The 110456-nt window shown below is 44.7% G+C and overlaps 4 protein-coding genes across 6 annotated transcripts; 3 read left to right on the top strand and 1 right to left on the bottom strand.

The window, feature by feature from the left end:
• Positions 1-30876: 30876 nt before the first annotated feature.
• dio1 (iodothyronine deiodinase 1) lies at positions 30877-35164 on the top strand. Its single transcript, XM_083647179.1, has 4 exons — positions 30877-31163; positions 32806-32949; positions 34397-34596; positions 34779-35164. Exons 1-4 carry the CDS (start codon positions 30881-30883, stop codon positions 34842-34844), a joined length of 693 nt encoding a protein of 230 aa, XP_083503305.1. The 5' UTR covers positions 30877-30880; the 3' UTR covers positions 34845-35164.
• A 10742-nt stretch (positions 35165-45906) lies between these two features.
• On the bottom strand, positions 45907-85330 carry ssbp3b (single stranded DNA binding protein 3b). 3 transcript variants are annotated; one of them, XM_083647954.1, is made up of 18 exons: positions 85192-85330; positions 84385-84457; positions 84158-84219; positions 83658-83742; positions 64767-64856; positions 59922-59996; positions 57374-57436; positions 55975-56038; positions 55705-55778; positions 54466-54530; positions 54315-54363; positions 53955-53990; positions 53349-53403; positions 52806-52870; positions 49624-49702; positions 48953-48981; positions 48756-48857; positions 45907-47381 (listed from the first exon to the last, which is right to left on the bottom strand). In XM_083647954.1, the coding sequence occupies exons 1-18, from the start codon at positions 85245-85247 to the stop codon at positions 47352-47354; spliced, it is 1152 nt and encodes a 383-aa protein (XP_083504080.1). In that variant the 5' UTR covers positions 85248-85330; the 3' UTR covers positions 45907-47351. The 3 variants fall into 3 exon arrangements, with proteins under 3 accessions (XP_083504080.1, XP_083504079.1, XP_083504081.1); XM_083647953.1 differs by having other exon boundaries at positions 59922-59999; XM_083647955.1 differs by lacking the exon at positions 59922-59996.
• A 1455-nt stretch (positions 85331-86785) lies between these two features.
• Positions 86786-103383, top strand: acot11b (acyl-CoA thioesterase 11b). The gene is made up of 16 exons (XM_083647764.1): positions 86786-86949; positions 88747-88942; positions 89436-89505; positions 90261-90321; positions 90436-90537; positions 92362-92497; positions 93054-93207; positions 94497-94616; positions 95191-95329; positions 95976-96031; positions 96216-96282; positions 97171-97254; positions 97380-97513; positions 99015-99146; positions 99332-99458; positions 100569-103383. The coding sequence occupies exons 2-16, from the start codon at positions 88756-88758 to the stop codon at positions 100725-100727; spliced, it is 1728 nt and encodes a 575-aa protein (XP_083503890.1). The 5' UTR covers positions 86786-86949; positions 88747-88755; the 3' UTR covers positions 100728-103383.
• Positions 103384-106030: 2647 nt separating this feature from the next.
• On the top strand, positions 106031-109389 carry fpgt (fucose-1-phosphate guanylyltransferase; the record flags this gene model as incomplete). The annotated part of the gene is made up of 5 exons (XM_083647110.1): positions 106031-106103; positions 106232-106402; positions 106508-106600; positions 107082-108002; positions 108389-109389. 5 exons carry the CDS (start codon positions 106031-106033, stop codon positions 108874-108876), a joined length of 1746 nt encoding a protein of 581 aa, XP_083503236.1. The 3' UTR covers positions 108877-109389.
• Positions 109390-110456: the final 1067 nt, after the last annotated feature.

Here is a 110456-nt window from a genome sequence, read left to right on the forward strand (position 1 = left end):
TTACACGACCGCAAGAGGTCGCATTCGTACACATTGTCGTTTTTACCCCCTTGAAAATGCAGGTTGTCATTTTGCTTGTGATGACGGCCTGGTTTAATCAGCAGTCCCCTAACTTGTGTGCAATCTGTGCACATGTCTGCCTGCTTTCTGTCGTGTTTTGCACGGTTTCTATAGCTTGGGAGTGTTCTGTCAGATTTGAGCACTTCCAGTCAGGCTATCCATGCTGCATAAAGGCATAAGAATAGTCCACATGCGCTCAGCTTATCATTATAGCCAAAAGACTAAATGAAAACCAACTGTGCGGCAACAATAAAATAATTTGTCAAGGGAGAAGGGTGCAGATAAATTCTGCAAATCATTTTCCAATTGGCTGAAGCTCCAGAGCTCTGGGCCAAGTGCTCAGCACCTGGCTGTCAGAGTCTTGACGCTGCCTAACTTCATTTCAGCTTTCAAACACTGGGGCCTATTAGATCACTGTGGATACAGGCCGAGGGTGCCTGATATCACTGTCGATACAGGCCGAGGGTGCCTGATATCACCGTCGATACAGGCCGAGGGTGCCTGAAATCACTGTCGATACAGGCCGAGAAGGCCTCATATCACCGTCGATACAGGCCGAGGGTGCCTGATATTACTGTCGATACAGGCCGAGAGTGCCTGATATCACTGTCGATACAGGCCGAGGGTGCCTGATATCACTGTCGATACAGGCAGAGAGTGCCTGATATTACTGTCGATACAGGCCGAGGGTGCCTGATATCACTGTCGATACAGGCCGAGAGTGCCTGATATTACTGTCGATACAGGCAGAGAGTGCCTGATATCACTGTCGATACAGGCAGAGGGTGCCTGATATCACTGTCGATACAGGCCCGAAGGTGCCTGATATCACTGTCGATACAGGCAGAGAGTGCCTGATATCACTGTCGATACAGGCTGAGGGTGCCTGATATCACTGTCGATACAGGCCGAGGGTGCCTGATATCACCGTCGATACAGGCAGAGAGTGCCTGATATCACTGTCGATACAGGTCGAGGGTGCCTGATATCACCGTCGATACAGGCCGAAGGTGTCTGATATCACCGTCGATACAGGCAGAGGGTGCCTGATATCACTGTCGATACAGGTCGAGGGTGCCTGATATCACCGTCGATACAGGCAGAGGGTGCCTGATATCACCGTCGATACAGGCCGAAGGTGTCTGATATCACCGTCGATACAGGCTGAGGGTGCCTGATATCACTGTCGATACAGGCCGAGGGTGCCTGATATCACTGTCGATACAGGCAGAGGGTGCCTGATATCACTGTCGATACAGGTCGAGGGTGCCTGATATCACGGTCGATACAGGTCGAGGGTGCCTGATATCACTGTCGATACAGGTCGAGGGTGCCTGATATCACGGTCGATACAGGTCGAGGGTGCCTGATATCACTGTCGATACAGGTCGAGGGTGCCTGATATCACTGTCGATACAGGTCGAGGGTGCCTGATATCACGGTCGATACAGGTCGAGGGTGCCTGATATCACTGTCGATACAGGCCGAAGGTGTCTGATATCACCGTCGATACAGGCTGAGGGTGCCTGATATCACTGTCGATACAGGCTGAGGGCGCCTGATATCACTGTCGATACAGGCCGAGGGTGCCTGATATCACTGTCGATACAGGCCGAGAAGGCCTGATTAGCCTTTTAATGAGTATTAGTCAACGTGTCCTGTGAGTGGACTTTTTAAGGGCAAAAGTCAGATCAACAAAATAAAGGAACTTTCCACCTCTCCGCTCTTCAGCCATCCATCCACGCTGCTTCCTACTGGGGGGAGACATTCATCCCAAATATTCTTGTCAAAAACTCCAAGTGAAATATAAGAACTGTTTCCTGTGATATATAAGAACTGTTTCCTGTGATATATAAGAACTGTTTCCTGTGATATATAAGAACTGTTTCCTGTGATATATAAGAACTGTTTCCTGTAATATAAGAACTGTTTCCTGTGATATATAAGAACTGTTTCCTGTGATATATAAGATCTGTTTCCTGTAATATAAGAACTGTTTCCTGTGATATATAATAACTGTTTCCTGTGATATATAAGAACTGTTTCCTGTTGATATATAATAATTGTTTCCTGTGATATATAAGAACTGTTTCCTGTGACCTATAAGAACTGTTTCCTGTGATATATAAGAACTGTTTCCTGTGATATATAAGAACTGTTTCCTGTGATATATAAGAACTGTTTCCTGTTGCGGGGAGCTTTATCAGAGGCGTGTGAGCCTGTCTGTGCGTCTAGTCTGCCTGGATGCAAGAATCTCAGTGTACTTTTCCCAGTAACGAGTAGTGTAAGGGATTACAATTTCCAACACAGTAATATTATTACAGTTACTAATCCAAGTAACTTCAAGTCAGACTCCATTACTTTCTCCAGCGCTGGCACAGTGTGGAGATAGGTCTGGCCATGTGAGGCTACTGCGTTGCCAGTGCACCATTAGTTTTTTTTGTCCTGGGTCAGCAAATAAATAGAAAGTCTGCAGTTTGGCTGCTTGTTGAGTCCTCCTGTTCCAATGAAGTGGATTCAGTTCTAAAAGGAGCTGGCTAAACAGGTTGTACATCACTTTTTCAGAAGGGGGTAGCGAAAGGAATATAGGAACATAAGTAATGTAACACATTTTGATATAGTAATAAGTATAATTATTACATTTTAAGGAGTAATTGGTAAAGAGTAACTTATTTCTTATATATATTTATAACGTATATTTAAGCAATATAGCATGAGAGCCAGTGTGTTGTGGCAAATATATCCCGCTGATCAGCTGTTATCCCACTCGGCCGAGCAGCGGGATATATGCCACAACACACGCAGCTCGAGTGCTATATTGCTTTTATAAAACGGTTTCCAAGTATGATAATATAATAATAATAATAATACTATAAGTCCGACTGGCATGGCATTCTGATAGAGTCAGTTGAAACACTACTGTAAGGTGGGACCTCTAGCAAGAAGATAGACGTGCAGGTGATTTGATTGGATCGTTCTGGAGACTGAAGTTGACATTGGCCAATCCTGGCGCTTGCTGAGAAGCTGAGAGCTTTCTGCAAAGCCCGACACCAACTAACGTTACGTCTTATTTAGAAATGCGGGGTTAACAGCCTTTTTTTTGCAAAGAAGACATTAGCCCGCGTCTATTCTTGTACAAAACATAATTTTCTGCGAAGTATTAGTAAAGTTATAAGCGAAGATCGATTCACAAGGATCTGACAGCTGTCTCCACCATTTTGTTTTTTCTACATTGTCATTTGAGGTAACCAAAGCCTTTTAGTAAGAGAGTTGCGTCTCATAACCCATGGCCATGGGTTATGGCCATGGGTTATGGTATTTATACCATGGCTGTGAACCAATCAGATTGCTTGATTTGAGAGAGCCGTTTTATAAATACTCATAACTTATATATTTTCGGAGTAACTTGCCGAACACTGATCGGTTTCATGGTGAGTGAAGCTCCTCTTGCCGGGCTTTGGCTTTGTGGTAAAGGGTGCACGCAGAGGGAGGACACGACGTCAGGCCAACGAGGACACGACGCCAGGCCAGCGAGGACATGATGTCAGGCCAGGGAGGACACGACGTCAGGCCAACGAGGACACGACGTCAGGCCAGGGAGGACACGACGTCAGGCCAACGAGGACACGACGTCAGGCCAGAGAGGACACGACGTCAGGCCAGGGAGGACACAACGTCAGGCCAGAGAGGACACGACGTCAGGCCAGGGAGGACACGACGTCAGGCCAGGGAGGACACGACGTCAGGCCAGGGAGGACACGACGTCAGGCCAGGGAGGACACGACGTCAGGCCAGGGAGGACACGACGTCAGGCCAGGGAGGACACGACGTCAGGCCAACGAGGACATGACGTCAGGCCAGAGAGGACACGACGTCAGGCCAGGGAGGACACAACGTCAGGCCAGGGAGGACACGACGTCAGGCCAGGGAGGACATGACGTCAGGCCAGGGAGGACACGACGTCAGGCCAGAGAGGACACGACGTCAGGCCAGGGAGGACACAACGTCAGGCCAGGGAGGACACAACGTCAGGCCAGGGAGGACACGACGTCAGGCCAGGGAGGACACAACGTCAGGCCAACGAGGACATGACGTCAGGCCAGAGAGGACACGACGTCAGGCCAGGGAGGACACAACGTCAGGCCAGGGAGGACACGACGTCAGGCCAGGGAGGACATGACGTCAGGCCAGGGAGGACACGACGTCAGGCCAGGGAGGACACGACGTCAGGCCAGGGAGGACATGACGTCAGGCCAGCGAGGACACTCGTATTCCCTGCTTCCATTAGACCCTATGGGCTACATGCACAACTCCACTACTTCCTGAAATTAGTACAGCTTCTTTATTTCCTGTCATCACTATTGGATGAACTGATTAATGTCAGGTGTGCTGCAGTCACAACAATGATCAGGCACACCTGATTAATCAGTTCATCCAATAGTGTAGGACAGGAAATAAAGAAGCTGTACTAATTTCAGGAAGTAAAGAAGTTGTGCATGTAGCCTATTCTGCTCCTGGCCATGTCCAGCATAGCTAACCCCCCCAACACACACACACACACACACACACACACACACACACACACACACACACACACACACACACACACACACACACACACACAAAAACTCACACATGCCAAACCTCTTTCCATCCACACCCTCAAGAAAGAAACCAAGGTTCGTAAAGTCAGACAGGGATTCCTGCCAAAACATACATCTCATATAGTGATAAAAGGCACGTATAGACATACAGCCAGAAACACACACACACACACACCCTGTATCAGTACACACACATACCCCATATCAGTACACACACACACACACACCCTGTATCAGTACACACACATACCCTGTATCAGTACACACACATACCCTGTATCAGTACACACACACACACACACACCCTGTATCAGTACACACATACCCTGTATCAGTACACACACATACCCTGTATCAGTACACACACACACCCTGTATCAGTACACACACATACCCTGTATCAGTACACACACACCCTGTATCAGTACACACATACCCTGTATCAGTACACACACATACCCTGTATCAGTACACACACACCCTGTATCAGTACACACACATACCCTGTATCAGTACACACATACCCTGTATCAGTACACACACATACCCTGTATATCAGTACACACACATACCCTGTATCAGTACACACACATACCCTGTATCAGTACACACAGTCACATACTAGTGAACTTACATAAGGCTTTTTTCTCTTATGTAGCTCTTGAGCTGTTTTGCCATGCCGACAGTACCCCCTGACTCATGTGTGCCCACACTGTGGCTGCGGTGGATCTGTGGACGTACGAGCCTAAATCCATAAAAAATATCTTTGTCACTGAACTGCCGTTGTTTGGGGTGTGCCCTCTCTTCTCCTGCGCTGGTTTGCTACCCCTGACCGGCCAATCAGAGTGATTTCTCACACCCAACGACCCAATGTCGATCCAACATGTTGAATCTTTTGCACTACCATTTTAGCAATGGGATGATGAAATGACTTGGGATATTTATTTTATCATTTTGGAAATAAATGGTTATCCCCAACTTTCCAAGTACCTCCTGCAAGCTGCTCAAGTACCCCTAAAGGTACTTGTATCCCTGGTGATCACTGGCATCAGGGCTACATGCGGTGCATGAAGTCACATTGTTACTGCCCCTGAGCACAAAATGACCAGAATATGTTTGCAGTTGTTGACAGTGTTGCTGATTAACACCAATGACTCAGCGATTACTCTGCCAGGCTTGAGATTTCTCGCTTTCAAAAACGTACATGTGGGAGAAACACGGTACGAGCAGTGGCCGCTGTCGCAACACATTTCACTCTCCGGCCAAAAGAGCAAATGACAACAGACTGCATAAGATAATTTCAAACGACAACGTGGTATTATTTTACATGATTTTGCTTCATGACGTATTGCCTCTTCACTGGGCGTTCCTGATCTCTGCTCTAATTAGCTGGCTTACATGTTCCATTGTGAAAATGTGACTTTTAGAATTCTGTCAATTACATGCTGCTATGAGGTGTGAGGTGTGCCACAAAGCTGTCCATGTTGCTGCGGCCTCAGTGGCCGATACAGCTCAATACAAGTCCTAATCATTTAAAGCAACACACCAACATTTTTGGGAGATTCGCATACCTGCCATTTTCCCGATAGTAAGACAAGAAGATACTCTGTGCATGATGAGAAGATGGATACCCTTTCTCTTCTCTGTGCATAAGAAGATAGATACACTTCTCTTCTCTGTGCATAAGAAGATAGATACACTTCTCTTCTCTGTGCATAAGAAGATAGATACACTTCTCTTCTCTGTGCATAAGAAGATAGATACACTTCTCTTCTCTGTGCATAAGAAGATAGATACACTTCTCTTCTCTGTGCATAAGAAGATAGATACACTTCTCTTCTCTGTGCATAAGAAGATAGATACACTTCTCTTCTCTGTGCATAAGAAGATAGATACACTTCTCTTCTCTGTGCATAAGAAGATAGATACACTTCTCTTCTCTGTGCATAAGAAGATAGATACACTTCTCTTCTCTGTGCATAAGAAGATAGATACACTTCTCTTCTCTGTGCATAAGAAGATAGATACACTTCTCTTCTCTGTGCATAAGAAGATAGATACACTTATCTTCTCTGTGCATAAGAAGATAGATACACTTCTCTTCTCTGTGCATAAGAAGATAGATACACTTCTCTTCTCTGTGCATAAGAAGATAGATACACTTCTCTTCTCTGTGCATGAGAAGATAGATACACTTCTCTTCTCTGTACATAAGAAGATAGATACACTTCTCTTCTCTGTGCATAAGAAGATAGATACACTTCTCTTCTCTGTGCATGCAGTAGAAAAATAGCAGGCTAGTATCTACCGCCATGATCGTGCAGCACCTGGGTGAAGATTTAAGCTAAGAACTGGGTGTAAATGACGTATTTTCAAGTCACCTTGGCATCTCAGGGCTTGTGGACACTTGGACTACACCAGGTGAGCAGTATGGAAGCATTTTATGTCTTAACGGGGGTAGGCTAACCAGTACCAATGACTACTACTATGCATTGTGCTACGTCTTACTATCAGGAAGATATCGTACCGTAAGGCGAATCTCCTAAAAAGTTGGTGTGTACCTTTAATGCCCCTTTAAAGTTGGGCTGCACTCTTGGAGAGCATCTGCTTTAACATGCACACATGCAACTGTGCTCTCCGCTTTAACATGCACACATCCAACTCTGCTCTGTGCATTAGCATGCACACATCCAACTCTGCTCTCTGCTCAGACTGCCAACTATGAGCCCCTAAAGTGTCCAACATGATGTTTGTATTAAGCAGTGTATTATAGAAGCCGACTTCTGGGCCTAGGGGGGAATGTTAAACATGTTAATGAAGAGGTGCATACTGAGGCTAAGCCATTACTCAGCGTAATATGGACCCATTTAAAGCATGTATCACAAAGTCCATATGAGTGCTCGTTTCAATGGAGAGAAGGGGCCAACATTTATTCTTGGCGAGTGTAACTCAGTCAGTCCCGCAACAAACCGCTGATTCTCCATTACAATGTAATTACTTAATCATTCAGGATGATGGGACAATACTGCCAATAGGATGATAACCCCATAACATCATTTCAGCAGCAATTGGATGTTGAGAATGAAAAGCAGGCCGATTATGAAGAAATCCCATCAGATACTGGAGGAGTAAAGGAAGATAATACAGATGTGTGTTCTACTGTTTCCAGTGGAAACTTCTGGACAGAGGAGCGACGTCTCATCTGTGAGATAGATGCAGTCTGCAGTTCCAGAGGGTGAAATCAAGACGACATCTCTGGCAGACGAGGCAGCAGGCAGCAACATCAGCGTGCCGCAGCTACAAGCCAAAGTAATCTAAGATCCCTTCAATTCCCTGTTCAGCAGCCAGGCTGTCACAGACCAGCAAGCACTGTAACATCTGACAGGCTGTCACAGACCAGCGAGCACTGTAACATCTGACAGACACAAGAAGGACAATGAGCACTGTCACATCTGACAGACACAAGAAGGACAACCTGAGCACTGTCACATCTGACAGACACAAGAAGGACAACCTGAGCACTGTAACATCTGACAGACACAAGAAGGACAACCTGAGCACTGTCACATCTGACAGACACAAGAAGGACAACCTGAGCACTGTAACATCTGACAGACACAAGAAGGACAACCTGAGCACTGTAACATCTGACAGACACAAGGACAACCTGTCAAATAAATAGCCAATGGTTGGAGCAGCTGAGGAAATGGAAGGGGGATATGAATTGTGCTGTTAAAGCGCTGAAGCTAGCCTGGTAAGCCATTCTGATGGCGCATTCTGTCACGTTCTGCCTCCAGTCTGGCCTCCAGCCCGCCCCCAACGATTTTTAGAAATGACAAAGTTAACGTTAGTAGAGCAAGCAGCCAGTTATTTCAGAAATAGACTGAATAACAATTAAACAAGAAGAAGAGTGTGCACCAGCGATCCTTCGTGTGGTCGATCCCTGCACATGTGGATGGTGCGGTACATGTATCATGAGGTCTGACTAGTGCCTCTGTTGAATGAACTTGTAATGTTTGCTTCGTTTGCCTCTGTCTGGTGTGTGCCTGTCAAAGCAAGTACTCCCGCCCACTGAAATCGATGCAGACAACTTGGAGTCTAGACTGATACGTAGAGTGAAACAGAATGTGAGATCACGTTATCAGGACGGTTTTTACCCGGCTACCCTGAAGCAAGGCACTCAACCCCCAACCTGCAGGCTACCCTGAAGCAAGGCACTCAACCCCCAACCTGCAGGCTACCCTGAAGCAAGGCACTCAACCCCCAACCTGCAGGCTACCCTGAAGCAAGGCACTCAACCCCCAACCTGCAGGCTACCCTGAAGCAAGGCACTCAACCCCCAACCTGCAGGCTACCCTGAAGCAAGGCACTCAACCCCCAACCTGCAACATTGTGTTTGTGTGGGACACAATACACCAGGGGCCAGTTGCACCAAGTGGTCTTACGACTGGTCTTAAGCTAAGTTGGTCGTAACTTTACGACCTAACAGCTACGCCGGTTGCACCAAGAGGACTTAAGCCTTCTTTTCACTACGCCCAGGCGTAACTCTTACGCCTGGTCAGGAGGAGGCGTAAAGTGCCTGCCTGTAACAGAGATCTCCGTGTCTATCAGCGGAGACCTGCTGTAATTGAGTCCTTACCGTCCTCATCGTCGTAAAGTCGCCTTTGAAGCATGAAGTTAGATTATAATGAACTAGTTGTGTGGCTTAGCCTTCCCAAATGTTGAGGGTCGTTTTTTAGAATTTAATACATAGAATTGGGAACGTTACATTCAATTTCATTCAGACTGCCTGACACTAATCGCCGCCGCCATTTTCCCCCGGGGCTTCTACAGGAGGAGGGGGGTGGGAGGAGGGAGGGTGTAGTGACGCACATACAGTAGTGGGTGACGGCGCGAGGCACATTTTTGGCCCAATCAGGCGGCATTCCCCGGCAATTCACATGATACGCATTGCTACGACCAGCGTAGTTAAGACCAGACATAAGCCCTGTTAATGCAACAAGCGCAAATCCACTCTAAAGACTGGTCTTAACTAAGACCGACGTAGGAGTTACGACCAGGCATAGTTAAGACCAGTTGGTGCAACTGGCCCCTGGTGATCACGTGTGTGTGACTATCAAGAAGCATCCTCTGCAAGCCTTCCCTGCAATAATAATACAACTAAAGAAAGTCTCTTGTTCTCATGCAGAAGATATGAGAAGATATTCCCACTCTGAGCTCCAGACTATGAGAAGATCCCTGCACTCTACAGCATCACATCGTGGGAAAGTGCATCTTCTTATCACATATGCCATCTCTGATATTATCCCACTGAACAACGGCCTCTCCGTTCAAATAGAATTGAAGTCTGTAAAAATAACCCTAAGCATTGTAGGAGATCACAGCGCTGGCATAGAGCCTTCCAACTTTATTAACATCCAGAGTTGGTCTGGCCGGGCTCCCAGCTCCCAGCAACAACAACTACTACAGGGATTAACCTGAACATGGCACCAGACTCACTTCCCCACAATCCTTCACTTCCTCCCAGCATGCAGCACTGTGTGTGTGTGTGTGTGTGTGTGTGTGTGTGTGTGTGTGTGTGTGTGTGTGTGTGTGTGTGTGTGTGTGTGTGTGTGTGTGTGTGTGTGTTGAGTTGCGGTCGAGGGCACAGCTTCGTTTGGTCGCATTGAGTACCAAAAATTGCAGTTCCTCGAATGGCCACTTGGGGCTGTCTCCAAAAGGGCATCGTTCCCCATTCACCCCCATGTTAAAACGCCCGACTTTACAGCAGAAATAAACATGTTTACAGCCTGGTTCAAAAAACGGCTTTGGGCCCTATAGCTAATTTCACCTTTATGACAAATGTACGGGGTTGGGGTGTTTTTTTTATATATAACTCACCCGTAAAATATACGATAAAAAAGAATTTGTTTTGGGTGGGATTGACAGTGATTGCGTAGCTCCCTCTTGGAAACCCCCTCTCGTCCAAATATGGCTACAAATCACCTCTGGCTCCAAACAACGAAGATGGCGTGTGACCAAGATGCCAAACCTGAGGCTTCAAAATGGGAATCCACACAAACCAATGGGTAAGGTCCCACTCACTACGCCCATATTTCTCACAGTCTATGGTTGCGGTGCGGGTGGGGCTACACGGTGCACGGGCTACACAACAACAGCGATCCACCTGCGCTGACCAGGCGGACATCGCTCGACAGTGTTTCAGTGTTACAGGGTCTTGGCTTGGGATATTCCAAGCAATAAAGAAGCTATATTAAATGACGGTTCAAATATTTGCTTTTCATGGAACTGTCGAGCGTATCGTCAGTCATTTATTGTAATTGGCCGCAGGTGCGTAGGTTCCAATTAGTAGAGGTTTAATGAGAAAAGGCAGGAATCTGAAACACGATTTCAAACCAAGAAGGGTAGAAAACAGGGCAGAGAAAGTCTTTTCAAAGGCATTCCGTATGCTGTGCTGTGCTCACCATACTAGCAGACAAATGTTCCAATACTGCATAGAGGTCTTCATGTAACCCAATGAATGTTGAATCCTCGTGAGTCCCGAGGGGTGGCGAGTAAGTTGGTTAAACTCACTCCCCCCAGTATAAAGGCAGTAAGGCACGTTAATCAGCTCCGCCAAGGGAGCTAGCTCTCTTGGTGCAGTGGTTAGTGTGTCCACCACGTAAGCCAAAGGTCGGCGGTTTGAATTCACTCCTGGGCAAGCCCTTAACAGAACCGACTGTGGGCCCGGGTCGGGTCCGTGGGTCTTGGATCTCTGACACTGAAGTTCCACAGCCGTCAGTCACCCCTTTTTATATAAATGAGCAATTGAACCTACATCAGTGTGATAAGAACTAACTAAAATGTGGCATGTACATTGATTTTTTGTTTGACTCATGTACATTGATTTTTTGTTTGACTCATGTTCCGTGCACTAACATGGAGGAGGCGAGACTTATGATCTACCAACATTATAGATCACAGTCCCACTGTCATCTACCGACTGGACAAACTTGGCAAGTCTTTCTGTTATTTTGATCTCCTTTATTAGGCTACCATAGGCTACATTTTATCGAACATGATGCAGTATTTTTGCTACATTTTTAGCAGCAATTTTTTAAAGATTATTTTTTGGGCATTTTGCCTTTTTTATTTATTTAGATAGGACAGTGTGCAGACAGGAAAGGTGGGGAGAGAGAGAGGGGACGACATACGCAAAGGACCGTGGGTCGGATTCAAACCCGGGGTCGGGTTCTGGTCTGTCATCTTGGACCCGTAAAGACCTCTACTACATCTTCATCGGCGTCTGACCAAAAGTGTTGTTCTAATATCAGAACCCCTATAGGTCAAAGATAAAAAGTCAATCACATAATAGGATAGGATCGCCGTTTTGATTTGATTTTAATTACAGTAGTGTGCAGTGTCCTTGCCTTTTCTCATAACGTCTAGAATCTTTGCTTCCCAGCACTTTATGCTTGGCAGAACAACTCAACCAATATTGAAACTGTGTGTGAGGAAACTTGGCTTCATATCTGGACAACAATACAGACAAACGTATATGCCAAAACACTCTGCACATATCATGAATATCAAAGTAGCAGGACAGAAGTGCAATCTGTCATTCCCAGGGTTTGTGATTGATGACGGTCCGCATCATTCACAGACGTTGCAAAAGTAAAGCGCTTTTTCCCCTAAACAAACTTAATGCAGTCGCTTGCTTTCGTGCACTTATTAGTCGTGCGTAAGCGCTGAATGTAATTTAATCCAGCGCAGGCAGGCAGGGGCTGGACTCTGCACATGACTAGAGAATAAGTAATTCTTCCAGAACGCAGGGCTTTTATTAACGAGCCCTAATAAAATATATAAACTGCACTATTAGACTTTATAATGTCTTTCATAGTCCTCTGGGGTGGCGCCAGCCAATGGCGAGGGGAGCTGACTGGGCACTGCCCCATGGCAGCTTCCTGGCAGAGAGCAGAGCGAACAACAGAGAGGATAAACTGCTCTCTCTCTCTCTCACCGCCCTAATGAAGGCATTAAACAGCCTCGCTCGCCCGCATCATGTTAGCCCATTTGTTCCTGACCAGTCACATGAAGCCAGTGTGCTGTGTGATTGGCTGGCTGATTTGCTCCTTGTAAAAACTCTACTGTACTGTACTGTATATAGCATACAAGCTGTAGAGATGTACTGTACTGTATATAGCATACAAGCTGTAGAGATGTACTGTACTGTATATAGCATACAAGCTGCAGAGATGTACTGTACTGTATATAGCATACAAGCTGCAGAGATGTAGTGTACTGTATATAGCACACAAGCTGCAGAGATGTACTGTACTGTATAGCATACAAGCTGCAGAGATGGGCAGTACTGTACAAATACTTTGTTACTGTACTTAAAGGGCGTCTTTGCAGATTTTCAACCACCTTTGTATTATTACAAAATCAGTAGTGTATTTATGGATTAATGTTCAACTTCCTCCTCCATCTTGTCTGGACAGAGAGCCCCCCGTTCATTCACACAACGTCCTGGTCCAAATGACGCAGACTCATTTGGTGCAGGAGGTTCTGTGAATGAAGGTAGAGAGAACAGTAATGATAGTGATACAGTAATGATAGTGATACAGTAATGATAGTGATACAGTAATGATAGTGATACAGTAATGATAGTGATACAGTAATGATAGTGATACAGTAATGATAGTGATAGTAATAGTGACTCCATGGCAAAACTGCTCCAAATGACACAATTTGGAACTGGAACTATACTGTTTGTAACTGTACTTGTGTACTCATCTCTAACGAGCATGTGCCTGAGAGCGTTCACATTCAAACTGTTGCTGTGGGAGTTTCCACACTGACTGGATTAAAAAGCTCCGAGTCTGAGGCGCGTTCAGCGCCGTTGACATGTATGTTACTCACTTCCCTGTCACAGCGATGATGTGAATTCTCCTTCACATCACCAGGCTCAGTCCTCTCGCAAAACACTTCAGGGGAGAGGTGACCACATGACCATTTAGGAGACTTGCTACTACCATTTCTTACAGTTGGGGGAGTCTGGGGTGGCATATCTTAATATTGAAAATCTCTGACTCAGGTCAGGTGACCAAAATGGCTCTCTGTCGCTCTCTCCCTCTCTCCTCTCTCTCTCGCTGCCCTCTCCCCCCCTCTCTGTTCCTCCCTCTCTCTCCCTCCCTCTCTCACACCCTCTCTCTCCCTCTCTTCGCCCTCTCCCTCTCTCTCTCCCTCCCTCTCTCTCTCCAGCTGACAGCTGTGAAGGTCCAGTCAGCCCTTGGCCCTGCTCGTCTGTGATGGCCGTCTCACTGCCTCAGTCAGAGCCCAGAGGATTTTTCTTTGATGAAACAAACGGAGGTCGAGCCAAGAACAGCAAGTGGCACCGCCGACCCGCCGAGATGTAAATCAGAAACCCACCCGTGCGCTAAGTCATCCACGCAGAGGTCTGAGCGCAGGCGCTGCTGTCTGAAAATGCATGAGTAATACAGACTGTATGGGCCTGTGGTTAGCTGTGGTATGGAGAGAGAGAGAGAGAGAGAGAGAGAGAGAGAGAGAGACAGAGAGAGAGACAGAGAGAGAGAGAGAGAGAGAGAGAGAGTCACCTCTTTATCTCGGCTACGCAAGAGTTAGTAAGTTTAAGACAAGTTCACCCAAAAATGAAAATTCTGTCATTATCTCCTCACCTCCTCACCCATGCTGATGGAAGGAAGGGTGACATTTTTTAGTCCACAAAACATTTGTCAAGTTTCACAGCGCAAAAATGAGATAGGGTGTTTGCGCTCTTGCTACAAGTCCAAAGAAACACTCACATCAGGTGCGTAGGCCAAAAAATTGTCAAGAAGGAACCAGGAGAAGCTCGCACACTGATAGAAAAATGGAATGTCCACTCCAAAGGTTCACGGATAAGATAAGACAAAAAGAGATTTGTCAAGTTTCACAGCAAAACACTGTTGCAGAATTCTCCTAAACAATTGAAGTGGATGCTGACCAACTTTCACATAAAAAAAAAAACAGAAAAACAAACATACAATTCCTCCATACTGCTCACCTGGCATAATCCAAGTCTCCACAAGCCCTGACTTTAGAAGGCATCATTTACAGCCTGTTTGTAAGCTGAAATCTTCACTATAGCCACGTGCTCCAACACTGTGAGGTTCTGCCTGCTACAGTGAAGATTCCAGCTAAAAACAGGGTGTGACATCTTTTCAAGTCAACTTGGCATCTCAGGGCTTGTGGAGACTTGGATTATGGCAGGTGAGCAGTATGGAGGCATTTTATGTTTGTTTTTCTGTGGGGGTTTTTACGTGAAAGTTGGTCAGCATCCAACTTCAATTGTTTAGGATAATTTTGCAACAGTGTTTTGCTGTGAAGTGAAACTCGTCACCCGTCCTTCCACCAGCATGGAGGTGAGTAGATCACTAAAACCATCAGATCTACTTCACACTTTGATCCCAACACTGTATGAGTCATTCTCAAAGTGAGGTTCAGGCTCAAAATAGATGTTATGATGACATCTCTGAGCCAACGCTGCAGTGTTGTCTTGATTAAACACATTTCCTCTGGTATTCCAGAGATATTTCAACATTCACTCAAACCAGATCGTCTTTTTTCTGCTGTGTGACTGTTTGGATTCATTGGCAGAGCGCTCGAGCCCTTGGAAGTCAGAACGCCTTTGGTCGCAGCGAGATGCCACAGTCATACCACACAGTGATACCACACAGTGATACCACACAGTCATACCACACTGTCATACCACACTGTTCACAGTCATACCACACAGTCATTCCACACAGTCATACCACACTGTCATACCACACTGCTCACAGTCATACCACACAGTGATACCACACAGTCATACCACATAGTCATACCACACAGTCATACCACACTGCTCACAGTCATACCACACAGTCATACCACACTGCTCACAGTCATACCACACAGTCATACCACACTGCTCACAGACATACCACACAGTCATACCACACAGTCATACTACAGTCATACGACACTGCTCACAGTCATACCACAGTCATACCACACTGCTCACAGTCATACCACACTGTCATACCACACTGCTCACAGTCATACCACACAGTCATACCACACTGCTCACAGTCATACCACACTGTCATACCACACTGCTCACAGGCATACCACACTGCTCACAGTCATACCACACTGGCATACCACACTGCTCACAGTCATACCGCACAGTCATATCACACTGCTCACAGTCATACCACACTGGCATACCACACTGCTCACAGTCATACCACACTGGCATACCACACTGCTCACAGTCATACCACACTCATCACAGTCATACCACACAGTCATACCACACTGCTCACAGTCATACCACACTCCTCACAGTCATACCACACAGTCATACCACACTGCTCACAGTCATACCACACTGCTCACACTCTCACAGTATGTAGTTGCAAGCTAGGTAGTGTTGTCAGTCACTCAGTGGAGTCTTGAGCCTAGCGAAGCCTAGTGTAACCTATGTACCTAGATTAGCCTAGTGTAGCCTATGTACCTAGCCTAGTGTACCTAACCTAGTGTAGCCTATGTACCTAGCCTAGTGTAGCCTATGTACCTAGCCTAGTGTACCTAGCCTAGCGTAGCCTATGTACCTAACCTTGTGTACCTAGCCTAGCGTAGCCTATGTACCTAGCCTAGTGTACCTAGCCTAGCGTAGCCTATGTACCTAGCCTAGTGTACCTAACCTAGCGTAGCCTATGTACCTAGCCTAGTGTACCTAGCCTATCGTAGCCTATGTAGCGTCACGGTGTCCTGCATCGCACACCTCTTCGCCTGTTTCGTCACGTCCGGGTCAGAGGTCTCTCGACGTGGTTTCCGGTACTTTAGCGTGCATTTCAGATGCTGGATCGCCGCTTTGTGAAAGTGGAACTAATTTATACATCTATATGTGTCAATATGTGGAATTTCATATGAATATGTGCATGGTAACATGTCAAATTACTTTAGGAAAGTGACTTTGATGACAGAAAGCCATAAGACGTGCTTGGGCGACGAGAGTTACTGATCTTTAAAGTTGCTAGCTTGCTAGCTAGCTAACGCTAACTTTGTCTAAAACACAACAAGGCCAGAAGGTGGCAATAATGCAGCAAAATGGGACTCAGCGACCACTACAAGCCACTCTTTGTTGACTATTACTGGCTTGCTAACCACTGGCTTGCTAACCAGCAGAGCCGCAGAGTAAGCTGTACGTAACAGGACAAGAGCAGCTTCCAGTTGAGACGCCAGCGGTAGCGTCCGTTCCCCGACTCTGGTAAATCAAAGACACAACTAAAATAAATTATTTCAACGGTATGTTGCTAGAAAGAAGTTCGACTTAACGTTTTCGCTGTTAAACTACACGGAAACATGACATGATCATTGTAGCAGTGTTTGAAGCACAATTTTAACAGAAGTTTTGTAAAAATATTGTGCGATGCAGGACACGCTTCCGTTACCTAGCCTAGTGTACCTAGCCTATCGTAGCCTATGTACCTAGGCTAGTGTAGCCTATGTACCTAGCCTAGTGTACCTAACCTAGTGTAGCCTATGTACCTAGCCTAGTGTACCTAGCCTAGCGTAGCCTATGTACCTAGCCTAGTGTACCTAAACTAGCGTAGCCCATGTACCTAGCCTAGTGTACCTAGCCTATCGTAGCCTATGTACCTAACCTAGTGTAGCCTATGTACCTAGCCTAGTGTACCTAGCCTAGCGTAGCCTATGTACCTAGCCTAGCGTAGCCTATGTAGCTAGCCTAGTGTACCTAGCCTAGCATAGCCTATGTACCTAGCCTAGTGCAGCCTATGTACTGTACCTAGCCTAGTGTAGATGTACCTAGCCTAGTGTAGCCTATGTACCTAGCCTAGTGTAGCCTATGTACCTAGCCTAGCATAAGTGCATTTGGATTCTCTTAGCAAGGCGGTTGTCTTTTCCTGCCCTCATGAATTCTCCTTCACATCTTTCCTTGACCCCATGACGGTTTCCAGTAAGGTCAAGGAAAAGTGTTTAGAAATAGGAATTAGGAGGGATTTTTTTGACAATTCGAACACAGCCATTCTCTCTCTCTCTCTCTCTGATTTTGAGCTGAATTATGTCTGCACTGTATTTATTCGCTTTTTGACAATATGGTGTCATTGTATTCAGAAAGGACTGTTTTGAGCAAATAAAGATGGTTGGAAAATGCTCTCTGTTTCTCTCTGTCTCTCCCTCTCTTTGAAGCCAACATCAGTCAAGCTGATGCAACACACTTCTCTTCCTCTCCCTGCACTTATCTCCTATTTCCACACACGTCATGGCTGCTCCTGCCCAGGTTTGATTGAGGTGATTCAGCCAACCAGATGCCAAACAACCAGGGGTGTTCTCTCTCTCTGCCCCCCCCCCCCCTCCCCCTCCTCTCTGTGACTCAGGAAGTGCTCTCATTCCCTTACCCAGCATTCCCTCCGCGGCGTCTCAGCTTTACGGGAATACCGCTGCAAAATCCTCATCGGGCGGCTTTATGAATCAATGGAACATGCTGCAAACATCCCAGCCTCCTCCCAGCACTCAGCCATACCTCACGGCTGAGCTCATGCGAGTCACACAGAGACGTGGGCTGAGGCTCATGGGAGTTATGGCGAGCGGTGAGAAACTGGCCGCACGCAGTAAAAAGCCCTGTCACTACTGCACAACTCTGATATACCAACATAGGCTCGCAGGTAAAGTTTCACAAGATTTACAGACAGACAGAGAGAGAGAGGATATCTGGTGTTTTTCAAGTTGGACTTAGTGGTTCTGAAACTTTTTCACGTCAAGGACCCCTAAACTGACCCAAATTACTTGGTTGTTAATACCGTGTATATCTTTAGATCTGTTAATATCTTTAAATCTTTTTATATCTTCTTATATTTGTTTATTTCTTGTATATTTCTTCTACTGTAACTTATCTTGTTCCTATATGTAGCTTGTGTGTGCACCAACCTCACCAAGTCAATTTCCTTCTATGTGCAAACATAGCTTGGCTAAATAGAATTCAGTTACATTATATTCTATATTAGACCATAGGGGTCTATGGTCGATTTGGAAAGAGTTTGTCCCAGGGTCACCCATCTGATAAGATTTTTGCTTTTAGATGTTTTATTTGAGAACGTGCATCAAACCCATGACCAAAATAGTCATATACATTCATTGTGTTACTTATGGATGGAATTATAGAGAAAATATTTCCATTTTTGCTGGGAACCCTCTGGAAGCCCCTAAAGGACCCCATTTTGACAGCCACTGGGTTACACTTCACCACTTCTATGTGAATTCCCAAAGAAATGATGACGGCTCAAAGCCCTCCGGCTCTTCGTCAGGTCAAAGGTCAAACTCATGTGAATCCTCTGCCAATCTGTTGTTTTGTTTGCTCACATATATTCAATCAAAAATCATATTTGATCACTGCATCCTTTCGGATACAGACACAGATGGATCCGAGTTGACAACTCGTACCAAAAACATGTCACTTTTTCACAATCTGGCTGAAAGAATACTTTGGGTAACCTTTGCAGAGAAAGTCAGTGAACCACGAGTTCAGTAAGTTCAGTAAGATCTCCTGTAAGAGCAGCCAGTGACAGCAGAATGTTTCCTCAGAGCCTTGTCTTTCACAACGTCAGGGAGGAGAGCGGAGGCCTGCTGGAGGAGCTTGGCTCCTGCTGGAGGAGCTTGGCTCACTGAGACTCTCTACTACCACACTTCATCTTTTGTTGCTCCAGCAGGGAAAGGAGAGGGAAGATCAGCTTGGAAGAGTCAGACGGAGGTAATCTTAGGTAATCCAGCTTCTTAAGGACAATTACACAACATGAGAGGAGGAATTAGGAAATGGCCCTTTTTTAGCTGCTTGACAAGCCAAGCATTTGGATAGATTTCAGCCAATGATGATTTTAGACTCTGCTAGATACAATCATGAATGAAATCACAAATCACCTGACGTTTTTGTATATCCATAGAAATAGACATGTAAAGCTTATGTTTAGCTGTTATGTATTTAGAGGTCGTCTATCAAAACCCCCGACAATACATTTCATAAACGGGCCTTAAAGGATAAGTTCACCCAAAAATGAAAATTCTGTCATTTTCCTAAACAATTTGAATGGTGAGCAACTTTCAAAAAGAGAGACAAAAATGAAAACATGGCTCCATACTGTTAGTCTGGCATGATCCAAATCTTCAGAAGCCCTGAGATGCCAAGTTGACTTGAAATAACGTAATTTACACCTTGTTTTTAGCTGAAATCTTCACTGTAGCCATAGGGATTTCAGCTAAAAACAGAGGGCTTCTGGAGACTTGGATTATGCCAGGTGAAAAGTATGGAGCCCCCCCTTGTTGTTTTTTTCTGTTTGAAAGTTGGTCACCACTCACTTCAATTGTTTAGGAGAATGCTATGATTGAATTTTCATTTTTGGGTGAACTTCTCCTTTAATCCAATAAACAACTATGTAAGCAAATTCTACAGTCGGGCATCATTTTTTCAGCAGGGGGCGCAATACTGTATTTTCGGTCTTGACTCAACTGAACTGGCTCACACCCAAAAAACCCATTGAGATCCAAAATGAACAAATACAATTATTTGTACGAACATCAAAGCCAAAGTTGAAGCAATTATTAGGCTGAATTCCGAGGCAGTGTAAACAACCCAGAGCTCCTTTAAACAGCTGAAGCTAACATTTTGCCAGAGTTATAGCTGTTACAAAATGCATTTTATTTGATAAGAAACTCAGATAGATGAAAGTCTCTGGGCGGCTGGCCAAAGAAGTCACTGGAGCATGTGGAGAGTTGAGAGGTCACTTCCCCCCCTGTACTGGATGATTTTTTACAATGTACATATATATATATATATATATATATATATATATATATATATATATATATATATATATATATATATATATATATATATATATATAAATGTTTCTTCTTCTTCTTTTCCCCTTTTTTTTGACAGGCTGCTTTTGTATATAAGAATCTGTTCTTAATTGCTTGCCTGGGTAAATAAAGGTTACATAAAAAAAATAGTATATATATATATATATATATATATATATATATGTGTGTGTGTATATATACTAAACATATCACTTAATATTTAGCACATAGCTTGAATGACTTTGAATGACATAGCTTTCTCAACAATGAAAGAAACACTCAACGACGACAACGACCCGACTAGCCACTCTCTCCTTTATAGCAGCAGAATAATTACCGTAACTTCACCAAAGTTTCCCTGAGCGCACACAAGCCAACCTGCTCCCAGCTCCTGGCAGGCTGTCATGAAGAGCTCCACACAGTAGCAGCGTAAAGCAGAGCCCAAAAGGCTGCTTGTTTCTCATACCAGTCAGATGATCGCCCCGCGGCCTGACGTCTACCAATGCTGCTGGAGAGGGACAACAGAGGAAATACAACATGGCTGCCAATGCCACTGCACCACAATCAAACTGGTGCGTGTGGATGCTTGTGTGACTGTGTCAGTGCATATGTGTGTGTGTGTGTGTGTGTGTGTGTGCGTGCGTGCGTGTGTGTGTGTGTGTGTGTGTGTGTGTGTGCGCATGTGTGTGTGTGCGTGCACGTGTGTGTGCGCGTGTGTGTGTGTGTGTGTGTGTTTGCAAAGGGCACTCCTGGGTGTGCCTGTTTGCATACAGGTGTGTGCGCACTGGACAGGACATTTAATGTCCTACAGGTCCAGTGTGTGTGTGTGTGTGTGTGTGTGTGTGTGTGTGTGTGTGTGTGTGTGTGTGTGTGTGTGTGTTTTAGCATAGACCTAGAGGAAACAGCCATAGAAATGTTCATAGTTTTGCCACGACGACTGACTCTAAAGTCCATAAATCATCTCTTCACAGACTGAATCAACAGACCTCACCTCTTCACAGACTGAATCAACAGACAGACCTCATCTCTTCACAGACTGAATCAACAGACAGACCTCATCTCTTCACAGACTGAATCAACAGACAGACCTCATCTCTTCACAGGTTGAATCAACAGACAGACCTCATCTCTTCACAGACTGAATCAACAGACAGACCTCATCTCTTCACAGGCTGAATCAACAGACATCATCTCTTCACAGGTTGAATCAACAGACAGACCTCATCTCTTCACAGACTGAATCAACAGACAGACCTCATCTCTTCACAGGTTGAATCAACAGACATCATCTCTTCACAGGTTGAATCAACAGAGAGACCTCATCTCTTCACAGACTGAATCAACAGACAGACCTCATCTCTTCACAGGTTGAATCAACAGACATCATCTCTTCACAGATTGAATCAACAGACAGACCTCATCTCTTCACAGACTGAATCAACAGACATCATCTCTTCACAGACTGAATCAACAGACATCATTTCTTCACAGATTGAATCAACAGACAGACCACATCTCTTCACAGACTGAATCAACAGACATACCTCATCTCTTCACAGACTGAATCAACAGACAGACATCATCTCTTCACAGGTTGAATCAACAGACAGACCTCATCTCTTCACAGGCTGAATCAACAGACAGACTTCTGCATTTCTCTAGACTAGCGTGGGATTCCTGCACACTCCTCGAATTCAAACATTTCTCGTCCCCGGCCAGAAGAAACTTTAGTAAGGTATCGAATGACGCTAGAGTACACACTTGCTTCAAACGTGATATTCTTTTTCGAGTGGTAAGTGTTTTCCTTCGCAAGCTAAATATTTTCTTTGCTGGTGGGCACCGATATATATAGTACAGTGGACTCACAGTGTTAAAGATGATCTGCTTCGGTAAGAGCAATGCCATACACTCTCTCTCTCTCTCACACACACGCACGCACACACACACACACACACACACACACACACACGCACGAACACGCGCACGTACACACACACGCACACACACACACACTCACACTCACAGACACCCGCACACACGCGCGCACGCACGCACGCACGCACGCACACACACACACACACACACACACACACACACACACACACACACACACACACACACACACACACACACACACACACACACACACACACACACACACACAGGACAGCACCAGGTGTGACATCGCTTGCTGTGAGTGGAGCTCATTAGAGCAGCAGAATAGAAGTGGTTCACATGCGAGCTGGAACACGGCCTGAGGAGAGATGGCGCCGTAACACTGAGATACAGTCAAAGGTTTTGGCTAAATCAAACGTTGCCCTGAGCTGTTTGTGCGTCGGGGTCTGGTTACCCCAGAATCTGGAATCCAAGTCTCTATCGGCTTTTACAGAGGAGATGGGGAGACGGTACTTTGGCGCTTTCACTCCCTAACTAACTCCTTCATTAACACTAACTAACTCCTTCATTAACACTAACTCCTTCATTAACACTAACTAACTCCTTCATTTACACTAACTCCTTCATTAACACTAACTAACTCCTTCATTTACACTAACTCCTTCATTAACACTAACTAACTCCTTCATTAACACTAACTCCTTCATTAACACTAACTAACTCCTTCATTAACACTAACTAACTCCTTCATTAACACTAACTCCTTCATTAACACTAACTAACTCCTTCATTAACACTAACTCCTTCATTAACACTATCTAACTCCTTCATTAACACTAACTCCTTCATTAACACTAACTCCTTCATTAACACTAACTCCTTCATTAACACTAACTCCTTCGTTAACACTAACTCCTTCATTAACACTAACTCCTTCATTAACACTAACCCCTTCATTAACACTAACTAACCCCTTCATTAACACTAACTAACTCCTCCATTAACACTAACTCCTTCATTAACACTAACTAACCCCTTCATTAACACTAACTAACTCCTCCATTAACACTAACTCCTTCATTAACACTAACTCCTTCATTAACACTAACTCCTTCATTAACACTAACTCCTTCATTAACACTAACCCCTTCATTAACACTAACTAACCCCTTCATTAACACTAACTAACTCCTTCATTAACACTAACTCCTTCATTAACACTAACTCCTTCATTAACACCAGGGATGGGATATATACTTATCTCACGAGGCAATGCGATAAACACGATATGCGGCTCACAATTCGATACAACCACAATATGATGTGATAAATAAATAAAGGTTCAATGACGACAACAAAGTCTGACTGTCCAGAATCATGGTTATTCTCTTTCGAGCGACTTGCACTGGCTTTCTACACTATAAACAACCATTTAAAAATGAGGTTACAAAGTGCAATTAATACTATTTTGGATGGAGAGTTTGTGAAATTGTGATGGGCAATCTGTGATGACTCCAGCATAATAAAATGTATAGCTAATATCCAGGCCTGTCACAATCTGTGATGACTCCAGCAGAATAGAATACAGTATATAGCTAATATCCAGGAATGTCACAAAAATCTATTGATCACATTATGGACATGGCCTCAATAAATTTTCTGGCCTCAATAGTTATTGCCCATTGTATTTGTGTTTGTTTACATAAGAAAAAACGATGCTATGCTGAGACACGTTCTACTGTTATTTCTGGGAACTGCATATAATATTATTATATCAGTGGCAAAAAATTGACTTGAAATCACAATAATATCGTTTATCGCAATTATTTCTGGGCCAATATATCGACCAACAGCCTGTAACTAATATCATGATTATTTTATCTGCCCCATGATATGGATTGCCACATCTCTTTACTGTGATAGATTATCATCCGATCCTTGATTATTTTATTACCCAACCTTTCTCACTCAGTCTCTCTCTCTCTCACTCACTCACTCAGATACCCACTGTCTCACTCACTCACTCACTCACTCACTCACTCACTCAGTCAACACAATAATTCAGTCACGAGTCACTTGCTTTCTTAGTTACTTGCTAATTCACTCCCTGAATGCATACTCTTACTGACACACACACACACACACACACACACGCACGCACGCACGCACGCGCACACACACACACACACACACACACACACACACACACAGACTATGGTTGTCACAATACTAGAATTCTAACTTTGATACGATAGAGATACCCAGGAAAATATTGATACTCAATACAATTTTTGATACCACGGGGGGAAATGGCAACACATCAAGAGGCATCAAAATACATGCACGCACGCACGCACGCACGCACACACACACACACACACACACACACACACACACACAACACACACACAGCCGTGTCGAAGGCAAACGTCCCAGAGAGCGTTGTGGGAGCACGCTCCTCCACTGAGCAACACATGAAACATGGCCGACGTGCCATCACGCCTTCACCACTGAGTAATGTCTCATCTTTTATCATTGCAGGGATATGGAGGAGAGTTCAAAGGTCATACATTTCTCCTTTCAGGCAAGTGCTCCTTTCTCCTGTCTCACTTCCACCAGGAGGAATATTACAGGCTGTGTTTGTGCAGAGAAACGTCTCAGTATCAATTTAACGGTTTTAGCTGCAGCTCCGTCCCCAAAGGGAGAGAGTGTAATATGACCCCCCTGAAATAAAGCACGATACAGAAGACTGATGAGAACTGAGATCACTTTCATATTCCACACACACACACACACACACACACACACACACACACACACACACACACACACACACACACACACACACACACACACACACACACACACACACACACACACACACACAGCAAAATACACTCAATCTGACTCATGTCTTCTTGGGATTATAGTAGCCTAGAAGCAGGACCCCTAAACTGACACAAATTAGAGCACGGACCCTGATTTGATAAGAGTTTGTCCCATCCGATAAGATTTTTGCTTTGAGATGTTTTATTACAGAAATTGTATAAAACCCATGAGCAAAATACAGTAGTCATACATTCTTTCTGTTACTCATGATGGAATTAAAATGGAAATAAATGATTCCCCTTTTTGCTGGGGATCCCCTGAAGGACCCCTGGGCGTCCCCGGACACCACTTTGAGAACCACTGGGTACAGATAAATATATTAGGAGTATTTAAACTGAATGAAACAATACTTTATTTTTGGTGAAACATACTACTGGTCAAATGTAAGGTTAGAATAATCCGTGAAACTGAACGTGTGGATTGATGTTGGAGAAATATCTTACTGTTGTCTCGGTGAAATGATATCGTATAATCGTCACTATGTTATTTATTGGGTTATGTTTCTGCACTTTGATTCACAAAGCCACAAGATAACAAAACTGTGAAAATGTTCGCCTCCTCAAATGTCTCGCGGAGCCTTTTTCTGACAGAAGGAAACTGTAAAACAATATGTGTCTCAATATTAATCTGCGCAGCATAATTCACAAGCGCACAACACATCTTGCGTCTTGCGTTCCCACAATTGATGACGGAGCGAAGTTCAAAAGCGTTTGCAAAGACAATGAGACGATTCATGGCGGGACGCAGGGCTGAGGGCACAATGTGCTCCAAGAAAACTCATAAAGGCTGAGAGACACATTCGGCAGACATATGGTTTGTGTTTAGCGAGAAGAAACAATAATCAAATCCGTTGATCCTCTTCTTGCAGCGAGGATGATTGCTAATATAAAAGTCAGTTCTGTCTAATCATAATTTAGTATGGGGCAGCAGTAATTATGTCCGCCCTCTCACAACAACACGCTGTCTAAACAGGATGGAGAAGGCTTCCACAGAGACGGAGAGCCCAGTTTCCACTCCGCCGTGCCGTGGGTATGACAGCGTTCTTCTCATCTATGTAATTGTCGTTTTAAAGTTTGCGCTTTCATTGATGAGCCATGTGTCAAAGATAATTTTTTACATCAGGTAGTGATGTCAGATATTCCCAGAGAAACTTCCAAATTGGACAAAAGCGTTCCGCTCTAGAATATTAGTCATAAAAACCCTCTAAAATTAAGAGCGTAATAGATTGTTTTCAAATGATTTTTTCTGTACAAATATTGTTTTACAGTAAGCGTCAAGTCTCCAAGTGAGCCAAACTTGCATGCATCACAGTTAGCGGAGCAGGCCAACGTCTCAGCAAGCTCCTCAGCAAGCTCCCCGTGAAGTCAATGCAGCCATGCCTTGTTGACATCCATAGGAAGTGCCTCCACATAGATCACTTCACATGGCCTCGTGTGCTACAAAGACTTGGATTCTGCTGTTATTTATGAATTGGCCCCGGATCCCAAGTGCTGCTCTGGGTCTAATTAACAGACCTAATCCACAACTGCAAACAGCGTTCTGTCAACAGCATCTACAGTACAGCTGGATCAAAGAGAGGAGAGGATGCTCTGAGGAGCCATATGGGAACCAAAGCATCAGCTTGACTTCAGATGATGCCCTGAAATCATCTCAAACCTCTGTGATGTTTTCTCACATTTAAACAGCTGCTGTTTGACTAAACCTCCTTCAATATTCACACAGTTTGTGATAAGTGCTATAAATATCAATATGTCAAATGTCACTAAAGCAGGAGTTTATCCTGGAAATTCTGAATTCAGGCAATTCGCCAACGGTATGTTAATCAACTTTACAACCTCTAATCCACTGGTTCTCAATGTGGGGTCCAGGGACCACCAGGGGTCCTTGATGGGGTTCCAGGGGGTCCCCGGCAAATTGGTGAATTTTCTTTTACAAGAAGTTTGCACAATTAGACAATGTATAAACTATTTTGGTCATAGTTTCTCTGTTATCTATACTACAATAGTGATGGAATGCTGTTATCTATACTACAATAGTGATGGAATGCTGGACAAAATCATATCCAACAATGAAAATATTCTCAGATTTGGGTCCAAGAGACACAATCTCATCAAATGGGGGTCTGTGGACTAAATGAGGTGTCCGTCATGAAGTGAAAGATTGTTCATATGACTCCACTTTCAGCCCTACCTTGTCCCGGTGAGAGAGAGAAGCAGGCGGAGCGGGGAGCCTTGGCTGTCAGCTGCGCTTTCTCCTGCGCTCCGAGGCGCTCGTCGGATGCGCAGAGACCCTTGGGGCTGGCGCAGTGCGTGCTGTGCGGTGCCGCGGCGGGCTGTTGATGGTGATGCGGGCTGCGGCTGCAGAGCTGACCGTGAGAGCCAAAGCCGCCGCCGTTGGCGCCCCCAGCGCGCCGCGCCGCGCACAGCTCCGCCTTGCCGCCGCTGTACATGGACAGCGTCAAGCCGGTGAAGTCGGTGAAAGCCGGGGTCTGACAGTGGCTCACCATCCCGAACAGCGCTGCTGGGGAGTTCTGCATCGATGCCTCGGCTCTGCCAGCGGTGTGCAGCTTGCTCACATTACCTGCGTGCGCACAAGAAGCAGAAAAACAGCCTCAAATCACCAGAAACTCTCGACAGACAGACAGCACGTGTTTTTGGACACATTAGGCTACTGTATTTTTACGCACTTACTTTGCACATATCATGTCCCAAATTGCACGCATTCATTTGCACCTCGAATCAAGAAGCTGTTACCAAAATGTATGAATAAGCCATGCACGTGCACCTACCTTATCCAACTATAAGCAGCAGCAGAAAGGAACGAGCGTAATTGCGCACATCAGCATCTTCTTCCAACTGGAGAGGAAAACGTGTTCGAGCCTAATCGATAGCATCCTCTCTGTGAGTTGGCTATTGGACCTCAGCATCCCGAACGGCTCCCCTCTCTCGCGCTCTCTGATTGACACCCGATAGGTCCACTGACTTGGCAGGATGGAGGCGCACCAATGAGGACAGTGTCCGGGTATTGTGGGAGGTGGAGATGTGCATGGGGAGTTTTGCAAGAGGCTGCGCAGCGGCAAGTCCTGGACAGGTGCCAATGGAGGTGATTATGGAGAAGAAAAAAACTCACACCTTTAAATCAGTGACTAATATACAGGGGCATCAATTTGGAATGGGAAAGGTAGCCTACTTTATAGTCAAAATGTGAAACCAAATGTTGATCTTGTAGTTTTTATTGCTAACATTCTGTGCATATTAGGCTATAGGCTACTATAGCCTAATATCATCACACAATAGCATCACACTGTCCAAAGAGCCTAAATGAATCATGCTTTAGGCTAGCCCAAAGCCCAATAAATATCAAAATGAAATATAGTCTTTCTCTGTTCAAATCATAGGCGATCTAGTGCCCTAGGGGTAGGCTTATAGGCAATAATTATTATAGGGAGTGTGTGGGCTACTCAGGAGTCAGTACTCAATCCGCTTTAGCTGTCAGTAGCCAAGTTTCAAGTAGCTAGACCTTATCCGCACAGTTCAGTGGAGGAGAGTGACAGGGGAATGAGACATAGCCTGCAGGTTAAAAAGAAAAATAATCATAAATCCCTCTTTCAAAAAGCTATGGCGGTTATCCAGATATTTTAAAGGAAAATGTGTGGAATTCTGAACTGAAAGGTAAATCACACGAATAATTAACTTTACTAATTAAAACATAATGATGCATCAATTGAGGTAGGCTATACATTTTTCGTTAATTGATTGTTTTGTTTTACTAAGAGTTGGCATATCTATTTATTTGATTATTTGGTGATTTATATATACCGGTATATATATAAATTAAAATATTAAATTAAATATATAATTTGTTGCCTTGAACAAGTGAGTAGCCTATAGCCTCTTAGTGTTGGCATCGACTAATAGCTTAAACTTTATTTTGAATTATTTTACTAACTGTGGGATCTTGGATAATTAAACTTGATTGGCAGGCCAGTTCACAGGCCTATGAGAGAGAAAACATTCAGCCTGAAATCTTTGGAAGAGTAGATTTAAAGTGGATGATAGTTTGGCCTCAGGTTTGACTTCCTGAGAAAAGATAGGTTACAGAACAGAATCCTGTTCTACATTTTCATAATCCATTCCAGCGTTAAATTATAAGGTTTTCACCATGAACTGCAGTTTTGATTATGCCGTGTATGAAATGCAGTTTTGCAGCGCCATCTGGTGGAATAAATTAAATATGTAAATTAAGAAAATGGGGAAAATAAGGACATACTACTACATTGTAGTACACTGTAGTGTTTAGAGGCAGTTCTGTGAATAAAGCTTGCGGAAGGCGTGGGACATTTTTCTGTGTATATTATAGCCTAATTGGAAGTAGGCAATATGGCAACTGTAAATGCTGAAGGCGGTTGGTCAATGGGTGGGGTGGGTCTGATGCTGCCTTCAGGTGCTGTCAGAGAGTCGGACATGACCAAACAAAACGGTGAAGACGGGAAAGTGTGAATTTTATGATTCCCGAGCTGCTGAGATGTGGAGTTTAGGCAGAGGCTAATCTAGATACTGTATACAAGACATGTATCACTTTTTAATCTAGGCCACTATGGATTTTTAGCCTACGTTTTCATTTGACATCATGTTTCTTTCATATCTTGTTTAACTTTTAGTTGTCATACATTTTTGTTTTAAATAGGCCTACATTTGGTAAAACATCATCTCTGATGTAGCCTACATTTTTCTCCTCTTCACTTTGCAGCTGAGGCACAAAGTTCTGCACCACTTGATGAATTTCTTTAACAAAACCACAAAATATGAATAATATGCACATGGAAAAGCAGATTTTTTTCTAAATTCTCGTGAAGGCTTATGCCAAAACATGCCATCTTGTTTTCATCACTTGGGTTGTTGAAAATAAAAAATAGCAAGTTTTAATAATAATAATAATATACAACAATATAATTTAATCATACTAGGCTACTACTATTATTATTGTTGTTATTGTTATTTTAAAACAGTAATAATAATAATAACAACGTATAATATATTGTTATTAGGCTATTATCATCATCATCACTATTAGCTCTGTTTTTTCTCTCTCTCTTGGCAGGCTATATATTTTGCACTTGGCTGCTGAACCTCCCGAAGAGAAAATAGGCGCAAGTCAAAGAAAAGGAGCCTGTTTGAGCGTCATGTTTCCTTTTTTTGCCAATAAAACAAAACCGCAGCGACCAAACACTCGGATAGTCTACAGGCTCACTTTGTTTCCAGAAGCACTTGCATGCCCGACAAGGCGTGTTTGCAACAACGTGTGTCCTGTAGGAGCTGGAGAAGAGCCATGAAGGCAGCATGCAGTGTCGTCGTTGTAGGTGGGAGCGGTCTGCTGTCTGTCTCTCTGTTCTCGTCACACAGACTGAACTGTGTGACCTGTCAGGCAGCCGAGCTTATGTAACGCAGACTTCAGCACCGAGGCAAGGGAACAAGATGGTTCCACAGAAGCTTCTGGCCGCTCTGTCCACAGTGTGGCTGTGTTGCAGCATGTTGGCCCTCACTCTCTTCCTGAGGGTCCTGCTGTTCATCTCGCCCAGCCTCACCAAGAAGATACTCCTTAAGATGGGCGAGAAGACCACCATGACCCAGAACCCACACTTCCAGTATGAAGACTGGGGTCCATCCTTCACATCTCTCGCCTTCGTCAGAACCGTCCTGGAGCACGGCTGGTTCTCCCTCGGCCAGGAGGCGTTTGAGGGCGGAGAGGCGCCCGACTCACCTGTCGTCACCACGGAGGGGGAAAGGACCACCATCCTCAACTACCTAAACGGTGCGTCCTGGACTCTTATAATTCAGGGTGTCACTCCCACGGGTCCTTGAAAATGTGTTAATTTGTTAACACAAGATGGCGGCTGTGAAAAAGGCCTATTGTTTGTCTTCTCTGCTGCACCTGGTAGTCCTCTTCATTGGAGCCAGGTGTGTTTTAGAGAGGTCTCAAATTTATTACACTCTAGATATCTCTGCAGGCTATCTCTTTTGAGTGGCTGCTGATGGGACATTACAATAGCATAGATTGGTCATCCAGTTATGCAGAAATGCCAATGCAACAAATATTGTGTAGAATTAAACATTCTTTTGTGGAAGCTAATTGCTAATTGATTGTGAGATGGGTGTAGGATAGACTGCTTGACTCCACAAGTGTGTACTGCTGGCCTGACAGTTGGGGCCCAAGTTATTAGGCTACATGTGTGTTTAGGTTCCAGTCTGCTCTGTTTTATTTTCTTGTAGTTCTCTTGTCATTTTTGAGTTTTTTTTTTAATCTGTTTTTGCACCTTCTCAACCTGAAAAACACCTGATTCCCCACATTCAAACTGTGGTTGAATTCTGCCTCAACCTGGCTTTCTTCTGTGACCCACTGGCCCATACACATGGGTCACTGAAAGTGCTTGATTTTTTTTTTTTTTTGCAAGAATATAATTTGAAGTTATTTTCATATTGTTCAACGATAGTAAATAGGCTTAACACAATTGAGAAGTGTTCACATTCACGCCTCTCACTTTTAAATTGTTGTATGTGAGCTTGTTATAAAGCTGTGTTGTAACAGCTTTGAGCCTGGAAAGTAATTGAAAAATCTTTGAATTTGATATTGAAGGTGTGGGAACAGTTTATTCTGCATGTTGTCTCGGTTTCTATATGGCTCCTATATTTGGATGCCTGGGCCATGTATAAACAATAGGAGTGATGCCTGGGCCATGTATAAACAATAGGAGTGATGCGTGGGCCATGTATAAACAATAGGAGTGATGCCTGGGCCATGTATAAACAATAGGAGTGATGCGTGGGCCATGTATAAACAATAGGAGTGATGCCTGGGCCATGTATAAACAATAGGAGTGATGCCTGGACCATGTATAAACAATAGGAGTGATGCCTGGACCATGTATAAACAATAGGAGTGATGCCTGGACCATGTATAAACAATAGGAGTGATGCCTGGGCCATGTATAAACAATAGGAGTGATGCCTGGGCCATGTATAAACAATAGGAGTGATGCCTGGGCCATGTATAAACAATAGGAGTGGTCTGAACATTGCTGGTATGACAAAGAACAAAGTGAAACATTGCTCTGTTTCAGCTATCATAGCAGCCTGGCTGTGTGAACAAAGTGCTGTGTACGTGTTCATGAATTGTCTAACCCTGTTAGATTTGATTCCTGTTCATTCTAATATAATTTAAGTTATCCTTTATTGTCCCAGTGGAAATTGTTCCTCTGCATTTGACTCATCCTCTAGAAAGCTTCATAGAACTAGGAGCAGTGGGCAGCCACAGTGCAGCGCCCGGGGACCAACGCCAGTTCGATTGCCAGTGCCTTGCTCAGGGGCACTGGAAGGAGTATTAACCCTAACATACTGTACATGACTTTGATGGTGGGAGGTGGACTCAAATAAAGCATTAATGTGTATGTGTGCAGACAGCAGACCCCTGGTAGTGAGTTTTGGGAGTTGCAGCTGACCCCCCTTCCTGTTCAAACTGGAGGAGTTCAGGCAGCTTGTCAGAGACTTCAGCGCTGAGGCAGACTTCCTGCTGGTCTACATCGCCGAGGCACATTCAACAGGTGGGTAGCTTTGAAATGTCAGGTGATAAGTTGTTATTACAGTTAGTTAACTTATTAGTTCATGATTGTTATTAATATCCCTTACAGAAAAAACACATGATGTTTGCATGTGTCCACATGTTTCACTACATGTGTCCACATGTGGTGAAACATGTGGACATGAAAACATGTGTTGGAGAAAAACATAAGTTCCATTGGCATTTCCTAATCAATAAGCTATATTTGCATACACATAATTAACGCTATGAGTTATTAGTCATAAGACATCTCGCACATGCAGAAATGGAGACGCACATACATAGGAGGAGATTTCTTCACCCTCTGCTCCACAGCACATGGAGGTCAAAACAAACTTTCACCCACTGCATGAGGTTGACCTTGCTGATACAGACAGGCAGCCATGTAGGCTCCTAGTCAAGTCATCACCCCTCCTCTCTCTGTTTCTCTCTGCCTTCCTTTGCCTATAAAGCGTATATGTCAAATTGTGACATCGCCGCTGAATATTTGGACTCTGTACATTGATCAGATGGTACATTGAGATTCAGTCCTCTGACAATACATATTGACAGAGAATGTTATGGTAATAAATATACTTTCATAAGACATCTTCCTGGACTCCTGGCTTCAATTCATTTGGTTTAGATAGGCTGTTATAATTATCACATTAGCGGATGAAGAGTGGAAATTCCATTCTCTAACATGTTATCACATGTTGTATAGCAACATGTTTTCCATCAGTGGTGCATATGTGGAAAACAACATTTACATAGGTTTCACATGTAATCACATGGGAATTTACATGGGTTTCACACATTTCACATGTGACAACGTTCCAAAACCACATGCTTCCCATGGGCAAAGCACATGTTTCTACGACGGAGTATTAAGTCCATGCATGATGACAAATAAAAATTACAGGAGGATTTTTTTTCCAATGACAGGAGGGAATTTTTTTTATTTCCATTTTGAGAAAAAAGTCAAAATTTCGTGAATAAAGTTGAAATACTGTAACGAGAATAAAGACGAAATGTTGAGAATAAAGTCGAAACGTAAAAAAAGAAAAATCAACTCCATCAAAACAAGTTAGGAGAGCACCGCTACACACTGTACAGTGTGTAGCCTACATACTGTACATAGCTCAGTCTCCGACTCAGTTAGTGGTCACGAAACTTACGCTACAGGCATAACCTGTGACATCACGTGAAGGCTGGGTTTACCCAGGCTATTTCTGTTTATAGCAGGTGATTGTAATAAATGAACAGATGATTATCACAACGAATGGGCTGTCTTTCTTGTAAGGAAACATTATAAATTCAGGTAAAACTGAACTGCAATTAAGATAAAAGTGTCCACCAAACGGCATTGTTAGAAGACGTTATGACTGGGCTTTTCTATTCTAACTGTGATGGCGTTCAGTGTCACAGTGAAAGTTGCATTGCCTCCTCAGACGGCTGGGCCTTTGCCAACAACGTGGAGATCGCGCGGCACCGCAGCCTGGAGGAGCGTCTTTGTGCGGCCCACCTCCTCCTGCAGAGGGAGCCCCTGTGCCCGCTGGTCGTGGACGACATGACCGATGTCACGGCCAGGAAGTACGGAGCCATGCCCGAGAGGCTGTACGTGCTGCAGGCCGGGAAGGTCGTCTATAAGGTCAGATCTGTGCCATCTAATGGCACTAAGTATCCCTGTTGAGTGACATCACACCCGAGTTGACCGCATTCCATTAAAACAGTTGGGAAACCAGCCTAAAAAACTTGATAAAAAAATGAATTGATGCGTTCTGTTATTATGCGTTATTAGCGCTCCTCTCTCTGTGCTCTTGTGTCCTGTAGGGGGCGATGGGACCTTGGGGATACAGTCCATCGGAGGTGCGTTCGTTCCTGGAGAAGATGGAATAGGAAGGGACTTAGCTTTGTTAACTGTGTCTGTGTGTCTGCTGTGTGACTGTCTGAGGTCCAGACTGACCACCTTAGAGTCTAGACTCACTCTCTGAGGACCAGACTGACCATCTTCAGAGCCTGGACTCTGCCCTCAGTGTCTGTGTGTCTGCTGTGTGACTCTGAGGTCCAGACTGACCATCTCAGAGCCTGGACTCTCCCCTCAGTGTCTGTGTGTCTGCTGTGTGACTCTGAGGTCCAGACTGACCATCTCAGAGCCTGGACTCTGCCCTCAGTGTCTGTGTGTCTGCTGTGTGACTCTGAGGTCCAGACTGACCACCTCAGAGCCTGGACTCTGCCCTCAGTGTCTGTGTGTCTGCTGTGTGACTCTGAGGTCCAGACTGACCATCTCAGAGCCTGGACTCTGCCCTCAGTGTCTGTGTGTCTGCTGTGTGACTCTCTGAGGTCCAGACTGACCATCTTCAGAGCCTGGACTCTGCCCTCAGTGTCTGTGTGTCTGCTGTGTGACTCTGAGGTCCAGACTGACCATCTCAGAGCCTGGACTGTCCCCTCAGTGCTTTAAATGACGGCTGCAGATGAAACCGTGTCGGCCTCTGTAGCCAGATGAAGAGAAGCGCTGAGAGACAGCCCAGGGTTTGTGTTTTGGGGTAAACCAGGGTTTGTGTTTTGGGGTAAACCAGGGAGTCTCACAGGAAGAGCAGGAGATGTTTTGTGTGTCTGTATATCTCTGTGCTTTTTCACCCAAGCTGCCTTAAGGGAAAAGTTCACCCAAAACATAAAATCCAGTCATTATCTACTCACCTCGATGTGGGTGGAAGGTTGGGTGAAGTTTTTTAGTCCACAAAACATGTGTGGAGTTTTCCTGGGAAACAGTTACAGTATTCTCCTAAACCATTGAAGTGAGTGGTGACCAACTTTCAGAAGCCCTGAGATGCCAAGTTGACTTGAAAAAGATGTCACTTACACCTGTTTTTCATTTAAATCTTCAGTGAGCCTTTCAGCTCACACCTTGGTCGCACCAGGCCCGTCTGCGCAGCGTTCCGGCTGCGCCGCGGCTTTGCTCCGCGGAGCGCTTCCGAGCGCTGCCTGACAGCTGGATACAAGATCGCGCGGGATTTACAAAATCGCGCAATACTGTGTGTACAATGGGGTGGATGTAAAGAGCACAACACACAAACAACACAGTCTGTCGTTGACTTGCTTTTGATTTGGTCATTTTCCCTTGATTGTTGTGCTTCTACCATGGTAAGTAGGCTGAAATTATGTCTTTATTTGTCATACAGTGCCTGTTAGCAGGAGGAGAACTCTTGCATTTCTTCGTCTACTTGAAAGACTACGGGGGGAGGGGGGAGAAGGAGAAGGAGTCGGTATTGGGACTGCACACGATGTTTTATTATGAAAATCGACCAGATTCTCGTGCAGTTGCTGTGTCTGACTTCCGGGCTGAACAATCTGCTCTGTGCAGCTTGACGCAGCTTCCAGGCGTCATCCGTGAAAAATAGAACTGGCGCGTATCTTTAGCGGAGCGGGGCGTCGAGCCGCTTCTGATACGCGCCGTTGCGTGCCTGGTGGGATCACACGCGTTGATTAAAATGCCCGCGAGCAGCTCCGACGACCGCGTCGGAGCCGGAACGCGTACAGTACGTGTCGTTCCAGGTGGGACTTCGCCATCACGGCTACAGTGCAGATTTCAGCTAAAAACGGGGTAAACGACATCTTTTCAAGTCAACTTGGCATCTCAGGGCTTCTGGAGACTTGGATTACATCAGACAAGCAGTATGGAGGAATGTTATTTTACGTTTGAAAGTTGGTCACCATTCACTCAAATTGTTTAGGGGAATGCTGTAAGTCCTCAAATCTTTTGTGGACTAAAACGTCACCTGACACTCCACCAGCAGGGGGGTGAGGAGATAATGACTGAAGTTTCTTTATTTTTTGGGGGTGAACTTAACCTTTAAACCCAAAGTTTAGAAACGTCAGCCTCTCTTATCATCATCATCTTGTAAAGTTCCCAGGTGTTGTGTCTCCTGAGTACTGAAAAGAGATACTCTCATTTTACCATCTTATAATCACTATAGTTCACTACTTTGTCACTACATTGTCTATTCATGCTCCAAGATCATTTTGCACAAAACTGCTTTTTACATGACGATTACAGTGCAAACCTCTGGTCACTGTCATTTGATGGATGTTAAAAGTTGGTCCTTGCCTGAATGATGGAGGAGCATTTATGGAATGTTTGTGACATGTTAATGTTGGATACATGTTCATGTTTAACAATCTACACTGTGTCTTTGAATATTCTTATATCACAATAAAGTTATATTTTAAATGAATAATCATGAGTCATAATGTGCATGATTGATTGCTGCAGTTTCATGAATAGATCTCAGATGTATAGCTTAGATCCATCGAGGATGGAAAGTGTGAGAACACAGATTAGCCTTGAACTCAAATCATTTTCAATCTAAATGGTTCCTACAGGGACATCTTGGTGCTGATCAGTGTTTCCTGTATTCAGCACCACAGTCGTCACCACTGATAAGACTCAATTAAAGGAACACATCAACATTATGGGAGATTCGACTATTTGCCATCTTCCCCATCGTAAAACGAGAAGATAGACGCCCTTCTCTGTGCGTGCAGTAGAAAAGTAGTAGTGTCCTCCTGCTAGTTAGCTTAGCACAATGATTGGTAGTCCTCGGAGTCGGTACGGGCTAGCCTACCCCCTCCTTAAATCACCAAATCTAGAATACTTTGTTGTGACGCTGACTACAAAAGCAAGATAGTGTAGTGTCGTGTAAGGATTGTAAAGACTTCAGTTCACTGAAGCATGCGCCTGTGCTGTACCAGTTCCCTTTACGCACCGGAGAAAAAGTTGGCCCCTCCGATTGCCATTGTACTGTATAAGCAACAGTGTTGGGCAAGTTACTTTCAAAATGTAATATACTACATATTAGTTACTTTAATTTGAAAGTAATAAGTTACTTTACAATATTACTCTGTGTAGAGTAACTAATTACTTATTACACTACTTTTGCATTACTTTTACCAAAACAACAGCAGCAGCAGAATGACATCGCTGCCCCGGAACCATCCCGAAACATGTCAACCGCCTTGAAGTCAGTGTAAACAATCCAAAATTCTAAATGTTATTCTTTTCCTTTGTTATTGTCATCTATAGTGGTTATTTGCATAAAAACACAGTTTGATTGGGAAACGATTGTATCTTTTTTATGTGCTTTGATAAAAAAAAATAGCTCAATTTGTAACTTGAGTTACTTGACAAATTAACTGGTATAATATTACTGAAATCCTATAAGTAATAAGTTATATTATTACATGTAATATATTACTTTTGTAATGAGTTACCCCCAACACTGATAAGCAACACCGTGCAATCACACAGGAACTACTAATATAAGCTCCCCCAGTGAAAACCTGCTGGAGCCGCCCATGGTGAGCGCTAGCTGCTGGCTGCTCTCACAGGATGTGGCCTGCCTGGGCACTAGCCAAACCAAGCCTTCAAGTTCAGGGCCATTTTAATACTGACTGTTATGGAAGTTCTAGCACTAAAAACTGTTGTGTTCCCTGCTGCCGTATCCAAGTAGTTGACTTGTAACCATGAATTATGATCCTGATTTTTCCCCCCCTTTTTTTACGGGGTCATTTATGCTGTGCTTTTTATTTGTGTGGCTTGGAGATGTGACCTTTAAAGGGTTTACAAGTCACTTTGGTACAAATGAGGCAAGTCGTGGCCGACGCCGCTACTGGTGCTGTTCTGTTAGACGAGCTTTTTCTTGTCTTTTATTGCTAACTGAAATCTATGCAAGAGAACATATTAAAACATATTAAAACATCGTAAAATATCAGAGCAGGTTATGAGCTTATCGTTTGGGGGTTGGCTGGAAAACGAGAGGCAGAAAAAACGGAGCGGAGGCCAGAACATGAGCATCACAAGACTGCTGCTATAAAACAGTTGGAGCTGAGTTTAGTCTTCTTACCTTGAGGGGAATTCATCTCTCTGGCCGCTGCTTGGCAACTTTCCCCCCATTATTGAAGTATTTGGGAGCCATTTTGTACTCATTCACAACTCCCATAGACTTTCATCTGAAAATGAATAGCCACAAAACGTTTGATAAAACATTAGAGATGACTCTTACTCAGAATCCTATTATTATATATGTAGCCACTGTGTAGACTAGAGAATCCACTTTGGGGCTTAACATGGCATTTTGACACAATATGGTACATTTGGGGGGATTAAAATAGTAATTAAACGCCTTCTTCTTCAGCCATGTTGTGTCAGCTCGTGTCTGAATCTCATTGAAATGGAGCCACTATGGACTGTCTGTAAGTTCAGTGACTTTGGGGAGAGTAAATGTTGTCTAGACTGGACACAAACCATGAGAGTCAACAGAAGCCCAGCAGAGGGCGCTGTCAAGTGGCACTCAGGCCTTCGGATCTGCATTATCTTTAACTCGCCTCTTAAAACTCACTTTATAGATTTGCTTTGATGTAATTACCTTTTATGATGTTTGCCCTGCTTTTATATTGTATTAATTGTATGTTTAATCCTGTATCAAACACTTTGTGACTGTTTTCAAAAGCAGAATAAATAAAGAATATTCAGCGTTCCCACACATTTTCATGGATAAAATTTCAAAACTTTTCCATGACTTTTCAATGAACCATAATATAATTTCCATGTAATTTTAGCGCTGCGATTCTGAATAAATACCAGAAATTATTACACTGAATAAATAAGACTCACCTCTTTGTGTTTGATTTATGTCAACAGCTACAGATCCACGGAAAACTACTGTCGTCATTATTTTCATTACACACAACAAAATTCAATGACTTTTCCAAAGCTTTCAAGGATTTTACTAATTGCATGACTTTTCCAGGCCTGAAAAATGAGATTTGGAAATTCCATGACTTTTCTATGGCCTCCACATTCTGACCAACCTTTACATCCATGCAAGAAGCACATCATCTAAGGAAAGTGCAGGACATTTGAAAATGGAAAGAAACTTTTTGAGTTGGCTTACGGGTGCTCGGCTAATGGCTGCATACATGGCTTCATATAACCTTAATTTATGGGTAGTGTAGCAGTAGATTCCCTACCTACCAACACGAGGATCGCAGGTCCGCGCATGTGTCCTGGTCGCTTCACTAACGCCTCCTCTGGTTGGTCGGGGGCGGAAGGGAACTGGTGGGAATAGCATGATCCTCCCACGTGATACGTCCTGCCGGTGAAGCTCCCTGCTGTCAGGGGAAAAGAAGCGGCTGGCAACTGCACACGTCTCGGAGGAAGCATGGTGCTAGTCTACGGCTCTCCCCAGATCGGCAGAGGGTGGAGCAGCAACCGGGGCAGCAGGGGGAAATTGGCCAAGTACAATTGGGGAGAAAAATCAGAAAAAATAAATAATAATAACCTTCATTTAAACAGGTGCACAGGTACAGTTAAATGAACAGTTCACTAAAAAAATTAAATTCAGTCATCTACTCACCCCCATGCCGATGGAAGGTGATGTTTTTAGTCAACAAAACATTTGTGGAGTTTCACAGAAAAACACAGTTGCAGAAATCTCCTAAACAATTGAAGTGGATGGAGCCAACTTTCAAATGTGTAAAACAACAAAAATGCCTCCATACTGCTCACCTGGTGTCTCCAGAAGCCCTGAGATGCCAAGTTCACTTGAAAAGACATCATTTTCTCCGCCAGGAGATCATGTTTTCATGATGTTTTCCATGGTTTTGAAAGGGGAAAAAAACATGGCCAATATTACTTACTGTCTTGCAGAGTGTGTGGTGGGCTCATTTGTAAAGCTATTGTAGCTTGATGATACTTTCACCATATGAAACTAGAAGACCTATTTTAGATTTAGAACGTAGATTTTGATTTGATTTGATTTGATTAATTCATGCTTGCAGTGGTACCAAAAGCCCCACTGAAAAACTGCAGAACTTTACAGTCATGTAAAACAATTGTAAACAAGACAATTACAGAAAAATAAAGGTAGTAAGCAAGGCAATCAGTCAGTGTAGCAAGCAATACATGAGGGCTCTATCCAGAGCAGCAAGCAATACATGAGGGCTCTATCCAGAGCAGCAAGAGGCAGGTATAAAAATAAGAACACTGCTCCAAAGTCAAAATAAACCTTTTTTTATTTTTTTTATTGTCTATCAAATAAAAAGTTAATGTAATTTCAGATAACGTCAACATTTATTTTTGGCCCACAGCCCATCCATCCAGATTACTGTTGGCACTTAAATAGGAAAGAATTTGGGCACCTCTGTTCTCGATTGTTTAATTTTAAATATGAGAGTTATGTATCATGTTATGAGTGTATGTTTTGCTTTGGCCATGGGAATGATACAAATGAATGGAAAAAAGGCAAGACACGCACAATCCAAAACCTTGTCATTTTTCTTAATGATACAAATGAAGCCTTGTTGAACTTAAGTTAGAACAATGAAAACACACAAACCAAAAGTCTATGCTGCCAATATCAATTAGACATACCAGTATATTTGGCAGGTGGCTTGAAGGTTGGCCCAAATGCCCGGCCAAACACCTTCAGGCTGTTGGTGTTGACACAGTGGGCCACATCTAAGGAGTAGGTGAGGGATGATGGCTTGCTGGTCACAGCGGAGTCCCTGATCCTCTGACTGGTTGAAGGCTCAGGACTGACTCTGCCTGACTGATCCTGGACACAGACTGCAGAGACAGGAGACACACACACACACACACACACACACACACAGGTGCAGTGCAGCCTATATTATCTTTGAGTTAAACTGAATATAGTAATTTAAAAAGCCTCCTAGATAGCAATTAGTCCTCTTAAATATCCTCTTGAATATCACTGATCTGTTTAACAGGACACAGTGGAGGCAGGATTTCTGATGAATGTTACTTGTAGCCTTACCCTCAGGCTCTTCTAAACTTCGTGTCAACACTGCAGTTGGAAGAGCTCTCTCATCGACCATAGGATTTTCGTTAGACAATCTGTGTTGGGCATTAAACTCACCTTATTTCTGCACTTTGAAGTCACAGGTAGGGTCGGGTGGGGCAAACTAATTATATCGGAAGCCTAGGTAGGGTGAGGGGCAGACCCAATAATAATAATAATAATAATAATTAAAATAATATAATAAAATAAATAAATAATAAAATATATATTTATATATATAATAACAATAACAATAATAATGATAAAAATAAATACATAAATAACAAAAAATAAAAAAATATTTATAATAAATCAAAAAAATAAAAAGATCCCATGACCCTCCCTGAGTCCTCCGACACACACTCCAGCATCTTGAAGATGTAGCCGGAGACCCGGCGTAGCTCGGTGAACATCTCAGGCTCGGGGGCTGCTTGGACCTGGTCAATCAGGAAGCCCCGATACTTCAGCAGGATGGCCATGGTGCTGGCCATGGAGGCTGCCTGGCCTGCCGCCAGATAGGACTTCTCCAGGAGCGAAGCAGTCTGCCTGCAGGCTGGGGAGGGGAGCAAGGGCTTCGCTTCCTTCTTCTGGCCTGGAAGCAGATGGTCCGCCACAGCCTTCTCCAGTGGGGGAGGATGTTCGTAGCCCGATTGGGCCCCTTCCACGATGCTAGACCAGCACTTAAAGCGTCAGATGGGGGCCTCAGAGGAGTAGGGCTTGGTCCAGGATCGCTGAACCTTCCGCTGCACGTCGGGACAAAAGGGCAGGCTGCCCCGTAGCGGCGTCTCAATGGCGCGGAAGTAGGAGGCGGAGAAGATGTCCTTCTCGTCGGTAGGGGGCGTAGGCCAGTCCTACACGAGTCGCGTATCTCGAGAACCGTTTGTGGGATCGACTTCATGGGGAGTGTGCTTAGGAGCAGGCGTGGACTGCATAATCGGGCACGTCGGGCAAATGCCCGGTGGCGTAGCCTGCAAAAAAAAAAAAAATGTTTGGTGCCCACAGTCAGGCCACTCACTGAACAGCAGGCCAGGCACCGCCTACTGGTTTACTAGTGGTTTTATTACTTTATTAGTTAGTCTGAAGTAATAATTACACTTCAGGGTTAAAGTGGGTGCATCTCATTGTAAAATTGGACTCGGCCCAAATTGGGCTTCAAACGGCCCAAATTTTTCGCGCATCGGCCCGTGTCGGCCTGGCCTGCTTGGTATCTAATGCCCGGCCTGAATTATGATCCCAGTCCGCCCCTGCTTAGGAGGGACCTCACGGAGTGCAGTGTGTGTGCGGGGGTGGGGGTGGAGTGCCCATGGGGTTGTGCTTTGGGGGGAACGGGCACTGCACTAGTAATACGTACAGACTGGTTTAAACATATACACACGCATGCACTCAGTCAGACTGCCCTTGAGAAACCCCAATCCTACCCTTCTATGCGTAACCGCATCCCCTCATCAAAAAAACAAAACAATTATTCTAACACAAACGCACAATAAAAAACTTGACAACACATAAATACGTGGGTTACAACACATACAACAAACACATTATGAATACATAAAGAAAACACTAAAATAAAAGCAGACAATAACAATATATGATTTACAATGGCATCTCAGTATGACAACACTCTCTAACACATTGCATTCAGGCGATGTCTCGTCACACACATGGTCTATGGGTTAGCTTGGGGGAAAACGCGGTCCTGGCGGAGATCTGCACTTTTCTAGTTTACACCCTGTTTTTAGTTGAACTGTTCCTTTAAAGGAACACTCCGCCCATTTTCAACCAGCTTTGTATGATTAGAACATCAGTAGTATATCAGAAAACTGTAAACGGTTTTGAAGTCTGTCATTTAATTTGACAGTTATTGAGTGTTAAAGTGTGGACCAGTGACATCACTGGTCCACACTAACTCAAATTAATAACTCATTAACTCAAATCAACTCTCAATAACTGTCAAACTAGATGAATGATGAATAGTTTGACAGTTATTGAGAGTTGATTTGAGTTAATGAGTTAATATACTACTGATGTTCTAATGATACAAAGCTGGTTGAAAATGGGCGGAGTGTTCCTTTAAGAATCTCTCTTTCAAAAGACACCTGGACAAGAAGTAACAGTGCCATGGCAGAGATCAAAGTTGCAGACAACACACAAAAATCCATAAGCAAAGATACAATCAAAATCACCTTATTGAATGTATGTAAAGTCAAAATGTACCATATAGACTATGCACGCTCCACTAGCAGTCCAGTAGGATGAGGAGTCAAGCCTATATGGATCTTGACTAAACAAAGCACAGACAGCTCCTTATTGAGTCGACCTAAAGACTCTTGGTGATCATCACTCATGTTTGGCTATGAAATATTACCTCACAGACAGAGGCTTGGCTCAGGTGGACCAGCTCGTAATGGGCGTCCTGGCACCCCACCCAGCAGCTGTGTGTGTGTGTGTGTGTGTGTGTGTGTGTGAGACACCATGACCACTCATCCAAGCTCCACACCAACACAGAGGATCAGGCGTGACTGTGTGGAGGTAAGCACCCTTTTACCAAGAAAAGTCTACATGAAATATGATTTGCATTGGAATAGATAGAGATAGAGAGATGGATAGATATAGAGAGATGGATAGATAGATAGAGATAGAGAGATGGATAGTTATTTTTGCATAGCAAAATTTAGGCAGGATTTTCATAGCAAGACGATTTGCATTGGATGCTTTGACAGACTCATCATTTTTGTAAATTACAAGGTCCAGTTGAGATCTGTGCAAACTGTATTTTGGCCTGAATGAAATATGACATCTCCTTCAGGCTCTGAACAGACAACAGCATCATTAAATCTCAATACAATGTGGGTGTGGTCAACTTTTTTTAATTTGCTAACTCACTCTAATTTAGCCATGCACAAATCCAAGGAGAACAAGCAAACCAGAGGCAGAGAGACCAGTGTTTCCTCAGTGAGAGAGAGTGAGGAGCAGCATGGTCAGCAGGGAAATCGGTTTCTGTAATTTAGAGTACATTATTATATGGGTAATATTGTGATATGGGACGAGATATCATCTTCGATTTTGGATAGCTTAATATTGTGATATGGCATAAGTATTGTCTTCTCCTGGTCTTTAAGGCTACTACAGTAAAGTGATGTCATTTTCTGAAGTTACCAGACTGTTGTTAGCTGTTCCATTATTTGCCTTTATCCACTAAAGTCATTATATCCACATTACTGATGATTATTTATCAAACATCTGTAAATATTTTGTGAAAGCACTAATCAGTCATCCTATGATATTGTCACAATATCGATAAGAGGTATTTGGTCAGAACTGTTGATTTGATTTTGTGCAGCTTCGATTCAGTAAAAGATGATGTTGAGGTTCATGTCTTATTTGGCTGTTCACCTGACAAGAGGCGACACTGGCTCCACCACTGACTCACTTTGCGGCAACTATACGCAGATTACGCACGCCTCCTCAGCCCTTTCCCACACGACTCAGGGTGGATACCTGCAATGGGACACAGCACCCGGAATTATTAAAGAAAACTACGGTGTTTACTTTTGAAACAGCACATAGATCTAAGACACAGCTAGATTTGGTGCTTCTTCCTAGGAACGTGCAGCACTTACAAATGAACGATCCCACCAAGGAAACCCACTGTTATAATAAAGGAGCAGGTCAGGGGACATCTTCAATTGATATTCCCTGAAGACTGCAACACTAATGGTGTGACTCGCCAGCCACTGCCTGCACGACAGCTGCATTTCTCATACCTGCCAGATGGAGGAGCTGTTCTGCACTGTTAGCTGCATGCTGTGTACTTTGAGTGGGGGGATCCAAGTCAAAAACAGGTAATAGAACTTTCCTGGTCTTTTCTAACATAAAACAATGTTTTGGATGGTATTTCTCACTCATCATTTGAGATGTTTCAAAGGCAAATATGTGTCATATCTACAGCTCCAATCTCACTACTATAAGGCAGCCGGGGGACACGCGAAGTGCGCAATATTTCTAGTGTCAGATAATAACCCAACTTCTTCTTTTGAATCTACCCGTTGGGCGAATCTTCAACCAGTCAAATAAAAACAAGACAAGTGATTAAGTTATTGTAAAATTATATTAACAAGCAATCTTTCCTCAATTTGAAATAAAAAAATATCAGCAAATAAAGGCAACATAGGACAGATGTGTATAATGCTTAATGCTCACAGGGGGGCAAATGAAACAAAATGATCATCACATTTACAAGACTGCTGCTAAGTTTATAATAATGCCTACTAGAATCAGTTTAGAAAGCTTTGACTAACTCTGAATAACTGGGGCAATATACGTAGTCAAAGATTGTATCAAAATATAAAAAAATTGGGGTAGGTGGGGAAAGGGGGCGGGGCCAAGAGAACAACCAATGGTACAGGAGAGGGGAATATGAACGACCAATATGAATGAGAGATTACAATGGGCAACTCATTCACAGCCATTTTCATCATAATCAACCAAATTGGAAAGAACACAGAAGGCTACGACGATGAAGAGCACAGAGTGTTAAGCACAGGCAGGTCAAGAGATATACACCACGTGGTAAAGCAGGTCCACGTGGTAAAGCAGGTGTCCACAGAGATATACACCACATGGTAAAGCAGGTGTCCACACAGAAGAGAAGAGCAGCACTAGGTAGTATGTTGTACACAGATTCTCAGCATTCATGCACTCACTTCTTATGCTGAAGTTTGGCTTCCCTTGACAGAACAGAACAGAACAGCAGTCCAGCTGTTTACATTTAAGAAACAGCGGAAAAAAATAAAAATAAAATAGGAGTGCAGAACAGCATTGCTCTCTACAATAAAGAGACCGGAATTGATCAAACTGGATCAATTTGACATTTTTCTAAAACCCGAGCACCTACAAAGTGTGAAAGGTCGTCACAATAAAAGCCTCGTCATGTCAGATGGTTTCCTCTTAGAAACCTCTTTAAATAGTGGGGGGGGGGGGGGCGGGCACTGGGAAGAATATTACATCATCAGAGTAGACGGCAAATTCAGAGTTCCCGTGTCACGGGTCAGCTGACTTGTGACACAGGAAGTAAAATGACAAGAGAAAAGAGTTTTTCCTAGCTCACAATGCATTATGCACACTCTCCAGTGTTTTTAGTGACAAAAGCGTAGACATTTTCTGCACGTCTTGCACCACAATGCAACAATTAAAAAGTACAAGAGGTAAACTTCGACCATTTTTTCTTTGCTTTGGGGGAGGGGAAGGAAGGGAAGGTGGGGTGGGGTGGGGTGGGGGGGGCTCTGCAAAGAACTTAAAACGTGTCATGTATGCATTTCAGTAGCTGGTTTCGTCACACTTGGGGTCGTGATGAATGGAGAAATTGTCCTTCATTTTGAGCAAGGAGCAGTAGTCGCCAGCCATTTTGTTTTTCTCCGATCAGCATTCTGGCATTTGCGTGGAACCAAAATGGCGCCTGTCCCTGATTCGGTGCTGATGTGTTTGGCCGTGTCTTATAGTGAGTTCAGATCCTCGGAATGATGGCAAATAAGTGAAGGGGGCGGGGTCACACGCTCATCGTCATGGTAGGGGAGTACTATACGGAGGCACAGAGAAAGAGAGAGAGGGTTAAAACACACTCCACACACACACATCTCCACACACACACACACACACACATCTCCACACACACACATCTCCACACACACACATCTCCACACACACACATCTCCACACACACACACACACATCTCCACACACACACATCTCCACACACACACATCTCGGGATGGGTATCGTTAGGATTTTATCTATAGCGATACTGCTTATCGATACCATCCATGATTTGGTCCAAAAGATAAAGACATGACATGAAAAGAAGTGAAAAGATTAAACTTTTTTTTTTTTGGGCAGAGATAAATTAAAATCCTGAGAAGAGCTATTTCACCGCTGTGCGTAATGATGATGATTTATTAAAAATAAGTCACCTATGTAGTAGACTGAATTGAACCAAAATACATAATATACTGTAACAAATACTAATATTAATATAGACACAAACACTAATGCTAGTAGTGATACTAACACTAACAGCACTAGGACAACACACGGACAACGTCACAGCAGCCAGACTGTGTTGGGAGCCGCTAACATTAGCCTTTACATTAGCCTTTACAGCTTTAACCACACCGTTTTCCCCACATTCACTCTCACTAATTAACAATGTAGAAAGTTTAACAATGTAGAAAGTTTAACAATGTAGAACGTTTAACAATGTGGAACGTTTAACAATGTAGAATGTTTAACAATGTGGAACGTTTAACAATGTGGAATGTTTAACAATGTGTCCACAATGTGGAACGTTTAACAATGTGGAACGTTTAACAATGTAGAACGTTTAACAATGTGGAACGTTTAACAATGTGGAACGTTTAACAATGTGGAACGTTTAACAATGTGGAACGTTTAACAATATAGAACAGTGAAACGGTTGAACAAATGATCATGTTTGGACACCTTCTCTGGCCTGCCTGTCTCTTCTCCCCTCCCTTCTCTCTCTTCCTCCATGAGCCCTTAGCAATCAGTGCCGCAGCGCCGCCCACCGCGCGTTCTGCCATCATTAGGGGACGCTTAGAATTAATTAAAGTTCCATAAACACCGATAGCAGCACCGTTTGTCGATGGAGCTTATTGATACGTCGGTACTGACCAATCAGGAACCGATTTAGCACCGGTTTTCAATAGCCATCCCTACACACATCCCTCTTCACTGCAACCAAGTACTTGTTGGTCGAGTGCCCGGGCAGCTCTCCACAGTGCCACTGCAGTCAATGATGCTAATATGCTGTGACTGTGGCTTTACTACACGCTCAATAGCGCTCTACCTCCGGCTTCATCAAAGCCTTGTTATCGTCAACAGGGTTAGGGTTAGGGACGTCTGACAGCTCGCTGAGGAGACGAGTGGGACTCACGTTCTCGCTCTGAAAGGAGTGGAGGAAGTTTCCACTCAGCTCGCCGTCATCCCTCGGGGTCCCAGGAGGATTGCTAATGCCACTTAGATTGTTTGGGGAATTCTGGACAGAAAGAAAGAGAGCAGCACAGTGTTGTTTTTAAACTGTCTGATCCAAGACACAGCTCTCTAAATGGACATAATCTTTGCGTGATTTACCTTGTTCAGTCCGTCCATATCACCAGAGCCTATGAATGAAACAAACATGTTTACATTCCATGAGCAAGAGAAAGTTATTTTTATACAGCAGCTCTATTAGAAGAATGTTCCATCGGCCATTACTGAAATATGGCTTGGTGGATAAAACTGTGACCTTAAAAACATGAACGTGCCGTAATATTTCCATGTTGTGTTTATCAGCGTGTGGGTAGTCTCAACGCCTGACCCATGAGAGTTCTTACGCTGATACACTACGTTACTGCATGCTGCAGAGCTCTCTCTGGGTCTGGGACACTTTCCCTCAGCCAGCTGGTTATGGGAGGGAACCGTTCACTTGGCCAGTCATATGCCAGTGATGGATTCAGTCCTCCCCAATCGGTAACGTCTTTGCGATCAGACGACACGGAAGGCGCAGCCCATTTTTGGAACCGCTCTCTCATCGGTGCTACGACCTGTCACTCATTCAATTTCAACCTGCCTTCAAAAACCAGCAGTGGCTGTGAAGTGGCACAGACTAATTTATGTAGTATGCAGAGCGCAGCGATTCAACGTAATATTTGAGTCTGGGGAGAGACTAGCGTGGGGCTAGTCATGGTGTTGTGTTTATCAGCGTGGGGCTAGTCGTGGTGGTGTTGTGTTTATCAGCGTGGGGCTAGTCATGGTGGTGTTACCTAGCGATCCGTTCATGTGGTGTGGCTCCATGCCGGCCATGGCCCCCAGGGGGCCGTCAGAGCCGGGGCCCATGGGGAACTGGAGGGGAAGCGAGACAGCACGGACTTACTCAACACTTGTTCACAGCACAGTTAAAACAGTCAAGTGAGCAGAGAGAGGCCTACATGAGTGGATGTATTGAGAGAGGCCTACATGAGTGGATGTATTGAGAGAGGCCTACATGAGTGGATGTATTGAGAGAGGCCTACATGAGTGGATGTATTGAGAGAGGCCTACATGATTGGATGTATTGAGAGAGGCCTACATGAGTGGATGTATTGAGAGAGGCCTACATGAGTGGATGTATTGAGAGAGGCCTACATGAGTGGATGTATTGAGAGAGGCCTACATGAGTGGATGTATTGAGAGAGGCCTACATGAGTGGATGTATTGAGAGAGGCCTACATGAGTGGATGTATTGAGAGAGGCCTACATGAGTGGATGTATTTACTCCTGCTTCCACTTAGAAATAAGAGCACTGACTGAATACAGAATAAAATGGTACTTTGAGATCAGGAACAGTTGAAACAGGATGTTGGGGCAGGAGGACAAAAGTGCAACGGGATAACTGCATTTCCCCAGAGAGGGGAAGCTTTTATTTGAAAAAAAAAAAATCTGTGATGAATAATATCCAATGGAATTTTATGCACACCTACTGGCACAGCATGACAGACATACCCATTACCGTTTTTGCTGAAAGAAGTCATGATGGATGGAATGGATTTTTTTTAAGCATTTGTTGAAAATGTGTATGGAAAAACGGCTAATAATAAGGTGAAATATGACAGAGATGAAGCTTGCCTCTTGCTCAGAGTAGGGATGCCACGGTGTGGACATTTTCCCACCGGGTAATAAACACGTGACAACACCGGTGTTACCGGTGACACCGTAAAAATAAAGGTAAACAAGCTCTGTAACAATAGGATTGTTAGTTCCTACTAGTGCATGTTGTTCCGGGGAACAATAACAGTGAGACACCAGTCGGATATCCTTATGATGATCACAGCAGCTAGACTAGAGCGAACGTTACGTTATATGTATGTTGATAATAAAAGTTTTAAAGTAAGCAAGAGTCTATGCTTTAACCGTCCATTCTGTAGGTTCATAGAGACCCAAGAGTCGCTGCTGCTGTTTAAAGTACTAACGTTAGCATGGATGCTCACAGTCATACAACACTGGCTGCCTCACAACTCATGGCTGCATCTGAGTCGAGACAACTTTTCAGACGCCCGTGGAGACAATCTTTCTCAAAAGAAACTAACGTTAGCGACACATCTGGAGACTTTTTCTGACATGGGATTAACATTTACCAGCAAGCAGGCAATGACTGAATGTCACGCTCCAAGCTATTGGTTTAACTCCGTCCCAGTAGCGGGCTGGACCAATCAGCATCCAGAGGCAGCTACGGGGCGGGATTTAGGTGCGACAACAGCGAGAAGCGAGCCCGTGCTAGACGGCGATAAGACGGATGGTTCATCCAATCACCTACCAGGTATTTTTTGAACGCGCCTGCCCTTTTCTAAAGTTTCCAAAGACAAAGTCCAACATGGTTCTGCATTAACAAACATCTGGCAGCGTCAGGTTAGGCGTGGTCAGTCACCAGCACTCCTTTTCAGTGTGATGAGGCGCTGCAATGAAGCAATCCTCAATGTTTCTGCCAGAGAACAAGGCTATATGCACCCACGCCCTCCTAGAACGTCTATGTAATGCAAAGATCACACTGAAATATGACAGATCCAGTCGCACAGCAATGTGCGACTGGATCCTGGATTTCCTGACAGACCGCCGCCAGGTGGTGAGGGTGGGCAACCTCACCTCCTCCCCACTGACCATCAGCATAGGAGCGCCCCAGGGATGCGTCTCCAGCCCCTTCTGGTATGACCTCTACACCCACGACTGCGTGGCGACTCAAACCTCTAACACCATCGTGAAGTTTGCAGACGACACAGCAGTCGTGGGGCTGATCTCGGGGAGCGACGAGACGGCCTACAGAGAGGAGGTGGGGGCCCTGGAACAATGGTGCCAGGACAACCACCTCTCTCTGAACGTCTCCAAGACCAAGGAGATCATTGTAGACTACAGGAGGGGGGGGGGCGCACACCCCCCAATCACCATCAACGGCACAGTGGTGGAAAGGGTGGACAGCTTCAAGTACCTGGGAGTCAATATCCACCAGGACCTGACATGGGCCGGCCACACCGCCACTGTCGTCAAAAAGGCCCAACAGCGAATACACGGACTCAAGCGCCTGAAGAAATTCGGGCTAAGGAAAGAAATCCTCAGGGACTTCTACAGAGGCACCATTGAAAGCCTGCTGACTGGCGGCTTCACCACCTGGTACGGGAACTGTACCACCATGGACCGCAGGGCGCTACGGAGAGTGAGACGCGCGGCACAGCACGTAACAGAATGTGAGTTGCCAGATCTGCATGAACTGTATAAACAGCGGTGCCTCAGGAGGTCCCTGAAGATCATCAAAGACACAAACCATCCCCACAACAGCCTGTTCTCCCTGCTACCCTCAGGGAGAAGATACAGGGTTCCGAAAGCACGCACAAATCGCTTGAGGAACAGTTTCTTCCCGCAGGCCACGAGACTCCTTAACATACACAAATAGTGTAGTAGCCGCACTGTACCGTACTGTAGCTGCTACCACTACGTATGTCTAACGTTTAATTGTATGTTTAATAAGGAATATGCTATTTGCACCTGTATGTCAAATACGCCAAATTTAAAATGCCGAGTTTAATTGTATGTTTAATAAGGAATATGTTATTTGCACCTGTATGTCAACTACGCAGAATTTAAAATGTTTAAGCACGTCTAAAGTATGCACCCGACACGTGCACCTATGTGCAGTGAATATGCCACTGTCTCTGACTTGTCTTATCACTATACTGCCTTATGCTTGTTGTGTCTCTTGTTGTTTTTGCACCCATATGCCCTGTTATATTTGTTATATTTGTACTATTTGCACTATGTTGTAAACGGAGTCCACAGCACAAGAATTTCACACGTGATACTTGTACCATGGAGTGACAATAAAAATCTTGAATCTTGAATCTTGAACACTACTCTTTCCACCTCTGGAAGCAGCACAAGATGAACCACTTCTCTGAGAGAGGGAGTGTTTCACACTTACACTGTTCCGGTTGCCGGGTCCAGTGTTGATCATGGTGTACAAGTTGTCGCCAGAGTTGTTGGAGTCTGGAAATGTAAAGTTTGTGATGAAGCATAGAAACAGTAATGGTTAAGGCATGAAAGAGTGGACTTACCTCGCGTTCATGTGCTCCTCGGATATATATATCGTATTTACGAGTTGTGAGTGCATGAACGGCCCTTCAATGTCGTATTTATTTACAAGTGGGAATTTCCGAAATTTCGATGATACACGAGTTTCCGTGTCACCAATTGACTGTAAAAAGTGAAATACATCCGTTATTCTGTTCATAGCGATCATTTATTTTAGTAGTTGCACATTATGGCCTATGTAGCTATAGCATAATGACCCACTACTTGCTTTTGGTAAGAAAACAACCTTACCTCTGGCGTCCTTGTTTGTTGCTCTTTCTGACCAAGAGCACTTGAACAGTGTCCTGTCATAATTAGCACGTCACCACTGGTAAACACGATATATCCGAGGTGCACCTGAAGGCACCATTAGAGCGAGGGAGTGAGGACTAACCTGCGGGGCTGGGCATGATGGGAGTTCCTGGGGGACCCCCTCCTCCAGACGCCCCCTTTGGAGAAGCACAACATGAGGACATTACAAATGGATGTGTAAATCATCAAGTCTTAAATAAGACAGTCTGCATGTAGATTAGAATGTTTCTTTTCCTCTGTTGAAATTCAATCCTAAAGTGCTTCAGTCTCGCTGCATCACCAGATTGCCCATGTGACCTGCGGAAGTGAATTATCCATTCATCTTCCCCAGAGACGTTTGTTCAAGCCCTTCTTTTTTTATATTGAACCTTTATTTAACCAGGTAAGTCATTAAGAACAAATTCTTATTTACAATGGTGACCTGACCTCTTTAAAGAGCTGACTTTGACAAAGCAAGTGATGCAGCTATGGGAGGGCTTCTGGTCTGAATGAAATGCTATATGGTCTCTCATGATTCTGAATAGAGCTGAGGCGCTGGGTTTGTCCAAGTAAAACCATTTATAATGATTTTACGAAAACATCTATGGGAAAATGAATGGGGAGTGAAATCCCTTGGGGCCCATGCCGAACCCAGAAGAGGGCGTGACTTAGGCACTCTATAGGCTAAGATGCCAGGATGTGTTCTTACCCCGTATGCACCGGGAGAGGGTGATGAGTAAGGCATCTGAAAGCACAAACACAGACATTAGAGAATGGCAATACAAAGACCTTCTTCCATACCTCAACACGTTATCTTTCATCATCTGAACATCCTTCTATAACAGCATCACAGCTGTCTGTCTAACTCTGTGGAAGGCACGACACATTATACTACAATTACACCCCAGACTAGAACTTTGGAGCATTAGACCACTGCTGCTCTGACTGAGAACACATTTGGCTGCAATTTGAACCAGCATTGCTCTGTGTGTGTGTGTGTGTGTGTGTGTGTGTGTGTGTGTGTGCACGCACGCGTGCGTGCGTGTGTGTGTGGAAAAAAAGCACTCACAGAGTTGGCATTGTTGGGATTGGGCCATGGCCGACCGGTCCCTGGGCCCCTAAAGGGTAAGAGTAATAGACACCACAATTAGATATTGCATTGACATTTACACTTTCATGAGAATATATGCATATTTAACACAAATTAACTGAAGGCTCACATGTTCACTCCTGGCATACCGGGACCCATGGCGTTGTGTGGAGGCCTCATCCCACCACCAAAGTTCTGGGAAGACAACCAATGATGAGGGGTCTCATTTATAAACAAGACAGTAGCAACGGTGTAGCTTCCACTCTGTTGGTGGCTGCAGTGTGGCTGCAGTGTGGTTGCAGTGTGGATGCAGTGTGGATGCAGTGTGGATGCAGTGTGGATGCAGTGTGGATGCAGTGTGGTTGCAGTGTGGATGCAGTGTGGTTGCAGTGTGGATGCAGTGTGGATGCAGTGTGGTTCCAGTGTGGTTGCAGTGTGGTTGCAGTGTGGTTGCAGTGTGGTTGCAGTGTGGATGCAGTGTGGATGCAGTGTGTATGCAGTGTGGTTGCAGTGTGGATGCAGTGTGGATGCAGTGTGGATGCAGTGTGGTTGCAGTGTGGATGCAGTGTGGATGCAGGGGGATATGTGCTAACTTGGCTCAATGTTTATGCGTGTCGGAGGGACCGCTATTCACAATGTCAATAGAGTACCACAGGGATGACCTATTTTTGTAGGCATACCCAAAAGTCCCTGCACTTCCTGGTTCTTATGCGTAAAAGTCAATGGGATTTTTGGCTACATGGGCAAATGAGACCATCGGCCAGGAGAATGGATATCGATTAGTTGTTATTTACATGCATGCGCTGCGTGGGGGACGGGGGTTACACTACGGGGAGAAGGGAAGCCACTACCTCGGTGGCCACTCACCAGGAAAGGCCGCGGCATCGCTAAACCCCCGCCTCCGGCCTAGCGGAGCAGACGTTACACGCAACTACAAGGACTTCCCGAGCAGCGGACTTTTTCTCTCTCAAAACAATTGAAAACCACCGTCATGTTAAAGCTGAGCAAGGAGATCGATTTTATTTCACCAGAGCCGAAGGCAGCAACACAAAAGACTGATGGAAATAACAGAAGAGAAGGTAAGCCCCACTAAACTGGTATTCAGCATTGACAGACAGTATCCAGACACAGTAAACATGATTCTGCCTGACCAATCAGTCGTCTGCAGTGTTTTCATGTCACCGTATGGTACCGGCTGGTCCACAGCCATAGAAGAACCCCGACAAAGCAGGGACTAAAACTAGCACGACTCAACCCGGGCTTTCCAGGTTTTTGAGCAGTGGAATGAGACAGAAAAGCGAGTCGAGCTGGGCGGGGCCGCGCTGATACCAGCGGTGGAAATGGGCCATTTTTGAGTGGAGACACCTACCTGAGGGCCGGGTCCCATGGGCCCCATGCCTCGAGGGCCGCTCATTCTCTGCATCGGCCCCAAGTTAGGATGGCCTGGAAGGAGGAAGAGACAAAGACACAGACAGACAGTCAAGTTAGGATGGCCTGGAAGGAGGAAGAGACAAAGACACAGACAGACAGTCAAGTTAGGATGGCCTGGAAGGAGGAAGAGAGACAGACAGACAGTCAGGAAATAATTGTCTCTGCTCCAGAGCGGACAATCCCATTGAGGAGGAGTGCTGGTTCTCACCTTGTGGTCGTGTGGGGTCCATGTTGGGCAGCATGGGGTGAGGGCCTGGGCCTCCGCCTGGAGGCTGGAGGGGAGAACAAGGTAAGTGAACAGGAATCCTGCTCAGCACAAAGATATGATCAAACGATCGTTTGAAAGTAAGTCCTGTGTGTTCAATGGATGTGTGTCTGTGCATGACGTGTTGAAGCTCTAGTAGTAACTTTTGTAGTGAGGAACTTTTTTCTCCCCCTTCTGGCAGTGAGTATGTGCACTGCATTCATGTGCGGTCGGAAAAATGAGTTCCCGACCGTTGCCTTTGGTCTACCACTGGTGGCACTGGTCCACAACTTTACTCAAATCAACTCTCGATAGCTGTCGGGCGTCCGGGTAGTGTAGTGGTAGATTCCCTGCCTACCAACACGAGGGCTGGGCAATATAATCGATATGGCAATAATATCGCGATATTTTATTTCCCGATACTGTATCGATACTTGGACACCAAGTATCGCGATATTAAAAAAGGCCATGCCATGCCAGGCCTCTGCATCTGGTGATTCCCACCTCTAATCGATACTGTATCGATATTTCCCATATCGGTGCGTTCAGTAACACTCAACTCTCAGTAGTTTTGACTAAATTTGTCCACTAACTTATCAGTATAAAGTGATGTACATATTATTACACTACCTGGGTGGTACACAGTGTGTTGTATCTTTAGCTCTATTATTTAATTTTGAGTAAATTCTGTAGAATATCGCAATATATCGCAATATGTATCGCATCGCAATATATCGTGATACAATCGTATCGTGACCGAAGTATCGTGATACAATCGTATCGTGACAGAAGTATCGTGATACGTATCGTATCGTGAGATCCTTGCCAATACCCAACCCTAACCAACACGAGGGTCGCAGGTTCGCGCCCCTGTGTTACCTCCGGCTTGGTCGGGGGTCCATACAGGCACGATTGGCTAGGTTTGCGGGTGGGAAGCCGGAATGAGGGTACTTGTCCTCTGGTCGGTCGGGGGGCACCTGTTCGCGACAGAAGGGAACTGGTGGGAATAGCGTGATCCTCCCACGTGCCAAATCCTGCCGGTAAAGCTCCCCACTGTCGGGTGAAAAGAAGCGGCTGGCAATTGCACATGTATCGGAGGAAGCATGTGTGGGTCTACGGCTCTCCCCTGATCGGCAGAGGGGGTGGGGCAACGACCGGGGCAGCAGGGGGAATTGGCCAAGTACAATTGGGGGGAAATCAGAAATAAATAAATCAATAAGTGTCAAATGAATGTTTGCAAAACGGTTGACAGTTGTAGGAGATGGTTAGATGTGTAGGATTATGGGAAGAATTAATCAGCATTGTTTTCCGGTGGTGTCCCTTTGAGCATAGTAGCACACATGGTGTGTGTTGGAGGTTTTACCTGGTTTCCCATCCTAATGGGGGGACCTCTTGGACCTCCAGCGAACCGAGGCGACATGAAGGACTACAGGAGAAAAACAATGGCTCCATTACATTTCAATACAAAATAACATGCGTGTGTGTCAAGTACAGGACCACATGAACTTCTCAGGTATGTGATCTATATCTAGTATCTACACATACTTCTCTATAAGTACTGTATGTGTGTGATTATTCACAGCTGCATCAAGCCGACGCCAAAGCATGAAGCATCAGCAGTGAGAACCAGCAGACAGCAACACAGAGAGAGAAGCTGGGTTTCCATCCAAATGTATCGCAACTTTTAATCGAATTTTCAGAAAGTCGCCAAAATAAAATGCGAAACAACGCGCGTTTCCATCCACTGTTATTTTGTGAATTATAGAGCTGTCAATCACCTCATGTTTGAGGCTGTCTGAGCTGCTGATCAGCTGCTAGACCTGATATACAGCTCTGTTAAACACATCTAACGTTATTCATTTAAAGTTTCTTGATGATCTACAAGTAGGCTAGACAAAGGTACCATAATGCCATACGATACACCAGACTTTTCCGCCTCCCTCAAGCGTGAAAAAGTGTTTGCGATATTTGGAGGTTTTTGCGAATTAGGCAGTGTTGGAGAAAAATATAAGTTCCATGCCATTTCCTAATCAATAAGCTATAAGCTATAATTGCATACACATAATTAATGCTATGAGTCATAAGTTCCATTGGCATTTCCTAATCAATAAGCTATATTTGCATACACATAATTATGCTACAATAAGTTATAGGGGTGTCACAATATATCGTCCCACGAAATTTCGCGATAGTAAAACGTCACGATATGTATCGTTGAGATGAAATCTCATATCGTGGGTAAAAAAAAAAAAAAAAAAAAATCAAAAATAGACAAAGAAACGTCTTTGTTTGTTGAAGTTCAATGTGTGGAAAGTAGTTCAGTTGAACAAGTCTCTGAAGAGACACATGAGAAGTTATACAGGAGAGAAACCATTCAATTGAGTTTCTGGCAAAACTGTTTACTTGACAGGAAAAACTGAAGATGCATAAAAAATAGACTAAGAAGTCTTGTTGTTTGAGTTTGAAGAAAAACTGAAGATGCATAATGAGAATTTATACTGCTGAGAAACCTTTTAGTTCAAAGTAAATCTAAGTGACGGTGTAACTCATTCTATTTCAAGATAAGCCTTATCTCCAATCTCATGTTTTTTCTAGTTGTTATTGTAATAACAATTTCCCACAACAGCATGTTTTGTATTTGTGCATTTCAAATAAAATACTACTTTTCCAGTCATATATTGTCATTATTCAAGTTTAAAAAAATATTGTTAAAATCGTATCGTATCGTTATCGTGAACCCAGTATCGTGATACGTATCGTATTGTGAACTGAGTGTATCGTGACACCCCTAATAAGTTAACATGACATGACATCTCACACATATAGATTTACCCATGGCAGAGGACTTCTCCTTTTGCTGAGACCTTGGGCAGTGCATCGTGTCTAATAAGTAAGGGGTAATGTATTGTGAGCCGGTGATTACTGCCGAAATAATGACCGACAGGTGAATGATTGAGCCCGACGCGCAGCGGAGGGCTTAATCATTCACCTGAAGGTCATTATTTCCAGTAATCACCGGCTCACTATACATTATCCCGCTTAGAACATGGCCTACAACTAAATTATTTCAGTAATCTGACAAAAATAATTATTCAAATAGATTTTTTAATAGCGTTTTCAACGACAAAGCGGTTTCATTCGTAATTGGCACACAAGACACCACAGCTGCAACTGGTTGGCCTAATTAGTAGTGTCTGCAGACAAAATGCTCTTATCAACTGATTAATCCAGGTGTGGCAGAGCAGCGGTCGGTTGTCGAGAAATAATGACCGGTGAATCTTGTTGATTGACCAATCAGAATTGAGTATTCAAGAGAGCCGTGTTCTAACAACTGATAACAGTTTCCCTGTCAGACTCAAGTGGACGCACACACATTCCCCCCTCCCCTCTGCTTTTCCTCCTTACAGTATAAAGCTATGTTAAACTGTCAGTCATTTGCTGAATATTTGACTCTGTATAACGTATCAGAATGTGTACATTGAGATTCAGCCCTCTGTCAATACATATTGCCAGAGAATGTTATGGTAAATAAATATACTTTCATTAAGACATCTTCCTGGACTCCTGGTTTCGATTAATTTGGTTTAGGCTAGATCAGCTGTTATATATACATTTAGCGGATGTAGAATGGTTAAAATTCCATTCTCTATCAGGCAGCGTTTCCACTCAGTTTTTTATGCGCAAATTGAAATTTCGCATCAAAACAGGTGGATGGAAACCCGACTAGAGAGAGAGAGAGAGAGAGGGAGAGAGAGAGCGAGCTTTACCTGACTGTGACAGCAGACAGCAACACAGAGAGAGAGAGAGAGAGAGAGAGCGAGGGAGAGAGAGCGAGCTTTACCTGACTGTGACAGCAGACAGCAACACACAGAGAGAGAGAGAGAGAGCGAGGGAGAGAGAGCAAGCTTTACCTGACTGTGGGGTCCCATCATACTGTTAGGGGGAGGAGGCTGAGCATGAGGAGAGCCCTGGGGACCAGGAGGACCCTGCTGTGGCATCGCACAAAATGGCAGGAAGGAAGAGAGAAGGAGTGAGAGAGAGGAAGGAGGGTGAGAGAGTAAGGAGGGTGAGAGGAAGAGAGAGAGAGCCAGGAGGGTGAGAGGAAGAGAGAGAGAGAGCAAGGAGGGTGAGAGAGAGGAGGGAGAGAGTAAGGATGGTGAGAGGAAGAGAGAGCAAGGAGGGTGAGAGAGAGGAGGGAGAGAGAGCCAGGAGGGTGAGGGGAAGAGAGAGAGAGAGCAAGGATGGTGAGAGTAAGATAGAAGGAGAGAGCGCAAGGAGGGTAAGAGGAAGAGAGAGAGTAAGGAGGGTGAGAGAGAGGAGGGAGAGAGTAAGGAGGGTGAGAGGAAGAGAGAGTAAGGAGGGTAAGAGGAAGAGAGGAGAGAGAGTAAGGAGGGTGAGAGGAAGAGAGGAGAGAGAGTAAGGAGGGTGAGAGGAAGAGAGAAGGAGAGAGAAAGGAGGGTAAGAGGAAGAGAGAGGAGAGTAAGGAGGGTGAGAGAGAGGAGGGAGGGAGTAAGGAGGGTGAGAGGAAGAGAGGAGCAGAAAGAGAAGTGAGAAAAGGGGGAGGAGAGAGAAGCAGGGTTACTGCAGGACAGAGGACAGTTGGAATGAGCCAAAGAAAAAGCTAAAAGCTAAAAGACACAGAGGGCAGGTAACCCTAACAGCAGGTCTGCTCACTTTCTGTCCCAGATGCAGGAAGCAACAGAGTGAGCAGAGAACAGCAAAGCCAGTGACATGAAGGAGAGAAGGGACACCAGATGGAGAGGATGTCTGCTCGTTGTACCTGTCAGTCAAGACTCAAGGCACTAAGAAGTCTGCTGCATGTCATCACTGCTAATTTACCCCCCAATTAACAGCATCAATTAAGCTCTATGCAATTAGCCTCACAGCATCCCTAAACAGCTGATGCTGCTGATCTGACAGAGTGAGGGCCCTCATTGAGACTCCTCTCAATGGCTTCTGCTATAGAAATGTGTGAGGTGTGTACGTTACATTTACTCGTATTGCTGAGAAAGTGTGTGAGGTGTGTACTTTACATTTACTCGTATTGCTGAGAAAGTGTGTGAGGTGTGTACGTTACGTTTACTCGTATCGCTGAGAAGGTGTGTGAGGTGTGTACGCTACGTTTACTCTTATCGCTGAGAAAGTGTGTGAGCTGTGTACGTTACGTTTACTAGTATCGCTGAGAAAATGTGTGAGGTGTCTACGTTACATTTACTCTTATCGCTGAGAAAGTGTGTGAGGTGTGTATGTTACGTTTACTATTATCGCTGAGAAGGTGAGGTGTGTACGTTACGTTTACTCTTATCGCTGAGAAAGTGTGTGAGCTGTGTACGTTACGTTTACTAGTATCGCTGAGAAAATGTGTGAGGTGTCTACGTTACATTTACTCTTATCGCTGAGAAAGTGTGTGAGGTGTGTATGTTACGTTTACTATTATCGCTGAGAAGGTGAGGTGTGTACGTTACGTTTACTCTTATCGCTGAGAAAGTGTGTGAGCTGTGTACGTTACGTTTACTAGTATCGCTGAGAAAATGTGTGAGGTGTCTACGTTACATTTACTCTTATCGCTGAGAAAGTGTGTGAGGTGTGTACGTTACGTTTACTCTTATCGCTGAGAAAGTATGTGAGGTGTGTACGTTACGTTTACTAGTATCGCTGAGATAGTGTGTGAGGTGTGTACGTTACGTTTACTAGTATCGCTGAGAAAGTGTGAGGTGTGTACGTTACGTTTACTCTTATCGCTGAGAAAGTGTGTGAGGTGTGTACGTTACGTTTACTAGTATCGCTGAGAAAGTGTGTGAGGTGTGTACGTTACGTTTACTAGTATCGCTGAGAAAGTGTGTGAGGTGTGTACGTTACGTTTACTAGTATCGCTGAGAAAGTGTCTGAGGTGTGTACGTTACGTTTACTCGTATCGCTGAGAAAGTGTGTGAGGTGTGTACGTTACGTTTACTCGTATCGCTGAGAAAGTGGACCAAAGACTGTAATACCAAATTGGCTTCCCAGATATGAACATGATCATATTCACCTTATGTTCAGACCTTACAGTGGACCAAATTCTTCCGGGTCCGTCTAACACTTCCGGCGGTCACGGCGCAAAATAAGAGAGTTGTTTTTGGAGCGGACAGTGAAGGGGTAAAATAAATAATGTAGCCTACTACTTTGAGCCGTTACACAGCAAGCAAGCGAGTATCCACTGTTAGCCAGGTCAGATAACGTTATCGTCGACAATGACGAGCACTTTCTTGTAAAACATACCTGGACTCCAACAAAGAAAGCTTCAGATAGTTGTCTCTCCTCCGAGGCAGCGCGAGCCATTAACGTCAATAAAGACCCGCAGACGTTAACGTAATTCCCTGGAATGCGAGACTTAACGAGCCAGTTACATGGCTTTGCATTCTTAGACATTGCCATTTGCTTTTATTTGGTATGTTACATACAATTGGCTAAATTATTAGTTAATTCAGAGTTAGATGATATTGGAGCAGCGCAGCCATTTTTTATTTTATTTTATTATTATGTTTAGCCGGAAGTTTTGGGACGGCCACACAACCAGGTCAAATGGGCGTGGCTACATAAGGTGAATATAATGAGTCAGTGCATTCTAATCAGTTGGTGGATTTTAAGTGCAGGGTTTGGTGGGAGGAGGCGGAGCAACGTTGCTGTTATGTCACCTCCTCCAGCCGCTTCCACACAGTCGCCTGCCAAGAGTTGCTCCTCACGAGGTATTGATTTACAGTGTGTGCTGCACCTTTCCATTTCTCCATTAGGGAGAATGGCCAGGGCAGGCCTGTCTGTTTACTACAGTGGAGACACCACGTCTATGATGTTTACTACACATTCACAAAGCTAAAGGCACAGCAGTGCAGTGAGTCACAGAAAGCTGAAGGCCTGACAGCCACCAGCCCCACTAAGAGACAAGGGACAGGTTTGACATGAAAGCAGAATATTGCAAAGCAAATATGTAAATTTGGCCCATACAGTTTTCCCATCCAGAATCCACCCATGAGCCCTCCTCCATATGCATTTGGTGTATAGGACCGTTCACAAATCATATTAACAACACTAGCATAATGTACATGAGCATTTTGGAGTCTCTACCATGGAATGTACCTGCAAAACAGTCACATGACCATGAGTGCATAGGAGAGAGGGGGAGGGGATTTAGGACTATTAAGGCTCCATTCACACAGGATCAGGTGCTGCGGTGAAAACACCACTCCTCCCATTCATGTGACTGAGGGGAGGCTCCTCCCATTCATGTGACCGAGGGGAGGCTCCTCCCATTCATGTGACTGAGGGGAGGCTCGTCCCATTCATGTGCCTGAGGGGAGGCTCCTCCCATTCATGTGACTGAGGGGAGGCTGAGGGCTGAGGAGACGTTACGCTGTGGTGGCCATGGCCAATCACAATCTGACGTCACACTGCAATGACCAATCACAGCCCGACATCACACTGTCTGCAATGGCCAATCAAAGCTCGACGTCACGCTGCCGTGGCCAATCACAACCCGATGTTAGGCATGTGTCAGTGTTATTTTTTTTAGATATTATTCTTCAAACCACACCGAACCGGTATACCGAATCTTACCACTAGGTGTCGCACTTTGAGCAGTGCTTCCCAGTTTAGGGATAAATGACTGTAGTGATACTCCAGTCCACTTGGTGGCGATTATGCACCTCTAAGCTGGTTTGCCAACTACCAATAACTAAATAAAAAGAAGAAGCGTGGTTTGTTTATTAAATGAACCGTCAGCAAGATATATGGTGTCATATTCATATATGTGACCACATGTCCATCATCAGCGCGAAGTTATGTTCCTCTCAGTTCAAAACTTGAAGCGCGTTTCTCAGTTTGTTGTAGGCTACAGCTCAGGCATAGCAACTTTAGAGAAATACATTCGACCTGGATTTAGCATGGATTTTAAAGACTTCTATTCTACTGTTTTGAAGGACACCCATCTTAGCCAGGTGAGTGGTGACTGATGTCCGATTTATATTCTTCAATGCGTTTAGAACACGAACAAAACAGGATGTGCGACCGCTGAGTAGCTAACAGCTTCTCGCTGTGTAACGTCAGCAGCCTCGCCCTGTCTGTCTGAGTTACCTGTGTCAGTGTGTTAGTAGATAGGAATGGGACAGTAAGCTTTTAGAGAAATACAGTATATTGTCGGTTCAGCTGGTTGGCCTGAAATCAAACCTGTTTAAGCTCATACACCGGACCGGACAAACCGGAAATCGCACGCTGCGGTGGTCAATCACAACGTGACGTCGCACTGCGGTGGTCAATCACAACCTGACGTCGCACTGCGGTGACCAATCACGCCACGGCCGCGGGAAGAAGAACCTTGTTTATCATGTAGCATTGTAGCATTCTGCTGTTTACAGAACAACTGTCAAGATGGAAGAGAGACTGACCACCATGATGTACACCCTGCTGCCCTGAGGGAGTACAAAGAGGTTCATCACCGTGCAGTCGCTTGGCGTTGTTGCTTCTTCTTCTGTTTTGTTGTTTAATTAATGGCGGTTGGCAAACTGCTTTAATATGCATGACCGCCACCTTCTGGATTGTATGGGTTAAAGTTCACAATATGACGTCACACAAAGCCATGTAGTGACACTCCCACACAGCTCCACAACCCTCCCTTGATGTCTGCAGCGCCTGCTCCTGTGTTCTGCGGCCGAACCCTCATGAAGACAAAGACTGTGTGGTGTGGTGGTGTGGTGTTGTGTGGTGAGGTGTGGTGAGGGACTGACCTGGAAAAAGCCGGGGGGCATCGGTCCTCCTGGCATGCCCTCACCAGGAGGCATCCCTCCCATCACAGGACTGGGAGCTGCTGCTGCACTCTGGGGACAGAAGAACACAGACAAACCACCCATATCAGAACCTCTCTGTGTGCTACTACACAGCATGAGATTATATTTTACTCTTTACAAATATGGAAACCTCACATGCACAACATGAACCTTTTACGGCGAAGGAAACCTAATCTATCAGCCTGCATCCATGAACCAACGCTGACCACAGGAAGAACACATGGGAGGAATCTAATAGACACCCGTTACTGAGCTGATCCAAGATCCAGTGGATCAGATAAGCCTCGCTGGGATTGGCTGAGTCAGTGGCTCCAGAGTGCTGCTGCACAGCAGGGGCTCGCTGGGCCCATTTCCTGCTCAAACCGCAGCCCCTAATTCACTAATGTGCCATTTGCTTCGGTCACACGCTCCTAATTGACTTGAGTTTTTCTTCCCTGTAGCTGAAGCAATCTGAGACAAGCTGATGTCTTCAGCTTCCAAAGGCAGAACAACACTAAAGCAATCTGAGACGAGCTGATGTCTTCAGCTTCCAAAGGCAGAACAACGTCTTGTCCACAGCTCACTCACATGTATTGTATACACAAACACATGTCACCACACAGATGTACCACCAGCACACGCCCTCACATGCACGCACACAAACTAGAGACGTGCTGATTCTGGGCATATACGATGTTTAACCCATTGATACCTGATGCAGCATTTGCGTGTATATCCCTCATTTGTGTGCGTATCCCTTTAAGACCGTGAACCGCGTTAACGCGGTTCGTGGTCTTAAAGGGATACACACACAAATGCTGCATCAGGTATCAATGGGTTAAAGTAACAATTTGGCCGATAGTTGATGCGGATACAAATGTTTCTTTTGTTTGTTTGTTTTGTTTTTGTTATTATTTATTTCCCCTTTGTGATAGGGAAACAAAGAAATCTTCATTATAAAAAAATAGGGATGTACCGATAAGAAAAGTTTGGAGGATACCGATAACAGAGATTAACATTGCTGTTGTAGCCGATAACCAATATTAAGATTGCTGTTATTTTGTTCATCGGATCGATCAAGATATTAAAAAAAAAAGAATTAACTCATTCCCCGCCAGAGTTACAAATGAAAAGTCACCAGCCACCGCCAGGGTTTGTGAGCATTTTCAGTGATTTTCCACAACCCACAGAATATTTTCTTCTATGACTATTTCAACACTGAATATCCCAAAAGACAGAACAAAGCCTGTACTTTCATGGGGGAAAAGTCTTTTCTCCGTTCTTGCGTTCTCGAGTCGACACATGAATGTGGGTTGTTTTCACCGACACCAGAAAGCTGAAAAAAACTGTCTTTTTGTGCAGCAAAGTGGGCCCCCGCACCGGGGCGGGTCACACTCTCATCTTCTCCGTGAGAAGCTGGTGCTTCCTGGTACTCGATGTCTGGAGGTCTGGTGCTTCCTGGTACTCAATGTGTGGAGGTCTGGTGCTTCCTGGTACTCAATGTGTGGAGGTCTGGTGCTTCCTGGTACTCAATGTGTGGAGGTCTGGTGCTTCCTGGTACTCCATGTGTGGAGGTCTGGTGCTTCCTGGTACTCGATGTGAGGAGGTCTGGTGCGTCCTGGTACTCGATGTGAGGAGGTCTGGTGCGTCCTGGTACTCGATGTGTGGAGGTCTGGTGCTTCCTGGTACTTGATGTGTGGAGGTCTGGGAGCATATCTGACAGCCGAAATTGACACTATGTGAGGGTTTACAAAGCGGACGGCTGATCTAACTGACAGGAGCAGTGGTTGGTGTGCGTTTACCAGTTTATTGTGAAAGAAATCCTTCAATGCCGGGGAAGCGTTGATTCTGAAATAACGCAAATGTGCGTCTATGGCGGAGAATGAGTTAACATTGGCCGAAAATAAAAAAAAATACTGAACTGTTTTACAGTCTTTCAGCCCTTCATCACACGATCTTTGAATGAGCACAAATTTAATCAGACACATTTATGAAACATAACCTTTCACGTGACAAAGTTTCTATAACTGTTTCAAAAGTCATGTTAGCCTGCTATACAAGTACTACCTACTCACAACAGATCACCGGCCAACTGCCATCCACTGCACCCTCTCTAAGGCCATGTTCAGACTAGGAGGCCAAATCTGATTTGTGAACTTTAGTGACCTATTAATGACTTTATCCAGATTGGTTTTATGAGTCTGGACGCTCCAAGTCTGATTTGTGTCACTTGTCCCAAACCACATATGGAGGTAGTTTCCAATCTGCTTTCGACTGATGTGACTTCAGTGCGGACGCGCAGATCCACCAAATCTGATTTGAACGTCACTCACAACACGTCATCAAATGCTTCTGCGCAGGAAAACCACGTCACCAACATACGTATTTACTGACGCCCACGTCGTTACCATAGCATCCCATGATAGGCTGTTTAGGTCTGGACACACACATCCGACTTGAGAATCAGATTTGTGGCAGTGCGGACACACTCCCAAATCAGATTTGGGAAACCAATCAAAATAATGATGATTAATGACTTTATCAGCGAATCGGATTTGCCTGTAATGTGAACATGGCCTAACTGGGGAATCGCACTGGTTGCATTTGCGTTGCGTTGTGGCTGTGCTCTGGTTTTGCTACATGCTCTGTGCTCCGCCAACACTAACCACGGCTCCGCTCCGCCAGACAGCTAGAGTGACGAGACCGACAAGTTCTCGCGGTGAAATCGTGCTAGACAATTTGTATGTGGGATAAATACAACGACAAACAGGCAGAAGATCATTGTTCCCAACTGGAGAAGCAGAGGAGGGGTGGACTTGCTTGGTGTTGTCCTTGTAAAAAGGATGTGTTGTGTCATATATTATTTTGTGGTTTTCCACTTCAATGATTAACTTTTCCTCATACATGTTTGTCCTCTGGCTTGATATTGAATGCTGTAAACACCTCTGCCCTGTTGACTCCATGCCTGGCTCCGCCAAACTTGCTGCAGCTTTGCTCCGACATCCGTGAAAAATAGAAGCCTTGCGTATCTTTTTCGGAGAGCTCCGGATCGTCGGAGCTGGGACGGAGTAGACACGCAACGCAGCGGAGTAGGTGGGAGTTGACACAATAGCCCTTTTCCCACATGCGCTTTGTACCGCAAAATGACCGGTACGTGGTCTAATGCCTGCATGTGAGAGAGGTGCCGTGCCGGTTTAAGCGCGACCCCGTCATCCCCGACATTTCACCAGTTTCGACCCAGTCAGAAGACCGGTATGCTCTTAAGGAGACGCAAGTGGAAACGGTTCCAGTCATTTTCCGCGACAGCGGTCCTTCAATCATGGGCGAGGAGTAGCCTACACACGTTGCTTAATGTTCCAGCGGGCATAATCTAATCATTCGCACACATTAAAGCAAACTGGCGAAATGATCTTGTGATAGCCTAATAAGAGCAGTATGTCAGCTTGCTGATTTCCGAAGGCAACCCCGGACACATCAAACAAAGCCAGTCTGTAAAAAGTGCTTCAACGCAACGCAGGTGAACGGATAAACATCGAACCAGCAACTATTTCTCTCAGACACGGATCCCAACTTCTTCAAAGTGCATCAACTAATCATTCGCGCACATCAAAGCAAACTACTTCCACGGATTTCGCTTGTGCATTTGCTGTGTCATTCGCTGTGTCTGTCCGTGGCTGCTGCTCTCGAGCAGAGAGGGGAGGGGGAAATCGGCTGTGTTGATTACGCTGGCGGCTTGACGCTGCTCTTAAGTCAAACGAGTGTGATTTATTGTGTGACAACTGACAAGCGAACTTATTTCGAGTTTTGCCGACCCCCCAAATAAGCTCCCCCCTCCCCCCGCCCCCCCAACATACAGGAAAATTCGCTGATAGATTCCCACATGCGCGAGCCGAAGTGTGAAGGGAAATGTCCGATATTGACTTACAGGTAATTTTCCGGTATGCATGTGGGAAAAGGGCTATAGATTAGAGTGGAAACGTATCGGCTCCGAAGCCGTACCGCAGCGCAGACGGACCGAACACGGACTCAGTGGAATGTGGCAGAGGGCTCCACAGACATGGCTGGTCGATGGCCAACACACTGCACCCTCTCCAAGAGGCAGAGGGCTCCACAGACATGGCTGGTCGATGGCCAACACACTGCACCCTCTCTAAGAGGCAGAGGGCTCCACAGTCATGGCTGGTCGATGGCCAACACACTGCACCCTCTCTAATTATATCAGCGGGGCTCCACTGCAGGGCCACTGAGAAATACCACAGCAAGGAGAGAAGTGAGGCCGCAGGGAGAAGCCACGTCCCATCACACACACCAGCTCTGGGAAACATACACACACACACACAGGCGCGCACACGCACACACACACAGTCAGTGAACACTAGGGCTTTACTGAGCATGTCATAGAATGGTGCAAGAAATCACTGAGACACAAGAGGCAGTGATCTAAACAACATGTGAGGAGGCTCCCTCACTCAGGCCTAAAGCTGGAATTCTACCTAAAGGCTTTAGGTCTAATATATATAACTAAAGGCTTTAGGTCTAATATATATACCTAAAGGCTTTAGGTCTAATATATATACCTAAAGGCTGGCTCAGATTTACCCCTCCGAGAATCTGAGGAGAAAATCTGGCCTGGCAGCCTGCCAAGCTTGGTCGGCCCGATGTTCAGCACAGATGATCTTGTAATGTAAGCGGGTGGCAGATCTGCTCACAGCCTCATCGGGGCCGTCCGTCCAGATCATATCAAACATGTTTGATATTTAGGACTGAAAATCTGAGCGAACACATCATCCTGCTGCTGCGCAAGACTCCCGTCATTATCGTTAATTGACGCACTGCAGGCATCAGATAGGCTACCAAATACCAACAGCACAGAACCATGAGTATTTTGGGGAAAATGTCACAAATTTATATCACAATGAATGACCAATGAATACAAAGTTGTTATACCGTAGTTTTGAGCCCCTGCCAGTCAGAGGCTGTAATCTCCTGTCTATCAGGCAGTGAGGGGGGAAAAAGGCATTGCTGCTGCCGGAAGCAATCCAGTTTATCCTAACTTTTGCTGATCTGATCTCATCATGACATGCAGCAGGGAAATATATTTTGGTAGCCGATGTGTTTGTGTTCTCACTTGTCCAGACAATCTTGCTATAGAGTCGCATTGTTTACACGCTTGCTATATTTAAACTGCCGTGAGATTTGTTTGGGGAGCATATGGGAGACAGGCGGGCATGAAAGAGAGGAAAAGAGAGAAGAAGGGTGGGGTGGGGGCGGAGCACTTTGGTCACTGCTGGAACCCCATTTGACGCTCCAAAATCGAAACAGGTTCGGAGTATGGCCGGGCGTGAAGGCAGTGTGTTTGTTTCGGTCCATTACTCCAGGATAATCTTTATAATAATATATAATCTATATCTTGTTGTGTGTGGTGCACAGTATTTACAAATCTTGTAGTGTGTGCATGTTTGAGATTATGGTAAACTGGGAAGATTCTCCTTATGTGCGTGTCACAGCCAGATTTCAAAATCGGCTAGGATTTTCAAAATCCTGTAGTCTGAGCCCACCTTAACGCATCTGCGTCTGAGCGGACAAGTGATGTCAAATCAGCAGACACGCCCCTCCGCAAGACACGCGTGCAGACGCTTTTCGCCTGGCCATGCACACCCCAAATTGTCTAACTATGCAGACACGGCTGGATGGACAACGTGGAGTTAAAAAAAAAACGGTCACTTCCGTGAGCAGAAACTCGCACTAGAGTGTAAAAGCTCAACACATTTTCTCGTCAGGATTCCGTGTCTCTGATTTCCGTGCGACAGTCCAAACGTCAAGCATAATTCCTGCTTAAGGCTGTGCGTCCACATAGCGCCTTTTTCCTATAAGACGGCTATATTTTACACCAAAAACTTGCCTAGGGCAACTTTAAGCAAGTAGTATTCTGATTACTATCATATCTTACTGCAGATCAGGGTTGATCTTCTGATTCTGATATACAGTGGCTTTCATATACCCATAAGAGAGAATCAGGCAAAACAAATTCATACTAAAAGACACTGACTTAAATCATTAGCCGTTTTCACACACAGATCGCGCAAAATTCCAGTTCAAAAGGCCCGCAAAACCGGCAGCCTCGCCACCGAAATTGCTTTCACACACAGCCAAGCCGCACCGCCACATTCCCGTCCTGGGGTGTGCTTTCAAGTGACATCCATCCCTCCCGGATTGAAAGGCGAGCGGAGGCATTTCCACCAGCTCCTCTAGCAGCCCAAATGAATATTTTCATAGGTTAGTGTAGCTAGGCCCTAGGCTACTGTATGATGAACGAATTCATTCAACAACCAAACATCGCTGATGTATGCCAGCCAACGAGGTCGCAGCTGCGGTTGTTAAGGATCAAGCTGATAAAGCTGCGCTCGTTAAGGATCATTAAACTGATAAAACACGAAAGTGTTGTCCACATGCAGCATGGTAACAAGGCTTTCAATATTCATCTGATCGACTTTATGCATCACAGACGCACCATCATGTAGCCTATTAGGTAGGCTACAAGGCTAATTCTTATCTTTTGGTTCCAGTTTTTTGTAAAGCAAATGATTCCCATCAAGTAGCCTAATTAGGGGGCGTTCTGAAAGACGACGCCCGCATATCAAACAGCTGCAGTCTGCATAACGTTCGTCGGGGGAATAGTATAGGCTATAAATGCACATGACTAGTATAACGTTAGTAGTTTTTGTAAGGGAATGCAAAGTGGCTAGCTAGACAGATTGCAGTTCTGGAGCTGGTTTCCAGAGGGAATATCCTCAGACCAACTCGCCACAGACAGCTATAGTCCTCTGAAGCGTATTATTATATCCGTTAATTTTACCTAGGCTACTAATGTCAACATCGTTTGAGCATAAAGCCTAACCTACTTACAGGCACGGAGCATTCCTCCTGGCGCATGATTTTATAGGCTACTTTCTTTACTTTCACTGTCTTTCTTGCTGCATGAGGTGATTTCCCCTGTAATTTTTTTATGAATGAGCTGAGCAGTCGCACTGTTCCGGCTTGCTGCTCCTACGCTTTCAAGTGGAGGCGGGTTACCTGCTAACCCGACGCTGTGACTAGGTCAGCTTGTGGGACAAAAGGCGGCTTTTTGCGGCTTTCAAGGCCGGTGTGAAAGCGCCTATTGCAATCATTAGGCTCTTTCACACCGGCCTTGAAAGCCGAAAAATGCGCGGAAAATAGGATTCGCGCCTCCGATGTGAAAGCCGTGAACGCGCTTTGGTGGACAATTGTTTTACGCCTTTTGTCCCGCCACGGTAGGTAGTAACAGCGCCGGGTTACCTGGCAACCCGCCTCCATTTGAAAGCGTCGTCGCAGCAAGCCGGAAAAGGTGGGAATGGTCAGCTCATTCATAAAAAAATTACAGGGGAAATCACCTCATGTATCAAGAAAGTGCAGGAGTGAAAGTAAAAAAAGTAGCCTACTGTACAATGATGACTGCAGGGACGCCAGGAGGAATGCTCCGTGCGGTTAGGCTTTATGCTCAAACGATGTTGACATTAGTAGGTACAATTAACGGATATAATAATAAGCTTCAGAGGGCTATAGCTGTCTGTGGCGAGTTGGACTGAGGTTATTCCCTCTCGAAATCAGCTCTGTGCATTGACTGCATTCCCTTACAAAAACTACTAACGTTAAGTAGTCATGTGCATTTATAGCCTATACTATTCCCCCGACGAACGTTATGCAGACTGCAGCTGTTTGATATGCGGGCGGTCGTGTATCGTATATCGATCTGCCCGCCCACCTACTAGGAGGGAAGTCTTGTTGTTGAATTAATTCGTTCATCATACAGTAGCCTAGGCTACACTAACCTATGAAAATATTCATTTGGGCTAGGAGGGGCTGGAAATCCCTCCGCTCGCCTTTCAATCCGGGAGCAGGGGATTTCACTTGAAAGTACACTGCAGCACGGGGATGTGGCCGTGCTGCTTGGCTCTGTGTGAAAGCAATTTCTGTGGCGAGGGTGCGAGCTTTGCGGGACTCCTAAACGGCAATTTTTGCGCGATCTGTGTGTGAAAGAGCCTAAAGTCAACAATCCACATAGTCTCTTTTGAACTCAGGAACTGTTTTCCATCCTGGAAAGTGAATGTGCATGGGGGGGTTCCTGATCCTTATCTTGTCCTCTTAAAGCCGCCCGCTGTGCTCACTGGACTGGCCCAAGCAGCCTGTGGTGTGCGAGTGTCTGTCCACAGACTGCTACAGGAGAGGGGCAGATGTCTCAGCCCTGCCCTGGGCTATGAGCCTCTTGTCTGGGGCCTACCTTACAACCTCCCCCTGGGACCTCCTTTAGTACGGTCTGACCCCACCCTCCTGGTTCAGTGTGTGTGTGTGTGTGTGAGAGAGAGAGAGAGAGAGAGATAGGGATGATGCTGGTACGATTATAGTCTGAGGAAAAATGACGGCTTAATGATTGTTATGCATTAATTTATTTCACAACACTACGGATAATTCACGGTGATCTCACCCATCTTCTTATGTCTTTACAATACATTCACGCTACTGTTAGTAGTAAGGATGGGCATTTCTAGCAAAAATACAATTTGAAATTTGCTGGGAACTATTTGACCATTCTTCGAAGATTTTTTTAATATACTGTATAATAAAATTACTTTGAAAATTCAAAAATCATTGACCATCCCTAGTTCGTAGATTGGCGAAGTACATTTCCGATACACTAGAGCACCGTTATGACTTTTGAAGTGTAAATTACTTTTTTTAAATCACGACTTTCAGGAAACACAGTACTTCAAAAGTCATAAAAGTGGTCCTCATTTGTGAAGATGATCTTACTGAACACAAACTTCGCTGTTTCATAAACGTTTGTTAACCACAGACCTTATTACATGCATTTAACCACAGACCTTATTACCGGTACATGCATTTAACCAAAATCCCCAAAGACAAATCCTGTTCACTTTTAAACGTACGAGCCGGAAGTGCTAGCGTCCAGCTCTTCCAGACACATTATTTTATTTCCCCCAATATTCTTATGATACAAGTTGTTTCTGCATTGTGGAAATCCTATGGCCCTACAGACAGAAGGACATCCTATGGCCCTACAGACAGAAGTAAGGACATCCTATGGCCCTACAGACAGAAGGACATCCTATGGCCCTACAGACAGAAGTAAGGACATCCTATGGCCCTACATACAGAAGTAAGGACATCCTATGGCCCTACAGACAGAAGTAAGGACATCCTATGGCCCTACAGACAGAAGTAAGGACATCCTATGGCCCTACAGACAGAAGTAAGGACATCCTATGGCCCTACATACAGAAGTAAGGACATCCTATGGCCCTACAGACAGAAGTAAGGACATCCTATGGCCCTACAGACAGAAGTAAGGACATCCTATGGCCCTACATACAGAAGGACATCCTATGGCCCTACAGACAGAAGTAAAGACATCCTATGGCCCTACAGACAGAAGTAAGGACATCCTATGGCCCTACAGACAGAAGGACATCCTATGGCCCTACAGACAGAAGTAAGGACATCCTATGGCCCTACAGTACAGACAGAAGTCAGACTGGGATGGGGTGAGGGAGGGTGCAGACAGCAGGGAGAGGGGGGTAGGGCTGCAGCACAGACCTGTCTCCTGAGCCAGGCAGCCTGCTCTTAACAGCCTCACTCCTCCAGCCAGAGCAGCAACGCTCACAAGAAACCAGCCCCTATGTTTAGCTTGTAAATGTTTAACCATCAATCAACATCATAAAACCCAGTGTGGATCTTGACTGGATGCGCTCTCTCTCTCTCTCTCTCTCTCTCCCTCCCTCTCTCTCTCCCTCTCCATCTGTTTACTTCTAGCAGGTCCTCTCCTCTCCTCTCCTCTCCTCTCCTCTCCTCTCCTCTCCTCTCCTCTCCTCTCCCCTCCGGCCATATAATTTCTGTAATGCAGAAAACATTGACAGAATCATAGAATTTGGTAATAACAATTTAATCAACTGCAAAACATGGATTTTTGCTGAATTTTCCAGGATTTGTCTCAAATTTATCAAATAAGGCATATTTATCCAAATCTAAAGTACCGTAGACCTAATTATTGTAGTAACCTAAATGATTTCATAATTGTAAAATAGGCCTAGAGGAAATAATTCAGTTTTCAATTGGGGTGTTTTGAGAGGGGGGTCAGTCTTGGTTGTGTGGTTCCCTTAACGTCATCTCACAACTTGGTTTTCACTTTGAGAAACATGTTGAAGAGGCTGTCTGAGAGTCTTCAAAAACTAAATTAATATATACATATATACACATAATATACACACACACACATACATATATATATATATATATATACACATACATACATAAATACATACACACACACACACGCATATATACTGTATATCGATCCTAACCGCTAAATTAAAATTAAAGTGGAAAGAAATGGAATTTGGAAGAAGACAAAAACCGTTCATATGGCCATACTCCTCCCCTCTTCCTCCCCTCCTCTCGTGGCTGGATACTGGCATAATATGCCACAGTGCCACGCCCCTTTCCCTTTCCAATCTGCCCCTCAGCTCCACGACAGCCATCAATCAAGCCGCCGCCGCCGCCATGGCGACCGGGCCCTCAGGGAGCCTCCATCAAGCCCGGCGTGAGTGAATCCACCAGGGCTTTACGAGCTCGGCTAGCCTCACCTCCCCCACACCTAGACAAAGACTAGGCCCAAGGACTAGTACTGTCCACACACACACACACACACACACAGTACACACGTACGCACACACACACACACACACAGTACACACACACACACACAGTACACACAGATACAGTACACACACACACACACATACAGTACACACACGTACGCCTGACCCCCCCCACAAAGAACACAAGGAGAGCCAGCGTCAGAGCGAGGGGCGACCCACACAAGATGTCCACATACCTGCCTGCTGTGAAAAAGAGGGAGATTTTCTGGGGTATCGGTGAATGGCCTACACCCTCAGCGTCCCCCCGGCCGCATATAGCCCCACACCACCCAAATTAATAGAAGGATGTGAAGTCAATGACTTCATTAGTCTTAAATTCATAGCTCACAGTCAAATAATAATAATAATGAAATAAACATAGATGATGTACAACAGATGTGATCAGCCAACATGTAAACGTCCACCTCTGCCTTGCTGACATGATCAGCCTCGGACACGTCATGAGGAACATGCCTATATAGCAGTCTCCGCTCTGTGCTTCTTTGTGTTTAGCATGTTTGCTAACGTCGTTTTTCCCACCATGCTCTAGCCGGCCCAACATAGCTTGGATGCATATTTCTTCTTCTTGGGACCCGCTTCATCTATTTTGGGTGGCAAAGCGAGTGGAGCTCATTGACTGTACAGTATACTGGCAGTGCACCTCGCCCGACACAGTATACTGGCAGTGCACCTCGCCCGACACAGTATACTGGCAGTGCACCTCGCCCGACACAGTATACTGGCAGTGCACCTCGCCCGACAGCTCATTGACTGTACAGTATACTGGCAGTGCACCTCGCCCGACAGCTTGAGCCAGCGCAGTGACGAGTGATGCACGCCACCTCAAGCTCGGCAGGCTCGTTTGCCTCTGGGTTGGGTTGCCAGGTACCACGACACATATCCTACAGTATTGTGAGGCAGCCAGTGTTGTGACAGTGACCATCTAAGCTAACGTTACACAGCAGTAGAGAAGGGCTGACTGACTGGACCATGAGGACAGCGGAGGAGTTTTTTTGTGCAGACCTTATACGGTGGCACCGGTAATACCGGTGTTGTCATGCGTTTATTACACTGTGGGAAAACAACCACACCTTCGCATCCCTACCCGACACAATGCGATTTTTGATCAATAATCATCTGTAAAGTGGCTATAATGACTATCTGGACAAAATAATAGAACAGGCAGAACAGTTTGGTAAGTTCAGAAAATTACATCACTTTACTCTGTACTTTGTAATGCAGCCTTTAAAAGCAGTTAAAGACAACACTTGCAATATGCCATATCACATTACGATATCCAAAATCTAAGATGATATCTACTCTCATATCACGATATTGATATATCATCGATATCATCCCAGCCCTAACGTGGATGACTACAAACCTAGGTGAGCAAAGGCTGGTTCTGTGGTGAAACGCAGCTCTCTGTCTGTCTGGGCTCATGTGAATAATGAGGAATGTGTTCAGTGAATGGGCTTCTCCTCTCTGCTGGCTCCCAGGTCACCTGGCAGATCAGGAGGCCTGTTGCCCTGACAACCCTATCTGCCAACAGCACCACCAACATCTCTCATTTAACCCTTGGAAGTCTGACTCGACAGATCGAGCCAGAAGTAGAAAACCTGGGTGGCATCCTCGACTCTGAATTTAATTTGAAAACTGCCATCAACAATGTTACAAAGATCGCTTTTTATTTAAGAAACATTGCAAGAGTCAGACCCTACCCTTTCCTTAAATTCCTCATTAGAAAATGAGAGCAGCCTGGTCTCTCTGCGTCCAGCCGTTCCTATGCTGTGCTGAATTCTATGAGCAGACTTCGGCTTCTCTCGGGCCGAGGTTTCAGGGAAAATCGTGCGGATGTGACGTCTGCGCGCTCCTGAGCCTGCCTCTCAGCTAGAAGAACCTGAGGGCTAGCGTTAGCTAAGAAACTGAGCCCGCCTCTCAGCTAGAAGAATCTGAGGGCTAGCGTTAGCTAAGAAACTGAGCCCGCCTCTCAGCTAGAAGAATCTGAGGGCTAGCATTAGCTAAGAAACTGAGTCCGTCAATGTCAGCAAAAGACCCACAACAGCACAGACTCCACCAAAAAGTAGGCATGGGTATCGTTTGGATTTTATGGATACCGATACTGCTCATCGATACGATGCTTATCGATACCCTTATTGATACTACTCTCTCCAGAATTTGGTGCAGAAAATAAAGACATGCCATGAAAAGATGTGAAAAGTTTCAACGGTTCATTTGTTATTACTACCCAGATCTACAAACCGCACACTGCTGTGCCAGCTGGGGAGGCTTCCCTGACCCTGGCAAGCAAAATGCACCAAGACCAAAACCGTCCTACTATTCACCTTATTCTTTGCCCACACATGGACGCTTCCGCATTACGTCATTTCGTAATAGTATTTCCATTTTGACTTGCCAAAAACCCCGCAGGCAAAATGGCCGCGCACACTCCCCTCCTAAAGTGGCAAAATTACTCCCCCATAAACTAACATATCTTGGCCAATAAGTATGTAACATACAAAATAAAACAACCCGTAACATCTTAATTTTATGTAGAATGCAGGACATGTAACTGTTTAGTTAAACTTGCATTCCAGGAATATTGTGCTCTAAAGATGACGTGAGTGGAGTCGAGGCTGTTGCGTCCTGAAACGCACATAGGTTACGCCAACCTATGTGCGATTCGAAATAACGCATCCGAGATAGAAACATTATGAATATAGCCACGTTATAAACAACAAACTAACGCTGGTGATCCGTATGGAAACAGTCTTACTCAAAATGGTTAAAAGTTATATCAATTTGGTCATTCAGTGGCATTTTACTGCCATATAACATAACTAACTAGCGGCTAATATTAGCCACAGAAGGCAACTAGCGCTGAACCGGAAGAACAAATACGTTTGCGTTGAACGCGGAAGAGAGAAAAAGTGGGCGTGGTGAATAAGGTGAATAGACCAGAACTGCTCCGCGTCTTCAAGCGTCCAGCGCCAAGGCCACGCCCCTTTTTAGGGGAACCCACCATAGTAAAAGATGGTACAAGAAGCCGAAACCACTTCAAACAAACTATTTTAAACGGTTTAATTTGATAGAGATATGCCGAAGAGTTGCTGTGTTGTTAAAGTTTCACTAACAAAAAATAAATAAAAAAAACTGGTCTGCGATAGAGTAGGGGTGACACCGTCAATGTAGACAATGCATGTAACCTGGTGGAAACTGTATACAGCATTCATATAAGGCAAGTACCTCGTGTCGATGTATCTTGCGCATTCTATGGCCGGCCGAGTTGAAATATATTGTCATGTAGGGCTGTTCGATTTTGCCTAAAAATTAAGTTGACGATTTTTTCTCTCAAAACTCGATTTTCGATTTCTTTATACTATTATACAGTACTTCTCTAAACATTTGTTGCCTTGCAGAGCTCTTTTTTTCATAAGTGACAAATTACGCTTTTACTCTGAAGGCAGAACAACCCAACTTCCTGTTTAGCCTAACTTGGTATGCCTAACTTCCTGGCTGTTGCTTGCTAACCTGCAGTCACTTGATACTGGTGGATTTGTGCTTTTGGAGGCGAGTTACTCGGTGGCCTCACGTGTTGTTACAGTATGTGAACTATAAAGGCAACATTTCAGCGTCCGGTGATAACGTCTTTGTTCGTGCGCGCGCACACGTGTGTGTTGTGGTAATCGTTATCTTGCACAGCCCGCAGTGCAACACGCTGCTCAGTGCTCACACACTGTGCTTTTGGGAGGTGTTGAAATAAGTTCATTGCTGCTGTCTTTAGTAGCCAGCAGTAGTCACAGCCTCCAGAGAGACTTTACAGCGGGGAGAAAGGACGAGTAGCAGCATGCGTACATGACAGAGATTTTACGATTTTCTTTTTTTTTAACATCGTCCTAACTAATTAATTCGATTACGATTCAAAATCGAGCAGCCCTAATTTCATGGTGTCTTTGGGTCATTTATAAACTAAATTAATTCTGTTATTTTTCTATTGATTTTTTTGGTACTGCTATTTTACATTGAAGTCAACGCAAGTGGCCCCTAAAAAGGGGTGCGGCCTTCATGTTTTGCAAATTACCCGGATGTGCTGGTCTGGTCTATAGAGTTGAGGGTCTTATGTGCCTAATTGTAAGCATCAAAAAGTTCAGTTGTAGACATTAGTTTCAACCCAAATCCTAAATATTGTCATTTCCCTGACTTGCTGAGGCTGGGGTTGAAGTGGGCGGTACTTAGGCCTGTGACTCACTCTTGAGCTCCTGAAGCGCCAGGGAGACACAAATAATCATTTTTTTTAAATGCAATTTCAAAAGTCTGATCATGGCAGTTAAAGTCTGATCATGGCAGTTAAAGTCTGATCATGGCAGTTCAGTTGTCTGTATGAACATTAAAGCTCATGTCAGCTCATGTTTTTGTATCTGTTGGTGGAAAGATCAGACTCCATGCATAAATCACTGTCTAGTGTCTGAGCGAGCGGAGCTGCCTCCAGCTGCTCTGCATCAATATATGGGATTGGGCGTGCCTTGCAGCTTGCTCAACTCTCATTGGCTATTGGCTTGCATCATACGCCCCCCAGACTCACAGCAGAGGATAGCCTGTTGAGAGCAAAGCTGAATAGCATTGAGAGCATAGAGATTGTTGCTCCTAATTTCCGGGGCAGTGGTGGCCCTGGATGTCTTATCCTTCTTTTTTAGAGTCCTTGCACAGGGACAGGAACTTCAGATTCACTCACAACAACCAGTTCAGATTTTCTTTGAGCCACATGAGATCCTCTCTCTTTCTGAATGGGGCGGCTGTAGCTCAGGAGGTAGAGCGGGTCGTCCACTAATCGCTTTGGATAAAAGAGGTCGGTGGTTTGATCGCCGGCTCCTCCAGTCTGCATGTTGAAGTGTCCTTGGGCAAGATACTGAACCCCAAATTGCTCCTGACAGCTGTGCCAGCACCCTGCATGGTAGCTTGTTGCCGCCATCGGTGCATGAATGTCTGTGTGAATGGGTGAATGTGCCGACTCATTATAAAGTGCTTTGGATAAAAGCGCTATATAAATGCAGGACAGTTTGCATTTCTGAATGCGGACTCAAAGCTAGACATAAGAACAGCACATGATGAAAATGCCTTTATCTCCAAAAACACATCAGCCACAGCATGCAAATACACAAGCTGAGCAAGGCACTACTGAAGCATGCACTTGTCCCGAGCGTCACCTCATAAACTCAACAAACCAGACCGGTTCCTCCGTTCAACCATTTCAAATCCATTAGCATTAGGACATTGTGTTGCAGGTAGAACACTTCAACATTGAGCTACTACACATCAAGTCAGTCAGAGGCTCGAGTGAGTCAAGAAGCTGAGTTGAGTATTATATTTGGACACAAATAGGAGAAACTGTTGACGGTGGTGCAGGAGAGACTGCAGACCCATTTTCAATCTTGGGACTAGGGGTGGACAGTACCCCAACAAAATAATACCACAATATTCCAGGGTATTTCTGCCATAACAATATTCTTGACGCTATGACAAAATACTGAAAAATATTCTAGTAAATTTCAAGAACATACAATTGCAGCAAAATACAGTGTTATAGTTTACCTTCAAATATGCCTTCAAATTACCGTGGTTTGCTATACATGCTCTTGCTTTTGTAATCAAACAATTTCCACACTACACAGGGATTAACATTAGCCATGGCCCTATGGCCCAGGACCACAAACAGTTAGCCATGGCCCTATGGCCCAGGACCACATTATTTTTTCACTATGGCCCAGGGCCACAAACAGTTAGCCATGGCCCTATGGCCCAGGGCCACAAACAGTTAGCCATGGCCCTATGGCCCAGGGCCACAAACAGTTAGCCATGGCCCTATGGCCCAGGGCCACAAACAGTTAGCCATGGCCCTATGGCCCAGGGCCACAAACAGCTACTCTTTGGCCACCACCAAAAATCCCATGTAGGTGGCCCTGCGGACCTTCAACAAAGTAATGTTAACATTACAGTTACACCTTTTCAGCTGTGGCTGGCAGACAGGGTTTTGGTTGTGCGTATGGAGAGACTCGGGTACTTGAGGACCAATTCACTTTAGGAAGTTCTCAACTATTTGGGACCAGTTCCTGGCCTACTTTGACGAGGTTAGAAACGACGAATAACTCGCCCAGCTCATTTCTCATTGTCTCCTTGCATGGGATTTTATGTACAGCATCTCTTACAAGCAATGCGCCTGGTAGCACCATGTTGTAATGTTGGTGTGTGTGTTTTGTGTGTGTGAGTTTGTTTTGCTTTTGTTTGTTCTGAAAATTAAAAAATAAAATATTGAAATAAAAAATAAAATATTGAAGAAAAAAAACAGTTACACAAACATCCTGATTCCTACAGTTTCATAAACACCCTAAATCAGGTGTTTTCAAAGTCTGAGACTGTGGGCCTCCCCTCACTCAAAGCTTGGAGAAAGGCAATACATTTACATTGCCACCAAAAGTGTACTTCGGCCACCAAATTCAGGGGCTTGGTGGCCCCTGGGGCCAGTGCTTGAAAATGGTTGCGTCTATCCCGGCTACTGAAGTCACTCCCTTTTTTTTTTAAATTAACTATCCCCCGTGAAGCCGCTTTCCACCATGCTTGTTGTTGCTGTGCGTAGGTCATAGGTCGTACGTCATACCGCTATGCAGTGTTATGGTTTGACAAGTCGAAATGTTGCCATTATCACAATAGGAATTTTTGACGATATGTATTTTAACGATATATGGATAAGGAACGATACGATATGGCACAGCCCCACTGCAGAGCCTCCCTCCCTCTTGGGGCGGAGGCAGGGTGCTGGAGCGTGGTGAGGCTGTGGTACAGCTCTGACTCTGGACCTGCTGACGTCAGCATCATTTTCCCAGAAGCCTCTAAAGCTAATAAAACTGGGCTGTGAGCGCATCATTCGCCCCGCCGACAGGCCGACATGACAGCTGGATGGAGCCGTAAGATGCCAAGAGCACCCTCGTAAATCCAGAAGCAAACGCTGCAGCCCACTTTACACTTACAGCTCAAACACAGAGCTATAGATTACTGAGTGAAATCAAAGAGTTCAAAGACCTCGAGCCAAGAGTTTGGACCGACCGTATAGTATAGTAGCTGGATCACACTTGAAGGTGGATCCAGGCTCCCACATCTTCTTAACCCATTGATACCTGATGCAGCATTTGTGTGTGTATCCCTTTAAGACCGCTAACGCGGTTCACGGTCTTAAAGGGATACGCACACAAATGAGGGATATACACGCAAATGCTGCATCAGGTATCAATGGGTTACACATCAAATTCAAGGACTTTTCAAGGTGTTTCCAGGCCCAATTCCCTCAAATTCAAGGAGCCAACACAGCATATGGTGACACGGATCAAGGTTCATTCCGGTACAACACTGAGGATTTTCATGAGGAGAATAACAGAAGCTCACATATGACGATTACAAAGAGCGGGAGGCTTGAATGTGTGAACACGTCTTAACGGTGTTGTGTCACAGTGAGCCCGTCTTAACGGTGTTGTGTCACAGTGAGCCCGTCTTAACGGTGTTGTGTCATAGTGAGCCCGTCTTAACGGTGTTGTGTCATAGTGAGCCCGTCTTAACGGTGTTGTGTCACAGTGAGCCCGTCTTAACGGTGTTGTGTCATAGTGAGCCCGTCTTAACGGTGTTGTGTCACAGTGAGCCCGTCTTAACGGTGTTGTGTCACAGTGACCTTGCACTAACTCGGCCCAACTCCGATCTTTGGCGCTCCGATCTCAGTAAAGAACAGGTCTGAACGCACCCAATGCACGTTGAAATTTAAAGTGATGGCAGACTATATCAAAGGCTCAAACACTTAACGCTTTGACCCCCCCCCCCCCCCCTTCAAATTCAGTATTTCAAGGACCTGTGGAACCCCGGCGAAGGTGGGATATTTTGTCTGAATTTAAGCACTGACAAACGGAGATTATGAGCAATTTGCTCCGATAGCTCAGACAGAATACTCCTACATGTTGGATAGCTACAGCTGGAGATGGCACTTGTAAGGTGTGATAATGAACTAAGTGAAGTTGATGCCTCCTTCAGCACAAGAGAGACAACAATACAATACGACAGTTCTCATGCAAACACCACTCACGTAATCATGGAAGGCTTTTGCTTCGCTGGAGTGGTCACATGTCTCTCTTCTCTCCGGTGCAGCACAGTACAGGTCCCAGAACACACTGTGGACAAGACAGGTCATGAAGACAAACACAGTACAGGTCCCAGAACACAGTGTGGACAAGACAGGTCATGAAGACAAACACAGTACAGGTCCCAGAACACACTGTGGACAAGACAGGTCATGAAGACAAGCACAGTACAGGTCCCAGAACACACTGTGGACAAGACAGGTCATGAAGACAAACACAGTACAGGTCCCAGAACACACTGTGGACAAGACAGGTCATGAAGACAAACACAGTACAGGTCCCAGAACACACTGTGGACAAGACAGGTCATGAAGACAAACACAGTACAGGTCCCAGAACACACTGTGGACAAGACAGTTCATGAAGACAAACAGACCGACGACAAACTAAAACACACAAACAAACCCTGGACATGTTTATAAGAGAACACTATCTTAACACTTACCACCACCAGGAATGTAGGAATCCAGGGGGTTCTCCAAGTGTTATGTTTTTTTCCCATCGGATCTAGAGAAGGGAGAATTCAGAGAGGACTGGTCAATTAAAGACATAAAAAAAATGCAAACAAAATTGTAATTGCTGAGAGATCCTAACATTTAAGAGAAGCACTTCCATAGATTAAGAGATGAATCATTGAAATGTAAGGAACTTCTGGTCAAGGATAACGCTTACCTCCGATAAAAACGTCTGTGCAGACTTCTGTGCTCCTATGTGTAACAAATATTCATAGACGTATAGAGCCAACCTGTTAGAGAGAAAATTAATTAAAAAAAAATACAATAAAAATTATTATTAATTCAGCCTCGGGTCAATACAAAACGTAGCAAATAAAATGTGAGTAGGCTAAATTGTCTACAGGCAAATTGAATGGAGTCGGGTGCAGGCCCTGCGAACAATGGCTGCCTATGCCAAACAATTAAATGGGGAGTGTGTAAGCAAGCCAAAGCCTGGTGAACATTCACCAGAAGCAGAGATTAAAAGTGACGACTGAGACCAAAGCATGGCTTCTTCATGACGTGCAGAAAGCGCAGCAGCCCACACTGGATCTAAACTGGGGACGGTACAGTCTCTCTGGATCTAAACTCGGCACGGTAGTCTCTCTGGGTGGCATTGATGAGGGGAATAGAAACGTAGCCTCTCCAAAGAAGCGCAACAGAGAAAACAAGGTACCGTACTGTAACAATGTAGCAAGGCGCTGTTATTGTTTTCTCCTCGGCCGTGTTCTCGACTGAACACCCGTCAAATATGAAACAACGTGATACATAATCAGACAATATGGGCTGGAGATGTGTTCAGAGCCGAGCGATAAGCCGAGGCAGCAGAAACCAGCCTGGGGAAGGAATGGCGAGCAGACAAGGCGGTTCATTCAATTCCATTCTCGGTAGGAGGAAGCCGCCTCTTCGAACAACACAGAGCCACAGCCTGGAACTACTTGCGAGCGAGCACAAAAGAAGACAAAATAGCCGTCTGCGAGCTTACTTTTCTCGGGCCTGGCCGTCGCTGGGCACCGGGGTGCCTTTGCCTTTGGGGAACATGGTTTGTGTGGGAGTCAGGACGCCCGCCGAGTCTTTCTGTTCGCTATTTCATCTGTCAGATCATCTCAGCCTCTGCACTCCAACCACACACCACCACCACACACATACACACACACACAGTACTGCTACTTCTCAACCGAGCATGGGCAGACAGGCGGAAGGAGGGGCCAAGCGGACTGGCGTTCCTTACAGCCAATGAGCAGACGCTATTTCCCTTAAGGTCTGCCTTTCGTGCTTTTCGGGTTACAGTTTGACGTTTACAGCAGCTGCGATATCTGTCCATGTAATTATGAGAGGGGGGGGGGGGCGTTTTAATATTACAATGGGCTTCTTGATATGATGGTGACCTCTCAAGTCTAAATGAGCGGGTTAATTTCAGTGCAGCCAATCCAATATGTAACCAATGTAAAATGTCTAACACCCAGGCCCGGCCGAGGCCTACATTGGACCCCAAGCAGAATTTGTTTTGGGGCCCCCCCACCGCCTCTGCACCACCATTGATTGACTATTATCAATGCTTGATCATTCGCAAACCTACTGTAAATATATCACCCAGACACCCACCTGTAATGTAAACACACACTATCTTTCTGTTTCGGTTTAATTTAATTATGTCTATGTTATTTGCACCTGTGCAAACAGAATGTTTAATTATGTTTAAATTATGTTTATGCTATTTGCACCTATGTGCAGTGAATGTCACTGTTTCTGGCTTGTTTTTATTGCTTTACTGTTATTGCTTGTTGTTTCTCTTGTTTTCCTGCACCTATGCCCTGTTATTTTGCACTATGTTGTAACGGAGTCTACAGCACAAGAATTTCACATGTGATACTTGTACTACGGAGTGACAATAAAAATCTTGAATCTTGTTTCCCCCTCATCTTCTGTTTTGTTTTCTATTTTCTGCATCAAAAAATAAATAAATATATATATATATTTTCTAGCCAGCCTGAGCCTTTACAACGTAATATTGTCTTTTTGTATAATTACCACCATTGACATAGCCCATTTCAAGTGCTCTTGGGGGCCATGACAAAAGGCCTCTACAATCTGGATACCTTGAAGGTAGATATCTCCAATAGCCTAATACATATGCATGACTAAAGCTAAAGATATTAAAACACAGTAGATATTTTGTTTTCAGTATTGTGAAGCCTGTCTCCTCTGAGTCTTCTCGTAGGCTATCTTCTGTTGGCTTGACTCTAGTTTAATTAGCCTCTTTCTGTTTCTTCCAAAGGGAGCTAGACAAGTTCCACGTTCCACCTTAAAAAAAAATGGACGCAACTGTTAACTGTAACCACTACAGGGGGTGTGTTTCTCTCTCTCACGCACATGCACAGAGGGGGGCGGAGAGAGAGAGTGAGTGTGTGTCAGAGAGAGAGAGAGAGTCAGTGTCAGAGAGGGAGAGAGAGAGAGAGAGTCAGTGTGTGTCAGAGAGGGAGAGAGAGAGAGAAAGTCAGTGTGTGTCAGAGAGGGAGAGAGAGAGAGGGAGTGAGTGTGTGTCAGAGAGAGAGAGAGAGTCAGTGTGTGTCAGAGAGAGAGAGAGAGAGAGAGAGAGTTAGTTGAGGAATGGGGGAAGTGGAGAGAGACACAGTGCAGTGTGCTGCACTCTGCGGTGTCTCTTGCGGTGTTTATGTTTTGTAGCTGGTGTTTATTGGCACTTTAATCACGACTTTATCTCCAGAAGAGACTTTCAACCCGGGTAAGCAGCCATTTATACTTCCTTTTCCACATGAAAACAAGGTGTAGTTTGTGTTAGTGTGTTTTAGTAGTATACTGGTAGGCAATGCTCAGGCTGTATGGCGACAGTGTAGGGACATAGACTAGAACTTACTCGACAGCCTACATGACATGTCTCCATGCCCTTTGCACATGACAGCACGACAGCGTGACACATTGCAGAGTTCAGATTTATATATACAGTCCATGAGAGTTCAGTTCATATCTCATGTCGTGGTGCAGAGGTCACTGCAGCGATGTGAGGCAGGTGACCAGTGACCACTATGTGCATGGTAACACACAGTAAGGGTACATTCATAAGGCTTAATTAACAGTTAAATAATCTGTCTACTCCTTGACCTTTACTAATGGTGTCAACTATTATACTTTATTTATTTATTTATTTATTTATTTACCGTATGTAATACTTTGGGGTTAGTGAATAGTTAGGGCTAGTTAATGGTTAGGGTAGGGTAGGTTATACCTCATATTAAGCATTAACTAAGGGCTAGTTGCATTAACTAACCGTTACTTAATGTACCCCGTTACACACTGCAAAGACTTGTATCTGAAAATAGTTCACATCAATGCTGATTTAGCCTACCCTGTCCTGTGTGTGAGTCTGATTTAGCCTACCCTGTCCTGTGTGTGAGTCTGATTTAGCCTACCCTGAGCTGTGTGTGTGTCTGATGTAGTCTACCCTGAGCTGTGTGTGTGTCTGATTTAGCCTACTCTCTGCTGTGTCTGATTTAGCCTACCCATGTGCTGTGTGTGTGTGTCTTGAAATAGTTCATAGTCAGCAGTATTACAGCTGCTGTTAACGTTTTGAGTCCTAACCTGTTATTAGAGAAAGCACATATTGTAAAGTAAGTAGATGGAGGACTGGCCGTCACATCCAGTGTTATGATGTTGTTATTACATATGGGCGGTACAGTAAGTCTTAGCTGCAGGAGTGCAGGTAGAGGAGAATGTTGAGCAATCTCTCATCCCACAAAGTGAGCTGCAGATTAGTTAAAGCGCCTTGTTTCCAAAGCACAAGCCCTCTCTTGTTGGAGCCGTGGCTCTGCTCCAAAATCACCCAGCAGCTTTCACATTTGTAAGGAAGTAGTCAACAACAATATCCAGACATTTTTACATCCCAAGACAAGTGACCTCTTCTTTAAAAGTGTTGGTTTCACTTCCTCATAATCTCTGACTCTCCACTGAACCGACCTTGGGTAAAAAAAACAGAAACACATGTTCAAGTTGTAGCCCCTCGTCGGCTCTGGATGGATGGATTGTTTCTGAAAGATCAAAAGGGCTGCAACTAATGGTTATTTTAATTGGTGATTAATCTGTCAATGATTATTTTCTCGATTAAACGATTAGTTGTTTGGCCTATAAAATGTCAGAAAATGGTGATTTTTTTTTAGATCAGTGGTTCCCAAAGCCCAAGATGACGTCCTCAAATATCTTGCTCCTCGTCATAGAGGAGGAAAGAAACCAGAAAATAATCACATTTAAGAAGCTGGAATCAGATCACTTTTTTTTCCAATTAATAATTTAGTTGGCGATTGATTAATTTAATAGTTGACAACTGATCGATTAATCGTTGCAACTCTAGATCAAAGTCTCCTCCTGAGTGCCAAACAGCTCATCTTTTTTGTTTCTCTCCTACATAACAACCAATGTAGTATTAATTTCATTGTTGTACCAAATGCTCCTTTAAATGTGATTTGTTAACTGAAAAAGTCACAGACTGAAAGTGACTGTCTGACCTGGGCTTGCTGTATGTGTGTAGTGGTGAGAGATGGCATCGGAGCGGCCAGGTGAAGACATCCAGGACCCCCTGTTCATCTTGGAGACCGGGGAGGTCTACAGAAACCCCACGGAGGTGAAGATGAGTCAGATCGTTCTGCCCTGCCACGCCAACCACTGTGGAGAGCTGAGCGCCGGACAGCTGCTCAAATGGATGGACTCCACCGCCTGCCTGTCTGGTAGGCACGCACTGCAAGACACCTGCATCCGACATTTATATACCAGGGCTTTAGGCTACGTTTACACAGCAAACCTTAGTGCTCGAATCTGATCTTTTTCCCCCTAAGTGACTCAGGTCCGTCTTTTTCATGACTGTGTGAACAGTACAAGTCACAATGAAAGTGACTTTCAATGTCACAAAAAAACTACATCGAAATAATATTTTCTTTAAATCCGCAATCCTTTTATGTTTTGGTCTGATTGAAATGTTATGTGGTCTCTCCTGTTTCTAAATATAGCCGAACTGTTTGGTTTGAACCAGTAAAACTATTTTTATAAGCATTTTACAAAATGTCTATGGGTAAATAAATAGCGGATGAAAATCTCTGGTACAGTGCTGAAGCAGGAAGTAGGCACCAGCGGTCACTTTGCCTCTCTATACCTTTATGGATGGTCAGTTTTCACTGTCCCTGTGAGCCTTCCTAAAGATCTGTGTCATCTCTCCTCTTCCAGCTGAGAGACACGCAGGCTGTTCCTGTATCACTGCCTCTGTAGATGACATCCACTTTGAATGCACCATAGGGTAAGTAAGGATGTACTGACCTCCCAACTGCTCTGCCCGAGTGTTGGACTTGTACAGAATATGACTGAGCAACAGACTGAGACCAGCTTCCATTCACTGCCTATAGGGAGGAGGAAAAGGCAGCATAATGCAATCCTCAGCCAAAAACATGTTGACTGGTGGTCAACTTTCAGCAAAGCCAAGTGCAAATGCCACCAAAAAGTCTCCTTTCTGAGAGAAAGCATTTGCGACAGTACAGACAAAACCAATCAGAATGCTTTCAAGTACAAAACAGCTTTTTTTTTAAACAGCCACTGAAGCATTTTCAGGTAGCAAATAAATGTATTAGTTTAAGAAGGAATTTCTACATGGAGTTCCCCCCCCTCGATTACTTCAGTCACTGAATGAAATGATCTTGTCTGTCAAACTACATTTGAAATGCTCCCTAATTGTAGGCAGAGAAGCTGGGGGCAGTGGTTGCAGAGAAGCTGGGGGCAGTGGTTGCAGAGAAGCTGGGGGTAGTGGTTGCAGAGAAGCTGGGGGCAGTGGTTGCAGAGAAGCTGGGGGTAGTGGTTGCAGAGAAGCTGGGGGCAGTGGTTGCAGAGAAGCTGAGGGCAGTGGTTGCAGAGAAGCTGGGGGCAGTGGTTGCAGAGAAGCTGGGGGCAGTGGTTGAGCTGAATTGAGCATGAAGCCACACAGTAGAGGGCTTCATATTCTGTTGATAGTATCATCACTGCTGCATGTTGATAGTAAAGAGAGGTCTCTGTTTGTTCCAGCGTGGGCCAGGTAGTCAACATCATCGCAAAGGTCAACAGAGCCTTCACGTCCAGTATGGAGGTTGGTGGATGCAATTTTGGATTTCAACATACTGAACATATCAGATTCATTTTGTCAGAACAGTTGTACATATTTGTCGAGGCTGCTGATAGCGAGCGCGCGTGTTTCTGTCAGGTGGGCATCCTGGTCACTTGTGAAGACCTCTACACTGACAGGATGTGGAAGGTCTGTCATGCCTTCGGCACCTTTGTTGCCAGACGCACTGAAGCCGGGAAGGTAAGAGCCAGCCCAAGACACAACAACAGATATGAATACAAAGGCATCCTACAGACACTGATCTAACTAGAGCCCAACCGATACTGGATTTTTGGGGCCGATACCGATACCGATAGGGAGTATATATATTATATACATTATATATTTTTTTTTTGCAATGATCCCTCAAATGTCAAACACTTGACAAAGATATGACTTGAGATATGTAATGTATAGGCAGGATATTTTACAATTGAACAATAAACTTTATTGTTCAATGATATCAATGCAATGAAACTGTAGACTTCACTGGGAATTTAAAAAGGAGAAATAAGTAGAAATACAAAAACACAAATAGGTGTATCTGGGTGGTGTGAGGGGGCGTGATCAGGAAAGGGGGTGGGGCTAGGGAAAAGGGGCCATAGCTAAAGATAGGAAGGTCGGAGAGAGTCAGGGTTCTGATCCAACTCACAAAGTGTGCATATCATAGCAGACTGGAGTATTGGCCTTGTTGGAGGTAGGCACTCTCCAAGTGCACGTGTAGTTGTTGTTGTCATCATCATCATCATCATCATCATCATCATCATCATCTTTATTATGCCTCTGCCGGTGATAGCCAGGCCAGAGGCATTATGGAGTCGGGTTGTCCGTCCGATGTTCGTTAACGTGATATCTGAGGAACGCCTTGACAGAATTTAATCAAATTTGTCTCAAATGTCGACTTGGACTCATGGATGAACTGATTCGATTTTGGTGGTCAAAAGGTAAAAGTTCAAGGTCACTGTGACCTCATGAATGCCATTCCCAAGTTCGTTAACGCGATATCTCAGGAACGCCTTGACGGGATTTCTTCCAATTTGGCTCAAACGTCCACTTGGACTCAAAGATGAACTGATTACATTTCGGTGGTCAAAGGTCAAGGTCACTGTCCCCTCACAAACGCCATTTTCATGCTCGGTAACGCCATATCTCAGTAACACCTTGACGGAATTTCTTCACATTTGGCTCAAACGTGAAAGCCTGGACAGACATGGATGTCGACTGCTCACTTGTTGGTGGAGGCATATATCCACGGTGCGGTCGTTCTAGTTATTGTTGTTGTTGTTATTATTATCACAGTATTATTATTATTCACACTGCTGTATATATTCCTCACTTTCATCAAGATTGTAAGATCATGCACATATTTGACACTTTTGTTATGTCACTATTCACCTTATGTAGCCACAACCATTTGACCCGGTTGTGTGGTCGTGTGACGACTTCCGGCTAAAAAAAAAAGAAAAAGAAAATGTCTGGCTGCTCCAATATCATCTAACTCTGAATTAACTAATAATTTCGCCAATTGTATGTAACATACCAAATAAAAGCAAACGGCAATGTCTAAGAATGCAACGCCATGTAACTGGCTCGTTAGGTCTCGCATTCCAGGGAATTACGTTAACGTCTGCGGGTCTTATAGACGTAAGTGGCTCGAGCGCTCGGAGGAGAGAAAACTATCTGAAGCTTTCTTTGTTGGAGTCCAGGTATGTTTTACAAGAAAGTGCTCGTCATTGTCGACGATAACGTTATCTGACCTGGCTAACAGTGGATACTCGCTTGCTTGCTGTGTACCGAGCTCAAAGTAGTAGGCTACGTTCTTTATTTTACCCCCTGCACTGTCCGCGACAAAAACAACTCTCTTCTTCATGGCAAACGTTCTTTTATATTTGGCGCCGTGACCGCCGGAAGTGTTAACACGACCCTCAAGAATTTGGCCCACCCCCGCGTCTGAACATAAGGTGAATACTACACCCAATTTCCCCCTCGGGCATCAATCAAATATTTCTGATTGTGTACGTCCAGGTGCAGCTGAAGCAGGTGATCCCGCGGACCCAGCTAGAGCAGATGGAGTACAGCCTGGCAGCAGAGAGGAGGAGGATGAGGCTGATCCACGCTGAGATCATCACAGACCTGCTGAGCAGCAGCACCGCTCAGCTCGGTAACGTTACTGCCTCACACACAAGGCCTCACAACTTGGCACACGGCTAGGCGTATCCACCATTAAAAGCCTGATTCATTAAAGGAGCATGCCAACATTTTGGGAGATTTGCCTATTTTCCATATTCCCAATAGTAAGACGAGAAGACAGATGCCCGTCCCTTCTCTGTGCATGCAGTGGGAAGTAGTGAGACACCCCTCCTGCTAGTTAGCTTAGCACAATGACTGGTAGTCTGTGGAACGGCTAGCATACCCACGTTAAATCACCAAACACATTAATGCATGAGTCACAACATGTGCATAAGAGCGTTTTGGCACTGTTGCAATGTGTATTTGGTGACTTAACGGGGGTAGGCTATCCCATTCTGCAGACTACCAGTCATTGTGCTAAGCTAACTAGCAGGAGGGGGGCGTTACTAATTTCTCCTGCATGCACAGAGAAGAGAAGGGCATCCGTCTTTTCGTCTTACTATCAGGAAGATGGCAAATAGGCGAATCTTGTCAAATTGTTGACGTGCTCCTTTAAAGTGCCTTGTTTTTGCATGAACCTCCACCAGGGGAGTGTCAGGAGTACCAGAACGCTGTACCAGCTGAGCGGACGCGGGTGGAGAGTGTGGAGCTGGTGCTGCCGCCACACGCCAACCACCAAGTCAGCACCTTTGGCGGCCAGATCATGGCCTGGATGGAGAACGTGGCTACTATCGCAGCTTGGTGTGTTTCTAGTGTTGACATTTTTCACGATTTAGCTGGCACTCTTATCCAGAGTGAGTAAAGGGTTAACCCGGGTTGCCCAGCTTGGCTTGGACCAGGGTCGACAAGGGTTGATTTCAGTGCGAATGGGACCACCCAGGTTGCTATTTTTTTATGCGAACAGCCTATGCTAATTATTATGCATGTCTCCCGGGTTGTGCCCCAGGTCTTATCTGAATTGCCATGACCAGGGATTAACCCATCCATGACAGGGTTTAACCCATCCATGTTGACTGACTTGGTATGAATTGACAAAAGAAGGGTTGAACATGGGTCAAGTAAGCCTGGTCCAACACGGGTCGCTGGTATGAAAGTGAATGGCTGGTATGAAAGTGGTCAAAGTAAAGGGCAAAAATAAGTGCAACAGTAGATTAAAAGTCCGTTCCTTTAAAACTGGGAGCGAAGTATTTCACGGTTGAGTGACGTCACAGCCGAGTTGTCGACATTCCATTTAAACAGTCGGGAAACCAGCCAGGGTTAGCTCTAAACAGGCTAGCCATTGTTAGCAATAACAGTTGATAACAATGCATTTTGCGTTATTTTGCGCGTACAAACACTGCAGCAACATGTACACACATATAGAAGTTAGACAGTGCTGTGTGTGCAGCTGATTTAATGAGACACAAAAGACAGAAGTGCTAATAAACAGTATTTACTACTGTTGCCTATGTTATTTGCACCTGTGCAAACAGAATGTTTAATTATGTTTTAAGGTGTCTACGCTAGGAAAGAAAAGGAAAAGTTTACTGTTATTGCTTGTTGTTCTCTTGTTTTACTGCATCTATATGCCCTGTTTTTGCACTGTTATTATTTGCACTATGTAACGGAGCCTACAGCACAAGAATTTCACAGGTGATACTTGTACTACGGAGTGACAATAAAAATCTTGAATCTTGAATCTTGATGCGCGGAGCAGCCATCTTGGATTTTTGAGGTCGGGGCTGCTGAGGCTCCTCCGAGTTTGGGAGAGAAAATACGAGCACTGGTGACGTCACCGTCGGAGCTCATGACCTTTGAACCGTCACATTCCCATTTCCCAGTTTTAAAGGAACAGGCCATACCATAAGCTTAAATTCTTAGATTGGCAACATTACAGCTATAGTAAAGAGACCAAAGGTCAAAACAGCAGCATACAGCCACAGAGTAACACATATCCTTGTCCTCCCACAGAGTCTAAAGATATTGTAGTTTGTGTATTTTCAAATGCTAAATGCTTTGATTAAATCCCTTCTTTTCTCTGTCTCTTCAAGTCGCTTGTGCAATGCTCACCCAACCTTGAGGACCATAGACATGTTCCATTTCCGCGGCCCGTCTCACATTGGTGACCGACTGGTCCTGAAAGCCATCGTCAACAACGCCTTCAAGAACAGGCGAGTCTCTGCAACATGGCAACCTCAGAAAATCTAGCTGCTGGTAGTGTAGAGGTTAACACACATGCCTACCACCAGGGGGCATCTGGGTAGTGTAGAGGTTAAACATAGGTAGGGGCGTCTGCTGTCTGGGTAGTGTAGAGGTTACCAGGGGGCATCTGCTAGTGTAGAAAATGGGAGAAAGACCAAAGAAAAATGTCTGTGTAAGTTCATCTTCAAACATCCAGGTGATAGAAAGTTTGAAAATGATTTATTTTTAATGACACGGGACAAAAAAAAAAAGGAAGAAACGAGACGTTTCGGTGTTCATCCAAACACCATCATCAGTTGTAACAAGTCATGTGACTTCATGCATGTGATTGTCATGTGACTTTTCTTGTGTGTATTTATTTGCCAGAGTTACCTCTTGCTGCACTCAACTACCGATGATTGTTTGGATGAACACTGAAATTTATTTTTTAGTTGTGTTTTTAAAATAAATCCTTTTTAACTTGATAAAAAAATAAAAAATAAGATAAACTGTTGTGACTGACTGCCTGCCCTGTGTTTGTGTGTTCATACTGTAATCCTGTAGTATGGAGGTGGGTGTGTGTGCGGAGGCCTACAAAGGGGGTGAACCGCTGCGTCATATAAATAGTGCCTTTATGACCTTTGAGGTGCTGGACACGGACAGGAAACCACGCACGTTGCCACGGATACGACCTGAGCCTGTGGTGAGTTCTCCAGAGGTCCAGATCCTAACTAGAGCTAAAACAAAAGTGACATAATTAGTGTACATAATTAGACATAATTGTGTCAAGTAAGGACTTAAAGGGCCACTTGGCAGATTTTCAACCAGCTTTGTATCATTACAAAATGGGTAGTATATGTAATAATATATGCAAATTATGTTTAACTTGCCTCCATCTTGCCTGGCCTCTGCCCTGCACTGAGAGCTCCCCCTTCATCCGCTTGCAAAATGACTACAAATGATGTAATTTGGAGCAGTTTTGCCATAGTGTCACTATTTACTGTCACTGTCATTATTGCTCTCCGGCCGGGTCTCGGGTCCATTCAAAAGAAGCGACTGCGGGTCCAGGTCCGATGCGTTTTGGGTTCGGCACCACTTTTTGTGGACCCGTGGAAACCTCTACTCTCTCTACCTTCATTCGTCGGCAAACTGATCCAAATGTTTGGAGCAGTTTGCTGATGAATGAAGGGGGAGCTCTCAGTGCAGGCCACATGGAGGGAAGTTCAACATTGTTCCTTTGCAGACATTACCGATTTTCTAATGATACACAAAGCTGTTTGAAAATCGGCAAGGTGGCCTTTTAACCGCTACGCGTTATTATGTTTTTTTTTTTGTTGTGTGTTTGACAGGATGGGAAAAGGCGATACCAAGAAGCTATTGCCAGAAGGAAGATTCGCCTAGATAGGTTAGTGTCTCTGCTCAAAGCACCCAGTCCACATGAACACACAAATGTCAGTTGCTCCCTTTCCTCTCTGAAAGTGTCTCACTGCCAGGTCATCATTGTAAATAAGAATCTGTTCTTAATGACTTGCCTGGTTAAATAAAGGTTAAATACAAATACAATAAAACTGCTTACTGTTTGTTGACAGGAAATACATCATCTCCTGTAAGCAAACAGAAGTGCCTCTGTCTGTACCTTGGGACCAAAGTAACCAGGTATCACCATTCTGTCTGCCTAACTGAAGCACACACTTGATCACTTAAAGGAGAATTTAATTTTTTTTTAACCTGGACCCCTCTCCTCACATTAATTATTATCTGACGACTCACCCAGTAACCTGGAGCCCTCTCCTCACATTAATTATTATCTGACGACTCACCCAGTGTTCTCCGCAGCATTTTTGTCCGTCTTAGGCGTTGTTTTGAGATCAATAGTGTGCAAGCCAGTCCTAGAATGGAGCTCCGTGGGGGCCACGTGGCAGCATGCTTTTCATCCATGTAAATAGACAGTTTTATTCCCGTTTTCGACCCATATCGTCATAATCTGATCCCTAAGAACCAGACTGCTATTCTCGTCAAGTCCCGCGAGAGCCCCCAAACTCTCGTCAAGTCAGTCCACAGGCCAGCGGCAGGAAAGTCTCGCGGGACTTGACGAGAGTTGGTCTCACTGACCCGACAGGAGGAAATAGGATCCGGGGAGAATAGAGGGGGAATGGAGAATGGAGAATGGAGGGGCTCTCCCGGGGGAGAATAGCAGTCTGGTTCTTTAGGGATCAGATTATGACGATATGGGTCGAAAACGGGAATAAAACTGTCTATTTACATGGATGAAACGCACGCTGCCACGTGGCCCCCACGGAGCTCCATTCTAGGACTGGCTTGCACACTATTGATCTCAAAACAATGCCTAAGACGGACAAAAACGCTGCGGAGAACACTGGGTGAGTCGTCAGATAATAATTAATGTGAGGAAAGGGCTCCAGGTAAAAAAAAAAACCTAAATTCTCCTTTAATAAAGCATGTGGAATCGCCAGTAGCGCATATTGCCACTGTCTCCTACCAGTGTTCAATGACTGTGGTTTCTCTCTCACAACACGCACGCAGATGTACCTGAGCTACAACAATGTGTCAGCACTGAAACTGATGGCTGCCAGAAGCAACTGGGTCTTAAACTCAGAGAAGAATAAGGTAAGTATTGTTGGTAGTGGAGGCCTGAGATCAGATTATTAGTTGAACTTGATGTTTAAATACCTGGAAAGGAAGCCATTTGAGAGCCTGAACCCCTCTCTTGTTTTTGGATGGGCTGCTCTCAGGTCAGTCTGTACACGCTGGAGGAGAACCAGGTGTTGTGTTTTAAGGTGGAGACGCACGTGGACGTCCCGGCAGAGCAGACCTTCCACCTGCTGTCAGACCTGAGGAGGAGACATGAGTGGGACCACCATTATGAGTTAGTCACATTTACCTGCTGTCAGACCTGAGGAGGAGACAGGAGTGGGACCACCATTATGAGTTAGTCACATTTACCTGAGGAGGAGACAGGAGTGGGACCACCATTATGAGTCAGTCACATTTACCTGAGGAGGAGACAGGAGTGGGACCACCATTATGAGTCAGTCACATTCATTACATTATAAAGACAACCAGGAGCAAAAAATGTAGTGGTCGGTAGAGTACTGAAAATCAATACTCAAGTAAAAGTACAATTACTCCCATAAAAAAGTACTCAAGTAAAAGTGAAAATTAACATTTGAAAAACCTACTCAAGTGAAAATAAAAAATTAAATAATCAAAGAACAAGAATTTGAATATTTTTAGGGTGTGTGGGCCAGTGCACAATAGTGGAAAAAAACAGCACTTTTTTTTAACACAATATGAGCTGGTAGGCTAATTAAACAAATAAGGAGAGCCTACTAATGAGATATGAACAATCTCCTACTCTCTCCATCTCTACCCCTCTTTTGTGTCTTTATTGACAGTCATGCATAGATACACAGAAAACAGAGCTCTCTACCCCTCTTTTGTGTCTTTATTGACAGTCATGCATAGATACACAGAAAACAGAGCTCTCTACCCCTCTTTTGTATCTTTATTGACAGTCGTGCATAGATACACAGAAAACAGCTCTCTACCCCTCTTTTGTATCTTTATTGACAGTCGTGCATAGATACACAGAAAACAGAGCTCTCTACCCCTCTTTTGTATCTTTATTGACAGTCGTGCATAGATACACAGAAAACAGAGCTCGCTACCCCTCTTTTGTATCTTTATTGACAGTCGTGCATAGATACACAGAAAACAGAGCTCTCTACCCCTCTTTTGTATCTTTATTGACAGTCGTGCATAGATACACAGAAAACAGAGCTCTCTACCCCTCTTTTGTATCTTTATTGACAGTCGTGCATAGATACACAGAAAACAGAGCTGTCTACTGCTCTCTTCCTCACCTACCCTTCTCCTTCTCCATTTCCCAATCTGCCCCAAAGTGGACAAATAGTGAAGTAAAATGTGGATTACTTTCTCAAAAATATACTTGAGTAAAGAGTACAAGTACAGTTTAAAAAATTGAACATTAAGAGTACTCGTTCCTTAAAAAAGACTACTTTTTTTAAACTCATGCCTTACTTGTAACAGGTTACTACCCATCTTTGAAAGAATGCAAGGGTAAAAGGTACAGCTCCCAGACGATAAACAACTTCCTGTGCAAGAAACAGGAAGTGTTTGTAATGATGCATGTCCAACTTCACAATGTGAGCCTCCAACTATCAGTGATTATGTAGAGACTGATGTTGCAAACAAAAAATCACTCAACAAGTCACACATTTAATTGCCTATACCTGCCAGTGACAACAGTGTGCGACTGATCTAAATAAAACTGATCTAATTGTATATATATATATATTCTGATATGTTACATTTGTCACATGACCATGATTTTGTGGCTGCTGCAGGAAGTGTGAGGTGATCCACCAGGTGGATGAGGAAGACACTCTTTATCGCGTCGCGACACCGTCTGTCAGTAAAGACGGCAAAGGCCAGGACTTCATCTTACTGGCATCTAGGAGGAAGCCATGTGATGCGAGGTAGCGTACCATACTAACATAATGAACAGTCATCTTGACTGCACCACTACATGTTTCTTGATTTCCTTTTTGTATGATTAGATTACTTGTATTATCCTTTTTATACAAGCAGGGTTATTGCCTCTCTGCCTTCCACTTGCTCTTTCATAAAGCCTTCTGATGCTATCCTCTGTTCTTCCTCTCAGGGACCCATATCTGATCGCTCTGCGCTCGGTCACTCTGCCTACTCACCCTCCCACTGATGACTACACTAGGGGAGAGGTGCTCTGCGCTGGCTTCAGTATCTGGGACGACTCCAGTACTGTCACCAAGGTGGGCCACATGACAGGGGGTACTTAGATCAGTACTGTCACCAAGGTGGGCCACATGACAGGGGGCACTTAGATCAGTACTGTCACCAAGGTGGGCCACATGACAGGGGGCACTTAGATCAGTACTGTCACCAAGGTGGGCCACATGACAGGGGGCACGTAGTTCAACACGCACCATGGCTATAATGATGCATGACTCGTACTCTTATGACATTGCTGCAGCAAATTGAGCTAAGCCGTATGAGCGGTGTGGTACAGGTCAGAGGTCAGGCATAATTCTAGCCTGATATTCAGACTGCATCGTCAATTCATAAACTCATTTCCTCTTCGTCCGAGATTGCACTCACTTCTATGAGGGGGCGGGCTTCGGTCTTCCCTAACCAATCACTAGAGACTAAGGTGTCCACGGCAACCTAACCAGGCTCTTCCCGAGGCAACCGGGCGCCACGGCAGGGCAGCCGCAGCAGTCATGCTAGTCACAAACACAAGGCCGACTTTGTACTTAACGAACGTCTTATCAAACACTGCAGGAACTAGTAAGACGTTTGTTAAAACGAAAAGTACAAAGTCGGCCGACTCTGGCTGCCTAATAAGGAGAAACTGGCTAGCATGAGCTAGCTACGTTAGCTTTGGCCACGGCTGTGTCTGTTTCTGTTGTGCATGACTGACAACAGCATTAGCCAATCAGCGCCCATGATTGGATTTTCAACCGGTCCAGGCTAGCATAACTCATCAGACTCACACAAATATGCACTGTTACAAAATGAGAACGACTTTGAATTATGTTTAACTTCCATCCAGCGTGCCTGGACCGAGAGCTTCCCGTTCATTCACAGACTTCGTGGTCCAAATGATGTCATTATGATGTCATTTGGAACAGTTTTGCCATGGTGTCACTATTACTGTCACTCTACCTTCACTCGCAGAACTTCCTGGTCTCAGTCCAGGCAAGATGGATGGAAGTTACACATTGTTCATTTGCATAATTTATATACTACTGATTTTATAATGATACAAAGCTGGTTGAAAATCAGCAAAGTGAGCCTTTAATTAGTAGGTGAAAAGGTTTACTGGAGCACTTTGAACCAGCATCCTCTGCGTTTTGTTTCAGATCACCTACTACAACCAGGCCACACCAGGCGTCCTCCCCTACATCTCCACAGACATCGCTGGGCTCTCCTCCAGCTGCTACAGCATCTTCTGTGCCTGCAGACACTTCCTGGAGGCCAACAGGGACAGCCTGGCCGCTCTGCCACCCTCCACACTGTGACACAGCACGACTGCCACAGCCTGGCTGCTCTGCCACCCTCCACACTGTGACAGAGCTCGACTGCTACAGCCTGGCCGCTCTGCCACCCTCCACACTGTGACAGAGCTCGACTGCCACAGCCTGGCTGCTCTGCCACCCTCCACACTGTGACAGAGCTCGACTGACACAGCCTGGCTGCTCTGCCACCCTCCACACTGTGACAGAGCTCGACTGACACAGCCTGGCTGCTCTGCCACCCTCCACACTGTGACACAGCTGTGCTCACTACCAGAGGAAAAAGTAGTCATCATTAGGAATTTCCCCCCATTTTCTCCCCAATTGTACTTGACCAATTCCCTGCTGCTGTACCCGTCGTTGCTCCACCCCTTCTGCCGATCTGGGGAGAGTTGTAGACTAGCACATGCTTCCTCAGATACATGTGCAGTCGCCAGCCACTTCTTTTCACCTGACAGCGAGGAGTTTCACCGGCAGGCCGTAGCGCATGGGAGGATCACGTTATTCCCCCCAGCTCCCCTCCACCCAAACAGGCGCCCCGACCGAACAGAGGAGGCACTAGTGCAGTGACCAAGACAGATACCCTTAATCCGGCTTCCCACCCGCAGACACGGCCAATTGTGCCCGTATGGACGTCCGACCAAGCCGGAGGTAACACGGGGGCTCGAACCTGTGACCCTTCGTGTTGGAATGAATAGTATTATACTTGTATCTTTTCCCTCATTGGTGGAAGAAGGCAATGTTGAATGTGACCGTCTGAGGCTACTGAGCTCACCACACTTCTCTTCAGTGGATCTATGGGATGGATTGTCTCAACAGATAAAAGCTCAGTTCATCCTGTATGACTTTGTCATTCTGAAACTGACAAGAAAATCCCTAAAAGGAAAATGTCTGCCTCTCTCGTTTAAGGACTTGCTACTTGTTTTCAGCAAGAGAAATGGATGTGAAGTGGGAGCGCCTCTTAATCATAACTTATAATAATAACTTTATTTGTATCTTAAGTGTGATTAGAACTCAACTCATGTATGGTAATAACATATTTTGTGCAATACTAATCTAGATGATATGTGGGTTTATCAGTAGGTTCATGTATTTAACATGATTTCCATACCACCTGATGATGTTGGTATGGCATCTTTTGACAGTAACTGACATGTTTATTTGTTGATTGAAAAGGATCCCCATTAGCTGCCAGCTAGTCTTCCTGGAGTCCAAGACAACAATATACATGACATGACACGACATGCAATAGTTACAATACAAAAACACATACCGGTAGTCAAAGAAAAGAAAAACAAAACAACAATCTACGCTAAGACAAACATTAGCCTGGTCAGCTAGCTACAGTATCTAGCTTGACAGTAGGACAGAAAATAACACTTGGTTATACGACAATCAGTACTTGTAAAAAACAAATCTAAAAATGATGTGATACCGTAGTTATTAGTGTGAATGTAAATGAGCTCCTAGCATCCTTTTAAAACGAGCTCTCCCTTTAATGGAACAGATGTTGTGTGGTAGACAATTCCAAGTGGCTATGGACCTGTATAATATACAGGTCCATAGCCACAACCAACTACATGAAGAAACACATCATATTATGATGTTTTTCTTCATGTAGTTGGTTTTTGGTCTAAGCAAAGTCATCTGACCACCACTCGCCCATCTGGTAGAGAGTGTGTGAATCTCTGAACTATAAATTATGTTATTGACAAGAACAACAACAACATCTCTGTGGAAAAAAATGTGTAGGTTGGCCTCACATCTTTTCTCAACACTAAGCCATGAAAGACTAATATGATGCCAGCAACGTTAGACCTGGGGGAGCACCTCAGGTCCAACGTTAGACCTGGGGGAGCACCTCAGGCCAGCAACGTTAGACCTGGGGGAGCACCTCAGGTCCAACGTTAGACCTGGGGGAGCACTTCAGGCCTAGCGAATTAATAAAAGTAGTTTGATGAACTTGATGGACATTTTTGATAAACTATTACGAAACAAACTGATTCAAACTCTTGTTTTGTAATACTGTAGTTTATGGTAACACTTTATTTGGATTGGCGCCTACAAAGAGTCGACAAAGTATTGTAACATTTCAACAGCTTATTAGTTGACAATCAACAATTCAACTGTCAGCACTCAATCGTTGGAGAGGCGGATTTATTGTGAGTTGGGGTGGCAATGTCCTGATTCTGGGGGGCTTTCAGGTCTCATTGAAGAGGCAGATAGCAGTTGGATAGAAGCTGTCCCGGTGACGGGAGGTTCTGGTACAGCAAGACGTCAGCCAAAGCAAATACATTTGAATTGTTGAATGTCAAATAATAAGCTGTTGAAATGTTATACTCTATAGACTCTGTAGGTGGACTATCCAAATAAAGTGTCACCTAGGTTATTTACTACCTCTTTGAGTAAAGCTCTTAAACTATCTGATTGCTGCAATCAGATAGTTTTATAGATACCGTATATTTTTCTAGTTTTATCAGATAGTACTTGTGTATTTAGTGTGATTAAGATGCCATTTTAATTTGACACTATCGTGTGCAATTGTAGAGAAAACCACATGCAGTGTTTGTTTAATATATTGACATGAACAACAGCCAAGTATCTCACATCGCATGACAAGCTGTCTTGATTGAACTCAAGCAATAAACACAACAGGCCAGTGGATTGTGTTCACTTGAGTTGTTTGTTGATGTTCACCCTCCTTCACATACCTCACATTCCATTTTTCATGTACAAAAAAAAAAGACAAACACAGCTTGCAGTTTGAATGCACAGTAAGTCGTGACTGTGATGTTGTAACAGATGCAGGCCAGCAGGGGAGTATAGTGGAGTCAGACTGAAGCACATAGTACTGTAGGTCTTTCTCCTCTTCTGGCTGGCTCTCACAATGCAAGGACAGATCTGACCCACACAGCTAAATATCTTCTTCATACATCAGCATCCTGTCTCTTCTTGGATCAGATCTACTTGCATCATCTTGCTTGACTGGTGTTGCAGCTAGGGCTGGGCGATAAATGTCAGACTAATCGTTTGTTGTCTATCCAGTGGCATCATATCGCCAGGTCATTATAATACATGATAACTTGATTACTCAATTACAGTTTCGATACATATGCTTCGAAACTGAGCCCTGTGACTATTTGTGATATTGATCTAAACCATATCGCCCAGCCCCAGTATAGGCCTACCCTGTCTGTCCTGCTCTCTCCCACTCACTCCCCCTTTCTCTCCTCCCCTCCTCCCTTCCCCTGCTCTCTCCCACTCACTCCCCCTTTCTCCCCTTCCACCTCCTCCCTTCCCCTGCTCTCTCCCACTCACACCCCCTTTCTCTCCTCCCCTCCTCACTTCCCCTGCTCTCTCCCACTAACTCCCCCTTTCTCCCCTTCCACCTCCTCCCTTCCCCTGCTCTCTCCTCCCACATTCTTTCTCCCCTTCCCCCATCTCTCTCTCTAACATAAGATTGTTAAACCATGTAGGCTATTATTATTGTTCTTGTTGTGTTCAGCTAGATTTAGCCAGACATATTTTCTGTAAAGCCCTCTGAGACATGCTTGTGAATTAGGGCTATACAAACTTGACTTGTGTGGTGTTTCGTACAGACCTGCACTTCCTCTTTGACCCAGCTGTCTTCTTGGGTCTGTCTGGGTTTAGTTGTGTCTTCAGCCTTTGGCTCGGCTCCACAGGGGAGACAGGTGTAACCATTGGTGTAACACGTCTCCGCTTCTCACAGAGAGGCAGCTTTGACAAGTCTATATTTAGCAACAGAAAGACAGAAATGCATCCAAGGTTAGCGTTCATTCTTTTCTTGATAAATCATGTGTTACGCCCACTTGGATTCTGTTGGCACCCAAACCCTTTCCTCTTTAGATATCCCCGAATCCATTGCTGGATGTTCAGAGTTGGAGAATAAATCGCCTGAATCCTGTTGATTTCTGATGGCTTTACTACTGACCTAATTTCACTTGGATATGATGTATGAGACAATTTCCAAACAAAATTATATTGTTAAAGGATTTTTCTTTTCTTTTTTACCTTAAAGGTACTATCCGTAAGCAAAATAAACGTTCACAAAGTGTTTCCTATTACCAATGAGTGAATGTGCCGTTCCTTAACTTAAAAAATGAGCCCAGCCGCGTCTCTCTGCGTTCACCCATTCCAAAGATATTGCAGGATTATCTTCTCACGGGTTATACTTTCCCGGCAAATTGGGCTGATGTGACAGAAGACGGCTAACAGGAAGTGGCTAATGTTACGTTCATTGCTAGCTGCTAGCAAACAACAACAACACAGACTCCAGAACAAAAGTCCACACAAAATAAATAAGTAAATATTTATCTAGTGTCTGGCCTGACAGCAGCAATGTGACCCACATCGGGGGGAAACTAGAGTCGGGACTGTGTTTTCAGTTCATGGAGAGACCTTGCTGCTTGTAGCTACTGTAATGTGGTTTTGACCAAATAACGTTAGCTGCTTGCTAATGGATTTACCACCTGGTCAGAAACTTACCGTAAACTAACATTACCGTCTTGTGTGAAGTAATGCAACCCTAACATTACTACCATTATGCTTATATACGCGGCTAACTAATAGATTTAGCTATATTATAGAAATTACCACCAGCCCCACTAATAACGTTACCGTCTTGTGTTGATGATGAATGTAAGTCGTAAATATGCCTAACGTTACTGTGGTGGTGAGTCTGCCTATTATAACGTTAGCTTGATGCTATACGCGGCTAACTAGGGATGTCTGAAAGCGGCTTAGTAGATTTAGCTATATTTATAGAAATTACCACCAGCCCCACTAATAACGTTACCATCTTGTGATGATAATGAATGTAACAGTCGTAAATATGCATAATGTTACTGTCTGTTATGCTTTAGGTACATTGTTTGACTGTTCAGTTTGGTCAACTAGCTAGACGGTAGGCTACCGGGGAAGAAGGCTCTGACTGTCAGCTCGTTCACACGCTGCCTGCAGTTACTCTAACGGCCACCGGTGTCAGTAATAGTTAGAACTTACGGATAGGACCTTTAAGCGGTTATGTTATTCTCCATTTCTCGCTTATGGGCGTGCTCTGTACTGGCTACGTGCTCTGCTCACTCTTATAACCTCGCGTCACCAGGCTCTTCTCAGCTCACTCTCCGCCCACGTTGTAAACAACCAACCCACGTGACTGACTACACCCGGAAGTAATAGAGAGATTTTAGCAAAACCCGAAAGGCTCACGTTAAGGAAGTTCATACAGTTAATGTATCTGAAATTGTAGCTGATATATAGGCTATCTAATGGACACGGGAGACAACAGAATGAATCAGGAATGTATCAAAAAGTTACAAATTGCAACAAGAGAAAAGCTCAGAAAGTTTGACTGTCTGCGCGGTGAGTTTTATATCGCCTGTCTAACGTTATTGGCCGTTGTTGCTGTTAAACGAGTCTCCCAGTATTTCGTATTAGTTGTCAGGTTTAACGCGGTTAGCTCTAACGCTAGCTGTTTGTTTTGCACTCAGGTAAAGAGGTGCAGCAGCGGGGTGAGTTTTGGGATGTGGTGGTTGTGACCGCGGTGGACGAGAGCCAGAGAGACGCGTATGAGCTGCAGCTCACAGAGAAGGTCGACAGGAAGGAGCTTCCCCTGGGAGTTCACTATAATGTCTTCTCAGATCCACCTGGATCAAAAATAGGTAAGTTACTCACTCAACAAGCCTTTCGAATGTCATGTCGCAGTCCTCTGTTGCTATAAGGATCAACAATTCCTGTTCTTATTCTTATGGGTTTATGTTTTCAAGGGAATGGGGGCTCCACTCTGTATGCACTACAATGGCTGAATGATATCTATGGGAAAAGACTGGGCAGCTTCAGAGTCATCCTGATCCACGCAGGTTTGAGATAACTTTCACATATCTTACTGAATAATAGCCTAGATATAATACTTGCTGTGGTATGTTTGTGTAGATATTGATACATTCTATTGTTTTATAGCAGTTGTCTTAAAAAAAATACTGTAAATAGGTAAATAATAATAATAATAATAATAATAATAAAAGAAACAACTGTAATAAACTGAGGTTTTGTACTGCTGACTATATATTATATTGGACTCCCAGCAAATAAAGTCACTAATGACACTAGAGCCTATTGAGTGCAAAACTTAGTAGTTAAATGCAAGTTTATAAAAAAGATAGTTTTTTAGCTCTATCTTAAAAGAAGATAGGATTTAATTTAATGTTTTTCCTGAGGCAGGTTGCTTCTAAGATTAGGGGCGCTCACTCCAAATGCTTGCTCAGTAAAATAAATCAATCAAATAATGCACTAATAAATGTGATCTTGAACATTTTCACATTTCCCCTCTTATTCTCCCAGGAGGTTGGAGCCAGCGCTTGCCAAACGCCAGCGCCCTGGGGAAGATCTTCACCGCCCTTCCTCTAGGTGAGCCTCTCTACCAGATGCTGGAGCTCAAGCTGGCCATGTATGTGGATTTCCCTTCCCAGATGAAGCCTGGCGTGCTGGTGACCTGTGCAGATGACATAGAGATCTACAGTGTGGCGGAGCACGAGAGCGTCACGTTTTACAAACCTGGCTTCACCGCTTTAGCCCACCCCTCCCCGCTCTCCACTGGAACGACCCACGGGGTGTTTGTGTTGGAGGAGCCTCAGGAAAGGTCCGGGCCCTCGGAAATGGAAGAGGTTTCCTGCCTTCACTTCTTGCACAAGCCGAGCATCAATAAGATGCGAGACAGTGGTGCTGTTTGTAAGAGGCATGAGGGATGTTGTTCCTTGTCTGATGCTGAATTTGTCTACACTGACAGCACCTATTATGTGGACTACGCCACTGCAATGTCTCTCCTCGGCCTGCTGAACAAAGTCGGGCCTTTGGAATGTGAGATAGACGCCTATGGGGACTTTCTCCAGGCATTGGGCCCCAAAGCCACGATAGCGTACACTAATAACAACGCTAACGTCACCAAAGAGGAGAGCAGCCTGGTGGAAATCCGCCAGAAAATCTTCAATCATCTCAGAGGAACGCCCTTAAACGTCGTTCTCCTCAACAACTCAAAGTTCTACCACATTGGAACCACGTCCGAGTATCTCCATCACCTCACTGAGGACGCGGAGCTGAGAAGCGAGCTGGGCCTCCTCTCCTCTGCCTTCAGCCTTTATCTGAATCAACCCCCAGAGGGCGCCACTGTCTGCTGTGTCATGTACAGCGTCCTCCATCCCAGCGTCTCCCTGGCCCCTCGCTCGGTGGTGGAGTACTGCAGGCTGGAGGCGGGCGTTACTGTAGGTAAGGAAGGATTACAGGATTACTGGTTTAATGATAAACTGTGATAAAATTCCTGATGGTTAGTTTTACCGTTTCAAATTTTAATTATAATAATTTGCATTTGAGAAAGACAGTAAATACTGTCCATCATCAACCAAAGTTAGCAACAGTCTCTCTGAGTTTTCAATATAAAATTTGGTGAAATTATTTCAGTAAGTGAATCAATACTTTTCAGGTATTTGTTTTCAATAAAAACTTGGTGAAATGGTTTCAGTGAGTCTATGATGCTTTTGGGGTCTTTTCAGCACATTTGAACAATACCGTGATAATACTGATATCCGTGATCATTTTTGGTCACTATAATCGAGATATGACATTTTCATATATCGTTTCACCTCTAACCGTAGGTAGCGGCTCCATCCTCAGCGGCTGTTGGGTCAGCTCAGGCCTCTCTGTGCCGGATGGAGTCTTCATGCACTCACTCTGTGTGACCCAGCAGGACCGACCCGGCTTTGTGACCATCGCCTTCGGTATCGATGACAACCTGAAGCATGGCGTGGAGGCTCCTGCGTATATAGAAGGGCTGAAGCTGTTGGGCGTCAGCCTGGATGAGTGTCTGCCCCACTGGCAGCTGGGTAATGAAGTCCTGATGTTCTCCAGCAGCTGTAGTCTGTGGAATGCCTGTCTGTTTCCCGTGTGCGCCGACCAACAAAGCTCCTTCTCCAAGTCTCTGGAGATGCTGCAGGCGTTGCTGGGCGGCTCCACTATGTCTCTGCCCAAGGACACAAAGCGGATGTCTCTGCACCAGTCTTTACAGTGTAAGAACCTGCAGGAGATGCTGAAGTTCAGGAAGGGACTGTACCACGACATCACACAGAGGAGGTTTACCAGTTAGGGCTGGGCGATATGCCAAGAATCAATATCACGATTATTTCAACGTTTTACTCGATTACCATTCATGAGCAATTATTTATTTGATATGCTTTTTTTTAACACTGCAGTGCCCTCATAGTTCTCTGACAAGGGATGTTCAGCGCATCACCGTTTACGTTCAAATAAACGGTTGTACAATACGTGTTGTCGGGACTGAACTCAGCCCAGGCTATGACTAGATTCTACAGAGCCAAAGTCCCTCCCCTTCCGGTCGGCCCCTATGCGAACCAGCTGCGCAAAAAATATGAATCGGAATCAGAAAGACTTGATTGATCCCCAAGGGGAAATGGACATGCTACAGTTGCTCGTACTCAGGCATGGAAAAATATCAACATAAGCATCAAACATTATAAGAGACATAGGACTGTTCCATACAATGACATAGAATACAATAGAAGTATGTGCAGTAAAGTGTCACCAAAAATATATGTGCCTTCTCCATCACTTATTCTCAAGTACCACTAGTAAAGTGAAATATCTGAGGTACCTAGTATTTCCTTATATACTGCAGAGGGAGTATAGTAGTACTAGTAGTACTAGTTGTAGTAGTACTGTGGCGGCTGTAGCTCAGGAGGTAGAGCGGGTCGTCCACTAATCGCTTTGGATAAAAGAGGTCGGTGGTTCGATTCCCGGCTCCTCCAGTCTGCATGTCGAAGTGTCCTTGGGCAAGACACTGAACCCCAAATTGCTCCCCTTGGTGTGCCAGCACCCTGCGTGGTAGCCTGCCGCCATCAGTGTGTGAATGGGTGAATGTACCTACTGACTGTAAAGCGCTTTGGATAAAAGCGCTATATAAATGCAGGCCATTTACCAGGCCATAGTAGTAATTATAATGCAATAATAATAATATAATATAATAATGATAATAGCGAGTAAGGTGCATCCAGTCAATAAAGTGAACAGTGTCAGTATGGATTTTTGATTATTGCACTAATTGTGGTAATTTGCAGACTGCAGGCGGTGGGGCTAGGAGAAAGGGGCTGTAGCTAGGGATAGGATAGAGTCGGGGTTCGAGGGGTGGGTAGGGGGAGTGGGGATTAGGGGTGTCAAAATTAATCGTATAATCGATGCATCGCGATGCGGACGTGTGAATCGAATCGAATCATTGACAGATGAATCGTTGAATCGTTTGTTTAAATTTCTGTTGACATTCAGATTTTAAAGCACTTTAAAGTAAAAAAGGGACTTGATATTTATCTGACTGCTTGTATTAATTGATGAAAAAGTAGCCATGTGCAGTAATAATACAGAAAATTGAGGATTTGACACTTGGAGCTGCAATACTTTTGAGCTGTATCGAGATGCATCGTGATGCATCATGGAATCGAATCGTTGACAGATTAATCATAATGGAATCGAATCGTGGCCAGTGAAGATTCACAGGCCTAGTGGGGATGTGGGTGGTTTTGGGGTCGGGGATAGGAGCATTTTCCACATAGAAAACGATCAGCCGTGTTGTTGCCTGAAGTACCATAAGGCCACAGCACTGCGCTGTGGGCTTCAAGGTATCTGTGCTTGTATGAATCTGGACAGACATGGATG

Source organism: Poromitra crassiceps (genome assembly GCF_964638095.1).
Source record: "Poromitra crassiceps genome assembly, chromosome: 12".
Taxonomy (NCBI): domain Eukaryota; kingdom Metazoa; phylum Chordata; class Actinopteri; order Beryciformes; family Melamphaidae; genus Poromitra; species Poromitra crassiceps.

Excerpts from the sequence above, each read along its gene's own strand:
- ssbp3b (XM_083647953.1), bottom strand. The coding sequence starts at position 85,247 with ATGTTCCCCAAAGGCAAAGGCACCCCGGTGCCCAGCGACGGCCAGGCC. Across the intron at positions 60,000-64,766 it reads TGCCCCCCGGCTTTTTCCAG|CAGGGTCCTCCTGGTCCCCA; the intron begins GTCAGTCCCTCA and ends GCGATGCCACAG. Across the intron at positions 57,437-59,921 it reads TGATGGGACCCCACAGTCAG|TCCTTCATGTCGCCTCGGTT; the intron begins GTAAAGCTTGCT and ends TTTCTCCTGTAG.
- acot11b (XM_083647764.1), top strand. The coding sequence starts at position 88,756 with ATGGCATCGGAGCGGCCAGGTGAAGACATCCAGGACCCCCTGTTCATC. Across the intron at positions 93,208-94,496 it reads GTGGCTACTATCGCAGCTTG|TCGCTTGTGCAATGCTCACC; the intron begins GTGTGTTTCTAG and ends TGTCTCTTCAAG. Across the intron at positions 96,032-96,215 it reads AGGAAGATTCGCCTAGATAG|GAAATACATCATCTCCTGTA; the intron begins GTTAGTGTCTCT and ends GTTTGTTGACAG.